At 39.7% G+C, this 130,251-nt stretch overlaps 1 protein-coding gene across 1 annotated transcript; it reads left to right on the top strand.

The window, feature by feature from the left end:
* The first annotated feature begins 19,708 nt into the window (after positions 1-19,708).
* Positions 19,709-124,774, top strand: thrb (thyroid hormone receptor beta). Its single transcript, XM_029513727.1, has 10 exons — positions 19,709-20,021; positions 81,938-82,002; positions 102,846-102,907; positions 103,829-103,879; positions 117,076-117,176; positions 117,255-117,402; positions 118,551-118,756; positions 120,268-120,414; positions 120,974-121,232; positions 122,381-124,774. Exons 3-10 carry the CDS (start codon positions 102,862-102,864, stop codon positions 122,620-122,622), a joined length of 1,200 nt encoding a protein of 399 aa, XP_029369587.1. The 5' UTR covers positions 19,709-20,021; positions 81,938-82,002; positions 102,846-102,861; the 3' UTR covers positions 122,623-124,774.
* The last annotated feature ends 5,477 nt before the right edge of the window (positions 124,775-130,251 follow it).

Genomic DNA, 130,251 nt, shown 5'->3' with positions numbered 1-130,251 from the left:
CTTTTCCGTCAGAGTAACAGCCAAGAAAGAAAACTGTACAGTCCTGAAAAAATAAAAAGTTTTTTACTACAAATAAAAGACCAACATTGAGTCAAAATAGACTACCATTTTCCAGACACTGGTCTGTTTTATTTATCAGCGAAGGCCAGCAGGAGCAACAGGGAAGAAGTTGGAATAACTGATCAGGAAATTCACAGACTGAAGAAACAAAGCAAAAAAGAAAGCAAAAAACATATGCTGGACGATGGAAAAGGCAGCTATGTTGGTTTTATTTGATTTAGTTCCTTTTTACAAGAAACTCACAACAATTTTAAAAATGAAGCAGAGTGGCGGAGAGAATGGGGAGGGGAGGTGTTTTTAAGCCACCACCCTTATGTTAGTGGAGGAGTTGGTTTCCTTTTCTCCAAAGCTTTTAAGCCCAACTCCCTAGAGGTCCAACATTTTATTGATGGCAAGTTGCTTTTAACTAGAGCTCAGTTCGACCATTTTAAAGCTGCTTTTATCAATATTTATGCTCCAACCGCCAGTGCAGCGAGGAAGCAGTTTTTATCAAACGTAAATGATGTTTTAAATAGGTGTACTACAGAGGATTTTTTATTTTTGAGTGGGGATTTTATTTGCACAGATGGTGTGACATTAGATTGCAATCATTCAGAGCCTCATCCTCTTGACTCTTCATCTGCTTCCTTTAAGCAACATTATCAGGAAGCATCAATTTCCACTGTTATGCAGACGACACTCACTGCATTTATCAATGAAGCCAAATGAAGTAGATAGTCAGACTGCAGACATGTCTTGAATACATTAAAGTCTGGATGACCCATAATTTTTTACTTGTAAATTCTACTTGTAAAACAAAACTGAATCTATTGTCTTGGCCCAGAGCAACTCAGAGAAATACAATCTAATCATCTAATCAGTCTGGATGGCATTACTTTGGCTTCCAGCTCCACTGTAAGAAACCTTGGAGTAACTTTTGACCAGAACATGTCCTTTGTCCCTCACATAAAACAAGTCAGTAGGACAGCTTTCTTCCACCTGAGAAACATTAGGAAAATCAGAAACATCCTCTCGCATGAGGATGCAGAAAAGCTGGTCCATGCATTCGTAACTTCTAGGCTGGACTACTGTAACTCATTACTATCTGGATGTCCAAACAAATCTCTGAAAGGCCTTCAGTTGATTCCAAATGCTGCTGCACAAATATTAACAGGACAACACATCTCTCCTGTGTTAGCCTCTCTTCATTGCCTGCCAGTAAAATTCAGAATAGAATTTAAAATCCTTCTGTTAACATATAAAGCTCTTAATGGCCAAGCTCCATCATATCTTAGAGAGCTCATAGTGCCTTACTGCCCTAGTGGGCCACTCCGCTCTCTGGATGGAGGTTTACTTGTGGTTCTTAGAGTCTCTAAGAGTAAATCTGGAGGCAGATCTTTCAGTTATCAGGCTCCTCTTCTATGGATCCATCTTCCAGTTTTGGTCTGGGGGGCAGACTCAGCAGCACACTCTTAATGCCATCCGAGACATCACCAGATCTATGAGGGTTCTGGAAACCGACATAATGGAACTTGAGTCCACAGAAAATTGAGGCTGTACTGAAAGCCTCAAAGTAAAAAAAAGAGCTTTCTCTCAACAAGTTATACTCCAGACCTTCAAGGTTTGGTTTTACCTGGTTGTAATGGAAGCATGGTTTTATCACTTATGCTGATGATGCTGATGATCGTTTTTATTGAGAAAGAAGGGAAGTGCAGACCTTTTAGCTGATATTGTGAATGATTTTAACATAACATCAACAGCAAATGTGAACTGGAAAAAAAGTGAAGCCCTTGCTGTTGGTGATTGGTGTGGCAGTCTCCCAGTTTTCTCCCAAGATCTCAAATGGATCAAAGATGGTTTTAAGTTCTTGGAAATATATTAAAGGAAACAAAATGTCGTGGAGAAAAACTGGGAGACCGTGACAGAGAAAATAGAGGCAAAAACGGAAGTGACTGCTCCCTTAGATGTCCATGAGAGGTAGAGTTCTGGTTTTAAATAACTTGGTAGCATCCCACCTGCAGCACAACTGCTAACCTGTGTAAATCTTCCCCCAATTTTATTAGCAGATATACAGAAGAAAAAGGTGGAATTCTTTTGGGATGGTCTACACTGGATGCCACAGGTGGTACTGTTTGTAGCCAGAGAATAGGGGTGACAGGGCCTCATCCACCGGGCTAGCCGGACTGTGACTTTTAGGCTTCAGTTTGTACCAAAATACAGGTCTGGCAGATCTGATGTGGAGGGATGTGGCTAGCTGCATCTTTAGGCGTGCAACTTTGGGGTCCCCAAGTGGGGTTGGATAAAGATCTATATTTTTAACAGACCAAAAGTTTCTAGTGAGTTCCCTCCATTTTATCATAGTATTTTTAAGTCTTGGAATGTTTTTTCTCACAGCACGGCAGCATAGGCGTTAGTGCTGTCGCCCCAGAGTAAAAAGATTGCCGGTTCAGTTCCCGGCCTGGGTCCTTTCTGTGCAGAGTTTGCATGTTCTCCCTGACTCCTTGTATCTGCCACCATGTATGCACATGCATGTTTAGGTTAACTGGTGATTCTAAATTGTTCGTAGGTCTGAATGAGAGTATGAGTGGTTGTTTGTGTCTGTTGGGGACGGCAGCAGCTCAGTGGGTTGGGACCTGAGTTCACATCCCAGCCCAGCCAAAGTGTGGACTGGCACCTCTCGGGCACTGCCAAGGTGCTCTTGAGCAAAGTATCGTTCTCCCCCAAATTGCTCCAAGAGGCACTGTCTGGTGGGGGGCAGCATGTGCATGGTGTGGGGCCCTGTGCCTTTTCTGTACATGTCTATTTCAGAGTGTAAATTGAGAAACATTTTTATTGTGTGTGCAATTGTATGTGTCTGTGATTCTCTCAGAGTGTGTAACAATGACAATAAAATAAATAAAATAAAGGCTTTCTTCTTCTTCTCTTCTGTTTGTCTGTGTGTTGTGATGGACCCTGTGATGGACTGGCGGCCAGTCCAGAGTGCATCCTACCTCTCATCCAGAATGTTGCCTGGGATTGGTTCCAGCAGCCCCGTGACCCAGAAATGGAAACGCGGTAGAAGATGGATGGATGGATTGATGTTTTTTCTCTCTCTGCACTGGCTTCTGAATGAACCTGAACAACAGGACCAGACAGCATCCAAATTGCAGCACATCACCTGGTCTGAAGGGTGTGCTGCTCCAGTCAAAGATCCTGACCCTGGAACAGCTGGTGGATGCAGTGGGGCTGGTGCTGAATGATGCCGAGACCCTGGGCTCTCTGCTGGGATTGAAATCTGCTTTGGTGCCACTGGTGAAGAGAAAAGACTCCTCATGGAGTACATCGGGGGGGCGAGAGCCCATAGCTGCGGATCCCTACCCAGAAATCTTCCTGAGCCCAGGGCTGGGAGACCTGACCAGCCCCCTCCTGATGGTCAACAAACCACAGAAACTGACTCTGCACAAAGAGGACAAAAGAAGGCTATGTACAAACTGTATGAAAAGCATCTACAAGGTCAGACTGTGTGACAGGCCCTCCACAGTGTGGAGATGGAGACTGGGTAAGAAACTGGAAAAAACTTGAAAACTTCACACAGTGCTGCTTCCACAAATGGTTTTATGTCTGGTCCTAATCCAGCTGTTAAGAGTAAATGTCAGATGAGCCTGTTGTCTCATGGAGATCTTCTGAGCTCTAACATTGGTTTTTAATCTTTTTAACGTTTCTGTTGCTGAGAAGGTTTTTATCATGGGAGCTGGTTATAATAAAACACAAAAAGACAAATGGCAGTTCCTTAAATTTGTCTCAGGGAAGCAGAAATGGCTATTTATTTAAGCAGAAGAAGCAGAACTGAGAACAGAGGACAAGACGTGAAAACTATGTGGCAGGCAAAACCCAGATTAGAGTCTAACCTTTATAAACAAGAGGCCTGCACTCTTCCCTTTAGCCAAAGTTTGGCTCTGAATGTGCCTAGTGGAGAGCCCTGCAGACATGTGAGAAATGTGCCTGTTTGGTGGTGGGTGGGGGGATCACAAAGTGTCCGCAAACTGACGTGCACATGGGCTGTCCTCACCCTGCTGACAGCCAATGCGCTGCGACCAGTGAAGAGGCCTGCAGAGAGACAAAGGCTCCTCCATCACTGCTCCCTTGCCCGCAAGGCAGGCAGGGAGGGAGTGTGGTTCCTCCATCACTGCTCCATCCCCAGCTAGCCAGCCAGCGAGCTAAAGTCTCCCCAAAGGGAAGAGCCCATTGACTGTCCTCACACTGCTGACAGCCAATGCGCTGTGCCCAGGGAAGAGGCCTGCAGAGAGAGAAAGGTGCCTCCTCCATCACTGGTCCATCCCCAGCTAGCTAGGCAGGGAGTGACGCAGGGAGTGCAGGAGGCTCGGAGTGTGGCTCCTCCATCACTGCTCCATCCCCAGCCAAAGTCTCCCCAAAGGGAAGTGTGCATTGGCTGTACTCACACTGCTGACACCCAATGCACTGAGGCCTGCAGGGAAGAGGTCTGCAGAGAGAAAAATATGCCTCCTTCATCATTGCTCCATCCCAAGCTATCCAGCAAGCCCTAGCCAGCCAGCCATGCAGGCAGGGAGGGAGGAAGGGAGGGAACAAGGCTGAGAGTTTGACTCCTCCATCAAATCCTCCATCCCCAGTTAGCCAGGCAGCCAGCCAGCCAGCCAGTCGGCCATCCATAGCCAAAGTGCCCCCAAAGGGAGCAGCACATTGGCTGTCCTCACCCTGCTGACAGCGCTGACACTGTGGAGTGGAGAGGCCTGCACTCAGCGCCTCATTGGTGGTGGGAAAGGTGCCTCATTGGTGGCCACTGAAGATGAATGGGATGACATCAACAACAGTCACAAGCTGGATGCCACAGCCAACAACTACATTAGAAAGTGGCTTGGACTGTCGGGATGCCTTTTGGATGCTGTTTTGTTTGGAGAAATTGCAATGCAACTACCCTTAAAGAGCATCTGTCTTGGGTACAAGTTGGAGAAGACCGGGCTGGTGCTTGGACTGAGGCAGTCAAATGATCAGGAATGCTGGGGTCAGGGTTCAGATGGGAAGAGCGTGGAAGGCTGTGTAAACAACGTCATATCCAGGCTGAAGCACCAGGAACTTGTGGAAAGAACCCAGCGGACAGGACATGGGCTTGGCTCAGAAGCTGTGGTCAAAAGCATCTGCTAAGGAGAGAAAGAAGATGGTGGTCACTGACATGATGAAGATGTAGAAGATGACAGGCTCTTGGTCAAGTCAATCATGCAATCACAGCAAGGACAGTGGACGGCATACCCAGAGGAGGCCCACGCAGACACGAGGAGAACATGCAAACCCCGCACAGAAAGGACCCAGGCCGGGAAGCGAACCCGCAACCGTCTTATTGTGGGGCGACAGTGCTAACCACTGCGTCATCGTGCTGCTCTGACTTTATTCCACATATCAGAAATATAACAAAAACAGGATTTTCCCATCTTAAAAGCATAGCCAGAGTCCACCCATTTCTCTTTCTCGCCAAAACGGAGGTGCTGATGCATGCTTTTATTTCTTGTCGTTTGGATTACTGTAATGCTCTGCTCTCTACCAAAAATAGCATTTCAACTACTACAGAATTCAGGTGCATGAGTGCTGACGAGTGCAAGTACACATTACGCCGCCGTGCTGCCTTGTATTCTCAAAATGTATTCTCTAAATCTCTCTAAATGTTTGTGTCCACAACTCACAATTTGTATTAAAACATCACAAAAAATATTTAGTTCACCTGCATCTGCATTTTGTATTTCTGTATGCATTTCTTTCTAGTGTACAGCGGGGCAAAAAAGTATTTAGTCAGCCACTGATTGTGCAAGTTCTCCCACTTGGAAAGATGAGAGGTCTGTAATTTTCATCATAGGTACACCTCAACTATGAGAGACAAAATGAGAAAAAAAAATCCAGGAAATCACATTGTAGGATTTTTAAAAAATGTATTTGTAAATTATGGTGAAAAATAAGTATTTGGTCAATAACAAAAGTAAGTATAACAAAACTCAATACTTTGTAACATACCCTTTGTTGGCAATGACAGAGGTCAAATGTAAGTCTTCACCAGGTTTGCACACACTGTAGCTGGTAATTTCGCCCATTCCTCCATACAGATCTCCTCTAGAGCAGTGATGTTTTGGGGCTGTTGCTGGGCAACACAAACTTTCAACTCCCTCTACAAATTTTCTATGGGGTTGAGGTCTGGAGACTGGCTACGCCACTACAGGACCTTGAAATGCTTTCTACGGAGCCACTCCTTCATTGCCCAAGTGGTGTGTTTGGGATTATTGTCATGCTGGAAGACCCAGCCACGTCCCATCTTCAATGCTCTCCCTGATGGAAGGAGGTTTTAGCTTAAAATCGCACAATACATGGCCCCGTTCATTCTTCCCTTAACATAGATCAGTTGTCCTGTCCTCTTTGCAGAAAAACAGCCCTAAAGCATGATGTTTCCACACCCATACTTCACAGTAGGTATGGTGTTCTTTGGATGCAACTCAGCATTCTTCTTCCTCCAAATACGAGTTGAGTTTTTACCAAAAAGTTCTATTTTGGTTTCATCTGACGCCTCCAGACATTTTTCATGACTAACACTGGGGTTTTCATTTTACACAGGCAGGATGGCCAGTCCTGTGCTTCCCAGGCACCCCCACCTGGAACTTCCACATAACACAGCAAATATCTTCAATAAATCTCACCACTAACATGTGTGTGCCTATTATTTCACTGTGTTTTTTGTATCCATAAATACAACAATCAATTACTCTCTTAAGTCATGGAACCCCTGGTCTCCATTACAATTATGTTGTTACTAGGAACAAGCCAAGTTTTGTCCCCAATTATCTTCAATACGGCTTTGATTTATTGGACTGTTGCTGCATCTTTATATGTACACTAAAATATGTTACATATAATATACCCCGAAATTAAAAACCTAAAAATGCATTACATGTACATTTGTTGATGTTATTGTTATGGCTCACTGGCATACAAACTGAAATACAGTGCTCAAGTACAGAAATACTTGTCAAATCAAATCAAATCAAATCAGATTTATTTGTATAGCGCCAAATCATAACAAAGTTACATCAAGGCACTTTACATATAGAGCAGGTCTAGACCAAACTCTTTATAAATTTATTTAAAGAGACCCAACAGATCCCCCGATGAGCAAGCAATTGGCAACAGTGGCAAGGAAAAACTTCCTTTAAGAGGCAGAAACCTCGAGCAGAACCAGGCTCAGGGGGGGCGGCCATCTGCCTCGACCGGTTGGGTTGAGAGAGAGAGAGAGAGACAGGCAGGCAGGCATTGGAGGGTGGGGGTGTAGGCAGGAACATGTTGTTGCATGAAGTTCATGGAGTTGAGCTGTAATACAGAATTTATGCTATATGGGACCAGCAGGTGTTGCAGGAACATGGGATGGAGATGAGTCACCACCTGCAGGATGAGGACAGGGAGAGAGAGGAGAGGAACTGGGAGAGACAGAGACTTTGGCAGAACATGGTTAGTAAATGCAGTATAAATGCTTAGAACTGGGTGAAACTGTTTTGGTTTTTTTTTGTTGTTTTTTTTTTTAAGAAGGATGGTTTTTATCAGCGCATGCAAGGAGGGAGTTAGAGAGAAAGAGGGAGAGAGGGTGACAGGGAGAGACAGAGAGCGAGAGAGAGAGAGAGAGAGAGAGAGAGAGAGAGAGAGAGAGAGAGAAGCTCAGTCCTTCCCCCAGCAGCCTAGGCCTATAGCAGCATACCTAAAGAGTAGAGGACTTTTTAACTGTACGCTCTGTCATACAGGAAAGTTTTAAGCCTGGTCTTGAAAGTTACTAAAGAGTCCGCCCCCCGGACCGATGCTGGGAGTTGGTTCCATAGAAGAGGAGCCTGATAACTGAACGATCTGCCTCCAGATTTACTCTTGGAGACTCTAGGAACCACAAGTAAACCTCCATCTAGAGAGCGGAGTGGCCTGCTAGGACAGTAAGGAACTATGAGCTCTCTGAGATACGATGGAGCTTGGCCATTAAGAGCTTTATACGTTAAAAGAAGGATTTTGAATTCTACTCTATATTTTACTGGCAGCCAATGAAGAGCAGCTAACACGGGAGATATATGATCTCTTTTCCTAGTTCCTGTTAATATTCGTGCAGCAGCGTTCTGAATTAACTGAAGGCCTTTTAGAGATTTGTTTGGACATCCAGATAGTAATGAGTTACAGTAGTCCAGCCTAGAAGTTACAAATGCATGGACTAGTTTTTCTGCATCATCCTGAGAAAGGATGTTTCTGATTTTCCTAATGTTTCTCAGGTGGAAGAAAGCTGCCCGACTAACTTGTTTTATGTGAGGGACAAAGGACATGTCCTGGTCAAAAATTACTCCAAGGTTTCTTACAGTGGAGCTGGAGGCCAAAGTAATGCCGTCCAAACTGATGAGATGATTATCCCTTGTATCTTGTATCCCTATATCCCTGCTTTATCAGGCGTCACATTTCAATTGTTTCATGTGCCTGTTGCTGCATGTTTTTGGTTATTAGTGTTATAAATAACAAAATAGTTGGCCTAGTTCCATAGTAATTATCAATAACAGATAGAAATCTACAAATTGTTCACAGACAAATTGATCCCCCTTCTGCTAAAAATGTTTGAGGAAGCATATGAGACAGGAATGCTACCCTTATCCGTATGAACTGCGCTAATCACCCTGATCCCAAAGCCAGGCAAACCACCTATAGAAAGGAGATCTCATCATCCTCTATCTCTTACGTGTTGCGACACAAAAATACTCTGTAAAGCCCTAGCAAGGAGGCTAGAAAAGTATGTTTCATCTCTGATCCCTGATGACTGGATTGGATTTGCTCTAGGATGCCAAGCATTTCAGAATATATGCAGAGTATTAAATATATGAAAAGCGTGGGGCTAAAGATACTGCAAAACTGTCGCTGGATGCTGGAAAGGCCTTTGACAGGATTGAATGGAAATACCTGATGGAGATCCTGGCAAGATTTGGACTGGGTGACAGTTATGTTAAATGGTTGAAGCTTCCATATACAAATCCAACAGCTGACATATTGACAAACAATCAGATATCCCAACCATTCAAATTACACAGAGGCACGCAAAAAGGCTTCCCCCATCTCCACTGTTGTTTTTGTTTGCTATTGAGCCATTAGCCCTGGCCATTCGGCAGCATCCAAGAATTCTTGGGTTGGAAATAGGGTTGGGTTGGAAACTGAATTTCACTTTTTGCAAATTATATTATTATTTATTTGTCCAATCTGGCATTATCTATACCAACACCAGCGAATCTAATACAATCGTTTGGGATATTCTCTGGATATAAGGTTAATAACTCTAAATCCACTATTATATTTTTGAGTAAGAATGAGGGACAAAGCCCACAGATTACCACACCTTTCTCAGCTTCTCAAAAGGGTTTTACATACTTGGGGGTCAATATTGTTCCAGAAATTGAAAATATTGCTGCCTCTAACTATGATCCTTTAGTACAGTCTGTTACTGAATCTCTGAACAGATGGATGCCTATGCCCATCTCCATGTTAGGCTGCATTAATATTCTTAAAATATAAATTTTGCCGAAGTTCCTTCATTTATTTCAATCTATCCCTCTCCCACTTTCACAATCCTTTCTTTGTAAACTCAGAAAGCTGTTCTCAAATTTTATATGAAGTAAGAGGTGTCCAAGACTGCAGCTCTCCCTATTGTATCTTCCCTATGATGGCGTTGTACTTCAAGTCCCTAATTTACAATGGTATTACTGGGCACCACAGCTGTGTACATAATGTTTTATTTCTCTGCTTCCATCCTCCAGCATGGCTAATTACTGAATGTACTACAACATCAGTCCTAACTATTCAGTCATATATGTATTCTACTAATGTAAAAAAAAAAACAAAAAACTTAAGAAACAGACAAAAAACCTATTTGTTAAAAATACTTTCTCTGTTTAGCATGAGGCACATGCTTCTCTCCCAGTTCTCCAAAATATGGGGTAACAATAATTTTGTACCAGGTAGAGTGGATGGTGGATTTAAACAATGGGGCAATGGAGGTTTATGTCAAACAAATGACCTGTACATAGACGGGAATCAACTGGTCTGTAAATATGATATACCAATAAATCAGCTTCATAAAAATCACAAACCCTTTCCCTGGATTGACCTTTCATATCAGCTATAGAGAAGTTTACTGCAAGTAATGGGGATGCTCAAGGTTAGCTGTCAGTATTGTATGGTGTTATGATCCAAATCAAAGGACAATTCCCACTGTAGACTCAATGCATGGAGAAATGACTTAGAAATAGACATTACAGAAAATTAATGGGAAATGCTTGCTTAAAGGCACAAACAAGGACTATAAACACAGCACTAAAACTTATACAAGTGGCTATCCAGAACGTTTGCGTTGCGGACTCTAAGGCAGAGACAGAAGGCGGTTGATGGGTATAAGGAGTTTTATTAGGGGGAGTAGTGCGGGCCAGATGAAGGGCAGGTGATGGTTGGGGTAGTGTGGCAGGCAGGCAGGGCCAAACAGGAGTGCAGGAGGCTGGAGGCTGGTTGAAGGTTGCAGGTGGTCCTGGGCAGCGGAGAAAACAGGTTAGAGATGACTGGTAATTTGACAGACTGAACAGATAAACAATACCCATCTTTTCAAGAGCTGGAGACAGGCTAACTGCAGCAGGGTCAACAATCCAGCGTTGACTGACTAGAGCAAGGAGCTTAAGCAGGTTGAGGATGATCATCAATCCGTGACCTGCAACCTGCAGGGAGGAGGAGAAGACTAGGAGGCAGAGGGCATGACAGTTTGTGGCACCAGTAAAACTGCATAGACACAACCCCAACATCCATGACAGCTGAACTAAGTGTAGGAATAATGTCATAAATGACATAATAATGTCATTTTGGAAAGATGTAACCTACACGATTTCACATATGGCTAATATGGTGGTTCCACTTGAGGCAAAAGCTCTGTTTATTAGGTATTTATCCTGAGCACTTTGCACCAGGCTGCAAGATTGCACCCATGATTGATCCAACCTTGCTTAAGGCTCGGAGAGTGATCACATTGAGGTGGAAAAGTATGGACAGCCCTACACCTGAAATGTGGTTACGAGAAATGGCATCATGCTTGACCCTAGAGAAATTAACTTATGTTGCCAAAGGGAAACTAGATAAGTTCACAGAGATATGGGTATATTTTTATACAGTTTCTGGAAGTTAATGAATTAATTTGATTGACAGCACTTGTGGAAGCTGACATGCCTCGTATAACTAAACAGGACCACTATTGATTTTGTAGGTTATTCTCATTTCTACCTTTTTTGTTTTGTCTTGTATGTGTTTGGGTTTTTACTTATTTGTTTATTTACTTATTTATTTGTTTATTTACTTATTTATTTGCTCTATTTTTCTTGTTCTTTCTTTCCTTGAATGTGTACACTGTCGAGGGTGGGTGGAGGAGGGAAGTTCACATTGTTACTTTTCCAGTAACTGCATTTTTTTTTATGTCCAAAACAATAAATATATTGTAAAATTTTTTTTTATCAATAGCAGCTGTAAAAATAGCCTATACACAATTCTATTCAAACTGCCAATACACATATAGAAGAAGTGATTATATCAGGGCTTGTAACTTAATGTAAACACGCTTTAATCATATATTTATCCAAATGATGTTACCAGTGATATTACTGTTTGGCCTGGTGATTAATTTCGTTACAGTCATCACTTCAACTGGTGGTCCAGCAATAGGTCGAACACCTGCTTTGGCTGAGTCCTGCCATGCCTCTGCAACCATAGTTTCCTCCTTTTCCTGGTCTGCTGCTCTCTGATGTTCTTCATCTTCACTGTGCTCTCTTACTGATCCTGTCTGTGCTTGTGTATTCTCATCATGCTCTGCCTCTGCTTGTTCCTCTGCGTCCTCCTCCTGACTAAATTAATTACATTCCTCTTACAAATGAGATTAATTCAGACTTATGCAATTTATATATATTATATATATATATATAAATATTTTACTGTTGTTAACACTTTATCTGCATGGAAGGATTGCGCTAGAAAGTCTGGTATCATGAAATGTATTTCTGTCCACTTGCCTATTCATCAAAGCAGTAGTAGTGGTAATTGACGGGTGGAGACACGAGGATAATTCAACTTAAAGAATGTTTGATATCCCCAGTACTTGAATAAAAGTAGCCTGTTGACATGTTTTTGAATTCTATATTACAACTCCTTCCTTTGGAAAAAATAACACTGGGAAGATACAACCGTAGTCACCTATTTTGTAACGTTTGGAAACCAGTGTACTCAGCTGGAACAATCTGATTTGTGAATTTACTTAATCTGTCACTGCTCGTGTACTAGCACAAACATTTTTGTTTTGTTGTTATTGTTTTTTAATTTTGCTTATTGTGGGATTTATATATTTATTTATTTTCTTTTGTATATGCGGACGGGATGATGGACTGGGGTGGGTGTGGGGTCTGTATGAATGTACTTCTTGAGGGCTGTTGTATATATTTGTGTAATTTAATGACAATAAAAAAGAACTTAAGCATTAAATGGGCCTGGATAATGCTCCCCTCTGCTGCTGCTCTGCACCCACGATGCTGCTCTCTCTCCCGCACTAACTTTCTTCTTAAAATAAGAAGAGATGTCTGTAGACTTTCTCGCCATTGTCTGCAAATTGATATATATAGTGTGAGAGTAAGTGTCAAGCAAGTTAAATATATAACATATATTGCCAGCTAATGATTGCCAAGTAACATAATTTATCATGTTAAAAAGCAAATAGCAGGTGGCACCAGCTAATGTTAGCTAAGTAATTGGATTCATCATGTCAAAGAGCTTGTTACATAGCAAATAGGTCCAGTTAAAGTTTGCACGGTAATTAAATTCGGCACTTAAAAAACACATCACTCCAGCCGCTAAAGTTTACTGAATCTATACACTTTCAATTCATTTAGACGTTTAGAAGAAGACTTACACACTCACGATTGATGATTGATGACATTAGCGTTACTGTACTGTTCTGTAAGCCTATCACCTTGCTGACTTCTTTTTTAGAAACGCATAAATACGCGACCAACGAAAGAGGATGGACGTTGGTCTCATTCCAAATGTCTTTGTCAGATAGTCTGCGTCCCTGGTGAGTAGCTTTCCTGTGTTTTTCCTCGTGCTTGTTTTCCCAGTGCTCCGAGCAGTTTTGCTTCTCTTGGGTCCTCTTAAGCCTTGCGTCTGAGCTGACTGCCTACCTGTGTACCGAACCTGGACATTTTATTAAAGCAATTCTCTAATGTCCTCTCTAAAGCTGTTTGCCTCTGGTCTGACAATTAAGGCATCAGGTTCAATGGTTTGTTACATAATGCACCAAATTATTATGTTCTCTTAAAAAAAGTGATTCCAAAATGCATTCAAGATTTTTATTACAAAATATAGCAGATTACAAAATTCGGTGAACATTTATTACAATGTTACGCAATGCACCATTACTACATAATGTGGTGCTACACAACAGTTTTACATCTCCTATCTTGGATCTCTACTGATAACAGGTTGGTAAGCCAATCAGAGAACTGGCACTGAGCCTTTTCTTTGGTAGTTGTGCAGTGTTTGCAAGACACTTGCTTGGTTACAAAAAAGGAACAGATGTCTCACAATTCTAAAATATGGGAATTGGAACAATGATCACTGCAACGTTCTTGTACTCCACAGGTCTGTTTGTTGAGACCAAACATGATGAGGGATCTTTGGTTTTCCTGCCAAGGTCTCTGTACTAATTTCCCTGTGGATGGTTACTCTTACAAACTATATTTAAAAGGCCCACAAAGGAAACAGACATTCAGACAACCAGTATCTTTGCATCAAGGGACAACTGACAAAACCTGCAATCAAGGTTTTCTGGGGGACTTCTCTATATTGATGCACTAAACTAGCATTGAATTATTTGATTAATAATTTCACCTTTGATACTTTTTGATTGTTTAGGGCTTTTGAGTCATGAACAAGACAAAACACAGAAAGGAATTTATATGTAGCTCACTGACCCTCCATGATGAGAGATATTTGTTTAACTAACTATAATTGATTCATAAATTGCCGGTGTCCTCAACCTGAAATGCTCCTAAGCCTGTCCATGGGAACTAGTGATGGATTTATTCACATGAATCAACTAAATGGTTTTTACCGCACTTCAAGAACTGTCTACTGAGAATGCAATATTGTAAGTGTAGTATACAAGTGTTAGAGTGGATGTAAACATATAGTCCTTCAATGTTGTTCCACAAAACTGCCCCTAAAAGAACTGATACATGTAGTATCAGTCAGTGAAACTCTTTGACCATGACCAATAGGTGAAATCAAAGCAAGGCTTTTTGGAAAATCTGTAGGAAGGAGTAAGGTGTGTCCACAGTACTGGAGAGACCATATGATGTGTTTGCATTGTTCTTGTGAGAAACATGTAATGAATTTTGGAGGCGTAACACAATGAAGCACTATTCATCATTCATCATCAATCTCCTGACGATTGGAGTTTATGTTAATTACTTGTGAGAGCATGGCCTTGAAAGTGACATCACATCAGGCACCAGGTCAGAGTCAGAGGAGTGCCGTCCTGGAAAATAGGGCAGCGACTTATCGGAGAAAAGGTAGACTTATTAGCTTAAGATAACTCATCATAGATTTTCCAAGTTAAATAGACATTCACAAAGTATTGATGGCCAGCTAACGTTACATAACGTACCGGTAGCTTAAGTTAATTGGGCCCAGTGCCAACTCAGTACTGCTAAAATGGGTCAACTAATTGATACCATTAAACCAATATCTACACACCATGATGTATTAACTGCTGACTGTATTTTCAGATGAATTGGGGATCACCTTCCAACATGCATGCTGCTAAGCATCAACGGGCCACCTCTGGGAGAATTTCCCTATAGCAGACCCTCAGAAGTCTTTTAGAAAAAGCCAGGAAAAATTCAGTGTTCTGAGCCTGGATGCAAACTTTGCCACTGATTCTACAGCTAGCTGTTAAAACAATAATTTTAACAATGAATTTAATTTTATTGTTTTATTATTTTACACTCAGCCTTTATCTGACATTGTATATGGCTGAGATGTATAGATTGTAAGGGAAAAAGCCATTTTCACCTGGCCAGCCAATAAATAGTTTGCAAAAGTTAAAACTGCAGTCAAGTGTAATTTGTTTACTCCACTACAGCCCCCCGGAGAGGCTGCCCACGCTGCTGGGAAAAAAAAAAAATCCTAGAGGAAACACTGGACATTATAGGGTTGCTAAATTGAAGCAGGAACAATTAGAAGTAACATGTAATTTATTCCATAAAATGTCTCTTCAGCAACCACACATCTTCAAAACATTCAAAGGGAACAAGAGATGGTCTCTTGCCAGGTCTGTAGATGAAAAGATAGAATGACAGCACCAAACTGGATGGTAATGCATCCAATATTTTGATTCTGATATTTACCTTTATCTCTGGGGACAGTGGATATCTATACAAAATACATGCAAGACTACCTTTAGAGTTATTCCAGCTGATAAATTTTAATGCAACCTGGTCAAACTAAATCCAATGGATATCGGCTACAAATTCATGACAGATTTAGAGGTTAGAGAGATTTCACATAAATCCAAGGACTAACCTCCTGCTTGGACCAAAGCAAAGGATAGGGGACACAGTGCTGTCAAAAAGTATTTGCCCCCTTACCGATTTCTTGATTTTTTTTCCCTACCTTTGTCACTCCTAGCCATTTCAGATCAAACAAACTTAAAGACTAGTTTATAATATAACTCACAAGTAAACACAAAAATGCAGAGCCATGTGAACCTACATGGCTCACGTGAAAAAGTCATTGCCCCCTAAACTGGTTGAACCACCCTCAGCAGCAACAACTGCATTCAAGCGTTTGCAATAACTGGCAATTAGTCTTTCACATGGCTGTGGAGGAATTTTTACCCACTCTTCTTTGCATAATTGTTTTAAATCAGCCACATTGGAGGGTTTCCAAGCATGAACCGCCTTTTAAAGGTCATGCCACAGAATCTCAATTGGGTTCAGGTCTGGACTTTGATTAACACTCTCCACAACCCTAAATTTATTTTTTAAGCCATTCAGAAGTGGACTTGCTGGTGTGCTTTGGACCATTGTCCTGCTACAGAACCCAAGTGCACTTCAGCTTGAGGTCACAAACTGATAGCTGGACATGCTCCTTCAGGATTTGTTGGGAGAGAGCAGAGTTCATGGTTTCTTCAATCACAGCAAGTCATCCAGCCCCTGAATCAGCAAAGCAGCCCCAAACCATGACACCACCACCATGTTTCACTGTTGGCATGATGTTCTTTTTAAATTGAATGCTGTGTTAATTTTACACCAGATGTAACGGGATGCACCCTTTCCAAAAAGTTCAACTTTTTCAACTTTCATCAGTCTGCAGAATATTTTCCCAAAAGCTTTGGGGATCATCAAGATGTTTTTTGGCAAAAGTGAGGACAAGCCTTTATGTCAGCAGTGATTTTCACCTTGGAACATGCATGCCATTTTTGCCTAATCTCTTTCTTATGGTTGAGTCATAAACACTGAGCCTTACTGAGGCAAGTAAGGTCTGAAGTTGTTTAGATGTTGTTCTGGGTTCCTTTAGGACCTCTTGGCTCAGTTGTCGCTGGGCTCTAGGGGTAATTTTTGTAGGCCAGCCACTCCTGGGAAGGTTCACCACCATACCATGCTTTCTTTATTTGTGGATAATGGCTCTCACCGTGGTTCGCTGGAGTCCCAAAGATTTAGAAATGGCTTTGTAACCTTTTCCAGACTGAGACATGTCAATTACTTTTCTTATCTGCTCCTAAATTTCTTTGGATCACGGCATGCTCTCTTCAGTTCAATATGGCCTATTCACCTTGTCAGACAGGCTCTTTTTAAGTGATCTCTTGATTTGAAAGGTCTGGCAGCAATCAGGCCTTGGTGTGGCTATGAAATTGAACTCAGCTTTTCACAATAATATGATTAATCACAGTTACCTTATCATTTAACAAGGGGGCAATTACTTTTTCAATTTTTTTTAATTAGGATTCAACAAACGTAAGACGTCATGACAATGACTACACATTTCCAATGTAAATGCCACATCACTCATGTGGCTGAAATAATCTGAACAGAATTAGAAAGTGTGTGAAATGATAATATAACACAACTATTTCATGTATCCAGCAATTACAAGGGGAAATTAGCTTTTTGGCTAAATCTGAAACACTGATATCTTATTACGTCCACTACTGTAAATCTGTAAATCAGCAAATAAAAAGAAGGGGAAAAAACTTATTGCACTTATTGCATCATCAATCTCCTGAGAATTGCATGCACAGATATATTTATCTTTATTCAGCTCAGCACATACTCGACAGTGAAGTTATTAGAACATTTTGGATTGTTGCAACTAGAAGCGGTGCTTTTGACAGCAGTGAGACTAAGTAAAAGACTAAATGTGTTGTCTAACCAAAAAAAGCTGAGAGAGCCTACAAACCTCCTTGGAGTTAGAGTTTTTTAGTGGTTCTTTGTGATTTCATCAAGCCTTTCAAATATCACATTCACTAATAAGGTTCTCAGATTTTACACAAACACAGTTCTTGTATATTTCAAGTTTTGATATTTAATAACAAAATATATTTGGGATTGTAAGAACCAGAAACCATCTCATTGTAGTTTTACAGCTCCTTTTCAGGAGATTCAGCAGATTTTAGTTAAATGCTTGGCGAAACCAAATCCTGCACAGATGGTGTGTCTCCTTGGGCTGGACTTGGAGGTTTGCAGAGGGCGGTGACTGCTTTGTTTTGACATCACAAAGAGACCGTTTCACAGAATTAATTAAGAACCCGACCAGACGTGATTTATACACAAAGTAGACACATTATGGAGCATGAGACTGTTCGTATGAAAACATATATTAGTTTAACTTAAGTAAAGGATGGAAAGTTGCTAAAGTGGAAGTTAACTCATAATTTACTGCCCTGCAGAAAAATCTGAAACTACAACATGAACAATATGCAAATAATTCAAGATGAACTTGACCCTGATCCTGCTATAAGACCTTAGTGTATTTTCTATAATCACTACATCAGCAACACAATGTACTTTTCAAAGGCAAGCACACTTTATGCAAACAGGTTCTGCATTTTTTCCTGCATACAATATGTCACAGGGTTCACACATACAGTTCTGGATTGGCATGCCTCAGTGACATGCTTCTGTCATGCTTGTGTTCTTCTTGTTCTTCAAAAAAATCCAGTTTAATATATATATATATATAATTTCTACATGCCATTTATCTGAAAACAGCTGTTGTTACCATATTATTGTGAGCTATGAATTAGATATTGGGTTTAGATATTTTGCTGGTTAGCTGTGATGCAATTTGACAGCAGAAAACATGTCCGCTACTAAAAAACATCCACTGAATGCACAAGCTTTGGTGTTAGTCCCTGAGAATCAAAGAACAGGGGCTTCTTCTGAGCATCGATTTTACATTGACAGGGAGGAACTAGGAGGGAAAGCAAGCTAACAGTAACATCATGTTTAAATTTTAAACATGGCACACCATCGTGTTCTGCACTGCATTCTATATTCTAAACTCAGCATTTTTCTCTTACGAATGAAGTGCTCTTGCACACCATCAAAATAGTCAAGGAGAAACAGGGACAGAGCAGGTTTTATTATGAACTCACGCTAAGAGTGCTGTGGATATAATGTAAACAGAAGGATATTGCGAAATTGCAATGGCCTTAGCTATATTAAACCAAACAACAGTTTTTATTTAAAATAATTTGTCTATTGGAACTAAAAGTTCTTATTATGGAAGAAAATCTACAATAGGTGTCTGTAATATTTGCACTTATAGCTCAAACATCCGCTTCTGCAGTGGAAAAAGGAGCAGCTAAACTACACCCTTTTACACACTTGGAAAACGTCCAAGCCAACAGAAGAAAGCAAAGGTGATATAATATAAGTGAACAGGCCCACACCAAGGGATCAGTGCTAGCCAGTGTACTGTATGTGTTATAAGGACATGCAAATATCACTGCTGCAAGACTTTGAAACCGTACACTAATAATTTACTTGCAAGATTTTGCCGGAGTAGACACATGGGACAAACCAATACTCCTCAAGGAGATCAATGAGCGATATTTATAATGATGCAAAGTTCATGAAATATGTTGCAGTACTAAAAGCCAAGCACAAAGACATATTGCACAATATCTGTTTACAAATGCTGACCAAAGGTGGTTGAAAGGACCAAGGACAAACACGCACAGTTGAATGATGTGAATATGACTAAGGGCAGACAGACAGATAGATACTTTCTACTTAAAGGGGAATCAGATATATACTATGGCAATCAGATAGATAAATAAATAATAACAACAACAACAACAATAATAATAATAATAATAATAATAATAATTCTGGAGCAATGTGTTTCCTGCCTTGTCGGCATGCACCAGGCCTACTGTAAAAACAACCAACCGCCATCAGAAAAGAAAGGGGGAAAAAAAAAAAACAAAACCAAAAACTTGGTAGTTAGTAATTAGGGCGAGGCTTATTTCTCTAGGTTCCTGCCCCACAGCTCGGCTCTGGATTCCCAGGAGCGATCAGTCTGCTGCGGTGCAACTTGGTGATCCGCCTTTAAACGCTTAGTTCTCGGCTGCATGTTGAAGTTTTTTTTTTTTTTGCGTCCAGAGTCTCGTAGCCGCACGCAGCGTTAGCATAAACACACACACACACACATCCAGGCATACCCATGAGCGCAGCCCTCGCCTGATTCGCACCAACGCGGGTCATTTCAGGTTAAACCCTGGCGCTGTGTGTCGGTCGGTTTATCCCACGGAGACGAACGGCGCTTCCAGCGGAGGGAGGAATGCACAGACGCCGGGACTCCCGTTGATTTTTGGTGGATCCGAGTATCTTCTTGCATATGCGGTATGTTTTCATGTTGTGGTTATTTGTGTCAGTGGTCTGAGCCAATGACAAGCTCTCCACAAACTGTGTGTTTGACGGTATAACCGCTCGGTGGGCGTACGTTCTGCTCCCCGAGCTAACCTTCACATTCAACCTGACGCTTCTTATCTCGGCCGCCGTTGTGTGTTTTTTTTTTTTTTTTTTTTTTTTTTTTTGGCGTCCGGTTGGACCGGACGGCGCTTTGGCTTAACTACATGCAGCATTTGTGCAATTTTTAACTGCGGCTCGCTAATCGTCAGACTGCTCGCACACGCGGCTGGACGTGACTTTAGGGCTTTCCAGAAGGAGCGAGTATTTGTTTGTTTGTTTCTTTTTTTTCTCGTTTGAATTTTGGCAGTGGTGTTTATCCGCCGGAAACACACTCGATCTGCGGAGTAATTCAACTTCAGAAGCGCTGAACTCCGCTCCCCTTTCCGCCAGACGCGATGTGGTGTGTCGGAACGAAATAGCAGGAAAACGGGAGAATCGAATCAAAACGCTGAAATTTCAATTGTTCATTAAGGCCGAATTGTACGCCGGGTTGTGGTAATGTTAAAAGTTATTTGTAAGGTGTTGTCGAGGGCTGTGAAACATTTTTATAAAGCGAGAGAAAGTAAAAAGTGTAGATTATTCTCTGGAGATTCGGCTGGTACTGGAGCCAAGCAGTGTATCCTGGGTACAGCCCTTCCGAAGACTTGGGGGAGTTTAGTGGGCCGCGGTAAAGGTTTCCCTCCTCGCCAGGATCTGAGGGGCAGACATCCAGCTCAGGAGAAGAAGACCATTTAGCCCTTTCAGCCTTTAAAATAGATCATTTCCACCGCTTTCTCTCGGGGGGAGGTTCAAGCTGTATCGGCTTATTGACAAATATTTACAAATTGGTCCTGTAGCTTTGCAGGCATCTGCACGAGCAGGACACATAATATGATGTGTCCTGCAAAGACTGTCAGAAAAAAAGCATCCACAGACACCTTTCCAGATGTCTGTGGATGCTTTAAAAAAAATTAAACAAATTAGTCCAAGCGCTGAGATCTGAGGTATACAGTACATAGATTTATAAAATTCACACTGGTCATAATCACTTTGCGCTCTAATTGGGAATAAAAACCTTTAAATCCAGTAGCAAGTATCATTTAAAAAAAAAAAAATACTAGCAATAACATCAGTATGAATACCTCTGCATGGTGTTGTAACATGTCTTCTGTACATGCATTGTTAATTTGTCTGTTGATTCGAAGAACTAATGCACATATGAATTAACAAAGTGCTGTTGGCACATCATAGATTATGGTATTTTTATATGACAGTCACAAGCAAGAGTCTACATGGCATGCCATGTATATATATTAATGCAAACTGGGAGTTTCCAGGGAACAACTGAAGCCAGTATTAGTTTTCAGCTGAGGGTATTTAAGGACATTCTATCTGCCCTCCACTGCCAGCATGAGCTGGCAGACCAGTCTTGTGTTTGCAACAGGGCAGCCTGCAGCCTTTATTCTACTGCTGTTGCACACTTGCAGGTTTGTGGAGACAGTGGAAGAGCCTATAAAATCACTAATACTGAATGTTTAGTTCAATTGCCTCTCTGATGTGTTTCTTCAAACTTGTTACAAGATAACTTGCAGATGAATCAATATTGATAATGATGATTTAGTGGCAGCCCTAGGAAACAGTTCCAAGGAAGGAATAAAAAATCTAAATGAGCACTGAGTGGCTAGTTGCAAGTACCTAATGTAAAAGGACTTAGTGTGGGATGGTCTGGTATCAATTCAGCTGGTTTCTTATGTTTGTTTTTCCAGTAAATTCAACTGTAATCCTAGCATGATGTGTTCAGTGTCAGAGCTATGTCAAATACCTTTTTCATAATTTTGACATTTCACAATATGACCATAAAAGTGCTGATAAACAATTCAATGTGTATTACTAAGATCACCTCTTGACTCATCGATGTGACAGGGGATCATTGTTTGTTTCTTAAATTTTTTAAGGCTTTCAACTTTCCTGTCCTGAGGCTACAATAAGCATTTATTGAGCATTCTTTTTGACTCTGAGCTTGATTTTATTCCATCCATCCATCCATCCATCTTCTACCGCTTTTCCGTTTCTGGGTCGTGGGGGTGCTGGAGCCAATCCCAGCCAGACCTAGACAGGTCACCACATCACAGATGAACAACCTCTCGCGCTCGTATTCACACCTACGGACAATTTAGAGTCACGAGTTAACCTAGACATGCATGTCTTTGGACGGTGGGAAGAAACCGGAGTACCTGGAGGAAACCCATGCAGACACGAGGAGAACATGCAAACTCCGCACAGAAAGGACCCAGGCTGGGAACCGAACATGCGACCTTGTTATTATGGGGCGACAGTGCTAACCACTGCGTCATCATGCTGCTCTGATTTTATTCCACATATCAGAAATATACCAAAAACAGGATTTTCCCATCTTAAAAGCATAGCCAGAGTCCACCCATTTCTCTTTCTCGCTAAAACGGAGGTGCTGATGCATGCTTTTATTTCTTGTCGTTTGGATTACTGTAATGCCCTGCTTTCTACCAAAAATAGCATTTTAAACCTTCAACTACTCCAGAATTCAGGTGCATGAGTGCTGACGAGTGCAAGTACACATTACTCCTGTTGTAGATCACTTAATTGGTTACCCATGAGTTTCAGGATTGGTTTTTAAAGTTGTCTTATTTGTCTACAAGTGACTTAACAGTCTTAGCCCTTCTTATTTATTTGAACTACTTCTACAATATGAGCCCTTGCAGACCCAAAGGTCATCTGACACTGGACTTTTAGTTGTTCCAAAGGTAACAACAAAAACCTGTGGTGGAGTGTAATTTCAATTCTATGGACCCTATCTCTGGAACAACCTGCCAGAGGCCCGTCCGGGTCGCAGAGACAGTCTTCTATTCTATTCTATTATTATTATTTTCATTTTTAGTTCCTTTCAACTTCATGGTTTTCCTCATGGGAGCAGGGGTGTCGTCCTTGGGGCTGTTCTGGCCTACTCGGTGGGGGGCCCTGTGCCTGGCTTCATTGCCATGCCGTGGGTGGAAGCGTCTGTAGTTGTGGGCTGTGACGCCTCTTTGTGGGGATGGCTCCCTAAGATCGTGTTTCATCATCTGGTTCCTCAATGCCATGTCACTTTTACTAGTGTGTAACTGCATATGTTATATGCTTTTTACTTTTTTGTGGTTCCCTGTTTTTTCTCTCTCTGTGTTATTTCTGTTTTTCTTTTTTTAACCTGTGTGTTGCTGATCTGAATGAAAAGTGTTATTATAAATAAATTTTGATTTGATTTATCCACTAAAACACATCAAATTCAGAAGAGGTTCCCCTGAGTTATGTGTTAGGTATAGTATGCTTCTCTATGAAGAGAGCAACTTAGAAACAAGTGTTAGGAATGAGCATTTCAAGGAAAAACACTGTTCAATTACTGCCGGGAACTATTTGAGACAGCATTGAGTATGTAATGATGGGCAACTGTTACATAAGGTTCAGTTGTAAATCCTGTCCATGAATCTGTGGTCAGAGATGGTTTGTCAATGCTGGTTGAACAGTGTAGCTCATCTGTGTTAGTATCATATAGTTTCTCCATTCTTGTGATTCTTCATTCTTATAAAATGTCTTTCTCCTGTTTCTTCTGTTTGCGTAGTAGCAGCTAGTCCATGTCACAGCACTGTAGCAAACACTATACTGTCCCAGTGCTGAAGGCGCCACCACTGTGGTTTAAAAAAAAAAAAAAAAAAAAAAAAAAAAAAAAACCCTCCCCAAAAAACAATATACTGTCAGTGGTTAAGACCATAAGTGTACCCTCCAAGTGTATCCGGTCAATTTCGTTTTAAGTGATTGTCTGGGACGCTTTGAATGTGTGTTAATTTTTCCATAGTGTACCTGAACCTGCCAGGCTACAATACAGTGCCTCAGGAAAATGCATATTTCTGAGTGTTTGCTGAGTTACGTATGTTCGACCAGAAATAAACTGTGACAACTCCAACCCCCACCCCCACTACCTCTTCCCTCCTCCCCTTTCCAATGACTACACGGTGCAAAGCTGAAGAAGTTATCACGCTATCACTCTGTTATGACACAAGCACAGCCAAAGCCAGAGCTCCAGCTGCTGCCACGGCTCATGAAGCCGTTGGCTGTGTAAGTTGGCAAGTATGCGTTTGTTTGCAAGTACAGGCTTATTCTGAAGGCAATGATGTCTGATATCTCATCCTGCAAAAATAGAATCCAGTTGTGTGGCAGCTTCACTGTTCAGATCAGCTTGGTTCAATATGATCTATGTTGTGCAACGACTTAATAGGTTGAATGTGACTGTCGGCTTGATGTATTAAGGTGGACTGAAGTGCCAGTGGCATGACTTCATCATAATAGAGCTACAGGTATTGGTTATTTAAATTTATTTTACCAAATAACGTGCTTTTCTAAATTGACATCTGTATGAGAAGCAGCGAGGACAGTATGGTGGCCCTGAGGGCTCAATTCTAGGCAAGAAAAAGTCTTACAAAAAACACAAGCAAATGCAAAAGTGAGCTGCAAGTAGTACAAGCTGTTGTTGTCTTTGTTTCTGTTTCTGCATATTTGCAGCATGTTTCTGTATTTGCCCATGTTGTTTGTATGTACAGTGCATGTGTTGTCATATTGATTAATTGATTTCTGGATGATCCTGTGTTTTGACTATTTGGGTGTTTCCTGAATTGTGAAGTGATTTGAGGTCTCTCTGTAGAGTGCCATTTCAGATGTTTCCAAATATTGAAGTTCAAAGACCCAAGTCATGAATCCAGTTTTTATAGGAAAGCCCATAGAATGATGTGGACCATCAAAACTAACTTGGCAGGAAAAAGTTATCAGATAAGTCAGAACTGAAGTTATACAGCTATAATAAATCCAAAAGTAATAGCTATCCATGGGAAGACTGTTTCTGTGGACCTCTAATTAGTGGGCCTACCAGCTAAGGAAGTTTTTACACAGTGATGTTAAAGTAGTTCCCCATTTACACACGTCTTTGCCCTGAGCATTAACTTTCAAAATGCCATTAATCATGAAAAAGAACCAGAGAGACAGGACAAAAACAGACAAAGCTGAGAACATTTTCTCCTCAATAATGAGAGAGCATTTTAAAGAGCCACCATTGAGATGTTGGAGAAAGCCCAGAGACAGGAAACACAAAATAAAATAAACAGAGGGACATTTTGTTCATCAGCCGTTGTCTTGGAAAAACAACCTCCCACTCACAGTTTGAGACTGTGAGTGAGAGGTGTGAAGGTCAAAAAGTCAGTGTCTCTGAGGGGCTTAGACATTTCTACTTAGCAGCATAGCATAGCATCCTTGTAAAATCAAGCAAAGTGAATAACTTTTATATGCTTAACTGATAGGCATCTTCTGGTTTTGTGCAGTGTAGAGACTCTGAGGCCAACAGTGCAGGAGCTAAATGGGCCCAGATGTCATACAAACTGCTGTAGGCTTCTGTCATCTTAGCTGAGCTGTCCACAACATTAGCCTGCTAAAGAGATGTCATCAATCACTACAGCAGCAGGACAAGTTCCTGTAAAGCGAGTTTGATATCTGAACTAGATATGATGCACGTGTCCACACTGCCCTGAGCCCTCTAGCGACCTTGGCCGCCTAGGTAAATTTACCAGTTATCCTAATGGTTAATATTTATATATGAGATGAATTGCCTCGATCTTGCCAATTCTTTTTCAAGCTCTGTAAACATTTTCCTGAGTGAGAGTGTATGTTGCTGCCTCCGGTCTCACTCTGTAGATCCAGACACTCTCAGTCTCAGCAGCGTCATCCCAAACAAGAGCCACAATCTAGACGGCTAGAATAACGACAACTCCTGGTAGTCTGACAGAACGGTTAAAAAGCAACAGCTATCGTTCAGTTGTGTAATGCAACCTAGTCCTTTTTTATGGAGTACCATAACAAATTGTCAAATGGTGCAGTGTTTGTTATTAAAATACAGACATGCAAGACATATCTGATAAAAGATGAGAAGAGCACAGACCTCCAGTCAGCTGTGAAAGGAGTACTATCTGTTAGAACAATACGGACAATAGCATAGCCTGATGTTTTTCTGTGCTGGATCGTTTGGTTCTAGGGAGACTTTTATTTTTTATTTTTTATTTTTTATTTTTGAGAATTCTAAAGTCACTATATAATATTTCCCAACATTCCCATGGTACCTTGGGGCACCGTTAAGAACTTGTTCAGTTTATACAGTTGTTGTTCTTGCTCAAATTAAATCCATTTCTCCAACTGTATTTCATCAGCGCACCATACCTCATCAGTGAACCATATAATCACCTCATGTTTCCACATGAGGAATTTACTTGTAACATGGACTATTACAGTAAAATTAAGCCCTAATTGCAATTATACATAATTCACCCTAAAAACTAAATGCTAACAACAGCAATTACATTAATTTATGTTGCACTTATCAAAATTAAGTAATGGTAAAAGTTAAAGTGGTTAGTTCGGAAACCTCCAGCAGTGGAGGAAACAAGTGAAGGAAAGAGATAATGGCTAGGAAATTCAGTTCTGTTCAGATTGAAATGTGGAAGGGTAGCAATCATTTTCTCATGCATTTTGCAGACAAAGATTGAACTATTGTTAGTAACATCGCTTTGAGCTCACACGAAGACATAGAAGGTTGAGTTTAAAGGCAGGATTACAGTTGTAAACTGATGTTCAGTCTCACTGACAAAACAGCAGGTGAACAGTTGACCATTCAAAGGCAACAATGCTCTACGCATGATTTTACTAGCTGTAAGGACTAAAATTGGGGATTTTAAAACAGCTCTGTAGTGTCTTCTGTGACTCTGGAGAAGCTTCAAAAAAATCCTGGGAATATCAGTTTGGATTTAGAAGGTACATATTTTTAGAGAGTCTGGATTACAAAAACGTGTTTGAAACACCTAGATAAATATCATGAAAGGAGGCCCCAATGAAAGACATTATCTAGGTGCATTGTGGTTGTCCAGTATTTTTGAAGGCTGACTCTCATATGAGAGGTTATTTGGAACACTAGGGACTGATAATGAAGATGTTTTTGCCTTAGCTGCATCAATTATGACTCTTTAATTTTGGATTTTTGGTGTGACTCATCTAACACTGCATTTTTTGGGACAATGGCAATACTGGCAAATGTGAGATTTAATCAGATACTAGATATTTTTTTGAGTACTAGTTCAATATAACTATAGAGCGCAATAGAACTATATGTGTGCTTTTACATTTATACATGTTTTATTTAAAGATTGAAAGCAGAGGAAATAAGCTTCCTTCAGTCTGTACAAAGATTAAAAAAAAAACAAAACCTCATTATGACGTTGCAACAGCAAAACATTTGGAAAGTGATGCATTTTGAAAAATAATGAATTATGCAGGTGGCATAGTGTTCATAACAAGAATGTTTTAGTTTCATGGGCAGGGACACCATTGCACTGATAAAACTTTCTAATTCTCCAAAAATTTTAATCAACCAGACTGTAAAAATGACCTCATCATCTCTTACACTCATTCCAATAAAATATGTTTATTAATAATGAGGCATAGCCTATTGAACTGTAGTTCATTTTCAAAAACAATTTTGATTCAGCATTGATGACGTATTGCAAAGAAAGTCTTTTATTTGGCTCAGTTCCCGACATGGGACCTTTTGGTATGGAGTTTACATGTTCTCCTCGTGCCTGTGTGGGTTTCCTCCCACTGTCCAAGACATCATGTTTGGGTTAACTGGTGACTTTAAATTGTCCATAGGTCTGAGTGTGAGTCGCCAGACCATCACAGGGCCAACATGAGACAGACAGAGACAAACAACCACTCACACTCTAAGACCTACAGACAGTTTAGAGTCACCAGTTAACCCAAACATGATGACTTTGGAGGGTGGGACGAAATGAGGAGAACATGCAAACTCCACACAGTAAGGCCCCAGGCCAGGAATGGAACCCGTGACCTTCTTATTGTGGGGCAACAGTGCTAACCCCTATGCTGCCGTGCTGCCCCATATTAAAATTATTATTACATTTTAATAGTGCCCATAATTTGTTACATTAAATGACTGAAATTCACTTACGAGCTAATCCCTCCAGTGCTTGGGTTTGTCTTGTTTGTGTTAGTCAAAACATGCCAGAGGACATTGATAGCTCTCCAGTGTAGGCTTTTCAGTCCACTTACATATTTGTACATCAAATTTAGCATGTTCCAAGATTTTTGGAGGCTGATTGACAAAAAAGCTGATCAAATCCTTTTACACTGTTTGGAAAACAAAAATGTTCTGTTTAGAATAATGCCATCAGTTAAACGTACTGTCTGTGCTCCGATGGACATCACAGCACGAAAATGACAGTAATACGACATACTTTTTTGCTCCTCCCTTTAGAGTGGGCATGCAACAGGTAACCTCAGTAGTGTTCCAGGACATTGCCCTTAGCTTAGCTGTGACACCGATGTGTTATTATTTTATGTTTTAGTGTGGCTAATTTACTTATTGAACATTTTCTGCGCTCTAGGAAAACTGATAATTACGATCTACTATTGATCATCTTATACTGTTTAATCTCTACACCCTATATGACTGAATCATGTATGGTTTTAAGAGGGTGTGAATCGTTAAAGAAGTCATATCCAGTCTCAAGTCCTGGGCAGACTTTTCTGAGCTCGACCATGTCCCCTTTCATATTCCTGTTGTCCAGCTTGACTCATGGAGGATGTGATGAAGAACAAAATAAACGATTACATGTAAATTTAACAAGCCCAAATTATAGTTACCTTTCAGTACCACGGAGAGCGTCTCTCGACCAACATTGACTCGATGCAATCGCACAATGTGGTCTTTACTTAAACATAATATATTCACACAGTAAATTTATGATTTCAATATTTTTGGGATCAGTTCTGAACCAGGAAAGATGCCTCTCCATCTGTCTATCTATAACTCACTGACAGATCTCAGAAAGCACCATTAAAGTCCATACTGATAGTGAAAAAAAGCTGACCCTATAATGTCTGCTTTGTCAAAATTGATACCTTGTTTCAAGTCCCTTATATTCTTTGTTTATAAAGTCCCATCACCACTTATCTGAATGCCTTGATAACAGTTGTTTCTGACAGCTGCAGAGTACAGTATGTTCAGCCAGCCAAACATCACATCACCCGCCACAGTTTGTCAAGAGTTGTGCCTTGTTGTCACTGATGCAGTTTTAAAACAGTAGTTGTAAGGTATGCCAGTGAAAATCTTTTTGTTGATATATACAGGAAGTACGTGAAAATTCTACACAAAGTATCTCATACAATAATATAGTTATGGCAAATGCAAAAGCATGCATGCTTTTCAGTGTTGTACTGTGTATTGCAGTTTGTACTGTAGTCATGAGGGTCAAGAGTTCTAAGGTTCCCGATGTCTTTCTGAAGGCAAAGGTCAACTCACACTAGACAACACAGCATTGACACCAATTAATATTAAAATGGATGATAAACTAAATAGCTTCTGACTATATGTCATTCCTCCTTTTTATTTTTCTCTCTCACAAGTGAAAACTCACTGAAAAGTATTCTTCTATCTTTTCTGCCCACATTTGCTGAGGAATAACAATCTTTGGCTCACTGAGGTCACTAAGCAAAGACAACAAAACATATGCTTTATGATCCTGTGTGTACTTGTGGGTTCGTGGTTGGAAAAAGGCAAACACCTTGACATTGCATGAGTTTAGCTGGGAAAACCACTCTTGCCCTTGAAAAACTCCATTCTTATGGCTTGTTTAAAAACAGCCATCTCGTGGTTGATTTTGGATTATCAATTTTAAATATCGAAACATTTAAGGTTTTATCTCTCCAGGAAATTGATGCCCAATGAAGATGCCTCCTGTGTCTCTGAGTGCTAATGAGTGATCATCTCTGTGCTTCCTCTAGGATTTTTTTTTTTTCAGCAGAGGGGCAGTAGGGATGCAACAGTACAGTTTTCCCACAGTTCGGTATGCATCACGGTTTTTGGGCCACAGTAATGGTATGGTTTCGATATCTTAATATGAAATTACTTACTAGGAAAGGCAATATGTTGCATGTAAAAATCATTAAAAGCAAGCACAGATATAGTTAAAACACTTTTATTGTAAAATTGTAACACACTTCCAAAACAAACAAAGCAGTATCCAATAAAAAATAAACTGCAAACATTATTGTAGCCACCATAATTACAAACTATCTACCTGTTACAAATAGAATATCAGAGAATAGGACAGATTTAGTCTAACCACAAAATGTATCATTAAAAAGGGTACATTTATCTTACTTGCTCTTTATCAAAAATAGGCAATATCAAATTAAAAGTGTAGTATCTAATAAACAGAATTTTAACCCACTCATAGAAACTACTTGAACATGACAACGTTCAGCATCAATTTAAAATAGTTAAAACAACTGCAAAGCAATGCTTGCACACCGTGCTTTGTTTATTTTCCTTTGTCATTTTAGTCGATGCTAAATCCAAACCCGCGGACTTGAAAGAGGACGGCACCTCTTCAAATTTTCTTTCTTCTGAGTCCCATTCACTCGCCATCTTTGCTCAAGGTTTACTCTCCACTCTCTTTTCCAGCATTTGCATGCTGAGTGCTGATTGGCTCCTGGGAAATTCAGGGACTTCTGATTGGCTCTGAAGAGAGCATGAACAGAGCAATGCTGCTCTTTCTACTGTGTCTGCTCCAAGAGTATCTAATCGCTATAACGTTTTGTGAGATTGTTTGCCTTCGGTTATTGAACCGAACAGGACGTATTTAACAGTTCAACAAAATATTGAATTTTGTTGCATCCATAGGGGGCAGGCTATCTGGGGGGCTGTGGCAGCATAAACAGAAATATTGACATGCGTATGATGCACAAAAAAAAAAAGAAAAGAAAGTAAAAATGAGTTGAACTGGCTATTTTTTTTTCAACCCATTTAGGGTCCCTGCCTGATAGACTTTGCTTCCCTTTAAGCTTTTCTCCTCTACTTTCATCTCTCTCTCCTACACCATCACTTTGCTCTCCTGCTCCTTCACTCAGCTCTCCCCGTGCTGTGCTCTGCTCTCCTTCACTTTGTTCCTCTACTCCTCCCTGTCTAATGTTAATTGTCTAATACAATTGCATAAAACATTTGAGTGCCATCAGATAATTTACACTCACATCACATCTGATAAGTGTGAACATTACATTTTTTTTTTTGACCTAACCATCTACCTAAGCATCAACCATTTATGGTTGATGCTTATCAGCTACTGATAACTTGTGTCATCTTCAACAGTTGGCTTTCTCTTCTTCATCTGAAAATACAATCAGCAGTTAGTCCATCATGGCGTGTAGATATTAACTTAATGCCCACATTAGCATCACTGAGTTGGCACCTGGCCAAATTAAATTAAGCTACCGATACATTACGTAATGTTAGCTGGCCATCAATAGTTTGTGAATGCCTACTTAACTTGTAAAAAGTTATCTTAAGCTAATAAGTCTATCTTTTCTCTGGTAAGTCGCTGCCCTATTTTCCAGGATGGCACTCCTCTGACTCTCTGACCTGGTTCCTGAGTGCCTGACCTGACGTCACTCACAACCCTACACAACCCTAACCCTCTCAAGGCCGTGCTCTTGTGAGTAATTAACGCTCATCACCAGGCTGTGCTGTGAAGGTGGAGAAATGCGACGGTGGTATAGAGGAAACACTGTCTTTAAAACAGTGAAATTTTGTAGTGAAATAATCCAACATGGAAACTCTGCACAGAAACGCCCCAGGCCAGGGAACCAAACCCATGACCTTTTTGTTGTGAGGCAACAGCGCTAACCACAATGCTGCTTTGTTTCCCCCTTCATTTTATTTAAATGTGATTGTCAGGCCCTGTCAGCCCTGTTTTATGGTCAAGTTTCAAGTCTTATGCATGAAGGACCAGTGACTCCAACCATAAGGGAGGAGTTCATAAGATAGAATGCAGATTTAAGGCTCTTTAACATTGACTTTACTTTTCTTTTTTTTATACAGCCCAAGTTTAGACTCAGACCCAGACCAGGACTCTGTTAAGATTAGATTCAAAGAACAGCAGCTGCATCAGAACAGTTGGTATACTAAACATGTTGCGTTTGTGTGTTATTTGATAGATTGCAGCTGTCAGTGGCTGAGACAGTGTTGTGCTAATGCTAACTCACTCCTCCTTGTATTGACTGTTTTGGGTTTATGTTTTACCCCCTCCCTGTCCCCTCGAGTTGATAAGATTGGTTCATAAATAACAAAGCCTACACTGTTGAAATCTGTTAAGCTGGCGTAACGGTCATTTAATGTTCTGGCTCATTATTGGACAGAATATAGCACCAAACCTTTCTGGTATTTTAAGCCTCAATTAAATAAGAAATATGATTCACAGATCCTCGAGCATGATGTAAATTTGACTTGCACAGACCTGGATGCCAAGACTGATGCATACAGTCAAAAGCTCAGGCTTTCTTTGACATTATGTGCACAAGTGTTTTGTTTTTTTTGCTGCTACTGTGAGCTAAAGTCTGTCTGTTCTTCAATATAAACTTACTGTGTGTTTGGGTTTGTGTACTTCTGCCCTGCACCAACACCAAGTGATATCTTCATGTGTACAAAATTTGTTATTTTGCCCTGTCCGTTCTTCGACTTTAGCTATCCCTGCTCTCAGACAGCAGTAGGTGTATGAGCCTTTCATCCTTACAGTCAGGGTCATTGCAATTGTTAAATTAAATCAATGAATGCTGAAGCTGCATTACTGTATATCCATTTCATAAATATTCAAATTCCAATTTAAATTATACTCTGCAGGAGAACTGAAGAGAAAGTAAGGTACCTGATGATGATGATGATGATGATGATAAAAATTGTCTGATCATAGCCAACAGTTGGACCTGGATGGTGATGGTATTTGTAAAAGGTTTCAACTGTGAGGAAAAGATAGAGAATGAAGAATGTGAGTTTGAATTCAAATCAATTTAAGTTAAATAAGTAAATACATACAGAGAAAAAACAATGAATATGGTCTAATCAAGAAAATGTTCACCCTCTGCAATGTTTTTTTAATTATGCAGCTCAGTTCGTGACCTGTGGTTACGTTTTGTAGTGATGCTTGCTGCATATCCCTCTCCAAATAGAATCTGTTGCTTTTCACCGTCCTAGTTCGGTGAAATTTGTTTTTGTGAAGTTCAAGTTCAAACTTTGGTTGGGTCATTTCAGGACACTCAAATTTGAAGCTACTCCAGCTTTTCCTTGGCTCTTTGCCTCTACCACTCATTCCATTCTTGTCTGACGCTGTGTGTTCTCTGCAGTCGGCTTCCTCTACAGTCTCTCTGCATTAAGCTGTATGCAGTGGCTTACACCCTGACTTCCTCTCCCCTTGTAAAATGGCATTGCCAGCACTGTGCTCCAGGAGAGGAGTTGTCCGTCAACTGGCTCACAAGTGTAAGTCTCTCTGGAGCTCTAGGAACAACATCAGCCAATCAGAAAAGAGGTCTCTCTTCTGATTGACTGACTGTTAGGGATCAAATAAATATTTTAGGCTAAAATTTGGAGAAAACAAATCATCTAAAGTTGGATTATGGGTCTTGGTAAGCTGGGCTTTGGTCAGGGCGGCACTGCTGTGCTGTGACATCGTAAAGTTGCAGAAGTCCTGACAGCTGGTTTTAAGGTTCAGTTTCTGAATACAGTATTTATCTCTGGATCGGGATCTTTGGTAGTTTCACTGTATTAAATATAAAACCTAAACCAGGTATTTAATGCAAATTGGGCATTTAAAGAACAGATGTACTTACTTGAGATGGGCAGGGACACCATTCCCCTGATAATACTTTCTAATTATCCCAAATTTTAATTGACCAGACTGTAAAAATGACTCTATCATCTCTTACAGTCATTCTAATACAATGTTTATTACTAATGAATCATATTCTTTTTAAGTGCAGTGCATTTTCAAAAACAACTTGGGTTCTGGGCCTGGGGCCTTTTGGTAGGTCTGCGTGGGTTTCCTCACACCATCCAAAGACATCATGTTGGGTTAATTGGTGACTCTAAATTGTCCATAGGTCTGAGTGTGAGTGTTAGTGGTTGTTAGTCTCTGTGTATCTCTGTGTGTTGGCCCTGAAATTAGACAATAACATTTATGAACAAACCAAAACCAAGATGTGTCTCTGTGGGGTGCAAAATGCTGATCCATTGAGCACGAACGAATCAAGGCAGATTTGCTGCACAGTTGTTGCTCTCAAGGTGATAAAAAGCCAGAGATCGGATGCTGGACCAAAGACTAATGGGGGGGAGGGGGCTTCTCCTGTTGAAAATAATCTCTGCATCACATAACAGTTGGCACTTGAAAAGAGCCAAGATACTGACAGCATCCCCTTAGACAATAAAAATCAAGATGCTACTTTTGGCAAAAATCACTATTTGAGGCATTCAGCTGTTTGTGTGGCATGGCAGGAGCACATGCAAAAAGTCCTGGCTGAAGTACAAGAGAAAACAGAGTCATTGCTTTCTTCTGTACAACAGAGGGTGTCCACAGGTGGTGCAGTCGTGCCTGAGCAGCAACGGTCTTCTGACCCATTTCTGTGACAGTTTCATCCACCCTTCACTCTGACTTTCTCATCAACAGTGACAAGTGACTGATTTTTTTTTTTTTTTTTTGGTGGTTCTAATAAGCTTTGTTGGGGACCAATGTGTTTTTTAGATTTTATTTTACTTAACAAATAACAAGGAAAATATTTATTTTTTATATAGATTTTTTTTTTAATTAACATATTTACAAGGTTCAATAATGGATGCCCTAAATGAAGTTTGGACCATGTTGTCTGATCAAAGGAATTTCTGTCGCACAAGCTCATGGTTGGTTCTGAATTGTCAGAACAGACACACCATCACAGTTTGTTGTTGTTGTCGTTGTGTATGTGTCCATGCTGACCCTTGTCCACCACCAAAGATCCTACAATGGACACATGAGCATTAGACCATGACGGCACAATGGAAGAGGGTGGTTTGGTCTGGCGGTTCTGGTTTTCTTTTACATCATGTGGATGGCCCAGTGTGCGTGTTTCTTTCCTTGGAAAGTAATGGCACCAGGATGCATTATGGGAAAAAGCTGGTGGAAATGCTGTGAACAGTATTCTGCTGGGAAACCTTTGATCCTTCATTCATGTGGAATTCGCTTTGACATGTTACATTAACTTAAACCTGGTTCAGACGAAGTCCAGGTCTTCATGGAAACAGTATTCTCTATTTTCAGTGGACTCTCAGCAGGATAAAACTCTGTCAGTCACTGCGACGTTACTTCAAGAATGGCTTGAGGAACAAAAACCAGCATTAGGTGACTTGGATTTAACGCCATTCGCTGACCTGCTTTTGTAAATAGATTCAACTTTGCTGTGTCACAAAGGTGTTTTGTGAATGTCAGCCGCAAGTTCAGCCATTAGTTCCGTCCGACTTCATCTTAAATGCTACATGTGCGCTGAAACATGTGTCACTGTTTGTAGTTCTGTATGTAGACAAAGTTCCTGTGCAAAGCAAACAGGAATTTATCTGATTAATAGATTAAGTTCTGATTCACTTTGCAGTACCGAACCCTGCTAATATCCCCATCTGGCTCTGATTTCTGGACTTTAACCCTATCAATGATGATCGTTCACTTTGCTTTGAAAACTACAGCGCCATGCCAAACAGATAAACATGACATCAAACATTTGTCAAGTCATGTCAGAAGGCACTTTGGATGTTCCAGAGGGAAACGCTATGAATAAAATGAGGCAGCTGACACAATAACAATGAACAGAAGGTAATTTCTAGCATAACTGGTGTTCTGCTGAGCGGTGATTGAGTTTTGCAGGATTTTAACATATTGCTGATGCATAAACAAAATTGAAGGAATCTGAATACTTTTCAAATGGACTCCAGATTTAACATTTCTGCAGAAATTGTTTTCCTGTCTCATTAGGGGACAGTGTGAGAAACATAAAAGCAGATTAAAGGCGCAATACATCAATGTGATGTCTCTTTGTGTAGTCATGCTGTTTTCACTCTCATCTCGTCTTCGCTCAGCATAACTCAGAGAGACTTGGACAGAGGGAAGTCAAAGTGATAGCTAAGCAGAAAGGAACCTGTCAGACTGCTTTGGATGCCACATACACTAACTTTGTCTCTGGGTTCTTTTTTTTGTTTAGCATTATGTGGCTTCTGAATGAGTTATGCCAGTACAGAGGAGCATAGGTTAGCCAATTGTTTTTATTTGATTTATTTACCATGATAGGCAACACAGCAGCATAGTGGTTAGCGTTGGTGCCCCACAATAAGAAGGTCACGGGTTCTTTCTGTGTGGAGTTTGCATGTTCTCCCGTGCCTGCATGGGTTGTGCTGAAACTGTGGTTTCCTCCCACCATCCAAAGGCATCATGTTTGGGTTAATGGTGATACTAAATTGTCTGTAGGTCTGAGTGTAAGAGTGAATGGTTGTTCGTCTCTGTCTCTGTGTGTTGGCCCTGTAATGGACTAGTGACCCGGGTGTATCCCGCCCTCGCCCAGTGTGAGCTGGGATTGGCTCCAGCACCCCCGCAACCTGGAAATGGATAAATGGTTGAAGATGAATATTTGCCATGATGTTCACTGACTGTTGGTCACTGCTTTCTCTTCCTGTGTCACTTCTTTTTTTCTTTTTTATTTGAAAAGCAAAGAAAGAAAATACTATAAAATTGCTTCATTCCGATGAATAACTCAGCATTTACTTGTCAGATGGATGCTATAGAATAATGTAGAAATGGTCTTAATGGGGAAACAAACTACAACAGGTAATTTATTTCACTTTGGCTGCAGAGGAAGTATGCATTTTAAATTGTTCTAATTCCCTCACGCCTTGAAAGCTGATAAGTTTTGTTTTTTTTTTTTTTTTTTTACAAAAACAGCATGTTTATTGAAAAGGCAGCAGCATAGCAACACAAACAGTGGGCAGATCTTAAGAGAAAAAAAAATCTGCATTTATATCTTCACAGGAGGAATTTCAGAGAAGACATGCCAGACTAATTAGGTCCAAGGATATGTAAGTAATGAGGTGATTTTGTCTGATTTGGAGGAAATGGCAGAGAAGTAAGCAAAGCCATGGAGGCTTTTGACACAGCTCCTCAAACTGTGCTAGTATTGCATTGAGTCTTAACCCTAAATATAGTGCAGATTTGTATCATGTCTGTTTTTGATTTGAATGAGAAACATTTGGAACAAAGATTTATTGGTTTTCTGGGAATGTGTTAGAATGACTTGAGGTTTTGAACCAGGGTTTGTTTGCATGTGGTGTGATTGGCTCTATGCTCAGACTGAAGCAATTTTAGAATGGCCATGATGAAGCATAATAGAGCATGTACTGGATGTATTAAAGCCTATTAATGCATTTGTGTTTGTGCTGTTAATGTGAGAGTAAATGGGTCAGATTTTGTATCCGGCTGTGACTTTGATACAGATTAAATAGCATAAAATAACATGCATCCAGTATGATTCCATTAATGAAAAAAACATTATTATAACAGGGAGCTTTCACCACACTACCAAACTGCCATATGTACAATGTTTATTGCAGCATTTATAGCTCATATTTTTGTACTTTGTACTAACCTTTTTATATTATTATTCTTGTTAGTATGATTTAGAGAAACCTGGAACAAGATTAGTAGTGTTCATCTCTTAATAAATAAATACATTTTTCATGGAAATTTATTCATGATGAAATCAATAAGGGCAGCATAAGGGCATGATGGTTAACACTGTTGCCCCATAAAAGGAGGTTGCGAGTTCGGTTCCCGGCCTGGGGCCTTTCTGTGTTGAGTTTGCATGTTGTCCCAGTGCCTGGGTGGGTTTCGTCTGGGTACTCTGGTTTCTTCCTACTGTCCAAAGACATGCACAATAGGTTAATTGGTGACTCTAAATTGTCCATAGGTCAGGAGTGTGTGTGTGAGTGGTTCAATAGTTTCCTTCACAATTATCTATATAGGAGGTTGAAGGTTGGTTTCATGAGAATGACGGAACATTGTTTATGTTCGCCCAGCCTAGTGATCTTCCTAAACGGGCTCAGCTGCTGACAGTAAGGCTGAAAAAACACAAAACAAAAAAGACAAAAAACTTCCAACGGACTTTAGGGCAGCTTCACACCGAGTGAATCCGATATGCCCATGTGTAAAATATTCATCGAGACAGTCTGGGCAACTGTCGACACTCTTCCATTTCAGTGTGCAGTTTTGATTCACAGGCAGAAAAACTTGACAGAAATTAATGATGAAACGTCTGTGTTAGCTTCGTTAGCTAGCTAGCTTAAAACACCACATGAAATTTATATATGGCGTTTCCATATCAAGATAAAAGCGGTGTGAATAATTTAAAGACTCCAGTTGCCTGTCTACTTTTTCTTCCCACTTGTTACTTCGTTAGTTTACCCCCCAACAACAGCTTCCTCAAATTCTAACTAATTCAGCCAAATTAAGCACCTGAGTGGTTGTTTTTCTGTGTGTCCGTCTCTGTGTGTGGGTCCTGTGATGGACTGGTGACCTGTCCAGGGTGTACCTCACCCTCGCCCAGTGTGAGCTGGAATTGGGTCCAGCAGCCCCACAACCTGGAAATGGATAATCAGTAAAAAATGAATTAATTAAATTAATAGGCACAATAATCTGAAAAGTTTTTTAATCAGCCAATAAATGGAAAAACTATTTACAAAAGGGTTATTATTAATGACTTGTTTTTTCATAGTTTTAAGAACTTATTCTCATGAAATTCTTACCTTATTTTTATTACAATTTTATTTGGATGTTTGCTTGATTTCACAATTGTATTTCTCCCGTCACAACTTTATTTGATGTAATACTTTCATTATTGCTTTTCATAATGCCTCATGATAGTTGGCACCAATTGAAGCATGCCCTCTCGATTCTGTTTTCTAAATCAACCACACAGAAGGGATCTTTTTTGGAACTTAAATTGACTGGTAAATTGAAGGCTTTGTCTTACAATTCTGCTCTCTATTTGGTCCGGTACAATACCAGCATTGTTGCCGATGCTGCACCAAAAAGCCAGTCTCACGCTCCTTTTTTACCCTCATTCACTCAGGACCAGTACATCAAGATACTTTTGCTCCTTCACTCAAGGCAACAACATAAAACACTGTTAGCAATGCACAATTTTCTGACCAGAAGACCTTGGCCTCAGACCTCAAGGTGGTGACTCTCATCCCTGCCAGATGCAAACCTTCCCATTGCATTACTCCCACTTGGAGGACAGGGCTTGAATCCAAATGAATCACATCATCGAAAAAATTGAGGGGCTTAAGCTTCCCAACTGGGCTTACTGGTTTCACTCTATAACCCTCCAGTAGACTTCTACTGTTCCACACCCAAGTGTAATTTTCCCGCGGTCAACTCTCTTTTCAGCAGTCTCGTAAGCTTTCCAGAAGAGACAGAACAGCAGGAAACTTCAACAAACTCTTCAACCATTGCTCTAGGAAACATTTCCCCATTTTGGAAGTCCATAGGCACTGTCTTGGAGGTCTGTGTTGCATCTCAGCCCTCCGCATTTTAAGGTGAATCAAAACTCTTCCACACCTGGTCCCCTCCTGGACCTCAGCTACCTCTGCTGCTCACTTTCAGAGGATATTCCTCAACTAAAAGAGTTCTTTCCACTGCCCAACAGTATCCCCAACACTGGAGGTTCATGGACCACATGGACATGGCAGACTCAGGTTCCATGTCCCTCCCCTGGGAAAGCATTAGGTTGTATTGCATTGGGTTTATCAAGTCTGTCCAGCAGCCTCCTATGCCTTCTGCTCACCATCAATTGGTAATAAGTTGGAGTTGTGATAACGCAACCCTCAGTGTCTGGACTGATTGGGCTTTAATGTGGGAGACTACAGCTTTTTCCCTTTTTTAGTTAGTGTTGTTTCCTTTAGACATAATTGTTAAGTAATTAAATAACGCTGAGTACAATTTTCAATTTTCAGTTTTTGAGTTGTCCATTCATCTATCATGTTCTTGTGAATACTGATTTTTGGCACAAAAAGCCATTTGGACACAGGGATGAACTGATTAGAATTCATTCATTTTCAACCGCTTATCCGTTTCAGAGTCATGGGGGTTGTTGGAGCCAATCCCAGCTCCTCCCCAGGGGTACACCCTGGACAGGTCACCAGCCCATTTCAGGGCCGACACACAGAGACCAACAAACATTTGCACTCAGACCTACGGACAATTTTGAGTCACCAATTAACCCAAACATGATGTCTTTGGATGGTGGGAGGAAACCCACACAGGCACGGGGGTCGAATGTTAGATATCAAGGCCATCGTAAAAGCATCTTTTTGACAGTAATTCAATAATTAATATGATAATTATTGGAAAATTTAACGCATATAATTGGAGAAAACTGTGATTATGACATTTCATATAAGAAATGGTCAAATGTCAACTTCCTTCCTTCCTGAAAATTTACTGCTTGCAAGACAGAACTTTATTTTATTTTATTTTATATTGAGTAGAGCCTTACTTGAAAGTTCAACATTGTGCTCTTAACACTCTGAGGTTTATGCTTTTTAATTGGCATTTCTGTAAAAACAACCTGGAACTAATGACTGTTGTATTTTGGTTGAATGGAAAAATTTCTTTGACATTTCTCGAAGAGGAACACCTGCAGATTGCAAAACACTGTTGCTGATCACACAGTAACAGTGCCGCATACAAAGTTCAGTGAGGAGAGCAAACTGTGCAGCCATTCCCAGGAAAGCATATCCACACACATAAAGGCTATGGGCCAGTAAGAACATTATGCCAAATTTGAATGACAGGCAAGGTATAGGTGCACAAATGTTCAAGTTAAAACCTTTATCTTAAAGTTCTTAAAGTAACACCATTTCAACCAGTAGCCATAACCCATCTAACTAAGCCAGAATTTGTGAAGCCAACCCTTTTAAAAGGTCTATCAGCAAATATTCATCTGTAGTAGATTCATTCAGTCTCTGTAACTGCAGCCTTGGAAAACATAATGTCAACCAAATGAGCAGAATAGCTTTGAGGCAGGCTGAGGCAACAGTGCGAAAACAATAATATTCTGTCAGTGTTAAATATGTCCAGTATGGCCTCACTATTGGGTAGCGATAAGCTTATATGTTTATGCACAAGACACATACACCTCTAATCATCCCTAATCCTCATTTAGTAGCCTAATTCTTTCCTTACCGCAGTAGCTGGAACACCTTTTTACTTTTAAAAAATGCTCATTACAGTAGTCTGGTCTCAATGAAAGAATACATGTGAGTAAATTATTTATTTTCAGTCAATGATCCACTGTATTTCAAAAGCAAATATTGTAGTTTTGACTTCACAAAATTTCTATGAAGTACTCATTACATATAAACTTAATGCGCATCTCTTGTGTTTGACTGGTTTTGCCATAGCTGTCCATTGCGCATGCGCCTCTTAGTTCGGGCACTGAGTTTACAGGTAACATTCTAGCGGGAGAGGAAAGGTGATCCACTCCAGCTGTGAACAGCAAGTCATGGCTTCAGCAGGCAATGAAAACGAAGCTGCTCCCTGATCATTTGTGGGCATACCTGAACTCTGTGTTTCAACTCGCTGAGCTAAAGAATGATTGTTATCATTCAAAAAAATTGTATTGGTGAATTTTGGATTTGGTGTCTTGGCTTTCTGCCTAGCTGTGCTCAACCTGTCTCTCAAGATAAATACAGCCCTGCCTGCCTCTGCTGTCTGTGAAAGGCTTTTTGGTGCAGCTGGGCTAATCTTCATTCCAAGGTGGTGAAGAATTACTTCACATAATTTTGAAAAGCAACTTGTGCTGAAACTGGACAAGAACGTCTTCCAGTTTGAGCAGTAAACTATAAGGAGGAGAGGAGATAGGAGTGGAGTGGATTAGAGGAGAGAGAGAGAGAGGGAAAGGAATGGAGACGAGGGGGAGAGGACAGAGTGGAGCAGAAGAAAGGGGAGATCAAGAAGAGAAATCCTGAAGAAAAATTTCCTTTTTGAGCAAGACAAAATTAAACTTTGTGTCTTTGGCTTTAAGTTGAGTTTACAGAAGTTTTGTCACTGAGCCAAGAGGTTTATTAAAACTTATTTTAGCATTTTCATTTTTGAACAGGGGTGATTTTCTTTTAGCAAAAAGAACAAAACTATTACAGTGTTGGTCTTTTTGTCACTTTAAGTTTGTCTATAGCATTTGCTTCTTATTCAGTAATTTTCAGTTCAAATCAGTTCATTAACTGCTCTATTTTGGAGTCAGATTCTTTGAATGTACTGTTTCAGGACACATTGCATTGCGATGAAAAGTGCTTTGATTACTTCATTTTTAAAAGTAAGTGCTCCTGTACTTGTACTCAAGTAATAGTTTAACTAGCTTTAATTTGACCAGAAGGATCTGTTCTTTGACTTAAGTATTGGAGCTGAGAAAGTCTGAGTCCATTCAAGATGGAACTCTTCTGTCTATTAGGAACAGTGACTTATTACTGACTAGGCCTCTGTTAAAGTTCAGCTACATCTCATCTCTGTGTGCTGTGCATAACTTTATATTTCGTGTTTTACGTTAATGAACTAGACTGAAAAGCATATTTCAATTTGTTCATAAGTTAACCCAGAATGCATGTCATACCAACAGGTGCTAAACTAACTGATTTAACTTTTTGTCCTGAAGTTGAGCATTCGTTCCAATGTGTGGACAGGAAGTGAACATTCAAACTGTAATGACCTGCTCAAATTCAATATTCACTGTCCACAAGTGGAAGAGACCATTTCAAACTGTTTACCTTTTAAGCAAGCAACGGACTAAAACGCCACCATCCTATGTCCTAATTGTGAACTGTGGCTTCTTTCCACTCATTTGCAGTCCAATTTCACATTGATTTTAATCTTCTTTTTAATTGTTTTTAAAGCTCTAAATGGACTAGCAGCCTCTATATCTGGGCTTATCCATCACCACATCCCAACCAGAGCCTCAAGGTGGTCTGACCAACTGCTGTTGGTGGTGCCAAAAACAAGGGTTAAGTCTAGAGGTGACAGGGCCTTTACATTGGCTGCCCCTAATTCTTCCCTGAAAACTCACTTTTTCGCCCCGGTATGTAATGTTGTTGGCTAAAAAATGGAGGACCTTCGTGATTAGAGGTGTCCTCAATTGTCTAAACCAAATGCACTCGCCATCAATGTGAGAAGTACCAAACCAAGGCAAACAACATTATTTGATTCCCCAGTATTTGGTTCTCTCAGGAGCAACCAGCCTCTTGCCTTTGAGACTTCTAAAGATGTTTTCAGCATTAAGACAGTCACATTTGAATTATGTGCCATTCAAACTTGGCAATACCAAGTGACAGTTGTAATACAATGTGGGCCTTGCTCAAGGGCCCACAGTGGTGGTGATGAGGGTGGGGGGAAGCGGTGGCTTCCACTTTATCCACCCTAGGTTAGTTGTAGGTTGGCGGAATTTTCAACATTCCAGAAGAAAGTAGTGGTTTCCCCCCTCATCATCATGAGCTTTAGCTACCTGAGCAAATTAGAGTTAATTACTCAAACGACCCTGTCTAACGATGGTAAAGACAAGCCATGCTGAGGCATCTGGCAAGTCCTTTTAGCACCTAGCATTAGCACATAGAGCATGAAAGTCGAAAATGCTTAGAGTAGTTTCTACATGCTGCACTTTAAATGATATTTATTTTATTACTTATTTTTATTTTCCTACGTAGACCCAGGTAAGCTTTTATTTCAAAAGAACCACCCTTTGTGGGTAGGAATTGTTATATTTAATGTTGTCATTGTTTTATGTTTTAAATTTGATAATAAATGAGGACGGCAGCGTTGTTGCCCCACAATAACAAGGTCGCGAGTTTGGTTCCTGGCTTGGGTCCTTTCTGTGCGGAGTTTGCATGTTCTCCCCGTGTCTTCGTGGGTTTCCTGTGGGTACTCCGGTTTCCTTCCACTGTCCAAAGAAATGCATGTATAGGTTAACTGGAGACTCTAAATTGACCGTAGGTGTGAATGCAAGTGAGAGTGGTTTTTTGTCTCTGTTTGTCCTTGTGTGTTGGCCCTGCGATGGACCTGTCTACACTGCAGGGAGCTGGGATTGGCCCCAGAAGTCCTGTGACCCGGAAACGGATAAAGCAGTTGAAGATGAATGAATTAACGAATAAATGAAAAACAATTCTTTTTTTCTTTCTTTCGTTTTCTGAATTTTCTGTACCGAAAATGTTATATACTGAACTGTCACCTCAGTGTACTGTTACACCCCTATAATGCAGTACGGCCCATTTTCTATTTTAATGGTCTCCAGGCTGAGCCTTAATGAATTTCCCAAGTTTGTACTTTAAGTGCTATTCCTGACACGCTCGGCAAGATATTGAAGATAAATCTGGAGAAGAGACAAGCCCACAGGTTGCCTATCAGCAGGGTATTATGACCTCATAGATAAATTTTGTTGCTAGTCAACATTAAGCGGTCATGATAATGATGACAGGAGCTAAAGGAAAAGTGCAGCAAAGTAGTTTATAAAGCAAGAAAGTACACGTAAGGAGGAGGTTGAGGTGGATGGATAGGCCAACACAATCCAACACAACACATGACTATGACACAGGAGAGTGGTGTTTGATTCCCATGTGAAAATAACAGTTTATGTTGTCTATTGCCAATGATTGTTCCAAGTTACCCATGTTATTTTTGTAACCATGACAAAAGTGATTATCTCATGTTGAGGAAGAACAAATCTTAATTTTTAAAGTTATTCATCTCTGCAGTTAATCACTGGACATCAAGACTAATAGTTGAGAACAGGTGACTCGTCCAACACTGCTCTTGGATGCTCGTGTCAAGTACTGTACTAAGCAAATGTGACTGAAGAAAAGAAATAATTTGCAGTTGCTCTTACATACCACTGTCACCTCACATGTAGCAAATATGAAAAGGCTCAACATCCTTCCTTCAGCAGGCCATAGCCAACAAAACATATTTTAACAAATTTTCCAGCAGACGCACAAAGAGGGCAAAGAAAGGGCACCTTACATTACAACCTGATGCAATTTACTTTAATATTGAGGCTGTGTGAATTGGATCAGACTCTGCATCTTGGCGTCATTTACCACCCCAGAAATAAAAGCTGGAGTCTCCTAAGTCTTCATGGAAAAGGTTACTAAATCTGACTGATAGTTAATGGCTAAATCAACAGTGCAATAAACTAATGTGGCCGTTTTCTTCTTTTTCTTCTATGTGTCTCTTTCCTGATAACCAATGACTGATACCAATACAGGTAAGTTTTCCCCTTTTTTTTTCTCTATTAAATAAGAACTGCGTAATGTGGGAAACCCCTCAACTTGGATGAAAGTTACTGAATTCTTTATATATATATGTATATATATATGTATATATGTATATATATATATGTGTATATGTATATATATATACATATATATATATATATATATATATATATATGTATGTATATATATATGTATATGTATATGTATATATATATATATATGTATATGTGTGTGTGTGTGTGTGTGTGTGTGTGTATGTATATTTAAGAAATGCTGCACACAGTTCTGTTTTCTTTCAATATGTGCATTTTCCTTTATGAATATTTGACCTTGACATATTGACATGTTCTTATTTTTCTTCTTCTTGGACTTTTGCCTGCTCTATCTTAAGGTGATATTACCTGTCAATAGATGATTGAAGCTTCACTCATCAATGAGGTTACTTGTGAGAGAAGAACACAGAAATGGTTTTACCATCCAGAAATATACTGTCTTGGCTCAGCCATCAGCTATTTACACTGTAGGGACCAAAACAGAGTTAAAAGGACAGTGGATATTAAATTCAGATTGATCAAGGGCAAAAATATTACTCTGAATATTGTGGAGTTTTTCAATATAGAAGCAATATCAAACTTTAAAGCAACAATACAAATGTTGTGGCCAAAACACAATGAATTAATGTTTTCATCCATGTCTTGGTTGCCTACATGTTAAGAATAAGTGTTAATAATATAGACGTTTCATTCAGGAGGCTACATCAGTAACATTTATCTAATTATTAATGTACACTACTCCATTACTGATCTTTGGTTGTAACAACCTTTTCATTGCCAAGACTTGAAACTTTAAATTAGCATTGATATCAAATATCAATTAAAATGATCCCCAGAGCTGATATTAAATGTGTGAATATTAGTGTTTTGTATAGTTTTTTCGGATCCGGAATAAAAATGATGCAAGAGAGAGATTAATAATGCCAAATATATGTAGAAAATCTGTAGGTCTCAGCAGTGATTGCAAGTGGTTACAGATGACCTGTCTGTTACAGTTCTTTCAGATCCTTGTGAAACGTGGTGACCATTGCGAGATTTGACATTATTAGCCTCATCTTCTGTCCACAAACCAGCTAGCTCTACTTTATTTAACAATTGTTGCATTTGAGGAAAGTCGTGCTAGCTTTGTGTTAAATGGGAAAATTTGCTGAAACCTCATTTGACCTCTGGTCTTCATTTATTTCAGATTGTGTTACTAAATCCAGATTCTTTGATGCAGTGCATGATTTACACAAAATGGATCACGCAGGACCCTGTGTAGGTTAACACACTACCTGTGTCTGTGCCTTCAGCTAAACCTCTAGTTGTGTGGCTTAATGTGATCGCATTATAATCGGGGAGTGGATTTATGTTAGGTATGAGGAGCTTATGAACCTCCTGGAAGTCAGTGTGGAGCTGCTCTGTGTTTTCATGCTTCAGGGAGAGTTGAAAAATACTCTCAGGCTTGGATGGGGTTGAATTATTCATGGCGATGGAAGCAGAGAAACTGTAAAAGCCTTCATTTTCACTTTTTTGCCCCTGGCTGTGCTGCTCAGTGGAATGATGAGGTGAGTCAGGGTAGGAAAGGCACGTGATATTCTCAGTATCAATACCACATTGAATAGTTGGAGAAGAGTTGATAGATGTGATTTACTAATGGATAGACCAATTGCCTTTCCCTAGAAGATTCCCATTCACACCACTGATTTTGGGATCCATATCAAAACATGCATTTGTATTTTTGTTCAGCTCTAATGCTGGTAGTCATGTTGACATTTTCATACAGTATAGGCTGTAGCTGTCATGAGTATCAGTGGGTTGTGAAATTTTGAAAAGTTATGACTCTCTAAAGCTAGCAGGAAAACTGAGGCAACCAATATTGGATGGAAGTTTAAGCACCACTGGGATTAATCACCTGTTAATTTAAATTTGACAAATCCCATGCATAGACAAAAGCAGACATTGAACTGATCTCACTAACAAATATGTATATGTCCTGCCACAAACACTCACTTCCACTGCATTTGTGTATTACTTCACTAAATTAGTCCCAAAAAATGCAGTCATCTCCAACCTTTGAGCAACATCTGCCCAAAGTTGCAATGTCCAGCTGTTAAGAAATGAATTAATCTTTCTCAAAAGATCACTCTATATATTTGTGACCCAAATTTGAAATACTAACACATTCAGTGTGAACAAATGGGCTCAAGTGAACAGGAAAATACAGAGAAAGTATCTAATGCAATTTTTGTTCTTTTCATGGGGTTTGTTAACAAGAAGAAGACTGAACTTTTCCTTAATCTTCAACAAGGATCATCTGAACACACATTGCATCATGCAGGATGGAAAGAGAGTCTGTTTGTGGATTCAGTAGATCAAAGTGCTGACACTAAAACCTTAGCACACATCTTGGCTTTTGTTGACTTAGTTTGGTTGTTGAGTTGGAAAGCAGCATTTTGACACAAACTTTGTCAACAAACTGGTATAAATAACAGGGAGTGGGGATCAGAGGTTCATATCAGCCCAATGTTTTCTGTCTTTAACTGAATTGTGATGGAAGATTCTGTTCAGCTGTGGTTCACTTTGGCAGATTGGAGCAGAGTTAGACACCAGATTCTGTTCAAGTGTTAACCCTCCGGTTCTTCACCCAGTGGTTTGTGAGATGCCATAATGAAACCTTGAGTTTTCAGTTTGGCCCTCACTATCTTGGTGAGGTATTTGAGGCCAGAAGGCATGAATATTTCTGAGAATATTATCATACACATCAGTTTTGAGTTTTTTGTTTGTTTTTTTTTTTACTCAGAATGGAGCCAAAATAAAAAAACTTAAGCTCAGCAAGAGTTCTGCAGACAGAAATGACTTGTTAATGAGAGATGTCACGCAGATGTGCACATGATATCTGACGTGCACAATCTCAGAAAGTACGCATTGAACCCATGTGCCAGCCTACTCCAATTGGTTTGTGACTCTTTTTTGTATGATTTTCTAAATTGTCTATCAGCCTTATGACTCTTAAATAAGATTGAAATATTTGATTATTTTTCACAAGTTTCAACTGACCATAAGAAAGTCTGGCACACAGCCTCTGCTTTGTTTACCATTTATTTAATGCATTCTTATAAATGAGTAAAGCTGCCTTTCAAGTAATCTGTGTATCATGCAAGGATGCTGTGCATGAATGCTTGGTGGAATTTAAGGTTTCTCTGTTCAGAGTGCAGATGGGATACATTTATGTTAAGTGTTGTTACTTTCTTGAGTTTTTTTAAGAGAAAGGTCAGGGAAGTGTTTTAGTGAATAATATCTTTTTGCAATAAGAGAGACCATTAATAGGTAGAAAACTCTGTGTTGAGAAGTACAAAATGTTGGGGATAAACAGGTCAAACATACCAAGTTGGTAATGAGTGAATTCTTAATACTGAAACTTTATTTAGGCAGTTCCATTCAGGACAAGTCAAAAAGTGCTTCACATGAGGCAAATATGAGACATTAAAATGAAATGAAAAAGACATCACAAAAAAGAAGTAACAAGAGAAATGGATTCTTTAAGTCTGCAGAACACATAAATTCCCTATAAACAGTTTAGAGGCTAATGTCTTTATTAAAGTTTTCAAAAACCAACAGATTCAGGATCAAATGTTTACAAGTGTGGTTATTAACTGGACATGTCAGCACATCAATAACTAACTGCAATCATTTAAAAGTAAGGGTTCCACACTTTTGGAATTGCGTCCTTTGGTTTTCTGCTTTGAATTCTCAGTATGTCTAATAAAGGACCACAGAGGATATCAGACTGCTACTACCTCACAAAAGCTCAGAACTATATGCGGACGCCAGCTCCAACCTTACTTCAAAAGTATTTGAAGAGCTTTAAAAATAATGCTGTGATAAACAGGCAGTCAGAGTAGACAGTCCTGGACTGAAGTGATGTGAAAACATTTTTGAGACTGAATCGGGAGCTGAGCTTCAGCATCTGAACTAAGTGGAGATGATGGGCCGATTTGAACTGAGACAGATATGTCATGCAGTTTAGGAGTCAAAGCAAGAGCAAGTTGAAGGCTGCATAAACCTCTGCAGATGAGTGGTTAAGATAAAAGGCTTCACCCTCTGGACACAAGTCTTGATCAACAATTTAAAGATTTTTTGCTCGGGATTCCAGAGCATGCATAGGGGTGTCTAGATTATCTTTCTTTATTAATGCGTGCATGATCACAAATCATGTTTTCGCCTTGCAGCATCCTCACTCTGGCAGATTACAAGCATCAGTAGCACATCTTTTCAAAAAATGTAAGGCTCTTGGTAAGCAACACTTGAGTGCCGATCACAAGACAAAAATGTACACTTCTAAATCCATAATGTACATAGCTTTTTTTCCATTTCATGGATAATTTCTATTAATATCCATAGGCCTTTTGCAGATATCTTCTGTTGATACTGTGGCAAGTGCAGTAAAAAAGGGAGTTAATGTTGTTAGTGATGAGTCTTCAGAAGTCCACATAACCACTGAATTAAATCCTGCTCATTTAATTTTCTATGGGTTCTTGGAAATGTATTAAGGAGTGATCTATATCAAGGACACTCAATGTGCTACAGCATGCTCCATGTGGGATGTGGCAAATTGCTACATTGTGAGCATCAAGTCCAAATTGACATGTGGTCATCTTAAGTCACGGTCATGATATTGAGTCTGTTTCCTGTTTGTGCTCTGAATTTATGCACAAAAGCAGGACCTGAAGTGACTTCATTCTTTGCCCCATGTTGCTGTCCTCTGTTGGCAGGTTGTTACTGTGACAAAAAAGCTGTTGGTTAACTGTTTAACAAAAAATTTAAACAGGATCAATATCATCAACAACAACAAAAAAAGATACATATCCAAAGAGCCTTACAGCTCCTCCTTGAGGGCATTGTTGGCAAGTCTTCAAACACTTAAGCCCCTCCTTATAGATCCAACAAACACCTTCTCTGTCAATTATCTTTCCACCAAGAAGGCAACCTCACTCCCAGTTCTCATATAAAAATACAACTTGTTTAAGAACATACAATTTCCAAACCAAGTCCTAAATTCTCACCACAGTTTAACAGATTTGCCAACATTACCCATGACCTAGTTAAACGCAGTCGTCATAATCTGTGCAGGTAACTGCTGCTGCTGTAGAAGACATCTCTCCAGCTCTGTAAAGGTTGTGTGCTGTGCATATTTGTGCAGCGGATTTTTGTAAGTTGCGACTCTGTATGTAATGTCATCAACTGCATGAACTTAGATGGATAAAACTCATAGATCTCAGCTAAATATGCTCCTATTATAATTTCCAGAGAAATGGAAGAGGAAAAAACCAAATAAAATATGGCTGCAATGATGAGAAAATTGCTTTGGGGTTGCTTTCTTTCGACTTTTAAACATCATTTAACAGCCTCAGAAACCTTCAGGCTCTACATTTCCATGCTGTTAATTCAAATATTGGGCAATAATAATGCTTTACCTTCAGTAGGCAGCTGGTAAAACTTTAAGCATTTTGTCTGCAGTCTTCTTTCAGTCCTCCTGCCTTGTGGCTCATGCGCCTTCACCTTTAAGGGCCATGCTGGAATGAGCATTCAGCTCTGTGGCCTGTTAGGTAAGACTTTGGCTGCGGTGCTCAGAGCTGCGTGGCTCTGTGCTGTCTCCCTGCCAACAAAGCACAGGAGCTTTCATCAACCCAATGTTTCAAAGGGCCCTCTGGACTCTGGATATTGTTAACTGCTTCTCTGTAGTTTGCCTAATTCATTCTCTCCTCTCTCTCTCCTTCACACCAGCCATTGTCATCCTCTCTCACTCTCTCTCTTTTAAATCCTCTGTCATTTTCCTCATTCGCTCCCTCCTCTCTCTCTCCTTTTGCTGACTCACTCTGCTCTCTGAAATTATAATGCAATGAAATAGCTGACTCGCTTTCACATGCTCTTATTGCACCATTTTGTTTTTATATCACACTCTCGTCTTGTACTCTGTGATTCCCACTCCTTTCAGACTGTGCCTAACAAGAGGCTTTGGATAAAGTTGCGACAAGAATGACCTTCTCTAAGAGTTGTGCATTGTTTTTTTGTTTTTTGTTTTTTGTTTTTTTTTTTCTGTTTGTGTGTCTCCTCACTGAACTATTTTATTAGAGAAATAGGCCTGAGAGTGAAGGTGCAAAACTACACTCAGATTGTGTAAGATATGGTACCTTTAAAAAGTTAGAGAGCCATCATACATCCTACAAAGAAGGCAGAGAGGATACGGTTTATCAATCGGATCCTTTGAGTCATCATTCAGGCAAATCTGTCCTCACACACTGACACGCCAATTCAAATGTAAACTATGCATTATTGAAGAAATCATGAGATAAAGGTGTGGCTCAAGAACAGAAATGGCTAATAACTGATTCAGATAGCTTTTAATGGTGCCAGTTTCTTAAAATGTAAACAAGAACAGACACTGTTTCATAACATCTAAACTGCTACACGTAAATAACTTTTACACGAAAAATAACACTTGACTGCATTAGTCTCAGATATGTTGCATTTTTTGATAGAGTGAAGAACTGTACACAGCAGATCTACCAGTGGGTGGTTTGGGGGAATTTGCAGGTGTACGAAGTACAAGATAAGCGAACCAGACCACAATATTTCCCTAGTTTTAATCAAAATATTTAGAATCTCAGCTCAAGCATGAAAAGGTGAAAACCCATATTCTTTGTGAATAACAATTAATAATTAACAATAAATAACAACAATAATAATAATAATAATAAAAATTATAAAACAACTTCCAGTTACATTTTCTCATAAAATTTACTAGCTGTACTAGCTGTACTAGTTGAGACGGCTGAAAATATGTTGTAGCCCACAATGTAACTTACTTGGGAGCATTAAAGGTCCTATATACCGCCGAAACTGCCAGGAGGAGTACTGCCTGAAATCTACTATATATATTTTATATATATTTTAGTGGACCACTTAAAAAACAGTGAGCTGACCTGTTGCTGCTAGTTCACACAAGAGAAACCTGAGAGAGGAAATATAAAACTACAAGGAGATGGTTTTTGGTTCTTAAAACCGCTTATATGTTGTGTGGAAACCAGCATTTCTGATAAAACAGAAGAGAGTCAAGTATGAGACCTTGATATAAATAAAATTGTAGTAAAGAAATTGCTTCTTTAAGCCATATCAGTTTCCTGTTTTGATTCAAATAAAAAGCCTAACATCAGGTGATAATATTTGTAATAATTTCAAGATGGCAGTAAAATGCAAATGAGCATTTGCTGATTGATGCAAAAGATCAGTCACAGTTACGTTCTGCACCAACACACCTGCCATAACATCTACAGATTGGTTGGCTTCTTTGCCTTCTCTTGAAAATGAACAGACTCTAATTCTTGGGTCAGATATATGTATATATGTATTTAAACAAATGCATTTATTACTCCTCCTTGCTTAGTTACAGATGTGCGATTTTATGTATCCCAACACAAAGGCCTCTTCTGGACTCACAGCTGTGAAAGTGGCTTCAGCTGGACTCACTGCCCTAGTTTAGCTGCATTTTGGCACACACCCAGACACACACACACACACGCACAGGATGTTCTGTAATTGTGAGGACACTTATTGACGTAATGATTTCCTTGTCCCCTCCCATAAATTTAACAAACATAACTAAATGCAGAGCTGTAATCATACCCATTCATCATCAGACAGAAAAGCAACATAGAAGACAACACAGTATGTGGCATTAGAATGCCCAGTGTCCAAACTAACCAGATGAAAGAGACACTAGTCTGTCTTGTTTGTTGCACATTGTTCTTTGTTGTGATGTGGCTCAGATTCCCTAAACTGAGTGCTGTGGCTAAAAGTAGCTCTTTGTAAAACAAGGCTGCTCAGTTAAACTATGTGTGGTTTTGTCAGCACTCAAAGATTTTCAGCATTAGTTAAGTCTTGCCTAAGTGATTGCACTGGGTTCAGCAATCTGCAGCCACTTCTAAGAGATGTGGGTAGGGGAGAAAGTTAAGCTTGGCTTAAAGTATAATATCACTTTTGTTTGGCTGGTCCAAACTTGTTCCAAAGCCTCAAGGAAATTCATGCAAACCCTCTGTCAGGAGCTTTGAGAATATTCTTAGAAGGCCACTAATGGTGTTGGTGAAAGCGTTTCCACTCCTCTCGATTTCAGCATAATTCCATTATCATGAGCATGTGGTTAGATAAAGTACAAGAGCAAACCCCGATAACCTACAATATTTTTGTGCACAAGAAGTTTGGGATGGGGCATTGATCAGACAATGTGAAGTGGGCGCTTAACCTTTGATGGTCTGACCTCAATCTAAAGGTTGGAACAAAATCGACACTGAGGCCTGACCCAAGTTCACTGCAGCCCGATGCCCCAACGAAAGCTGCACCTTAAGATTTATGGCCAATGGCATGCTACCAATGCTGTTTTGTTTATGCAGAAAAACAAGCTGGATGGTCGCAGACATTTTCTGTAAGTTTCCAAAACTGTGATCCCACAGCTGCACATCACAATTGACCAGAATGTTGGTGGGTTTTGAACTTCCTTTTTTTCCTACCTTTTCAATTACTTCATTTGCCATTTTATGTGTATAAAAAAGTTAAATACAATGACTGTGTCTGAGGAAAGATTGTCCCAGATGTGCTCCAACCTTTTTTCCATTTTTTTCATCCTGCCCTCTTCCTAATTGTAGGCCTTTTTCCCTACTTTTGAGTATTTGAACACAAAAGTGTTTAGAGCTATTCTGAACACCAGACATATTCAGCCAACATGTTGCACAAACTAGTTTGTTTTGAGTTAAACCACAGCTGCAGAGTTGGGGTGGTTTGCAATCCCATTATACAGGCCATGTTATTTTATATTCGGTCTCTACTATTTAGCTTTTTAAAAGGACTTTTCATGAGCTTAATCATAGTTGCTATGCACATTAAAGGAAGAGTTCAGGAAAAATGTTGGTGTGGAATCAAAGGATTGAGCAAATCAGCCAGTATTTGTTAGTTGTATCCTGGGTTTATGGGGGTAGAACTGGTTATTGCAAGTATAAAGCCAGCAATCTGATGCTTTCCTGGTGGCCCCTTTACTGCTCAGCTGGATCCCAAGGCTCATCTTGCTCCAGCCTTACCCTTTTTTGGAACTATTTCTGTGCCATATTTAGTTATCACCAGAGTTCAGCTCTATTCTCCTGGCAAAGCTCAGCCTTGCAACAACAGCCTGCAAATTTCACTTCTCTTGCGGTCTGGACAGTCTTACTTGGTATTTTGCTCTGAGTTGATTTGTATTAACATTAATTCACGTAAAAAAAATGACCTATCAGGAAACTGGTTGAGCTCTGGACCTTTTGAAGAGTAGTTACAGTATGAGATAAAATTCACACTGCCACACTGCCTTGTTACTGTCCATTGAATAAACCTGTCTGAGTTTGCTGATTGGGCTGGCCTTTTCTCTGAGCAGTTCCACATTCATATGATCCTGCAATATTAAGGCCTCACCATACTGAACATAGTCTTTCCTGACTGATCAGTTAATATTCTCAGGGCAGAGCTGAACTTCTGGCAGAGTGGTTTTGTTTTTTTTGTTTTTTTTTCTTCTTGGTTTGACACATAGCTAATATTGCTAATGACATTAAAATGTTGTTAACCTACTGAAGAAAAAGCTCTTCATTAAAACCTTATGCTGTGTTTTGAAAACATATGATAGTGAAGAGGATGTGCAAGAAGATCTAATATAATCTTTTCCACAGATTTCCTTGTTTTCAAAAGAGCTAATAAAAGTCAGGCTTTGTGTTTCATTTGACTAGAAAATGAGAGGAAAGACTGTCATGGTTCACAGCATTCTTGTGCTTTGAGTCGAATGCTATTCAGTTGTGGGCACATCGAGTGCTGCTTGCATAACACTTGGTCCACAGCATAGAGAAAAGGCTGCATGATCAATGCACAAAGCCATTTCGCCATTACAAAATTGTGGACTGCAGCATGTGTTCCTATTTTGCTTTGACTGTGATTGGCACCAGTTGAGTTACAGTTGGATTTGCAAGCCGGCATTGTGTGTTATTGTATTAATTGGCCCATGCAAACTACCCAAGTGTCAGTATCAGAGATAAATGGTAATGTTTCTAGTAACACAGTAATGTTCAGTATCCAGATTGTGAATGAAAGTCATGTAACCACATGTAGCCTGAGCTTATTTCTTTGCCACGTATCTATGGCATAATGGGCTGCGTGGTGACATAGTGGTTAGTGCTTTTGCCTCACAAGAAGAAGGTTTGATTCCTGGGCTTGGGGCCTTTCTGTGTGGAGTTTGCATGTTCTCCCCATGCCTGCGTGGGTTTCCTTGGGGTACTCTGGTTTCCGTCCAAAGACATCATGTTTGGGTTAATTGGTGACTCTAAATTGTCCAGAGGTGTGAGTGTGAGTGGTTGTTTGTCTGTGTCTGTTGGTCCTGTGATGGTGAAAAAAAGTGAAAAAAGTGCAAGAGTCCCCTCTCACTTCCCTCAGTCTGTCTGCTGATGTCAAGGCTGTCACAAAAGCAAAAGGGAGGCGCCTCCCAAAATATACGGCCAGATTCCTATAAAGCCAAAAAAAATAAATAAAAAAAAATGGAAATATGGAAAATGAGATACAGAGATTAAGGGAAAGAAAGAAGCAAGGGAAGAATAAAGCAGAAAGACAGATTCTGAAACTATTTTCCAAATGCTGGGATCCCAGAGTCTGGAGCGTGGTAAATGAACCACGTGTTCTTTTGGCCTTTCAGACGAGCAGGAAAGTATTTGTTGTCATTCCTTCTAAATGAAACTATGGGTAAAGAAGAAGAGGACGCTTTCTAATAACATGTTGGAGTACACTTATTTTAACATTATCCTTTTCCTATTTTGGTTTCAAGGATTTAATTTTGGCTCCAGTGTGTTCTGGCTTCACCCTTACTTTCTGTCTTTAGCTAGAGAACCAGCACTGGATCAAGTATACAAGTATATGACTATGGGATGCAGACAGTGAACAGCCAGTGAATAAGGCACCCATGCATAACCATTATTATTATTATTATTATTATTATTATTATTATTATTATTATTATTATTATTACTGAACATCAATCAGCTATGTTTGTGACAGTAAAAGTTTTATATTGCTTTTTTATCAGGGTCCTGGAATTTCCCAGGAATTTTCTTTTGTGGCAATTAGTTGTTATTCAGCACTTATTACTAGACAACTTCTGCCAACTTTATTTTAGATGCCTTTATTGTCATTGTGTTCCAGACAAAATGAAATTGCGAGTGCTCAACACGGCAGATATAAATTGCAGTTCATGATCTCCTGTACTGTTATAATAATCTTTTGTAGGGCCTTCCTGTCTGGCACATACCAACCTGAATACCACACAGTTAGAGTGTCTTCAACAACAGAGTGGTAAAAAGCCAGTATTAGCTTCATATCAAGGTTCCTTCTGAGGATAAGTAGGAAGTGAACGCGTTGAAATGTCTACTGACAACAAGTCTCAGATCAGAAGCACATATGTGAGAGGAGATACCCAGTTGGTGTAGTTTCCTGACGAGGCTGTCTGACTGTATTAAAGGCAGAAGTGAAATTGATAAACAGCTTCCTGACATTTGTCCCCCTGTGCTCCAGATGCTGTAGAGCTGTGTGGACAGCAGTTTTGATAGCGTCCTCTGTAAACTTATTTTTCAATTAAGCAAACTGGGGGGGTTGAGGTTCGGAGGGAGGCTGGCTCTGATATGCCTGAGTACCTGTTTCTCCAGGCATTTGGAGGAAATCGGGGTGATGGCGACAGGTCTGTAACCTCCAATGTTATTCACAGCATGAAGGGACACTGGAATGTACAAGGGACAGATTAACAGTCTTTGTCATGGAACCATAAGTTCATAATTACAGGCCTTAGGCACCTTCCGGCCCAGCAGCCTTCTTGGTTAACGGCTCCAAACAGCTGTCTCACCTCATATTCCTCATACAGATAGTACCTGGGCGCCTGTATCGGGAATGACTGTGGAAGTTGATGAGGGTTTTGCCTCGACCTGGGTCAAGAAGCAGTTTAGCTCATCCGCCAGGGAAGCTGTGCTGTTGGTGGTGCTACCTTTTTACAGTATTTTGTGATTTCTTGTAATCCCTGCCATACCTGCTTTGTATTATTGCTGAAGTGCTCCTTGATTTTCCTTGTGTGTGTCTGTTTGGCCTCCTTGATGTCACATCTCAGGTCGGTGTGATATTCTGTCTTGTTTTGTTTGCCTCCCTTTTTATTTCATACACTTGGTTCTGCAGTGTACTGTCAGTTCCTTCCTGTTGTTTTCCAGCCAGTTTTCTTACCCACCTGTGTCTTGTTTATTGTTTAGCCTTGCCCTATTTATACCCTATGTCTGTGGGAACTGCGATTTTTCACTATGTTTTTCCAACTCGTTTTAACTGTGTGTCATTCGTTCATTCTTTCTCTTAATACTTGACTCATTGTGTATTTTATGAGTGTGTTTTTCCAAAACCTGGTTGCTCTTGGTGTACTATCAACTTCCAACAGTACAATCGACCTGACAGGCTCAGATACAGCCGTGATTTTCTTATCCACTGCAACAATTCAGTGGCAGTGATTTCACTTGATGGCATTCTGCCAGAGGTCCAGAGGAACAGGGTTGGTTTTCTCCATTCAGATCGGCTGACATAAGTAGCAGCAAGGCAAACAACGCTCCACACACCCAGAGGTCATCAGCAGCAGATAGGGATACGAACGAGGAAGTGAGGCGTGTGTCAGTGGCTACGGAGACTAGGACTTACAACTTCCCTCAATTATCCTCAGCAACACACAGTCTTTGAGAAATAAAGTGGACAAGCTTCAAGAAAATGCGAATCATAGTATATTGGAGTATAGGAATCCCTGTGTGATTGCTTTAACCGAGACCTGGTTTAAGGATTATGACCCAAATCAGGATTTGGACATTGACAGCTTTGATCAGCCGTATAGGTTTGATCATGACGCACAGATCACTGGCATCTCGCTGGTGCAAGACTGTCTATGTAAGAGAATCTATATGCAGTCCTCACATTGAACTCACCATTCACTTACTACGCCCATTAAAGAGCTAGCATGGCAGAAGCAGCATCCTCCACTGCTAAACTTGTGCACCAATCACAAGTAATTGCCCTGATGCCCCACATCTCATTCTCTGTTATTTTAACACTTACTTGTAGTCAGCATCTTGGTCATTTGTGCTGGTATGTAAAATGCCCAACGCGACATGGTATTTGTTTGTGCTATGGCACTGTAAAGGGGGCTTATAAACCCCTTCCACTGGCTTTACTTCGCTCTTCTGACCACAAATGTGTCCTGCTTGCTCCAGCTTACTAGCTGGTCCTCAAGAAGGGGACATCTGAGCGCAAAAGCGTGAACTGAATGGTTGTTTGCATGATACAAACTGGGATGTTTTGAAAGACTCTTGCTCCAATTGAGATGAACAGACCTACACTGTGGTAAACTACATTACCTTCCCTGAAGAGATGATTATCCCAAAACAATTCCACTGTATCTGAATAATAAGCATTGGGGCAGTAAATCCCCCAGGATTATAGTTTACTATCAGGGAGATATTATTCAACAAAAACAAGCCCCAAAAAAGGACAAGACACAGGATGAATTTAGGATGGGTAATTGTTGCTCTGCTTGGAGAGGAATTAAGTCTGTGATGGAAATTCAGGACAAATCTGCAGAAGAACTAAAGTGTGTTTTATTTAAGATTTGACTCAATCCAATTCACCTACCAACCCAGGAAAGGGCAGGGGATGCTGTGGCAACACTGTTGGATTTTGTTGTCAGGCACCTGGAGGGCAGGAAAACACATGCATGACTATGTTTTGCTGATTTTTAATCGCCCTTCAACTGCATGCAGCCTCATGTCCATGCTAACAGGCTTTCAAAAATCCCCAGTGTTGATTTTGGAATCATATGCTGATTAGTTGATTTTCTGACGACTAGGCCGCAGAGAAGTCGTGTTAACGAAACCCTGTCTGAGGCCTGTTGTGTTCAACAGGCTCACCTCAGGGGTGCCTTGTCACCATTGCTTTACACTAATGACTGTAAGAGCATGTTTGAGTCAAGGTTTATTATAAAATTAGCTGATGACTCTTGATTGTCAGCCTCCTGCAGGGCCATGAGGTGGGCCATGGACCAGTCCTTGACTATTTTGTTAGATGGTGTGATGACTCTTACCCACAATTTAATGTGTCAAAAACAAAAGATATGATCTTTGATTTCGGTAAGAAACAACCTGCCACAACCACAACCTTTGTCAAAGGTACAGCTGTGGACATAGTCAGCCGTTACAGGTATTTAGGCTCCATCCTGGACAATAAAGTTGGTCTTTTGAGACCAACTCAGATGCCATCTGTAGAAAGGCAAATCAGAGTTTGTTTTATCTGATGAACTGAGGTGTTTTAATGTGACAAAAAGCTTCTCAAAATGTTTTATTCATCTTTGACTGAGTCTATTTTAACTTTTGCTATGATTTGCTGGTTAGGGAACCTCAGCATTTCAAATAAGAATAAGCCTTGGAATGTGGACAAACTCTGCCAAAAAACAATTAGCACTAGCCTCAACGACCACGACAATGTTCACCAAGCTAAAGCCCCTCAGGCTATGGGCCATTCTGGCGAATCCTCTCCATCCTCTTCATACAGAGTTTGAGCTTCTCCCATCTAAGAGAAGGTGTACTTTTCCCTGTAACGCCAAATCAAATACATACTTAAAATCCTTTGTTCCATCTGCCATTGGAGTTTTTAATAAGCTGTAGGCAAGCCTGTTGGGAAAGATGCAGTTTATTTGTATTATTTGTATCTGTTGTACCTGCTATGTAAGATTTTACTGTCTGAATTTCTGATGCAAACCAAATTGCCCTTCAGGGAAATTAAATGTTTTCAAATCAAGTCAAATCAAATTGTCACGTGTCAAGTGTGTTTATGTTTTCCAGCCTTTGTTACTCAGTGTTTGCTTCCTCTATTTTTGGCTGTTTGGATTTTTGGACTTTGGCGTTTGTGGATTTCCCCCCGAATGGACCTTGTTGTCTTCACTGACTTCTTGTGTAAGACCTCCTATTTGTCAAATAATGAGTTCTCCTGCTCTTTTTGGTGTCCCAAGTGTCCTGCATCTGAGTCCCAGATTTATACAGAACTTTACAATCTGGCCATGACAGCAGAGGGAGGCACTTTTTAGCTTGGTTTTCTGTACCTAAGGGGAGAAGCCTCATGATAACGAGCAGCAGCTGTCTTCGCAGGTGGTGTTCTTGGGTGGTGTGCAGTAGTTACAAGTCAGACAGGATGCTTTTCAATCTTACATGATGAATCAATTTCATGATCCTTCCACCCAGATGCAGCCAATGCTCACTATCCTGAAATCTTCAGTGTCTGACCCATCTGCCCAGCTCAGGGATGTTCAACCTTCTTTTCACTCTGAGCCCCGTCTCCCTAGTATTCAAAAGGATGATGGCGATCCCTTTACCTGCCGCTCTTCCCTGTCACTGTGCTCTTTACCTTTTGACCTGCAGTCTCTCTCTTAAACCACTGAGAGCTCCTGTGCGGAATTCATGATAGCTCACCTCACAGGAAGAGCTCGAGAATGAGCTATGGCTGCATTGTGTAAACAATATTTCCAATGCAGCTCAGCTAAGACATTTGTCGAGGCCCTTTGCAAAGTTTTTGATCACCACACCCCAGGGAGAGAGGCAGCTTGGGGGCTGTTGTGTCTGCAACAGCGGCGCAGTCAAGTGGCTGATCATGCTATCTGCTTCCGCACCCTGGCAGCAGAGAGCAAGTGGGGTGAGCACTCATTGTCTGGCACCTATCTCTTCAGTTTATTTGAAGATATTAAGGATCTCCTGGCTCCACTTGACCCCCCACCCCAACTTCTCTGGTTGCACTCACCATAAAGATTGACAATTGAGTTCAAGAGAGGAAGATAGAAGAAGCTCGAGCAGTCAGGAAGCCACCAGCCCACTGGGAGCAGCCGTCTTCATCATTTTGTCATTCATCCTGTGTTGTGTCTGCCTCCCCAGCATTTCTCCCAATAACTCATCCTGATCTGACTCATCCTCAGATTTTCCTGACCTCTTTGGAGTTCCTCCAGTTTACATGGATTTAAAATACGTTTTCAATAAATCCCAGGCCACCTACACATCCCCTCATTAGGCCTATGAATGTGCCATCAACCTTCTCCCCAGGGGCTTCTCTGCCTAAAGGCTGCCTCCACTCCCTGTCTGCCCCAGAAATGGGACAAAAAGGACAAGTTTCCAGCTTCTCCTCTGGTTTCCCTCCCCAGTCCAATGGCCACACAGAAGGCTACAGACAGGAATTGGGAAACTCAACTCAGGAAACGGGACTCTAATGTATGGTTTCTCAACACCCTTCCCTTTGGAGCAAGAATCTCTTTTGGAGAGAGAGTGTTCACAGTTCTCTCTGTCTCAGCCACAGGATTCCCTTCAGTTCCACTGTGTCCACGGATACCAGCCACTACTGTTTCCAGAGCAAAAGGAGGACATTGTGGGACCATCTGCTCAGGCCTTGCTGCCAACCCACATAGAGAAGAGCCTGTGGCATCCAGATTTGTTGGCCCATTCCCCATCTCCATGATGGTCAAATCTGTGGCTGTCCATCCGAAACTCCCTATGACTATGAAAGTCCATCTCACCCTCCACGTTTCCAAGATCAAGCCTCTCAGTACCAGCCTTCTTCTGTAATAGTCCATCTAGTTTCTTGCTTTCATCTCTTTCACTTCCTATTTTGTAGTCATGGTTCTCCAGTATACTGAGAGCTGTTTCCTGAATTTTTCCTACTAGTTTTCTTATTCGTCTGTGCCTTGTTTATTATTTAGCCTTGCCCTGATTATACCCTCTGTCTTCACCCATCCTTTGCCAGATTGTCATTGTCACTGTAGTGTGTTCATGCAGTGCAGCTTTTATTACTCAGTTTTTGATTCTTTAGATTTTTGGACTTTGGCTTTTGTGGATTTCCCCTGAATGGACCTTGCTGCCTTCAATGACTGTTTCCTTGTGTAAGACCTCATATTTGTCCAATAAAGAGTTCTCCTGCACTTTTTGGTGTCCCAAGTTTCCTTCTGCATCTGAGTCCATACAGAAGTTTACAGTCCGCTCTCACTCTGCTGCATAGGTCCCTTCCCCTCAACTTGAAGACCCTTTGGAGGGCTTGAAGGAGGCTGCACACTTCTTTTGTCATCCGAAGCTTCTGACCTGGAAAATCCACAGTGTGGATCCACAGTTATCCACCCAGCGATGTACATTTCCAAGTCCGGTTGTTCAAATATGTCCCAGGCGGTCCATGAGAAACAGTCTTGTAGTTGAGGGAGAGCTCCCTGTGGGCATGTTTTAACAGAGTTTGTCGAGGGACTTGTGTTCTTCCTAAAGGAAAAGTAAACTGGGACAAGAAGTAACAAAATGTGGTCCAATTGGCCAAAATGGAGAAGGGACAGTTTAATGTTTGTATATACACGGTCCACAGTGTTCTTTCTTCTGGTGGGACATTTCAAGTACTGTGTAAATTTGGGAAGTGCAGGCACTGTGAGCACCATTTATGCATGCAAAGTCCTCCCCTTCTCTTCTTGCTGAAGTCACTGTTGAGGTCCTGCTCATATAGCCTGTGGATAACTAGCTGCATGCTGGTTATCAGAGCTTCCATGGTGTAGCTAGGTCTGGGATATAAGATGCACAACACTGTTGTGTATCAATTTGGTTTTGCAGCAATGAGAAGCTCAATTTCATTCACTTTTCATTCACTTTGTGTATGAAGGACCTGCCGTTTCAAGCGGTGGCTTGAGTAGATGTCTCCTCAGTCTGGCTAGCAAGCCTGACCGCCAGTCCCGCTCTTGCTTCCTGTCCCTCTTCCATCTATGCCACTTGGTTGACCTGTTAACAATCAATGGAGCCCCGGCTAGTTGTGCAATGTTTGCAGGGATGTTGTAACCCTGGTGAAAGTCCTTGGTAAGAGCCTCACCACACTGTAATCTGACGTTAATTAGTTCTTGGTGGCTTTATATATGTTTTGCCTCATAAAACCCAGTCACACTCAACACAGTCCACACTAAAATCCAACCAATCGCACACCAAACTGGGGAGCCAGAAGCTGCAGCACTCATGCGTGCTGCATTTATTCCCTCATGGCTATAATTTTATTTTATTTTATTTTATTTTTTTTAATTCCAATGTAGAAATCATAATGATTAATCACACTGTCAATCACAGCTCTGCCACCTAATCCATCTCCTGCTTTATGATCTGCTTTCCTCTAAATGGGACCATCATTTAAAAAAATAAACATCGTGTTGTTGTATTGAAACTAAAGACAGAGACCATAAACTCATTAGGAAAATGTTTACTTATCTAATAATGGACAAAAAGTGCACTTTCTAGCACCTGTGTGAAAACATTATCCATGTTAGTCAATCGTCAAGCTACTGTTCCATTGTTGTCTATTTTTGCAGTGAGGAAACCCTGATGCTGCTCTAACTAGATTATGGCCTTCTATTCACCTCCGCTCGAATCAGCTTGTCATTGCATGCAGGATGTATGGTGCACATTTCCCTGCCAATACGGCATGTTTGTCTTTCTATCTCCAAGCAAAATACTGGAGATAAAATCAATTAGTTGTTTTTCATTCAGATCACTGATTGTCATCTCATATCATGTCATCTGTTATTTTTTTTTTCTTTTTGGCCCTTGTGGATGATGGCAAAAGGCTTTTAGGTGGGAAGAATGAAAGGTTGGTAGCACTAACGGAAATAGGATCGAGCGTGTGTCCTGGTCTATTTCTGTGCTTTGCCTGAGGTCAAATGCTCAGGAGTTAAACAGATTTTGTTACCAGATGTGCATCAAGCTGTGACCTCATCTTAGTGTTTCACCTTTCTTATTTAGTTGCTTGCACATGTGAGAACACACACTAACAAAAACATTTGTTGTTAGGAGTGGAGTTGTGTACAGCTCATTAAATACCACTGCTGTGTTCCTTACGTGTTTCCACAGTCATGCAGCAATGGTGCCAAATCATTGTGTGGCTTCTTTGCTTACATTTAACCGGTTGATGAAGTCACTGGGCAGACTGATGAACATCGTTTGTTGAGCACGTTAATGTATTTGAGTAACACGTGACTTTTTCTTAATCCTTGTCCCATAGTTAATGCTGAAGCTCTTTTTAAATCCTTGAATTTCCCCCGGTGATAAATAAAGTATTTCTAAATTTGATCTCCATTTTCCCCCAAAATAAGCTGATATAACCACTGTACCACTGCCAGTTGACACAGTGGAGAGTGACACACTTCCATCAGTGATTGTTTCTTCTTAAAACCTTCTAATTATCATCACATCATCAATCTCTGCAGAGGTCTGATACTCATTTGAATCAGATGTGTTGGAGCAGGGCAGTAGTCCTTCAGGACCAGAGCTGAGGCCTCCTGCTTTAGAGTATGTTTCCATGTAATCACTGAGTTCCTCTGTGGTCTGAATATATACACAACCTTCTAAAACTTATATTTCATTATAATTTAAACTACAGCAACACAAAGCATTTTATTGGGAACATGATTGCTAACTGTAATTTTTTATTAACCCCTCTTAAGCCCACTGAGGCATACACCAGCTCTTTCTATTCATTCATTCATCTTCTACCACTTATCTGTTTCCGGGTTGTGGGGGCTGCTGGAGCCAATCCCAGCTCACTCTGGGCAACAGTGGGGTATACTCTGGACAGGTCACCAGTCCATCGCAGGGCCAACAGACTCACACAGCACTCACATTCAGACCTACAGGCAATTTAAAGTCACTGATTACTAACCCTAACACTATACCGCCGTGCTGCCCACCAACCCTTTCTAACAAGGCGCAAACTGTGAACAAAACGAGAATCATTCAGTCTGATTTTGACTGGAGCACTACTGCTTTACTTCTAGGTGTTTACTGATTGATTATCATCCTCCATCTTTGATTGAGCACTCCTAATAGCTCTAGTGGGTAATGTAACAGCTAATAAGAGTATAATTTTTCTGAAGTTGCTCTGACTTTATTTTTGTGGGGAGCTTTCTGTTTTCAACTTTTCTTTGGTTTGTTATAGTTTACAGTGTTTCCCTTTAACTGGCATAACTGTTCGTAACTGCAGTAGAATTTTTTAATTCAAAATTTTTCCTATTTGTTTCAATGAAACGGGGTAATAGAGAGTCCCAACCGGCTGTATTAATCTCAAAACATGCCTGGATTGCATAGTTGTCTGAGTGGTGTAGAAGAAACGTTTGGCTGCTTGTGTTTGAAAACTCATTCTGTTTCAATTGAGTCCAAAGCTCATTATCATAGCTAAGTTTTGGAATGATGATTGAATGGAGCTATGCTTGTTGTGCAGTGCTGGACAGTAGTGAATGAAAGCTGAGCAAAGTTCACTGAATATATATTTAACTCCATCAGGTGTCTTTGCTTCAGTCACCAAGACATAACTTTCCAAGTAAGGACTGATACGGTGACAAGTAGAACAAAAAACATCTGGATGTTAAATAAGGCCCAGTTGAGAAAGAAACTTTAATGACATCTCTCAAAATGTGCTGAAGACAACATTCTCATGTTCTGGTTCAAACCTCTGTCATCTAATCTGAAAATGGCACCAAAGTTTTCTTGTAGTAGTGATACCTGGAAATTTGGCTAAACACAATCCCATTAGCTGTATTTTAGTAAGCCACCCATCACTCAGAGTTAATGGCACTTTAACTTTAGGAGCTTGGGTCTTCCACTATTTTTGCACTTTATAAATGCGAACCTGACCTCATTTTAGACTTTTAGCTTTGAATGTGATTTTCTAATTATTTATTGTATAGCCTTCATCATGTCACTCTTTACACAGTTCACACCACTTTCAATTAGATGAGGTGAAACCACCTTCATTGGGCTCCCTGAAGTCCAGCTCCAGCTGGTCCTTAATCAAGGCCTGTATAAAATTATGAATAAGGGCTGATATTGAACTGTGGTCCATGTAACGCTGGGCTGATGGAATGTGGAGCCAAAATGAAGAAAACACCAGCTTTATACTGACTGTGTTTTGATTTTGAAACTGTGGTCTTCATTTCTCTTTACAATGATAATATAGTACTCACTAATGTTGAGAATAACATGGCTACATTTAATTATATAGAGCCCTTTATTTGGCAGTAAAGGTAAACTCCCAAACAATTGCAGAAACTTGGTTATATACTGTAGTGAAATACTGTAGCTGGCAAGCTAAATATAAAACACAACCAAGTCTATAAAAGGCTAACTAATTAGGTAGCCATAGTTGTCACCAAGCTGGCCAACAGTCAGTTCAGTAAGAAAATCACAACAGACAAAAAAAACAAACTACATTTTATTCAGAAGACATGTTTGAAATCTTGAGTCGAATCTCTGTCGAATCTGTAAACTGTTGCTCTGTTGGAAAGAGGCTGTTTATTCTGGGGCCAAAGTGGATGATGCAAAATTTTGCCTGTCTTATCTGCAATTGGGTGGCAATGAAGATTGCAAAGTCAACCAATGCTGAATTTGACTCTAAGCATTTTGTTTCTGCTTGTAGCACAAATTCAACATTAAAAAGTGGGATTGGAACTGAAAAACTGCATATGAAATATTGGTAATTAGCCCTCATTGCAGAACTGTGCATACTTCAGATTGAAGTTGAGTTGAATGTTGAATGAGCAAAGCAAGGTATTCATTCATTCATCTTCTACCGCTTATCCGTTTCCGGGTTGTTGGGGTTGCTGGGGCCAATTCCAGCTCACACTGGGAGAGGGCGGGGTACGCCCTGGACAGGTCGCCAGTCCTTCACAGGGCCAACATACAGAGACAGAAATTAAAATGAAATAAAATTATATGCATGAACTTATATAAGTTTCGAAAAGTACAGTGCAAATTTCAGAAAATAAATGTTTTTTTAACCTGGATTTAAACTTATCGATTTAACATCCACTGGCAGTTCATTTATATTCTCTGAACATATCAAAGAAGTATTCTGGTACCAAACCATTTTGTGATTTGTAAACTAGTAGGAGTGTTTTAAAATTCATTCTGTGACTGAATGGGAGCCAGTGTAAAGATTTTAAAAATTGGTGTATGCTGCTCCGATCTCTGTCCTGTTTAAAACTTTAACAGCAGCATTCTGGATGAGCTGCAGCTGAACACATACCATGTACACGTCATAATATTGCACAGATTACCATCATGTGTCAGGAAATAGCAAAATTATTAATGGTTATCTATTACGAGTGTCATCATCATCATCATCCGCTCATTTCCTACCCGGAGTACGCATGCCAGCGGTTTCCTGCTAAGAACCATGTCCTCAGATTTAGAGGTGCTGATCATCATCGCAGCTGCTTCACACTCAGCTGCAAACTTGTCCAGTGAGCACTGGAGGTCACAAACTGATGGTGCCTGATTATTGCACAGCTCTCGCTTTGGGAATACAAAGATTGGATGACCCTCTGCAGAGAGCCCCTCACCCCATACTCCCGCAGCACCTCCCACAACTTATCCCAGGGAACCTGGTCATAAGCCTTCTCCAAGTCCACAAAACATATGTAGACTGGGTAGGCGTACTCCCAGGCCCCCTCCAGGATACAAGCAATAGTAAAGATCTGGTCCGTTGTTCCACGACCAGGACGGAATCCGCATTGCTCCTCTTCAATCTGAAGTTCGACACTTGGCTGGACCCTCCTTTCCAGCACCTGGGAAACTTTCCCAGGGAGGCTGAGGAGTGTGATGCCCCGATGATTGGCACACATCCTCTGGTGTCCCTTTTTAAACAAGGGAACCACCACCCCAGTCTGCGACTCCAGACTTCCATGCAGTATTGAAAAGGCGTGTCAACCACGACAGCCCCTCAACACCCAGAGCGTTCAACATTTCCAGACTGATCTCATCATTCCTCAGGGCTTTGCCACAGTGGAGTTGTTCAACTACCTCAGTAACCTCCTCCTGGGAGATTGACACTGATCCCTTATCCTCCAACTCTGCCTCCACCCCAGAGGACGTGCAAGTTGGATTCAGGAGTTCCTCAAAATGCTCTTTCCACGTTCCGACTACCTCCTCAGTCGAGGTCAACAGTGAACCATCCTTGCCATAGATTGCTTGGATGTTTGCCCGCTTTCCCCTCCTCTGATGCTGAACAGTTTTTCAGAAACACCTTGGTGCCTCCCGAAAGTCCTTCTCCATGCGTTCTCCTAACTCCCACACTGCTTTGCCTCCCTCACCGCTGAGACTGCAACCCTTCGGGCCGGTCGGTACCTTGCAACCGCCTCAGGAGTCCCCTGGCTAACATATCCCGGAAGGCCTCCTTCTTCAGTTGGATAGCTTCCCTGACCACCAGTGTCCAACATGGTGTCTGAGGGTTACCGCCCCTTGAGGCATCTAAAACCTTGAGGCCACAGCTCCCCGCAGCAGCTTCGGCAATAGAAGCTTTGAACATCAACCACTCAGATTCAATGTCCCCAACTTCCACAGGGATTCTAGAAAAGCTCTGCCGGAGGTGGGAGTTGATTGTCTGTTGGACAGAGGCCTCCTCGAGATGTTCCCAGTTCACCCGCACCACAGGCTTGCCAGGTCTGTGCTGAGTCTTCCCCTGCCACCTAACCTAACTCACCACCAGGTGGTGATCAGTTGACAGCTCTGCCCCTCTCTTCACCCTAGTGTCCAACACATGCGCCCTCAGATCAGATGACAAAATCGCTAAATCGATCATTGACCTTTGGCCTAGGGTGCTCTGGTACCAAGTACATGATCATCCTTATGCTCGAACATGAACATGGTGAAGTCCAAAAACCAACCGCCGCTCAGGTTCAGATCAGCCCCAGATCAGAACTTTTCAAATAATATTTTTTAGACAAAATTATATACAATTTTGGAAAAAATTTAACCTGCTAATATTTTTGAGTTGGTAAAAAGCTGTCTTGATGAAAGCTTTCGTGATTTAGCTCAGTGGTAGAGCATATGCTTTGCATGCAGCGACCCTGGGTTCAAACCCCAACCATAAGTCAAACCAATGGTAGACTTGTGCCAGTCCCAAGCCCAGATAAATGGGGAGGGTTTAAGCAGGAAGGGCATCTAGTGTAAAAACTATACCCAAATCAATCATACAAGTCATGGAGGTGACTTATTGTGGCAATACCAAATATGGAAAACAATAAAAGAATAATAATAATTGCAACCATTTGGAATTACCCTTTAACACCTTGTTACGCTACATGATAGGAAAAGGGTTTTATCTGTTGTTGAATAGCTTTATCTATCTAGAGCCGTCTAGAGCTATCTAGTGTCTGTTCCATGTCCAGCTGTAGGCAAAAGCTGTCATTCAGGGTCAGAGAAATCATTCTCTCATGGCCTTGTGACCCCAGCTATTGGGTGAAGCTGACACCAGGTTGTGTAGAAAAAACTGACCTCCCACCGAATTTTTATGGAGCCAAAGAATTCTGCCTCTGGTGTAGCTCAGTGGCATGTTGCCATGTTTACAGGCTTGTATATGGGCAGAGAATGCTCGGATGCTGTGGTCTGAAAGTCAGTCTGGCCGGCCATACAGTTTGATCAGCATTTTTGGCCTTCCATTGAGATTCTCATGCATAAGATATTTGTTCTTTAGTGACTCTGTGGGTGTGTGTGCAGCCTGGCAGGGGTTCTAACTAGTTAGGGATTGGCCAGTTTGAGATCCAGGTTTCTTCCCCAGAGATGCAGAAACCGACCAATCATAAGAGTAGTTTTGGAGACAATCCAAGGATGCCCATTACTGGCCCATTTGCAGAAAGGCAGGGTTTATTAGTCTTTGCAAAATAAACCAGGCAGTCTTATTAGGAAGACACATGGATTAGAATCAAGATAGAACAATACATTACACAGAATATGCTCCACATGAATATCTCATTTTAATTTGTTAATTATTCCCCCCCCCCTTTTTTTCTTTGTTTTCATGTGTCATTCTTTTGCTTTCTGGAAATACTGACGAAAACAGGTCTTTGCACATCTCCCAAAAAAGCATATTGTTCATCCAATACCTCGCCATGGAATGCACCACCTGGCACTCATCTCACTACCATCCTCCTCTTCCCAGCCCTGCCTGCCTGTCTAGGAAAAACCTAGTATTTACTGTAGTGTTTACTTACAGCAGGGCCAGGTTGCAAAACCAGTGAGAGGGAAAGTCACCCGGACCGAGCCTTCACTGGTTTATAGCTGTCTGAATTTAGATTGTAAGTGTAAAGCTCACTTCTAGTGGCTAATACTATCTTTGTGGTGGTCTTTGGAATACTGCTGGAAAACTTAAATGACTAAGACTAAAGAGCAAAACATCTGCTCTAAAACTATACGGAAAACCTTCTCCCAAAGGCCAGTGTTTACAGTGTGGTTTGCTCTTTGGAAAAGCTCTGCATTGAGGTCCATGGTGAGATAATCACCGCAGCCTTAATGTGTCTATGAGCATTTTTAATTGCATGCCTTAATGGCTGGTATAAGAACATTTAAAGTTGAGATGAATCGATCAAATTGGTATTTACAGCTGAAGGTAGGAAATTACACTCCCTGAAATGTAAATGCTCCACACGTTATTTTGTGAAAACTGCATTATTTTTTATTTATTCATTTAATAGGGACAACACAATATAACATGCTTCAGGTATGAAACAAATAAGTTGCAATTGTGATGGTTTTTGTCCCTGCTTGGGATTTTACACTGTAATTAAGATTTTTATTGCCATAAAAATAAAACGCACAACAAACGTAATAATGTAAAACATTATAGAATCATTGTGATTGTTAAGTCTCATCTAGGGGTGCCTGAGACCTAACATGAAGGAGCCCCATCTTCCCCAAGATCCAAAAAGCTACCAGGATATAATGATAACAATATGACGATATTTATCGCGAAATAACTTTAGTTTATTATATAATCATTTTATTTATTTGAAATACAGTTCTACAAGGTCTGTAGTACATTTCATATGTTTAACTTCTTACAGAAAATAAATAATATTTCAACCAGTATTAATGTGGTATTTTCACATCTCACATAGGAGTAAAAAGGAACCTTTACACTTGACTTGATATATTGACTATCAATTTGGACTGATATGAAATATTGTGATAGGATTCTGTTCCATATCGCCCAGCCCTACCAGGATACAAAGTTAAGGAAAACATTTTTTATTTGTACAATGCAAAACTGGTATTGTACTAAGGTAGGCTTCAGGGTGGACCCAGGCCAAATGAACAAACAAAAAGAAATCTACCTGAGGGGGAGGAAACTGACTTATAAGGAGCACAAATGAACCAAACAACAGAGGCTAACCTCCCTAACTACCTAACACAGGAGAAAAGACACGAACAAAGCGAATGACAGCCCACCTTAACACAAACTCCAGCTTTACTACTGAAGTGGTCGGTTGGATGCAGAGGAGGGAGAGGAATGACCACTGACATTAGCCTCTCTGCCCTGCATTGATGCCATCTTGGACATTACACTCTGGGGCCTCCGTTTCCACAGCCAAGCTAGCTTGAAAAGTGTGGGACTAATCAGCATCGACCATGCGGGTTGCATTCAAGAGGTGCGCACTACAACAAGCCATCACAAAAGACACACACAAACAGAACATTTTGACACAGTCGTAGCATGATGTATGGACTGATAACATTGTTATGTCCAACCTGTAAATCACTGCTGATGCAAAAGTGCCATCAGGCAGATACAGAATGCACTGTGTTATTGCTCAGATAGCGTATAGAGCACATTGTGTGTATGAGAATCACGTATGTATTAGCTTCTGAATAACAGCTAATTCCTTGCTTAAGGTGTTGTCATGGGTTGGTGAAAAGTGTCTTCATATGCAATTCAGCCACACAGTTATCTGTATGCAAGCACTCCAGGTGGTCACAATATCTTCTGCAATGTTGTTATAATCACTTGAATTGCAATGCCACAGTTACATTAAGTCGCAGCTGAATTAGGTGTTGCATAAATCCATTGGTGTGTTGGTGTGTTGTTGCAGGTTTAGGCCTTTGGCCATCAAGTGAGCCCAGTCCTAACGCACTTTGCAGAGCCATGTGTCAAAGATGTTCAAGAGACTCCCAGGATGCAGGGAAACATAATTCAACACATAATAGGTCATAAAGAAGGTGCATGTGCTTAGGGCTGTCTGCATAGAGATTGCAATGTGCCAACATTGCAACTAACCATATCCGATTTTAACACCAATAGGTGCAGTCTGTTTGCCCTTCAAAAAACTTCAGGACAATGTGGTCACAACTGTGTCCATCTGAAACCAGTGGAGTGTAACATAGGGCCCTAAGTATCACACTGCGTCAAACAAAGCATGCAGTATAAGATTGTCCTCCCAGACTTTTCCTACATCAGAGTTAAGGGGGCTGGACTCAACGGAAACCTCCAAACCAACAATCACGCACACTGCAGTGATTTGTCAGTTGTGTGGCGTTGCAGAGGGTGTGAAAGCAGGCGGGAGTTGTGCTTCTCTTTAGCTCCTTTCATTCCTCACACAGCTACTTGTCATTTGTCATATCAACAACTCAGTGCAGCAGCATGAATGCCTCTGTTCTGTGTATTGCGTGTATTGTTATGCTCATTTCTATAATCTATTCCATTTCAGCCCTCTCTATGGGCACAGGCTTTGTGCTCCATGAGAACTGGGATCAGGTATTAACACTTTGACTTTAGAAGTGTTTCTCATGTCAAAAAGAAGCAGGCATATGAAAACAGAAATTTGTTGCAATTGAAATCACCATTAGTGTGTCACTTAAATGCTAAGCATGTCAAACATTTTGTAACTTACATCACACATTAACAATATCTAGGTCTATGCCAATATTGGCATGGTTTTATCAGCCTAGTAAAAGTGAACTCAGGAAGTGAACTGCTTTCTGAGAGAGCATTACCTCATATTCACACAACCACAAAAGTCACACCAGTTTGGAGTCTAACGTTAGGGATTGATTGAGGAGCACAAATATTTGTTTTATATTATTTATACTAAATAATTTATAATATGACAATGACCTTCACCAGGATTATCCGTTATTATCCATAATCAAAACCTTAATCACTGTAATATACTGTTATCTGTATTGAAAAGTGTTTTTTTTTTTTTTTTTTAGGACTTCATTTACAGTATAGTCACCGTCCTAAATTCCCCACAGAGACCAAACTTTAAGGAAATTTATGGTTTCACAATTAACTTAAATGCATTAGTGCACATCATAGCAGTTGGTAGTTTGTCATGTGTGTCCTCAGGTTAACACCCAGTTGTCTTATTGTTTTTTGTTTTTTTTTTCTGTAATGTACTTCTCTTAGTAGGTGTCTTTACTGAAAAACTCTGATTTGCAGAGTATCTTGCAGGTGTGGAAAATGGTGGTGTCTGTGTTTAATTTGTCCAGGCTTTTATTTGTCTTGCTATTCGTAGTATTAGTGAGACAACAAAAAACAATTGTCAGTACCAAAAAAAAAAACAAAACTGAATTTCCTGCTACCCGATTTTAAATATCTGGTAAGATTTTAGTTGTGTCCAAGCAGCTAAAGCAAGGGAGGCATCTAGGTTTTTGAACATTGCAACAATTTTGTACTCAGACAGACTTTTAAAATCTAGACTTCTCAGTAACAACTATGAATCGGTAGTAAAAACTTGTTTTGCTTCTGAATAAATGAATCATGGTGAATACATGTGATACATACTGGTGAATACATCATGTGAGAAAAAGTGTTTTTACTAAGGAAATTCTGTCACTTGATGTTTTCAACTGAAATTATGAAAAAGGTTTGAAAAGTCACCAGCTTAGTTTTCATTCAAATTATGTGCATATTTTGAACAATCTTCCAGGACATCTTCAATGAATAGGATAAAATGTTAACCAAGAAACATGTGGTGAAGCTTAATCTTGATTGAGAAAAGAGCAGATGTTTATAAATGAGGAGTAATATTGAGTGTCTGATTACTTTGACTATTATAGCGATTGGACTTACTGACACCAAAGTACTGAAACTTGTGTGAATTTCATGGATTTTTGACTGTTCCCCAGTGGCCCATACTACAACTGACGGACTGAGTGATGAGATTTACCCTTTGATCAGCTGAGTGCCACATAACTGAGTTGCAGTCTCTGGCATGAAAAATTCTACTCGGGTGTTTTCACTGTCAGTGACTGTCTTCCCTGCTGTCTGAAAACTGCAGGGAAGAAGACGAACACTTCTATTATATTGCAAATTCACTTCGTCACAGCACATATGTCTACCTATATAACAAGTATCCTAAGAGAGCCAATGCTAACTGCTATGCTAAAGAAGATGGCTGGTAGGAATGACTTGTAAACAACAGAAACAGCAGTAAAAACACAACAAAAATTAAGCTCCTTACGTTGTATTAATTACCACTCTGGCCATAGTCAGACATAAAGACCTGCCTCTCTCAGGTCTGTCTAAATAAAGGCTAAATCAATGTGGATTCCAGAAAGTGGCTGTTGACTGCGAAAGAGGAAAAAGTTATCCTGATGTTTGACTCAGTCATCATTTCATTTCAGTAAATACAGTTGCAATCCTTTAGTTTTCATGGCTTTGTATAATTTTTTTATGTCTTTGGTGATTCTGCCCAGGGACATCATTGTTATCATATGTGCATCTGCCAAAAAGCTTTGCAGTCTCAGTATGATAGTGACATTGATAAGAGTCTGATGGGGGTTCGGGCAGGTATGGGACATGGTGTTGGCTGGCTGGGGGGGTCTCCCTCCCGCCTGACCTCACTCTCTGGCAGCTTCATAGTCACATTCGGCACGTGGCGGCAGCAGCTGCAGCACTGACACAGTGTATGTGAACACATATTCCTGGTAGCTCTGCCTGACTGTCTGCTTCAGGAGCACGTTCTTAACACCACTGGTGAAGATCACACAGTAATGCACATTTCAAATATGGCCTATACAATCAGGTAATGCAGGAGGGAGGGCTTCATATAGTTCCATGCAATGGATCTCTCTGTTTGTGTGTTGGTTACAGTGGAACAGTACAGCCAAATGGCAGCAGGGAAGGAGGGGGGAGAGTTGAAAACATGTAAGGTCATGTTAATGACACTGGCAGAAAAAGATGTGAGATTTAAAATAGAAAGAGCAACAAGATGAGCTGAAGCCACATCTTTTTTTTTTTTTGGTTAATCTCATCTTTTAATAGTCTGCATCTTATGAGCTGTTGGCTACCACTATTTATAATTTTCAAGCTACATCCAACAGCTTAACCCTCCTGTTATACATTCTACTGCCGCACATTCTCACCGTCTGTACCAAAGTAAATTCCAACAGCTCAAGAGCAGATTGAGCTCAACACTCTTTACACTCTTTATATTGTGTTTGAAAAAGTCTCATGGTTTTCCCAAATATGTTTTTGAGAAAACATAACTGTAGACTTTACCTAAGATGAACCAAGGGTGGCATGTGGCGTTTAGGTTTGTAGTGGAGATTCTGGCAAATCTGATGAAACACATTGTTCAACATTTTACATCTGATACACATAGCTGCAGCTTTCTCTGCTCCATGTTGCACCCTCCCTCTTCCTCTTAAACACACAGACACACAAACATTGTCAACATTGTGTATAACTGTCTATGTGCATATAAGGGGGAGGTGCGACCAAAGTGCGTAGTGGGCACGCAGCAAAGCAGTGTAGAATATGTGGCCATCAATTGATGTTTTTGTTTAATGATTAAAAATTATTTGAAGTTGATTACAACTGTGAACTGTGAGAAAGTCATTATTCTAATATAATCTTTGGGAGACAGGTTTAGTGGACAATAACAAAGAAAATGCAAGACTATATATATGATATAGAATATTTAAAATATAAATGCACACCAAATCTTTGGTGGATTTTGATTCACAATGTAAAATTGTGCATCAGTATTAACAACAGAACTAAAAATTAAAGTCATTTATTGTTCAATATTTTCAAATGTGAGGATTCACTGTTTTTCTCTACCATGTACCATCAGCATTCAATCAATTTGCTAATACATTAAATCCTCCAGACTCTGTCATGCACTGATGCATGTCTTATGACAGGAGGCGTTAAAACAGAGAAGAGCTGCATCCAACATCTTGAATGAAATTCCTCCATCCTTCACTGATCTTGCTTGTATTTCTGTCTCCTTTCCCTCCCCTCACTGCACCTCCCATCCTCTCTACCCTCTGCATCTTTTCCCTTTTTTTTTTTTCATTGTGAACAGCTTACTGCAGTATCCTTAAAGTCCCCGCATGTGTCCTGAGTTGTTCTCTCCTACCCAGCATGCACTGCAGCAATCTGTAGCTTTGACGGCTCAGGATGGGCACATGCTTTGATGTAGGGAAAGGCGGGGGGGGGGTAGACATTATGATGCTGCTTTATATATTTTCAGTGGTTTGCCTCGGCACTCACTGCTGTCATCAATTTGAAAATCAATTTTGGACACACTCACACTCCCTCTTTTTTGTTTTGTTATTCTCTTTCATTTGGGCCCTGAAACATTACCCATGAGGCTGGAATACAGGGGGAGAAACAAAAACGTATTACTGCAAACTGTCTGCAAGCTAGTGCATTATCCTGATGTGACCCCACACTCACTCAAAGAGGGGAAAGTATCTTCTGTCAGCCTGAGAGGGAGGTGTGTTTGTGATGTAAGACATTTTGTTTCTATTCCTCATCTACAATATCCCAATGATGCTTTATTTTGCACGCTCAATAACAATCACAGTCATATGTGCTATGCAATGATTGATTTTCTTTTCTGATAAAAATAAGATTCTAGCTTTTTAGAATATAGAAGAGAATAGAAATATACCTTTAACCTTTAATATACCTAGCTACCGTTGTTTTTAATGATTCCAGATGTACTGTGTAATACCGTGAATCAATCTGAAAGCCTTTTAATTACTGCCATTAATTATGTATTATTATTATGTATTTGAGTATGTTTTTGTATTTTGTACTGAATATGAGCTAAAGCTCACCACTGACTCTTACGATTGATAACATTTTATGGCAATTTTTAGACAAACTTTTGTCACACATATAGCATTGAATATTTATTTTTTGCTATCAAAGTCATTTAAACTCAGCGCAGCAAAGCAAATTCAAACAGCTGTTGATGGCTTATAGTCCTCTTTCTTTTTCTCTCTTCAGTGCATCATCTGAGAAACTGAATTAAGTGATGTGTTAGAAACATTGGTTATAGGAGAAACTATTGTAGGGTACATTAATTATAATCAGTTATTCCTATGGATAATGAAAGTTAATTTAATAACGGGTAAACCGCAGAGAACTTTTGTGCTCAAAGATTAAAGACAAAAGTCGTCGGCAATCACAAATGATCATCAGCCACCGTTCACCATTATCATTCATCAGCACAATGCTGATAGCCAGTGATGGCCCGCAATAACAATTTCAGCAATAGAGGTTGTCATGGAAACTAAATGCTTGCTGACTTAGTTCATATCTGCCCAGGACGCAATAGTTGGAGGCACATTGGGCAGCTTTTTGCCCAATGGCACAGGCAGCTGGAGACAGCAGGTTTCAATGAGGCACTTTCCTAACATTTTAACAATATAATTTAATGGAAATATTCTGCAAAAACATGTCCATGCTGGGCTCACCCAGATTATTCTGAGGGACTGGCACTGGCACATATATATCAGTCACATTTGCCCAGAAGCAGACTGAAGTCAGGTTTTTTTCCCATGTTTGTACTCTGATATTCTTTTTACAGCGATTGCTCTCTTGACTAATTAAAGAGCTGAACTCAACCTTGGGAAAAATATCAATTTTTGAATACTGTGCTATTCTACACCAACACCATGTTTATTCCATCGATGACTTTTTCCCATTTTATGGTTTCCCCACAAGTTAATATCAACTGTCATGTTGATGGAGAAATCAATATGTGAAAAACAAAAAAAGACCAGCATGTTGTGAGAGATTCAGATTGCAATTGTGGTTGCAGTGGTGAGTTGGACTTGGTTTTAGAGTGAGGCACCAAGAGGAGTTTTATGTTTTTCTTATTGATTAATGGTGAGCACTGTTACCGCAAAGTCCGCTCCTCCTAATCACTGAGCCAATTTACTAATCAATCCCATTTACTTGTTTACAAGGCCTATTCTGTCTGTACGACTTTTGATGATTGGACCAAACACCAGTGACCTGGAACATTTGAGCATGTAAAAAGTGCCATTTAAGCTGTTTCTCGTAAAAATGCACACATTAAGTCACAACAGGCATCTGCAACACAACTACCAATGGTTTGCACACTTGTAGACAAGTGATAGAGGCAGAGGATATGATGGGCGGTTTTTTAGGGCAAGGTTCATCATGGAAGCTAAATTCTTGGGGTTAATAGTGAAGTAATTAAAGGCTACACAGTACAAATCACCCAGAGGCACAAGAAACCTGTGCAGACCACTTGACACCCCCCTGGAGGAAAATATAAAGGAGGAGCAGTAGCTCCGCCCTACCAAGCCTTCACACAATCATTACAACAATAACAGTCCAGCCTGTCAACGCTCATCCCAGCATCTTTTTTAGACTGCCCCCAGGCTCAGACACAGGCTCCAGCACATCTCACTTTTCTTAAGTAGAAACCATTCAGACTTGAAGCTCAATTCACTGGAAAAGATGTTGATGACTAACAGCAAAAGTGGATGCTAAAAATGTGCGTCATGCTTTCAAATATAACTCAAATCACCATGGAAACTGGGTAACAGAGAATGTATTAGTGGTTTGGGTAGTTTTTTTTTTTTTTTTTTTTTTTTCACTGTCCCTTTTCTCTATTTCTGTCAGAGAAAAAATTCCTTTCTTTTTCTACAATACTTCTCTTGTCTTTGTCCACAAAAAACATACACATTTTTGGCCTGATAGGAGATTTGCAAGCCAGAAAATGTTTTCAAAATGGCCATTTTTCACAGGTTAAAATTAAAATCATGCATTATCATTGTCTCGGACTGTCTGAGCTCAGCAAATGTATTTATTTAACAGGATGTAGCTAGTTACATTGCAGTGTGTGGATTTCTCACTGAGTGGCATTGGTAAGTGATAACAATCCAACTTTTGATTCTTTCAACTCAAGTGTTGATATCCATAAGAAATGTATTTGTTGTTTTACAGAGCAAAAACCATCTCAGTGTAGTATTACAACTCCTCTCTAACAGGCTTCTCTCCAGAGCTCTGGAAGCAACAGGTCAAGTGAGGTGAGCTGTAAAGGCAGCTAGTCAAAAGTGTTATATTACAGATTTCAGCCAAGACAGTCAGAGACTTCCTGAAAGTTTGGATGGTGAGTCCAGTTGGGCTCCAATCTGGGGCTTGGCTGAAAGACCAACTTTGTGCCAGAAATCCTGACAGCTTGTTTTAAGGCTCAGTTTCTGAAAACAGACTGAATATTTCTTCTCTGACTAATACCTTTGATACTTTCACTACACTAATTTAGAACCTAGACCAGATTTATAGTTAGGGAAGACTAGGACAGCTACCGTTATACCGCTGTGGACCTTAATTATTTTCATATGGTATTAAATTTGGTTTGTGTGATAAGGATGCAGTGGAGTAAACATCAGTTTATGGACACACTGGTCCTGGGCAATGACATAAACAAATCATTGTACTCATCTTTTTGGGTAACAGCAAAACTCAAAGGTCCCATATTTTTCTCCTTTCTGTTTTGTTTCAAGTGTTGATAGCCAAAAGAAGATGATGAAGAAGATAATGAAGAAGATTTAAAGAACTAAAAATTACATCCATGTAGTTTCACATCTTCTCTCCTGGGATTCTCTCTGGAGTCTAATAACAACAGGCCATTCAGCCAATCAGAGGAGAGTATCTGTGCCTCTTACTTTATCGTCCTGGATGTTGGTTTGTGAATATGGACGCTGAGGGTTTCTCTGTGGACTGAGACTTTTGATACTGTTGTATTTATATAACAACTGTATTATATAACCTAGACCTGATTTAGAACACATGGGTCTACCTTTAGACTGTTACCTATAACAGTCTGTGACCTCTATTGTCTTATTATTATTGAGAACTAGCTTAGTTTATGATTTAAATAATAATATAATGATTATAATAATAATAGACATGGACCATAAGTTCATGTAGATATAAAGATGAAAGTATGAAGATGCTGATGTACAGTTTTGCCTTTGAAGTGCAAAAAAAGAAACCACTGGCAAAACAGGACCAGACATGGCTTCTATTATCTTTCAAACAATCTTGGCTTGTTTACAAGTCTATAAAATTTCCCCATTGCACTCAATGTGTTGAGCATAGGGCTATCATAACCAGAGGGAAGTAATGGTCAGAGCTAAAACAATAAGGCCCACGTTGTGACAAACCTGAATTGTCTTTGAGATTGAGAACTACAAAGTGTATATTTATAGCTGCACTGCACCGAACATTTAGCCAGTTTCTTCTTCCAATGAATGACTGCATGAAAATGAAACCTGAAGAGAATATGAACCAGGAAAATGTGATCATGACCATCACACACAAATAGGGCCTTATTATGTTGTTTTGTTGTGGATAGTGCAGCATTACATTCCCCAGATGAGATACGAATACGTACGTACACATGCACGTGCAAACTCGTTTTGTGTGTTACAGGCAGAGCATGGAGGGAGGAAAAGCATTCCCTTTAGAGAGACCATTAAGTCTTATTGCAAGTGATTACCATCTGTCAGAGGGAGATGACCAGTTCTGTTCTGTTCCACTGAATTAATGACAAACAAATGCGTTCGTTTCTCTTTGTCACCATAATCCAAAAACCTCCCGTTTTTTTCTCTCTTTGTCCCTGGAGATCTCCCCTTCAATGGACATGACTTCCTATGAGTCCTGTGATCTTGGCAAAACAAAGTCAGCTAGTTATGGATATTTTTTTTTGTCATGTCCTTTTTGTCAGTTTCCTCTGACAACTTTATTGTTTTCCTCACAGGCTGACACACATACACCAAAGATCTACTGATTCATTTCTGGTCTGCAGTGTGAAGTGTTTAAAGAGAATTTTACACTAGGATTTTACCCGCTGCTGCTAGCTGCAGCAGCAGGGAAGTATTTATGGAGTATTTATGGTTGTAGCCACATGTGGAAACCGCCAGAAGTTGAGTGCATTTGAAAGAGAGGGAGGTTCTTCGGTGAGGATGATGTCGGATCTAGGTCATACTTGCAGTGCTCTTGTGACTTCCTGCCACACAGACTCAGCTTAAAAGGTGTTAATGTATGTAACATGCTTATATCCTTTTCATTCCTTCCTATGGAATATAATTTCAAAGAGGTGGTGAAATAATGGACATAAACCTGTATTGGAGGTTGTTTTTTAACTCTTTGCCCTCACCAGTGTGAAGCTTTTTAAACTTTAAAACCTGTATGGTTCTTTGTGTAAATTTTTAATGTGATGGCAGGATGTTTGAGATTATCCTGAGGACAGACTGTTTTTTGTAGCACGACTGTGATTTTCATCTTTGTATGCTTTTTAGTCCAACTAGTGTTCATGGATGTCTTTGTGTGTGTTTTTGTAGGTGTTTCTCTCAGGGAGCTCAGCAGCTCCTCAGCGCTGCCTGGAGTCAGTTCATCACTTCCTCTGGTAAGACCTTCATGTTGATCATTTCCGCACAGTCAGACCTCTGCAGCCTGCAGAATGCCAATACACAGCACCTCTTCACACTAGTCCTCCCTGCTGTGACCAAGATGTCCAACCACTACACACACACACACACTGCATTCAACAGCTGAAGGTTGTGATATAAATGTAATGATTTCCAGACTGTTACCTGTCTTCATTCTGCTATTTGTCTTATTTAGGCTACATCAGACACTGAGGCTTTATTGTTGTAGCAAAATTTGGAACATAATAAAGAATAAAATATAAAATAATAAAGAGGAAGTATCTATATTGTAATTAATTCGTAAATATTTTGTGGTTTAAAAGTCAGCATTAAAAATAGCAAAAGTGTAAACCCTTCATTAAATCATTCATTAGTTTGTGAACTGCTGCAGCCTCCGGACAGCTGGATATGACCTGCTTTGTCCTCTATCCTGATTGGGTGGTACAGTCTGCCAGTTGCTAACCAACCATGCCCTGATTCATTCCCTGTTTTATGGTCTGGTTTCCTCTGAATTGGACTATCGTTTAAAAAAAAAATAAATCAATATCATGTTGTATTGATGACTGAAACTCATTAGAAAACATTTACTGAGCTAATAAATCAAGGGAGCGGTAGGGACATTTTCCCATAGACTTCAATATAATCTGACCTCAGATTGTGGATTCACCCCCTGAACGAGGATGAAAAGATTTTAAATGATTTAAAATCTATTTTAAAAATAAGACAGTGGTTATTACAGGGTAATAGAAGCCAAAAAGAAGAAAGGAAGTTGATTTAACCTCCCCATTTGGCCATTGGTTTGAGGGTGATAGCCAGACAACAGGCTCACCATTGATCCACACAGTTCGCAGAATATTTTCCAAAAGCAAGCCAGAAACTGAGGCCCCTAGTCAGACAACACTTTCCGAGGAAAACCGCATACTCGAAACACGTGACTGAGCAGTACCGCGGCCGTCTCCTTGGTGGAGGGTAATTTCAGTAGAGTAATGAATTCAGCCATGTTGGAAAATCAGTCAGCAACACTCCATACAGTGGTGTTACCATCAAAGTGGTAAGTCTGGTGACAAAGTCAAAATCCGACTAGGCGCACTGTGGCACAGGGAGTGGTTGGAGGAGGCCGGCCGGGGGCATGTTGCCCAACTTGTTTTGGGAGCGAATGGAGCATGCTGCCACATATTGCTCCACATCTTTCTGAAGAGTTGGCCACCAAAATCTCTCCTGGACCAGTAATGGTCTTGGGGGGCATGGAGACGCAACAGAATGTCAGGTTTCACATTTTTAGCTCTTAAACGATAAGACAAGGGAAAATTACATTTTGAGAAAAATAATGCCCAACATGCCTGACAAGGGTTCAGAGGTGTCGCATTCTTTAGACACTCAAGATTTTTGTGATCTGTCCAGACAAGAAAGAATAGAGCCAATGCCTCTATTCTGCCAAAGCAGTCTTAACTGCCAGCAGTTCCTGATCCCGCACCGCATAGTCCCTTTCTGCAGGAGACAGTTTCATAGGCAAAAAGACACAGGGATGAATCTTATTATCTTTGCCAGAATGCTGATCCCTGTGTCTGAAGCATCGACTTCTACCACAAACTGTCAGGAGTGGTCTGGCAGGTTGAAAACCAGGGCTGAGGTGAAGCTCTGTTTGAGGCATTGGAATGCTCTTAATGCGGAGGATGTCTGCAGAAATGAGGTCCAAGGTAAGAGCATGGAGAGGGGCAGCAACAACCCTGAAAGGGTCCTGCTTGTTAGTTGGAGGCAAACAATGGCCCTCACAGCCAATCTCAGCACCTTACCTGTGGACCAGTCAATGTGGGGGTTATGAAGTGAAGCCAAGGCAACCAGGACATCCAACTCTGTGGGGAGGTGGAACGGCGTGAAATGATCTTTCATTTTGTCAGATAGCCCATTGAAGAAGGCATCCACTAAAGCCAGCTGGTTCCATCCACTGTCAGAGGCTAGTGTACGGAACTCTATGGCGTAATCTAATACAGACCCTCTGCCTCGCTTCAAAGCGACTCATGCTTTAGCAGCTTCACTACCTGCTCTAGCTGAAACACTGTTTTGGATATCTCTGTGAAAAGAGGCAGGGAATTACAGATGGCGGACTTGCAACTCCACTCGGCGATCACCCAAGCCTTTGTTCTGCCTCATATGTAGGAAATGATATAGGCTACTTTTGCTCTGTCAGATGGGAAAGAGGGGGCATGGAATTCAAACTGAAGTTCATATTGGGACAAAAAGGGGTGACAGTCTCACTCACCAGAGAATCGGTCTGGACTGGATACACAAACACTGGGACCCTGGCGATCATGATGATGCTGCTGGAGTTACTGCTGCAGCCACTATCTCATATTCAGAATCAGCCACTGCCTGCTGTAGCCCTTGGAGCCAGCTGATGACGTTGTCAACTGGGCTGAAAGAGTGGCACAGGCGGCCTCCTTCTGCCTGGCTGCTTTCACCACCTTCTGGCCTATATCCGCCAGTTGTTCTTCCTGGTAGCGAAGCTTCTGTGCCTGAGCTTTCAGTGCAGCGCGTACTGGATCTAGCTCTGCTAAGTCCATGAGCCCCATATGTCCTAAGGGTCCCACAAGGTCTAAATGTCATGAGCATTTCAGATATATGGATAACATATCTGCCCCCTTTAAACACACACACACACACACACACTCTCACCCCTGCCCCCTCGCCAGAGACATGGACATGTGCAATACTCACTCACCCCACCCCCTCACCACGAACATGTGCCATACACACACACCCCTCCTCCCCACCATGGGCATGTGCAATATTGGCTAAATTAGACAACCGGACGATCAATTTTTCTACTTTTTTTACTACATTTAATGTAAATACACTGTTTATGTAAACACAATACTTTTTATTATCAAAGCATGCGGCATATATTTAGATTTATGTTGAATCTTTTTTTTTTTTTTTTTTTCTTAGTTGTTCTTGGCTTGACTGGCCACAGTTCTTAATTTCATACCCCCCACGTGCATGCGTATGTTGTGGGTATAACAATAAAGCTTCCTTGAATCCTTGAACAAGCATATTGCTGCTACAGAAAAAAAAATCTGTAGCAAGTCATTACATGTGTCAATATATTCGTCACACAGTAACCACTGGGACTGTATCATACTCTAATGTGTTTAAAATATGAATTTATTATTAATATTATTAAACTATTGTAATTATTGTCAGCTATGCTAAATATAAAGATGATACAATACAATACAATACAATACAATTTGGAAAATATGATTTGTTGGCCAGACGGTCACTGTAGAACCACAACAAGAATGCTTTTGACAATGCACAAAAATGGTGTGATGCATTTTACCTATGCATTATCAGAAAAATTTGCTCCAGCAAACTGGATCTTGTAATATACCCTGTTGCGATTTTGATTACACAATTGCGCAGCTCCAATAATGATATTTTTTTCAAGGCCAAATAAGTCATCTGAACAGTTGCCTATTGGCCTAAGACCCCAAGAAGCCTCAGTGCCCTCGTGGCCTCAGGGCAGCAACGGCACAAGCAGCATATGTGCCTCAGATCTCAATCAAGCTGAAAGGATGAATGGGGTCAGAAACTCTGGTGTGCAATTGTTGCAATGTTCGGTATGACTTTCCCTTTTCCTCATCTTCTCACTCAGTTTTCAAGCTTGTCTGTCTCAAAATGTGAGAGTGACAGGTTGTTTTTGCTTTTTATAACAAAGGCCTGATAACCAACATGTCACTTTATTTAGTCTTTTTTGTTTCTGGTCTCTAGACTTCCATAGTGGGAGCTCTATGAAACTATATAATTATTTAGGAGAAAAAGTTTGCAAACATTTCTGTTTTTGTCTTGTTTCTCGGTCTCCTGGTTTGGCTCTCAAATTATTGATTATTGATTGTTTGTGTCCATGGGCACAGGGACATATTAATGTGGCGCTCTATATTTTCATGCTATGACTATTTGCAAGCTTGCCAATGAAGCAAGCAAAGCAAGCCACTGAATAACAGTATAAATACTCTATTCTTATAATGTGAAACATTCAAATTGTTTGAATGTTTCAATTAGGTAAGGTGATGCAGTGAATGAATTGAGGATTATGGCTATTTTACAGGATTTCGTTAAAATCCTCATGTTTGGGTTGGGCCATAGGAAGATTCTGTTGTTAGAACATAAACAACATCTGACCCCTACTGCAGTAAGTTAGACTCGTCATGGTCATCAATGTAGCTTTTATTCTATAGTTGGATTGTATGTGCATCCAGCTGTGAACAGAGTGTGCAGGTGTCATGATTTTGCCCATCTGGTGATTGTAAATCCAACACTCTCTTTGAGCTATATTTGGTCTCTACCAGCTCCTGAGGGAAATATCTGTGGCGAGCCCAAACGAGCCCACAGGTTGTCTGTCAGTTTATTATGACTGCACAGTTAGGTTTTGTTACTAAGTGACACCTAATTCGTGGTTAGGCTTTGTTGCTAGGCAACATCTCTCAGTCACAGTAATGATAACCGGAGCAAAGAGAAAGGTGCAGTGATTTACTTTGTAAAGCGACAAAGCCCACATCAGGAGGAAGTTGATGTGGATGGATGGGTCAACACAACACAGGAATGTCACAGGTGAAAAATGTGAATGTTTCTTTCATCCACAAAGTTGTAACCATGGCAAAAGACATCACTGAACTTTGAGGAAGTGCTTATTTTAACTCAAATCACTGTTACTAAACCTAAACAAGCTGTTAGTATTATTCTGATAACCTTGGTAATAGAGGTAGATACACCACTGCCTATTTATTAATGTAACCATGGAAACCAAGGTCAACTATATGGGCACTATTTCATTAGACACTACTATGGCTGTGAGCTGTGAGTATTCAAGTTGGAGATTGGTTGGTTTTCAGAGCAGCTGAAACTGATCTTGCTTGAGTTGGCGAGTGAACCAAAGCCTTAAATTTGAAGCTGCACAAAATCATTGAGTTGCCTGTAAAGATTTGTAATGCTGATAATTCTCTGTAGGTCCATTTGATAAATTGTTGTCATAAAAATATCCATCATAGTCTCATTCATTTTTAATTTATTGTATCAGAGCATCAATGATGAATTATTTAGTTTATGTCCTCAGTCTCAGCAATAATCAATTGCAGGATTTTGGCCTGATGCTAATAATAATGAATGAAGCTTTGTATTACAGGCATTTCTCTAATAAATAACAAATATGTACAACACAAATCGAACACATGTACACAAACAAGCTTGTATGATTTAGCTATCTTCATCTAAAAGGTGTCAGTTTAGCTGTTTCCTATGTACAGGGTTTTCTCTGTTCCTACTCTTGTCAGGAAGTTGCACAACAGGATACTATATTTCAGCTATGAGGCAGGTTTTCCTGTGAGTGTTCGAGGCTTCTCACTGGATTTTAATATCAAACATTGTGTCCTATTTTATGCCAGCACTGCTGTAGGCAATACTTTCATATTTTCTGAAATACTTGACATCCATACATGTAATTAGAAAAATAAAAAGAAGAGCTGGACATGCGGTTTCTGTAATCAAATCCCCTACCCCCATGAAGACGGAAGAAACAGAACAAAACAGCTGTAACTTCCTCTTGCGAAAAGTGAAAAAACAGCTTGTAATGCCATGTGATGCTATCCCATTGCATAAGTGAGGATAGTGACACTTTTAATAGTACATTTTAATGTTGAAGGACTCGGTCATAATACCCAGAAAAGTCACAAAATATTATTGGACTTTGAGAATAGTGGATGTTTTGTTCTCCCAACATCTAACTCCAACTTAAGGGGCAGTTTGACTGTCACATGGATATATCAGACCCAAATAGCCATAAAAAGATTTCAAAAATCTTTGGTCCTCATTCAACACAGTAAACTCAGCACCCACTGTCACCAGCTCAACATCATCAGCATCTAAACCTTGATTTTAATTTTAGCTTTTAGGAGCCATATATGTGCTTTGAAATAGCAGCTACAAAAAGGGCATAATCACTACACAGCCAATTAAAACCAGACAATGGTTTGTCAGTTTACCACTATATTTCCCAGACTGTTACAGTAGAACCCTTTATAATTCAACATCTTATCAACATCTTATCAAAAAAAGAACACACAGATGCCTGAATGAAAACAAACACTTCCATCTGCCAACATAAAATGTCAAAATGTATTGGAGCTAAAATGTAATGATGATCACTTTGACGCCAAAACTTCATTCATGAGGTCTGTGGGCAACTTCTGGTGCCACCTGTCAGCCATTTGTCATGCACAATGCCTGTTTTCTCAGTGCTGGTTGTTGCAGCAGTGCATAGATTATTGATCATAATACCCCCCAATGTATTATTTGCTCAGCTCCAAGTCTCCAGTGACAGATCATGGATGGCCATGAACAGCATAGCAGGAATTCTGTAGCATTTCTAAAACACACTGCGTATCGGCTGTGTATCAGCTATAGCCTGGCCAGCCAGAGATATGAGTGTAACATGATAAGTGCATTGGAGACTATCAAACAGACATTTGCTTTATTCTTCTATCAGCTTGAATTCTTTAATGAAAACACCATCTGCTGTCCTTTTTGTGATACCAGTTGCCATGATGATCAGCCTGTATCACATTGCATAGTGTAATGCAGCTTCATACATTAAGTATTAGAGAGCTCCAGGCATAATGGTCGCCACATCAAGATTGACTCTTATCTGAATACCACCCCAAATAAGATGAATATTGGGTCATGGTTATTGTTTAGTGCTGCTTCCCAGAGTTGATTCATGATGCAAGGCAGATGTTGTGGACAGTGAGATTACCGCCAAAGACTGCTAGGATTGCTGACATTTAAACGTAGGAAAGTTCCCGGTTCCCTTTGCAGAATTTTTAAAGCCATAATTGTTTTAACAAGCACAACATTTGCGTAATGTTCCACTGTTTACTCTAGCGGACTTTGTGTTGGGTCTGTTTGGATCAAGAGTATCAGAGTGGCAAGAAAATGTCAGTGAGCTGCTTGGAGTGGCTCAGTTTTCTTCATGAACTGGTAATAAAATGCGATCTGTTCTTCATCTAAATCCAGAGTGTTGACAGACGAGCCTCCATGTTTTTATTAATCACTGGCATGGTCTGCAGGATTAAATAAGTGAATAAATGGCCTCGAAGCACCTTTGGCAGTGATAACCTGAACTAAGCACTGCTAATATGGTTGACCTCCACAATGTTCAGAGGGCTGTTCTTTCCAGAGCTCAAACACTTTCAGACAGCCAGTGAGCACAGTTCTCTGCAGGTCTCTCCTCGGGGTTAAGGTCCAGGTTCTAGCTAGCTGACATGCTAGGCAACTCTTACTGAGCTGGAGGGCAGACACCCATTATACTGGAGGAAACTTTGACTTGGGAATTATTTAGTAAAAGCATCATCAAAGTGTTAATGCTTCCAAATATTGCGTAGTTCCTCCTTACAGTGTTGTGGGTTTTGCTATAGCTTCTACAACATGGTGGAAACCCTCCTCTGAGACTCTCCTCCATGACTCCTTCACATAATTTCTGCCGATGAGTCTGTTGCACATTAACTGCAGATTTCTTTTTGTTTCGTTTTGTTTTACCACATTCCAAACATTGGTGGACTTTTACTTTGTGACATTGTGTTTGGTAACAACCACATGATGGCAAACATGGCTGAAAACATGCAAAGGCATACTCGTGGTCATCAGCAATCCTCAGATGTGGCATTCAAACCACAATTGGCTGCACTTATCTTTGATGTCTGGTGCCAAACCTTCCAAAAGCAATTATATGTTCAATTCATTGCAAAGGCATCAGTGGCAATGAAAAATTACCAAGTCCAAGGAGATACTGAGATAAGTCTATCTTTGCATCAACAGAACTAGTCATTGAATCTAAAGAAGGTATGTCTCTTAGCTCTTAGTTCCACTCTTCTGTTATGCCCTCATCTTTGGCCTTTGTTTCGCTTTTCACCTTGCCACCCGTTGTAGCCCCAGACAATGCTATTCTCGGAACAATAAGAAGGTCAACTGCTCTTTCTCTTTGTAATCCTTAAATTTCTGTTACCCGGTCTTTTCTCCTGCTCCCCTTCCTTTTCTTCTTTAGCTGAGTTTGGTGCATGTTGTTTATCTCTCATTTACTAGGTAGAGCTGTAATTACCAGAATCACTCATTCACCATTAATCAGGTTATAACATTCTCAAATTCAGAGATGCCCCACCCTCCCTGCTGAGCTGGTGCGTGTTTGGAAACTCCGTGTGTGCATTGAATTATTTTGTTTTCCCACTTTAACTAAACTTACAAGAAGTGTGTTCACTGGTAAACTGATTGCAGATGTGGGAGCTTGAACATGGTGAGAGTGAAACCCTGGACTCTGCCATTCACATGGCTTCTTTCTCTGTTTGACACTACAGGATGCTGTCTGCTGATAGTGCAACAATAGATCAGTCTGAAAAATGCTTAAACTGTTTGATGATGGAGGATGTTGATTCAAAGCATGTGTTTTGGGGTTTGTTTTTTCATTTTATTAACGTTAAGTCAGACTCAAAGAATTTTGATGCTCCTTCTCCAGTTTGATGACTATGCTTTCACAGACCAGTTATCCTTTACCATGCTTTTATAAAGCATTTTGCTGGTGTAGCTTCTTCAAATTCTCTGTCCCATGCTACCTTGGTTTTGTCCCATGTATGAGGACAGCTATTCACAATTAGTGCATATGTTTTCGTTTTTTTTTTTGTTTTTTTTTTTTTCGTTTATTAAAGGAGCAATATCAAAAACGTATTGATGCCAATGTTTTTGATATGGAAAAATTATAGATGAAATTGGTGTTTGTTTTTTTTTTTGTTTGTTTGTTTGTTTTGTTTTTAAAGGTTTTGCACGTTAGCATACTAAACTAAATGATAAGAGGAATTAATCATTAAAAATGCTCACCTAAGCACTGTGCCAGTTAAATGCCAGTAAAATTCTTGGACCTTTTTGGGCAAGGCTAATCTAATTATTTTATTGGAATCGTGAAATGAGTTGAAAGTGTGTGCCAAATTAGAGGCCTATATCCTGTTTCCTGCCTTACCTCAGGTCTGTGAGAATACAGTTCCGCATTAATTATTGAGTTTGTGGGTTTGTCACACAAAATCTCAAACCAACATGCAATGCTTCAGACATCCTTCTGTGCAGTGCAGTATTAAGTCAAATGAACCTAAACCTAAAGATGTGTAGTAACAGTCTTGTGGCTGTGTGTGACATCTCAGCACCCACGCATGTGCTGGCCAAACTGAGGGTCAATCGTGGAAATCCAGTCATTTAAAAGTGTGCATTTCCCATCAAAAGGTCCACTCATTACTATAAACAAACAGCATCATTCTCACTTTCAGTGTTTCATGTTGTCTAGTTCAAAACCACACTTCCTGTGATTCAGTCAACCATTTTTTCTTGTTAGCCCCTCCCTAACTGATGAACAATTCAATACACCTCTGCCCAGTTTATGAGAAAAGTTTTGATTGAAGTGATATTATTTATTTTTTGGGGGGGTGTGGGAGTTAGGACATTTTTATGTAATAACATATCATTGAAACTTTAGAGCTGTCATTTATAACATTTGCTTTATATATCCCAAAAACACAACACAGACCACCTATAAATTTCATTTGTGCTTGAAAACCAAGTTAGACATAAAACCAAAACACCAGCAGAAATATTTTACGTGACTTCGACAATAATCATCAATATTATTAAAATCATAATATGTCAAAGTAAAATATCAAAAAAAAAAAAAAAAAAATCAGGAGCTGCAAATTTTGGATTAAGGTACAACAAGCCAAAAGAGACCAGAAACTGTTAGGGTATAGTCTACAAGCTACAAACTGTGCCCCAGTTCACAAATTTATTCCAGCGAGTGAATCCTCTTTGGCTCAGGCAATCTCAACATTCAAAACTATTGAAAACAAAATGCAGCAAAACATACCAACAGAAATAACAGAAGTTTTAGGTTTCAGCTAATGGTATGGCTACTAATGGGCTGAAACCTTTTTTTTTTATGGAAAAAGGGGACTGTCAATGTTACTAGGCAGCAGGAAGTGGGCCTTGTAATTCATTAGTAAGGGCAGGAACAGATGATGGTAGAAAGCAAAAATTCTTTGTCGACCAAACCGCTTCATTTCGGCTCAGGGCACGTCTTCCAGAGGACAGCCTCTCTGAAATGGGGCACAGCTAAGTTCTTTAGGTGTAAAAGATGAGATCCTGCTTGTTTGGTACAAACCTCAACAAAAATCACATTATTATCATTTACAACAGAAAGTAAGATATCTGAGATATTTCCCAAAATAGTTGCAGATAATGGTAATAATCACTGATGTCGTGCCATGGACTACTTTTCCTGACTGCAGCTGTCACAGCTTTACAGATTTAATGCACAAAATGTTATAGTAATACTGTGTTTGTCAAATAGTGGGGCGCACTGACAATAGACTTAAGCCCAGGGAACAGGCTTTAGCTAATGTCTCATCTTTTTCATTGCCGCACCAAAACAAAGCGTATCAGCACACCAATTACAGTAGATGGAAGTGGCACTTTCGTGTGGCGTGCTATTAAACGGTGGGAGATGAGGAAACACCAGTGTGTGTGTGTGGGTGTTGTGTTTAAAAACTCCGTCAGTGTACAGCATGAAGCGAAATAAATTAATACGGCACTTACAGAAATTACACCCCAATCACGCTGAAAAGCCACTTGAGTTTTGCCATTAATTTTATGAAAGACTTCATCATTTTGATTAAAAAATCTGGACCATTTCTTTTATTAATTTTCTTTTAGTAGGTTAAAGTGTTTTATTTGTTATTCTGAGATAATGGTACTGATAAGTTGCATTTATTATTTATTTTACTTTGCACTAACACATGGTTCAAGCTGTTGTGGTTGTAAGTTGGTCATGTAACGTATTGCCTTGTTGCTTTAGAGGTGTTTAAGGTTTACCAGGATTTAACTTTGTTGACGTTAATGCAAGTTGTTGCACTTTTAATCTTTTCTGAAAATGCACTGAAAAGTTAATCTTTGTATATGTTTTTTTTTGTTGTTGTTGTTGTTTATTTGTTTGTTTGTTTGATTTGAATAAGCATGCAATGTTATGCAGAAGTGTACCTGTAACAACTTTATAGATGAACACAAAATTGTAGTATTAGTAATATAGTAATACTATACTACAATACTAATAGTAGTGGGGAGGGGATTTTTACTGCTTTTTAGGCGGGACATAACAGAAAACAATTGAGAACTACTACTAGTAATAGATGAGGATTGTGGCCTGAGCCACAGAAATGTGTGTTCCATTTTACACACTAGGAAGCAATCCCATAGTTTAACAAGTGTATCAGCAGTTTCTTATTTTTATTTACACATAGCCAGATCATCAAGTTTGACTGTACTCTTCAGTAACTTTCAGCTGTGAGCAGGTACTAGGAGACAATTTGAAGGAAAATAGAAAACATGAATCTTCTTATTCTTATTTCCAAGACTGTTTGTACATGGTTCATACTACATTACTATGTATTTATACACATTAATCCAAAATGCATTTTGTTTATTGAGTATCAACAGTATGTGAGGAATGTTTGTTTGGTGATGCCATAGTAATGTAGAGTAGAGGACACATTGGTCCTATACCTCTTGTCACACAGGATGTGGTAACTGCTGTAGTGTAGAAATTATGCTTCCTACTGTAGGAGAGGAAGTGCCTACCCACAGCCATCCGTGTACTGCCATCTGCAACCAGGTGCAAAAAACACACAAGACAGTTCAAGCCCATGAATAAAATTGATCATGAAGCACATTGTCTGGAGTTAAATGAGCTGTCAAAGAAATAAGGAGACTGATGATACTTGGCGTAGATGACATCATGATGTGAATGTGAACTCCACACACAACAACTTTGATAACTTCTGGAGTCTCCTATGTAATGTTGTCTAGGACAGTTCATGCTAAACTGAGTCACCAATGTCTTCAGACAGTTCCACTGGAATTACTCATTTTCACTTTTTTGCCTTTGCTTTTGCCATTTTCTGGCATTACTGGCAAGGACACATTAAGTCTGGCCCGTCAGTGTCTGCTTTTGAATTAACTGTAAAAAAGAAAAAAAGGCTCAAGACGCTGATAGACATGGTTAGACAAGCAGGTAAATCTACCTGTGAATTAGTCACTGACTCACCTTCTACCGCTTATCTGTTTCCATATGTTGAACGTATGTATGTAGAAACAAGTAGAAAAAAACCCCAAACTGTAAAACATTCATTCTTCATCTTCTACCTATTATCCGTTTCAGCATCACCGGGGGTGCTGGAACCAATCCCAGCCAAAGCTACGGATGAGGGAGGGGTACACCCTGGACAGGTTATCAGTCCATCACAGGGCCAACGCAGAGAAACACAGAGACAAACAGACATAAACAACCACTCACACTCATAGTCACTCATACAGGCAATTTAGAGTCACCAACCAACCTAGACATTCATGTCTTTGGACTGTGGGAGGAAACCAAAGCAAACTGAGTAAACATACGCGAGCATGAGAGAACATGCAAACTACACACAGAAAGGCCCCAGGGCCGGTAACCAAAACCACAGCACTAACTGCCACCTGCAAATTATTCTATATTATTTGTGTAATGCAGAAAATGTATTTTGACTGTAGTATAGTGCTGGTTCTCCTGATATAAATGGAGGAATCTGCCTTGTTTTCAGATGCAATTTACCACCACAGAAAGATTGTGTTGGAAATGAGACAAAACAAGCTCATTTTCAATAGTATCAAAGGTCTCAGTCCACAAAGAAATGCTCACAGTCTGTATTCAGAAACTGGGCTGTTTAGACTTGTGGGGCTTTGTGACACCACAACAAAGCAGATGCTGAAAAATCACCAACAAAGTAGGATATTAAGGATATGAACTTCAAAATAATTCAATTGAAAATTGTAAATTAATTTCTTCAGACTGTCATTTCATTCTTTAATTAATTAGTCACTTCTTCAATTTTTTTTTAAAGCACAAAAACCCACAATAGCCATCCACTTTCAGTTAGCATGCACTGGCATCCCGTTAACGTTGCCCATTTTCTCAATGACCATTTGTGGTACTTAACTGTGTAACTGTGTCCTAGTCCACATTTTTGAGCCAGATTAGAACTGTTGGAGGCGGATGTGGCTCAATCAGCTAGAGAGGTTACATTTTCTGTTGGATTGGGTGTTTCAGTTATATAATGGATTTACAGTGCAGAGCTCCTTCCCTCTGTGGAGAGCACAAAACGTGACACCAGGCAAGTTTCATTTTGCTCTGTCATCAAGTTACTCATTGAATTAACACACTTCAGCGACAGCAGATACGACCAGCTGTTTTGAATGTTTGTCCTTCTGACTGGTTAAAGCAGCGGTCAGCACTGGCTAAAAATACATTCGTATACACATTTTGATTAGGTATATTTTAGCCGACACCATCCCTTTAACCCTTTCATGTGTCCTGATAAGCACTGATACTGATACTTAGATTGACTCAGGACATTTTTCCTCATCATCATGTGCCATAATTTGCTGTACCACAAGGAGCAAATGGCAGTGTTTGGGCAGGGCTGCACAAAAACCTTTTTGGATAATGCATTTGGTGAGGAATTTCTATCAGTGCAATGGGTACTATTATGGAATCTGGTATCCATGCAACTATGGTTTTTCAAAACAGAAAGAGACATCTTGGATCTGTTCCATTCAATAAATCCTCCAACCTAGGCAGCAAAATATGATTTTATGACTGTCTTGTAGCATAACACATAGTGGTACCGACAGCTTTTTGTTAGTCAATCATTATCTACAGTCTCAAGATAGCACTGTGCCAACTATGTGCCTGAACACACCTCATCTTAAGACAAGCATGCTCATGGGCACAAGTGCGTTTGTTGTCTAAGTAGCGTGGGCATGAAAAAAGACAACTGTGACACCGTAAAATAACACTGAAAGTCTTACATTGATAACAAATTGGTAAGTCTTTAATTTTATATTTCAGACAAAGACCAAAATGTGTTTTTTTGTGTTTTTTTAGCCTGTACTGTGGAGTGTGATGTAACTCACACTGCTGATAATAACTACAAAAGCTGGGCCCACATAAAGAAAGGCAACAGTGTCAGGTTGTGGTTATGAAAGCAGTCCAATGTGAATGCTACAGCATGTTTGCTCATGCACACACAGAACCCTGCCATCAGACATCATAACACACAGTTTTCACAGTCATAGGATAAACACCAGGCTGTCGAGCACCTAGCACTGTCATAAGATAAAACTGTGGCTCTTTCTCAGGACAATTAAGGGTGGAAATCAATACATACACATTAAGTAGAAGCAGGAGACGCACCTTAACACTATGCCTGCAATCTCAAATGGAGAGAAGTATGGGGGTGGTATGAATATAAATTTGGGAGAGTCTGGAAGGGCTCAGATAATGGAAGGGTGCGTTATCGGCTTAAATGTGATCTCAACAATTCTCAAGGTTAAAATGAACCCACATGAGGTCCAATATCTGCAAGTCCCTACGAGTCAGTTGAAGTCGAAAGGCCTTTTGGATGACAAGACAAGCATTTTCAAGCATAAATCCTAATCCATCAGCAGTGGAAAAGTTGGCACCAGGCTCTATGTTGGACCAGAAGAGGAAGTCCTTGCAAAGATAGCAGAGTCAGCACTCGATCCTCGAAGCAGCCAAAACCCACTGAGAGTTCAGTCAATTTTTCTGTTTCCAAATTATGGAAGTATCTGAGCGAGCAAGGAGAAAAGCCCAAAGCTTAATGAAAAAGCGGAACTGTATCAACCCTGATCCCTGCCACTGCTGCTAATTTATGCCTGCGGAAGAAGTCCAGTACTGTCATTTTTGTTTATTTGGGACACTAATAAGAAGAAAACCCAATTAGAGAGCCATGATAGCGTTCAGCCATATGATTTCTTTGTCTTTTCAAAATAAATTGGGCATTTTTGACCCTAGTGTTTAATGAAATTAAATTTCCAAGTTTCCTCTGGGCACTACGGTTTCATCCCACCGTCCAAAGACATCATGTTTGGGTTAATTGGTGACTCTAAATTGTCTGTAGGTCTGAGTGTGAGTTGTTGTTTGTCTCTGTCTGTCTCTGTGTGTTGGCCCTGTAATGGACTGTTGACTTGTCCAGGCCATACCTCTCCTTCACCCAGTGTGAGCTGGAATTGGCTCCAGCACCGTCTGTGACCCGAAAACAGACAAGCAGTAGAAGATGAATGAAGGAAAACTTGTCCTTATTCAATCATATTTTAATCCAGTTAATATAATTCGCTAAAGACCAAACATCATCTCAAAATGAAATTCAGAAAAATTAAAAAATTAAATAAAGTCTGTGTCAGACATTGTGCCAGGTCACCAGGGTTTAGAAAGTAAAAGTTCATTCTAATGTGAAATAAACTGAAGAACTGAAGAAGGTTTTCGTAAATCTCCCTTGGTTGGAGACTTAGATAAAAATCTGATTCTAAGAACAACGAAGAACACGAGCACTTGTTAAAAAATAAATAAATAAATTATTCGGAGAGACATTGCCAAGCTTAAATATAAATTGTGTATGCCATTAACATCAAGTGCAAGCTAAAATAGTTTCCTGAATCTTTCAATATATATTTCTGAAGTCTTTACTTAGATATAGTAGGGCAAACCGTATTGCCATATTGTTATATTAACGATGTATTATATCATTGTTCCTGAGAGCAAAAGGTGACCAAATTTCTCAAATGAAAACCAGGAACATTTTCAGTTCATCAATATATGAACGGTCATTCATTCATCTTCCTCTGCTTATGCGTTTCTGGGTCGCCTGGCAACAAACATTCACACTCACACTCAGCCCTACAGGTAATTTAGAGTCACCAATGCAAGCAAACATGCAAAAAAACATTTTATCTATTTTATCTTGGGTATGTTTGTTGTTGTTAGTTTAGTGCGTAGTGCCGACCAGAAAGGATGTAGAAATGAAATGATAGTGTTGGTTTGTGTTAAAATGCCATTTTAAAGACTAGCAGAGCAGATGTAGACCAAAGATGTGATTTTTATGTGAGGTAAACATGATCATATCCTTTCATATCTTGCTATCAAAACGAAATATATTTCATTTTGTTAGCAAGTTTGCAACGAGTTGTGTTCAACCAACAGCAATGTACATTTTTTTCCTCAAAGTTGTAATTATGGTTGAAACATTTCTCTGTCTGAAAGCTGTGACATTTGCTTCTTCATTCTCATAAAAACCATGTACATTATTTGCATGTGTCTGAACTGCACAGAGCAGAAAATAATTCTCACCGTCTCTATAACAACACTTTCTTAAAACGTATTATTCAACAGCCCTGCAGTGAATCCTGTTTCATTAAGGTTATAATGTTTGCTTTTTGTCAAACTGTGCTGGGGAAGTGTTGATTAATGTGTGTGTCAGATGTAGTCTGTGGTGCTGTTGAACTGCACAGCACTGTATTGATGTGTTTCTCTTATTTTTCCACCAAATTCAAATCAATGGGTTTGGACTGAACAACTGATACCTCTCTGTAAAGCATTACAGTTCATGTGAGACTGACTTTTCATCCTCTTGCATGCCTGCAATTCATGTTTGCTTAATAAAAAGTTCGAGTTTTCATTAACATGAATTGCTTTAGTACTCCAAGTTACATACTCTGAGCAGAGTGTTGAAATCGAGAAATAAAATACAAAACAAAATTGTTGGCGTTTGAATATGTTTTTTACAGAATCAAATGTTTATTCTGTTGCCTCTCAGTAGGATTGCACCATACCAAATTAAAAATCACAATCGCTTACAAATATCTTTGAAAAATTTTTAATTAGTGGCATCAGCGCAATCTTAACAGCCCCATATTTTACGAAATGAGATCCTTTTTGTTCTTTGAATGTAAAGTAGGTCCAGGTTTAGTCCAAAGAGAATGCTTGCAGACTTTTTTCAGAAACTGGATTTACAAACAGTCATCAGGACTCCTGGAACTTTGTGAAGTCACAATACTAAAATCAGTTACTTTCCTCAGTCACACTGCAAGCCTCACTTGGTACAGAAATCCAGTAGGTTATTTTAGAAGATGTTCAACTGGGTTATTAACATTTCAACAGGAAATGTTAATAGCCAATACATTGTATGTTTTCAGGTTGTTCCCTTCCTCTCCTTGTATTTGCTCTAGTCATATAACTAATTTGCTTGCATTTCACTGTGTCCTCATTAGAATCTCAGAAACCTGTTGTCTGGATGAACAGGCTTTCACCAGCTGTTGTCTAGATTCTAAATGCTCTCTAGAGTAACATGCAGTAAACTGAAGCACAGTTTCCCATAATATTTTTCAAGCCAGCTGTTGTTCTACTGCAGAGGAATTTAAATACTTTTTGTATTTTCTTTTGCCTTTCTTCTGTTCTTTCTGACAGTTTGTTTTATTATTGTTTTATTAATGACATTATGTTGTTCAAAGTTTGGTTCACCTGAGAAGGACTCTGCAGGGCAAATGCAGGCAAATGTCTTCCAAGTTGTTTGCTTTGTGAAAAATGGAGCATGAATTGATGTACAGAGTGTATGTAATTCTATTTATTCTTCTCTCCAACCACAATATGTATTTCTTGTTTCAAAAGATATCCTTGAAAGAACATTTCACAAAGGTCTAAATGAAAACTCTCAGAATCTCAGTCCCGGAAAAAAAAAAAAAAAAAATGATGTCTTCAATGTTTTTACAGGGTATAGCGCTGTTGCCTCATAACAAGAAAGTTGTGAGTTTGTATGTTCTCCCCGTGCCTGTGTGGGTTTCCTTCGGGTACTCTGGTTTCCACCCACCGTCCAAAGACATCATGTTTGGGTTAAGTGGGGACTCTAAATTGTCTGTAGGTCTGAGTGTGAGTGTGAGTGGTTATTTATGGGCTGGTCCCCTGTCCAGGGTGTACTCTGCCCTCGCCCAGTGTGAGCTGGGATTGACGGAAATGTGATAAGCGGCAGAAGATGAATGAAAGAATGTTTTACTGTTTATTTTTGGGGGAGGGTTATACTTGTGTAATGTTTCTTGTTAACATTGTAACATACAATGTGTCCCATTACAACTTACAAGTTTGAGTTTGAGATCACAATCATTACAAAAAAACAATGAACAATATTTGGAGGAGAAGGTGAAGTTGGAAGATGGAGTGCTTAGAGGGTAGTGTCATCTTAGTAGGGCCATTTTCACATAGACTCGAATACAATCGGACTTCCTTTAACAGTCAGCAGAGTATCTCCCTGATGGCCATAGGAAGCATTGCCACCACTGTACAGTCTTTGTTCACTTTTATAGACAGTCTGTCTATAAAAGTTTATAGACAGTCTGTCACAAGAGGATGCGCATGTTCTGCCCAACTGGTGAGGAGACTATGACAACTATGCTGTTTCAAATAAAATCCAAAATCCAGTTCTATCCTGACTCTATATCAGAAATAGTCCTGACTAACACACATTAACGTGCACATGTACTTGATTATTCACGTGCACTGTACACCACTGGTAATTCTCTTGTCTTGACTGGGACTTATCAGTGCTGATAAAACCGAGTCAGTGAGCAGTTTTTGGGGTCTATGTCTTTGTCTCGCAATGTCTAAGCTTTTGCCAGTCCACAATTCAGTAGGTTCAGTGGTGTTTTGTAAAGGCTCCGTTTTTCAAAAAACTCTACTCAGAACCTCAGGAGCAGCGTGGACCCCAACTGTAAACTTAGAAAGACGTGTCAGAGGGCTTGTTTGTGCTCTTTGCTTGTGTAGCAGCAGTTGAGACTGACAGTCGCCCAGGTCACATGAGGCCAAATGTGAACAGTTTTCATGAAACACATCATTGTAAGCAGAGGATAAGCAATGCTGAAGATTTTCTCCTCTGCATTGGGATTCTTTCAGTTTTTTAACATTGATTGCCCCTTTTGCTGTGTGTTCAAGCCGTCTGCCCTCCCTGTTTATGTTATGTACGTATTTATCCTTGAAGGAGTCTCCTTAATGTTTCAGTTGATGGTAAATGATTGAGTCTGGAAGTAAGGATGTTACAGACCCGCTAAAGGACTCAAGTGCAGACAGGAAACAGTAAAAGGATTTTATTTTCTGAAGCAGAGCAAGGCAAGGAGGAATGGCTGGGGAAAACACAGGGACTGTGGGTAAGGCTGGTGGTGAGATTCAAAACAAATTTGAGCGCTGGTATTAATACTATTTTTACGCATTCAGTCAAGAGATGAGTGTGGGACAGCAGGACCCAATACCTTACTCTTTACATAACTTTGAAAAATACTTCCACAAATGACTCTGGGACATACCTGAACATGTACCTCTGTCAGTGAGGGTAAAATGTACCACACTAAACTATCAAGTCCTGGAACCATGTCTGTCCTAGACGGACAGAGACATCCCTATCTGACACTGGGTTTAACTAAGAGACACGATGTACCTTTAAGTTCAGATTTAAAGTTGTCAGTAGCTGACAATTCAAAAAGGTAATGCAACGCATTTCCTTTCTACAACCTAGGACACTAATGATCCTGATGGAACTCTGTCTCTTTAGTTTTGTAAATCCTGAAAAATTTTCTGTACCGATGCCTGCAGTACAAACTGTTCAAGTGCTGCAGGTGGATTTAAAGAAGCATCAGCACTGATAAGAAAGTCATTTGAACCTTGATTAGCATACAACCAGAGGATGCATGCCTCAGCAAAGTGATGCCCAGCCTCCACTTCCTCCAGCTTATCTTCACAATCAGGAGCCTTCATGTGGTTACTTAAGCTACAGTAGATGAAAGTAGATGAGTGCATTTGGAGGCAGACTAATGGGGCCAGCCAGAAAGGATGTTTGGTTTCCTGGTTGTTCAGCTGTGACCAGTTAAAGGACAGATTGATGCACCGTGTGACTTTGGGGATGAAGGCTGCTGCTGCCGAGACACACATGGTAACAGTTGTGCTGACAGTTTTGTTGTGACATCACAAACAGTCTTAACAGTTGGTTTTAAGTTGGTTCAATTTATGAATACAGACTGTGACCATTTCTCTGTGGGCTGAGACCTTCAATACTTTGATTTAATTAATACAGAATCTTGATCTGATTTATAATCAAAGAAGACATGGAATCTTTAGACTAAACTTTAGACTATATGGGTATACTATGTTAAAGAATAGTTTCTCAATTAATCAAATGTTAAATAAATAGATGCTCACGTGGGTTTTGCCCTCTGTACTAATGTGTGCTGTTGCTTACTGGGCATTGAAAGATGAGCATGTTTCCAATGATGGATGGAATTATGAACCTAAATTGAAACTGAAAACACGTGAGATATTCTCTTGTCAGCCATGAAGAGAAGGAACAATCACAAAGTAAAATACTGGCCTGTATTATGCTGGTACTGTTTTCATCTTGTGTGTGTGTGTGTCTGCATGCGGTCTTGGACACACCTTCTTTAAAACAAACTAGAATAAACTTATGTGACTTTTGGCTAATTTTTTTTTTTTTTTAAGTTTGTTTTTTGCAGCTCTAATGCCTAACAACCACTAGATGTCACCCAACTATGGAAGAGCTTTGACACCTGAACAGCTTGTGTGCAAGAGTCCTCTTTTGTTGGCTGACAATCCAGTATTCCTAAATGAGATGTGGAGACAGTTTTTCAAATGGCTTCATACTACAGTCAATTAGTGGCACATTTCCTCTTAACACACTGTTTTAGCACAGCAGGTATAACCAAGCTGCTTGTGGAGAGAAATGCACTACTGTGAGCTGTTTGAGATTTAGAATCAGAACAGATCACATAACTGATTATTTCTTTGATCTATTTTCAGGTAGGTATATACCCAGATGTCTGAGGATGACATCTTGGCCCTAAACCCCACCAGTATGTCAGGTAAGCTCAATGTACAGTCTTATACCACTAAGCCTGATTCCAAAAAAGATTAATTTATTACAAATAATACTCAAATTTGAGGCTAATAACAGTGGTAGGGGGTGTGGATTCAAATCTCACTTCTGACAAATGTGCTTTTAAAAAAAAAAAAATATTCAGCTGCAAGGCGCCAACAAACCAGTAGTAATCTTGTGCCAGTCCCAAGCCCGGATAAATCAGAGGATTGTGTCACTTAGTGGCCAAATCAAATCATGCAAGTCACAAAGCTGAGTCGCTGTGGCAACCCAAAAAAGATCTGCCAGAATGCCATTGGTGTTCACCACCAGATGGCCCCATTTCATGTAAGAGTATTGGCCTCTTGATGCCAAAGAAAATAGAATGTGGGGTAAAATAGTTTAAACCAGCCTTCAATTATAGTTTAAGGGTTAGGTTTATATAAGTTACATATATTGAAACTGGAGTAGTTGTGATGATCTGATGGTTTTTACCACATTACCTTCACTTTTTGAGGGACATCATCATTTGTGAGACATAGAATATACAGTAGACTGCTGACAGGTTCAGCCATACTTCCAGACACTCAGTACCTCCACAGAGATACTGTACACAGTGAACTGACAAATGTCGCATGTAGATCTCGTTGATGGCCTCACTGACCCTACACACGTATTGTCAAGTTTTCAAAAAGAAATGAATGTGATCCTCTGACTCGCTGTAACCCCATTAGACCAACTATAGCATACTGCCATAAAAAGAAGTGTTGTTTGTGATGCTGTTGCTGCAGGGTTCACTTTGATCTGCTGATTTCTTGAATGCTTTTAATTAGATGTGAGCACAGAGGGGCATCAGTCTTCCTCTGCCCCCTGTTTCACTGGTCAAGTAGCTTGCTTTTCTTACAAGTGCCTTTCCCATCTATTTTAGAGCCAGCAGAAAAGTGCTCCCCCGGCTGGAAACATGAGGCCATTCAAAATGGTAATAATTATCCTCCCTCTCAGCACTGCTTTTCCTCCTCTCTGTCAGCTTTGGAGCGCTCATGAAAAATTAAGTTTTTCAGTGAAACCTGAGAAGTCTCAAAGATATTATCTCTTTCAGCTTCTTTCACCCTCTTGAATGTTTTTTTAAGACTTCTGAGAGCATTATCTTACCAACAAAAAAAATCTGAATCATAATGCATTATATGCAGACATATAATGTCTATAAATTTTCATTATATTAATCTACCTAATATTATCTGTGATAATAAAGACAAAAATATTAACTTAGATTAAATATATTTAATGCAATACTTTTTAGTTATGTCAAATTTTGTTTACCCAGGCCAGAAGACTTCCTGTTCTTCCTGTTCTACCTTCTTCCTGTTTTCTGTAGGTTTTGTTCAAAATGTAGTCCAAACAGGTGGTAAACCGGTGTTTTGATGATCATTTTTAAAAATCCACTGCTTACACAGAGGAAGAGCTTGTAGTATTTGTCCTCTGTACAGTCTTTCAGTGTGCCTCACAACAGCTTTGTGTTTTGCTACCCAGCACACAAATATCCAGTTGAAAATTGAAACAGCATTCATCAAATACTGGAGTACTGTATACAGTGAGCAAGTGAATATTGCAAGGGTACAAGAGTTTAGTCCCCAAAGAAACATTAAGCACACAATGTTCCACTAATTGGCAGCAAGGCGGCATAGTGGTTAGCACTGTGGCCCCACAACATGAATGTTGTGGATTCAGTTCCTGGGCCTGAGGAATTTGTATGTTCTCTCCGTGCGGGTTTCCTACCACAGTCCAAAGACATTATGTTTGTGTTGACTGGTGACTCTAAATTGTCCGTAGGTGTGAGGTGTGTGTGAGTGGTTGTTGGTCTCTGTCTGTCTCTGTGTGTTGGTCTTGTGATGGACTGGTGACCTGTCCAGGAGGGAGTGTACACCACCCTCACCCAGTGTCACCTGGGATTGGCTTCAGCACCCCCTGAGACCTGGAAACACATAAGAGGTAGCAGATGAATAAATGTTCCACTAGTAAAGTAATTAAGACTCCTGATTTCATTTGGGTTGAATTGATCCAAAATCAAGATATAATTTATTAATTTTCTGAACTAAACTTCAAAAATAGCTTGTTCTAGTCCTTTCTTCTTTTGGGTTCTTACCAAGAAACCCTTTTCATAACATTCAGACATAAAAGGCCCACAGATAAAGTATTAGAAATTTTCGGGATTTCAAAGTTTAAATCAAGCAATTACAGGCTGAAGTGCAAATGACAACATAATGTTTTGGTATTCAGAAAAATAAAATTAGCTGTTCTCTTCTGTCATGTGTGCGCTGGAGCTGATAAGCTGATAGATCAGTTAGTCATGACAAAGAACATCAGGGGGCATCAGCTGCTGCTTGTTTTTTAACAGCAGATTTATTTTGGGGGTCTGGACCATGTGCAGAAGCAAAGGTTCCATATAATTATGAAGAAAACATAGATGTTAATTTAGAATAAAAAACATCTTAAAATACAACCACAGCCCTGCATCGTAGTCTTGAGCTAAATGATTGGAGCTTCTCTGTGAGACAAAGCTAGTAAAAAACAATATTTCAGAATATCCTGAAGTCACTTTCCCTCACTTGAGGACTGCAAACTCACAAATTTTTACTTGTTTGGCTTTTCAAGTGATTGGCTAACCAGTAATTAATCACAGGTCGGTAAGCATACAGTGGATACTCCTTTTCCTTCTGTCTTTGTATTGTCACCTCACTCCCACCAATCACTAAACATTCCCACAGAGTTTTTTATATGACTGTTGGAGACTGAGGCTGTTCTCAAAAGCTATTGCTAATAGACACATTTGGAATGAAAGGAGCACACAGAGTTGTTCAGAGAGCTTTCAGTTCAGCTGGGTGATCTTTAGTACTTTGTACACTAATCACTGGTGCATTCAAGGACACTTCAGTTAGTGTTACAGTTTCAAATGACCTTTTCATAGAGTCCTGGGCTGCTGTGAATGGAATGGGCTAATTTGTTGTCCCCTCTAATGACTGTCAACATAAAAGAATGACTTTAAAAACTGTCTTTAGAGGGGAGTTGTTTACTTTGAAACACTGCAAAATAATATTATTTCTGTTTTCTTTATAGCATATTTCACATTGTTTTGCTTCCACATTGATTTCAATTTGTAAACCAAACACACTGACTTAAAGGTCCCATCTAAAGGTAGACAGGTAGACATCCATGTAATTAGCTTGTATTAAGAAACTGAGCTATAGATCCAGCGTCCTGGACTTCTAGGACTCAGTGATTTCACATAAAAGCAGTGATCTCTCTCTCAGCCACGCCCAAACTCCTATCCAAATCATTTACTGATGAATGAGTCCATTGCTCTGTTATGTCATGCATGTGTGAAGGCCCCACAACACAAATACATTAGTGTTTTGTTTGTTTTTTTAAGTTAATGGATCAAGAAGGTTCTGAGTGAGAACCTGCCAGCTGACAGAAGCCTCTTTCTTTGTGGAGTTCCTCTGTGAGTGTCCTGTCCTCTGGGTCCCTCCCACAGTCCAAAGACATACAGGTTAGGCTAATTGTATCTACATGCCAGTCCTGTTGTCAACCTTTCCCTCTCGCCCAATTTCAGCGGGGATTGGCTGCAGCCCTTCTACGACCCTCAGCAGATAAAGCATGTACCTAATCGATCATCATAAATGATAGACAATCCATGGATAATATGTCGGTGTGGATTTCTGTGGGCTCTGGCTATTTAACTGATGATGTCAGCTTATGTTTAGGTTTAATTGAGTTCTCCCTCTGTAACTTTTGGTCTCAGGAGATCACTACAGGATGATTCACTCCATCCATCACTATCTCTGCAGTAGCTCATCCTCAGACTGCTTAATGGGGTCACTGAAGGCAACAACAGCTTTTGATTAATTGTACATGGCAGTGACAAAGGCCAGAGCAACTGTTTTTTCATGCATGAGCTACACACTTGTCTGCACGAGAATTATGGCACATATTTTCACTCAAATTAAATGACTCAAAACTCCATGACGTATTATTGATATTTTTCGAGATTACAGTAGAAAAATTATGTTCTAGTTTATTAAATGATAAATATCAGAAGTAGTTGATGACAAAACCACCCAATTTTACCTTTGGTGATAGTGACTCAACAATCTATTAAATAAACATGTGTTTGTTTCAAGTATGGTTCCTCTGCCTCAGACTGCTGCATAGCTAATATATAGCCTGCATGTTAGAATATCTCCATAAAACTGAGTGATGTCCCTATGAGGCCCATTTTTAAGAAATCCTGATAAATTTTTTATGTAATCACATAATCTCGGTGACAAAAAGGTTTTAATGTGCAACCTGCATCACCTGACCTTGACCAGATCATTTGCCCACTGAGAACTCTCCAGAGTACCAGAGTAGTGAATTAAATTCAAATTTACAGTGAGTTTTTAACTTGGAACTCCTTTTAAAGTCCATAAAGAATGTGCAGCCATTCATAATTAACTGTATTGTGGAAGTTCTGACTATACAATGAATGATTTAATAATGACCAGATTCTAAAATAGATTCCTGCGCTTCATTCTAAAGTGCAGGATAATCCTCTCAAACTTGAACCTTTATCATGATAGCCGTCTGTTTGTCCCCGCAGCTTACCCTCAATTGTAAGGGGAAAGGTTCACCAACTAATGTGCCGTCCTCAGGTAATGCAGAGTAGCCGGGGACATTTGGCTCAGGGCATCATGTCAATTGAGGGCCCAGGGTGAGAGAGATTTCTCACATCCAAAAATTGTTCATGACCGGCTTTGAACCCCCAAGATCTAAAGTAATCGAGCAGGGAGGGAATCAATCTATGTAAAAGCCTGCTGCAGGGCCACTGTGGTGAGGTGCCATCGACAGAGTAACTCCGTTCCTGTTTAGATCATGTTGGAAGAACCACGACAGAAGGAAGCAATTGTTATATAAAATACAGAAGCCCAGTTGTTTATAGTAACTCAGCCATATGTCTGGAGGTAGCTGGTGGAGAATATTTACATGGATGTATTCTGCTGGTCTTACTGTGCTAATATGTTTTTATTAGAACAAGGTTAAGAGAAAAGATACAACTCATAAAAAGACGCTTTTGGGGTAAGTAGGAAAATATTCAGTTGTCCAGAACAAATTTATTTTTTGCTCATGTGCTTATTATTATGTACATGGAATAATATAGTGCTTCTGAAAATATGAAATGTGATAAATAGATAGGTAGCGTGTGTTTTGTAGTTTCTTTTATTTATGTGAAAAGAAATACGACTACAACTAGCAGCTTTTGTGTTGCGGTTATATATATTAAGTTGTCAATTCAATTAACAAGTTGTTCATGTTTGTGGTGTACATCTCAAAAATACTAGATTTTTTGTATTTGTAAATATAGTAGTTTTTTTTTTAATTATGCATTGATTACAAACATGTAATGACAAGCGCACATATATACTATATATGATAGACAATTGAAAGCATGAGAACACACTGGTTGTCCAGCATAGCTTTTTTTCAATTTTATATACTTAAATGTAATATGATTAACAATGATAAATATCTATTGTTGAATTTTTGTACTGCACACACTCCTTTACAAAAGCGTTTATTTTTAAATGTAAAAAAGTCTCAGATAAAAGTTCTACATTGCTATTGATTCAAAATAGTTTCCGAAATCTAATAATTAGTGATGATAAAACGCAGAAACCCTCACAAGGAAAAAGGATAGGCATTAACTCGGCCCACAGACAACAGATTGCGTTGGTGTTAGCTTGTGTCTGATGAATGCTTAACAGTTTGTTCACTGTTGTTCAAGAAACGCCAAACAAGATTAGTCCATGGTGAGGACATCACCTCATCTAAAAGTTAAACTGGTATCAGGCCTTCTTTCCAAGCAGATTTGCCTGGTAGTGCCTGCCTGTTACCAGCTGTTGCATGTTGATCACATCACTCAGTCACACACTCACACTCAGCGATGGAGTCAGTAATCCCACTGTGAGCATTTCATCTGTTCATCCAGACAGATTATAATAAGAAAACACTGATCAGATAAATTGGTGCAATTCTCTTAACAAATTTCTATTACTCTATTCCTGCTTATGCGCTTGTCTTGTTTTTTTTTTTTTTAACACTGCTCACCTGCGTTACTTAGCACATCATTTTAAATATATTAGAAATAAATTTTATTTGTGACAACACTCAAAATATTTCTACTTTTGAAACTATTATGAAGCAAATATTTTGCCCCCACATCTAATGACATCAGTGTCTGTTTGTCTTGAACATTTTCAGCCGTAGCTGCCCTGTCCGTTGGGCCAGTTTAGTTTGAGACCTCACCAAAAAATAGGCCTAAATAAACAGAAAGATGAGTCAGAAAGTTATGTTCACAGAGCAACCTCTATGTTGAACTGAAAGTGGGGAACCTGGAGGAACCACTGTATTGGTTATTGCCGGTTACATGGAATCACTGTGAGTAGTGTATTTTTTTTTTTTTAATTATTATTGTTTTTTTTAAGAAAATTAAAAGCTACACATTTTCCCAAGTAATCTCTTCCTGCTGTCTTCACCTTCTGACCTTTCATTTCCTTTTTCTCAGTATAAAACAAATTTTAATTCTTATTGGTGAAAATTAGGGCTATTTTTGTAAATGTTTATTTCGTTTCAATAATCCATTTACAGCCTACAATATCATGTAATAATTCAAATTTTAAGTTTACAGGTTTACATGTTTACAATGTAGTAGTACTAATGTTAAGTATAATAAGTAAATTTTTGCATTGAAATGTATATCAATAAAGTGTAATACAATAAGATACAATAAAACCGACAATAAAGTAGGTAAAGTCAAAATTGAATCCCTTTTTCGGGGACTCACTGCAATACTATGAAATTCAAAGTTTTAATCCCAGTCCATTATTGCAGGATTGTCTACCTTTGTGATTTCTTCAAAAGGTTTCAAAATTAAGGTCAGGGAATTTACAGAATAGGGTTACTTACCAATTCTAAATTTATACAGAATTCTATTCTGTGTATGGCGGCATAGTTGCTAGAGCTGCTGCCCCACAACAAGAAGCCCTCACCCAGTGTGAGCTGAGATTGGCTCCAGCGTGTTTCCTGTTATTGTGGTAAAGTGTGTACAAAGTGTACAAAATGCAAATTACTTATTACGTAAAAACTTGAAGAAAACAATCCAGTTGAGTTATAATACAGATACAGACAATTGAAAGAAAAATACTGACTCTGCAAAGTGCGCAGAACTTATTTCATAGAAAGATTTAAATAAAAAAAAACTTGTTGAAGTAGAATACAGATGTTGGCACTTGTAACAACATAACACAATCATATCCAATATCTATATCCATATCTCTTTTTATGTGTTTGAATAATAAGGCTGTAAATCGCCTTCAGACTGTGCCCCTCGCCTTTGGAATGCATTCCCACTGACCTTACACAGCAAAGAGTCCACTGACGGTTTTAAGAGAGAACTTCAAACTGATCTCTTTAGACAGGCTTTTCCCTGATGTTGATGTTTTTGGGCATCTGTGAAATTAATTGTTGTTGTGCCATTGTTGTGTTTTTTGTTATCTTTGTATTTTACTGCATTTTATCATTGCTGTAAAGCGCTTTGTGATTTTATCAATGAAAAGTGCTCCATAAATAAATAAATTTTACTACTTACTTACTTAAGCCAACTGCTTCATCAAAGTAATCGGGTGTTTCATTTGGTCACCCGTTAACCAGTTAAACCTGATTTCTGTGAAGGCATCAGTATTTGGAATCAGTCAAAATTGGATTTTTATCCAGTATTGATCTCTTTATGTGTATTTTGCATCATCTGACATTGGGATGTTGAGTTATCACAAAAACATGTAGTTTAATGGCCTGATCCTTTTGTATGCAGGTGGAAAATTTTACTGTCATGGTGTTTCAATGAATTAATTCAAGAATTGAACAATTCAAAGATGCAACAATTCCCAAAATGGATGTGGTATACTTGTATGTGCACTCTCTTTTCAAGTTCTTTAGCAGATTTATGACTTAAAAGATATCCTTATAGGTAAAACATCAAAGTTCAAATTTCCCACCTTGACTCCACCACGATGTTCAAAGCATCAGTAGCCCTTCATTTAACAGAACTAACAATCCCAGCTCAGCCTGTCTTTCCAATATAAATGATTCACTCAGTCATCTTCGACCACTTTTCTGTTCCTTGGTCGCAGGATGCTGCTCACATTGGGTGAGGGCGGGGTACACCCTGGAAAGGTGACCATCACAGAGCCAAACCAGAGAGACAGACAGTCAAACAACCACTCAAACGTAGACCTACAGACAACTTAGAGTCACCAGTTACATGATGCGTTTGGACAGTGGGAGGAAACTGGAGAATTGACGCCACAACCTTCTTTGTGTGGGACAACAGCACTAACCACTATGCCGCCATGCTGCCCTCTCCAATATGAATATAAATATAAATGCATTGCTGACATGCAGGCCATTTTACTCTCTACAGCTAATGAGATTAAGAAGCCAAAGCTCCACTGTCACAATTGTCACTTAAACACAAGTCGGATAACATTTTAAGTCGCTTTAACTGTCATATTATATCTTGACATCTAATCCTTGTCCTTGTGCTTTTTGTCTGAGGGTTCCACCTGTATTGTGTACTTATCAGCAACCCATTGTAAGTCCTTGTAAAGGCTGTCTCGGATTAAGGAAATTTTGATACTGTATGTGCTGTGATTCTCAGATGTCAGCCTTATTATTAGGGCTAAGCAGAATACAGTATTGTCAGATGAAGGTGGCCCAAATGTATGATGTACACATAGTCACACTTTATGTAAACGCAGTGGGATTAAACAAAATAAGGTATTGCATTTTATCACTGTTACTGACATGAGCTTTTAGCTGAAAAAGACTAGCTCCCCTAACGCTGATTTGCCAGTCTAGTGGACATATTCAAATAAACCACAGTAAAAGATGTGATTTTTACCAAGACTCTATAATGAGTACAAGAATACAACATGTAGCACAATGTAGATCAAATTATTGGTTTACATTTTATTTGAGTAATTTGCCTATAAGAGGGTGTTTCATCGATCTTCGTAGATCATCTTATTAATGTTCAATAATGCATTTTAAATATTCAAAGAAATATTAGCAAACAAAAGCAGCTGTCGCTCAGTCAGAGCAAGTCATCCATCAACTGGCTTGTGGTTTGAGCCTAGTTCCTCCAGTCCATGTGTTCACCCTAACTCGTGTATGAAGTGTGGGTATGTATGGTGAAGATCTGTATGAATACAAACACAAGATGTTGTCTGTCTCAGTGCATCGGGCTTCCATTGTAAAGCACTTGAGTGGTCAATGAGTAATCAAAATTTATTTGAAATAATAACAGTAACAGAACACAACATCATATATACAAAGTCAGAATGTCACAAATATACTGATCAAAATTATATAGAAAAAAATGTGTAATCAACACTACAACAGATCTTTACAGGCCATTTTTATTGAATGCTGGATGTGGGTTTGCAGCAGCTGAATGGGTGAATTCCAACTAAAAACTTGTTGAAATTCTTCACAATTCTCTGTAGGTGGACAATCCAAATAAATTTAACACAATAAAAATTCACTAAAAAGTGATCTTGCTGCCAGATTGTAAATGACTTGTTGTTGGAGATGAAGATTAAAAATAAAATAAATTTTTAAGTCAAACAACTCAGAACTTCCTTAAATCACAATGAAACTGTCACATTTGAATTGTGGAATACTGGTTAAAACATAACAAAAGTAGTTGTACTCAGCAAGGGAAGTAGCATCAGATTTTAAGGAAGGGAGGTCAACATCCCCAGATTTCAAACTGCATAGAGTGATATAGGGAGTAACAGTCTGGTAACGCCACAGCAATTGTGAAAAACTACCAAAAAAAAATTTTAAATGTGAAATGCACAAAAATAATGCGTGAGAACTGTTCAAAACTGCAACCCTAATGATCCGTATTTCCTTATAATCCTACACTGCAGGAGTATTGATCGTGTGCAGCGAGGAAGCGTGCAGACTGGCTATGTATACACAGAGTTCACCTAAGTCCAAGTAGCAGGGATTTTAAAGTCAAAACTGCACGCATCTTTACTCAGACTTCACCATGTGTTCATGGAATCACATGTCTCCGTTCTTCCAGACCATCTCCAAGATCCGCAAACCAAGAATGTGTTATTTGCTCAAATGTTAGTCTGGATATTTGACAAGAAAACAAGAGGTGTCTGCAAATAAACTGTCCCCTAACGAGCACAAGACAAGACAAACAGGAAAAGTTTAGGCTCAAAGAGATGCTGCTGAAGTAGTAGTCAGAAGTAGTTTTAGTGAACTGGCAGAATTAATTATGTTTTAAATATATTCATCAGTTTCAATTTTCCTCAAAATTTAAAAGTGAATCATGCCATACTCGACCCGGAAAAAGATGAGTGGTAGAAGATTAAAGACTAAATGAATAGCAATATCAAGTTTCCACATAAATTTTTATCTCCTTTGTATTGCTAGTGGATTTGGCTCTAAATTCTTTAATAAATGTGTTTATTATTTTTGCTACATAGAATACATTCATGCATGCTTATCTGTTTCGGCGTCACAGGGGATGCTGGAGCCAATCCCAGTACACACTGGGTGAGGGCGGGGTACACCGGGCCAGCACACAGAGACAGACAGAGACCAACAACCACTCACACTCACACACAAACTTTTGACAATTTAGAGTCACCAGTTAACCTAAATATGATGTCTTTGGATGGTTGGAGGAAACCAGAGTACCTGGAGGAAACCCATGCAGGCACAGGGAGAACATGCAAACTCTGCACAAAAAGGCCCCAGACTGGGACCCACAGCGCTAACAGGCAGCCATATACAATAGAAAAATCAAAAATGCAAGCAGAAACAGAGCATCATACATGCAACAGTGGTCACAATCACATTTAAGTGAAGCAATAAAAGGAAGGAACAACATTATATTTATGTACAGTACAGGCCAAAAGTTTGCACACACTTTCCTATTCATTTGAATGAGAAGGTGTGTCCAAACTTTTGGCCTGTACTGTATTACCGTAGAGGGAGAAAGAGTAAACAGAACACACAATTTGGTGCTTTAAATAAATGAATTAACATTGCTCTCGAGTACTTACATCATAGGCAGAAGAAAAATCAAGTTAAAAAGTAGTGGCCAAGAAATACACAACAAAAAAGTCACAAGACAACAGACAGATAAAGCAAAATAGCTAGTTTCTTTTGGCAGATTCAGTTCCCAAAGCAAACAAAACACTGGAGAAAAATAAAAAATTTACATTTTTCCAATAGGTGTTAAGTTTACTCCATGACAAGAAAGAGTGAAATTACCAACAGTGAACTACACTTGTTGCAAAAAGGTGAAACAGGATGAAAAAAGTGTACATTTACTTTGTAGTCTTAGATTCTAAGTTTGTGGTTGTGTCTAACATAACTCACTCACTTAATACGCCCATGCTTATCTAAATATTGTTCAACTTTAAGTATTCTAAATGTCTAATCTGATCAACCTGAAAAAGGTAACACCAATTTGGCTCTAAATTTAACATAATATATATGTAATATATTCTAAATGTTAGAGAAAGTAATTGCATTAGTGAAAAGTGAAAATGACTACATTTCACAATTCTATCACATTCAACCTATTGGAGAATAAAATTCTGCAGATAGTTCAATACTAATTGGTTTTATCCATAACCTAAAATAAAGGGCCATATCATCATGTATTTCCTTTCTTCTTCTTTAAGGTTTAAGCTTTATATCTATTTGGGTCTATTGGCGTAACTAAAAACTACATTATAGAGCAGCCTGAGAAATTATTGAAGAAACATTGCATTACTGAAGAAAGCATTATGAATCCCAACTGATAGATGTCCTCACCATAAGGCTTATCCCATCTTTATAGAGCAGGAGGCCTAATCAATAAGGCTGGGTATAGCCAGAGTCCAGGATAATAGGTGTATTATCTGAAACACAATGTGTCGCTCAATTTGTTGTATCGCGTGTCTTATTTTTTGGGGCAACAAATATTGATTTTTCAAATAACGACCATTTGTGACTTAGGCTGAAAAGTGTCATTAAGAAACAATTTATTTTGAAAGACTTTAGTATCAATGATGAGGAATGAATCTAGTTAATTGGAAAAGTGTGTTTTAACTGTAAAAATATTACAAGGTTTCTCATAGAATATAAGCCTTATAATCAAATCAAATTTTTAAAGATACATTATAGGTAACATGTCAACAATACAGATAAAGATATAGTTTATTTTGTTCATTTGAATAAGCCAGTGAAAAACAGCTTTCATTAGTATTATTATTATTATTGTTGTCATTTAGTTATCTTTGTTGATGTTAAAATCTTCTTAGTGGCGTAACATTCACTTATTGGTTGGCAGGAATAATTATAGGACACGGATTTTACTGTGCTTGTTTGCAGATTTTGTTTAAAATACCCTAACCCTAACCCAGGATAAGCAAGAGGGTTAATACACAAAGGTTAAAGGTTAATGGTTAAGAGAGGCATTAGGGTTAAGAGAAATACTGATTCGTAGTTGAAATGATAGGCCTCATTAAATAGATATTCCTCCTCTTCACCCAAGGCTGTTTAAATCTTTTCTTTGTTTTTGTTTTTGTTTTTTTTATTATTATTATTCATATTTTTCAGGATTGTTTTTCCACTGAGTGGATTGTTGCTAATTACTGGAGGTGCAACACGCAAGGTCTTAATCTGTGACATCACCACTGTCTGTGGCGCATCAAGGATTTGTAGAGTATAAGATTAGAGTCCTGCGTCGTCATAAATCTCTGCTTCTCATTTCTGTTGGGTGGCGGCGGGTGGGATAGTTGTTACATTTAGTGTGGGGTCTGTGGCTTTGGTGGGTAATATTATTCCGTCCACTCCAGAGGTCGACCTTTCTGAAGTGGGTATTACCAGACCCGGGAGCTTCTGTCACTTTCTCGTGTCTTGATGTTTGCTCTCAGGACAGGTATATTTTTTAGGACCTGTCAATATTTTTGTTTTTTGAGAGCAGACTTTACCTAGGACCTTTTAGGGTGCTTCTCTTTGGCCCTCCATGATGAACTACTTCCTACCAGAAATGTATGAGATGCCTCATGTCGGAGTTGGAGGCTACTCGGTGCAGGGCGGAGGGGAACCCTGCATGTACCCAGGAGAGGGGCCTGGGTATGGCCACTGTGAGCCCCTGCCCCTGCATCATCCACCCTGCATGGAGCAGGCTTGGCTGCCCAATCAGCACTACTCTTGCTCATACACCGGTGGCCCTCCTGTCTTTAAGAGTGAGTTTTGCAGCATGGAAATCCCTCTTACTCACTGCCACCATCAGCCTGAGTATTTTCCTGAGACCAAAACTGACTTCTCAAACCTGCAGTGGATGCAGGGGGCGCATAAGAAAGGTATAACATCTGGATTGAGATTGGTGTAAGGAAGATTTCTGAATTAGAAATGGCTACATGAGTGTTTTGAAGTTTTGAGACGTGAACTGAGTTTCTGTCGATAATGGTGGGTGTATGGTCTCGCTGGATTGTGCCCCATATTTCTTTGGTGGTTTTTTAAATAGTTTTGATAATTAGTGACCACTCTGCCGTAATCAATCAATCAATTACTTGGGTTTTTTAAATTAAGTCCAATAAGCGTAAATCTAAGCCTTAAGGCATCATGTGGTGGTAAGTCTGTTGGTCGTACTTGGCGTAACTGATGGTCAGAGTTTCTGTGGCGTGATGGGGGGGTTCCTTATTGATTGATGCTGAGGCAACAGAAGGCCAATGCAAGATGAATTATCTATTTCCTCACAATCCCTCTTCCCAAAAAAAGTATTGATCAGTGTTGAACCTCTGGTCTCTGCAGTAATACTGCTGATCTCATTAGGTTGATTCTCAGAAATGTGGATGTTAACCCAATGTGTTCACCAATGCCATTGGACATAAAACAGCCACACCAACTTTTGTCCACAAATGTATGAACTAAAATGTTAAATTAAAAATGTATTTGCCAAATAACAATGATAATAATCAGTGATCAAAAAACGGCTTGGAGACTTGAATGATTTTTAGCATTTTTCAATAACATCTAATGCTAACTTTTTGTTCTTCTCTCCAGGGTACATACCAAGTTACCTGGACAAGGATGAGCTATGTGTAGTGTGTGGGGACAAAGCCACAGGCTATCACTATCGCTGCATTACCTGTGAGGGTTGCAAGGTAATGCAAGCGAATGTCTGGATAAATCATTGTCATCATTTGATAATAGTTTTGAGCTCTTGACCTCCTGCTCTTTAGGGTTTCTTCAGGCGGACAATACAGAAGAATCTTCATCCGACATACGCCTGCAAATATGAGGGGAAATGTGTCATCGACAAAGTGACCAGGAACCAATGCCAGGAATGTCGGTTCAAGAAGTGCATTGCAGTGGGAATGGCAACCGACTGTGAGTTATGGAGGCCAGGAGCACCTCAGTGAAGTGATGCTTGAGGATGATGAATTTGTAATGGCAAAGAGATATAAAACAATACAACAACTATTATCATAGCTAATTTGAGATCATTTTGATACATGTAATTTGTAATGAATTGGAACTGAAGACAGCCACTCTGTGGAAGAGTACCAACTTAAAACAGCCACTTTTCTTTATAGTTTAGCAGACCATCTTACATTACAGTCTTTTGATACAGTAAAACAGCCTGTGTTACCTGTTTAGCAGGGGATGGAGCAGCACTTGGAAGTGTGCAACAACAGTGACAAATGCCTTTAAAGGTCCCATTGAGTAAAAAAAGCGTATGACCATGTCTTCTTTGAATATGAGTAATTTCAATGTTCTATATTAATATAAAGTGAAAGTATCTAAGGTCTCAGATCACAGAGAAAGGCTCACAGCCTGTATTCACACACTGAGCTATCACGACTTCTGGCCAGTCCACATCATACAAACTCTGTACGCTGTGTACATGAAGTATTGCTATGATTTTTATCATTAACTTTGAGAACAGTGTGCACCCTCAGGGCGTCTGTAACTTTGTGATGGCATGACAATGCATGCAATTATAAAAGCGCAAGATTTGGTTTGCCTGTGTTTACTGCAGATTTACTGCATTTTTACTAGATCACTAAGAAACTCGCATAACCCTGCTGAGATGGTTTAACCATAAATATATCTTCTTATGAATATCAACACTTCAGTTCAACAGCCAATATGGCTAATATATGTTAAATTTAACTTGGATCTCAAGTCTCTTCAAATGACAATATGGTTGTTGAGTTTGTGTTAGACTCTTGAAATGACTGAGAAAACAGCAAAAACAATGACAACACAGCCATTTAGATCTGAGGAGTAACATACTGTGAACACGTCTTAATTGTTTTGTTCCTTTATTATAATGTCCATGTACTCACCAAGTGTCACCCAAAAACAATGTGATTTCTTCTGTTTGAACTATTTTCTGCCTTTTCTTAGGAAAGTTCAACAGAAATGCCCTGTATTTTCAAGTTCATCATGTCATGCATTTACCTCCTCCTCCTTTTCATTCTTGTCCACCCTCCCTTTTTCCACTTCTGCTACTTCCCCTCTTTCCACCCCAGTGGTGTTGGATGACAGCAAGAGGCTGGCCAAGCGGAAACTAATTGAGGAGAACCGGGAGCGCCGTCGGAGGGAGGAGCTGCAAAGGACGGTGTGGGACCGACTGGAGCCCACCCAGGAGGAGTGGGACCTCATCCGTATGGTGACTGAGGCCCATATGGCCACGAATGCCCAGGGCAACCACTGGAAGCAGAAGCGGAAGTTCCTGGTGAGACATCCTCCTCCTCCCTCCCTCTTGACCACAGCCTTCACTGTATTGATTACCCTGCCTCATCCATTCAGTCCCCCACCCCTCCCCGACCCCCTTCCAAGTCATACCCCTGTCTGCTCCATCTCCACCACAGCCACTCTGCCACTGTTCCCTGTGTTAATATGTCCATGTGTTTTTGTATCTCCTTGTAGAGTGGAAAGAATTAGCTGGACAATGGAGAAAACTGTGCTCCTCAACGCAGCAGCACTAATTTATGATGGAACATCTTATTCTTGTCTTTTTTTTATGTCTTGCCATGCAACGATCCTAAATCGCTAACACTAAAGCCTGGCTTTCTTTCATGCTCTGTCATTTTCCTTTCTTTCTGATTTCACAACTCTGCCTTTTTGACTAATTTTGTTTCTTTTCTATCAAGTATAATTGCTCTGTCCAGATTGAAAGTCTGTCAGCTGTTGATTTAATTTGGGTTTCTATGGTATAATGAAAGGAAACACTCACTGGTTTTCACATCAGGCGCATGTTGATGAGGTTATGTCTGCGACATAGTTTTATTCCATCCTCCATACTGCTTCACATCACACTAAGACTCTGCTGTGTTTGGCTGACTGACAAATTTGGCTGATTTGTCCATGGTCAAAAACTTCTAACAGTGTATATAGAGTCTGCACAGGGTGTTTTATTTTGAAAACTGGCTAGATGCTTTCCTTAACAATCCTCAAGAAAATTTGTTTGTGTGTCTCACTTCCTAGTTTGTGCAGCTTCTATCAAAGATGGATCAGGAAAATTTTTTTAAGCCACAGAGACATTTTTGTGTCCACTTCCACAATCCACTTGTTTCCACATTTCCTGACCCATACATCAATCCAGTTATGTATCATAACATAGTTTGCCAACCACTTGACTGGACATGTCACACAGATCAAAGCAGACATTTATGGACACACCTCTCAAATGTACAGTGACATTCTGTTAGTCAAGGAGCATCAAGAAATGCTACGTGTTATATCTCAACCCCAAGTCCAAATAATAATAATAATAATGTCAAATAATGAATTTTGTTATCATCTTCAGTCATTGAAGTGATTCTGAGAAGCAGTTTGACTGTGTGCTCCTCAGAGTCCCACCATAGAAACCCAACTTGGATTTCTGCCTTCACCTGTTCTCTTTCTGCACTTTCATCTGTCCTCAGTTTTAACTTGTTTTCTTTTTAGTTGGCTTGACACGGGTTCTTCATTGAAACTTCACGATTCCTGTTGATTATCCAACAGGTCGAGGAAGCTATGCTTCTTAATGAAATAACATGTAATTTATTCTATACTTCCGACCAGAGTGCAGCGGGGGTGAAGGAAACTAAGGTAAGATTAGAATAGAAATTACAGACTGAAATTTTTTCGGCTCCATAAATATGAAACCAATAAGTTGCAGTAATATACTACAGGATGATTGAATGATTGATATTCAAACTTGGAGACAGTTGAGACACAGATCTCCCCTCCTTGTCCTTTCAGCCTGAGGATATTGGTCAAGCGTCCATGGCCAGTGCCCCTGAGGGAAGCAAAGTGGATATAGAAGCCTTCAGTCAGTTTACAAAAATTATCACCCCTGCCATAACCCGAGTGGTGGACTTTGCCAAAAAACTGCCTATGTTTTGTGAGGTAAGTGCAGCTGCTTATTTAACACGATAGATATATAGGGTATTTTTCAAAGAATTACAGAAAATGAGTATAACCCGAAGAATCCAGTACAAGTCTAACTGTAGGAAAAATACAGATGAGCGTGTGGAGTTCTTGAGACCTTTCAAGTATTTAAACCCAAACAAACCATGTATTATTTAACAATATGTTCTTCATATACATTGAATTATGTGCTTATATCACATAGAAAATATAGGAAGTTTAGCATTTGAACACACTAACTTTCAGAAATAGGATTTATTTATTTTTATTTTTATTTTTTTTTATCACAAGCACATGAGTTTTTCCCATTTGTAGGAATGTTATTGCTTCTATCTCAGTCTTGGATGAAATTACTAGAAATTGTGTTCATTTCTTTACAATCTTGTTCACTTATTACTAGTGAACAGGGTAGTGAGCTATTAGTGCTGAAAGAGTTACGCATTTTTACCAGAACAAATGTATTGTTCCCTCCAATGATATTGTGCTATTTATTTATGTTGATCTTCTAATAGTGATGTCCATGTCTCCTTCCAATCAGTTGCCTTGTGAAGACCAGATCATTCTGTTGAAAGGCTGTTGCATGGAGATCATGTCACTGCGAGCTGCCGTTCGCTACGATCCAGAGAGTGAGACTCTCACGCTGAATGGCGAGATGGCGGTCACACGGGGTCAGCTTAAAAACGGAGGCCTGGGTGTGGTATCAGATGCCATCTTTGACCTTGGCGTTTCACTGTCCTCCTTTAACTTGGATGACTCTGAGGTAGCTCTCCTGCAGGCCGTCATCCTGCTGTCATCTGGTAAGCACCTGCTTCCAGCCTCTCATTACGCATTCATACAAGAGCTAAGTGGCAATTATTTGTCTTACTTTAGTCCATAATGCAATTTCTTTTTACTGAAGCTAATTTGGTACAATTTTACATGTTTTGTTAAAAAAAATCATGAACAAAAGAATCCCGAGCCCTAACCCAGTCTTGTGGCACTTTGTGTCTTCAGTGATTCTTTTTTGTCTCCTGCACAGATTGTGAGAATACATGACATGAAATCCATAAAAGAACTACAGTTTAATCAATTAATCACCATAATCATTCTGAGCAGCTCATTCTAGCAAGTGTGGATTTAACTCCACCTCAGTTTCTATGTGACACTCTGCATGTCATTGAAGATCAATAATGTTCTGCTGTGTGTTGTCTATGTAGACATGACATGGGCTTACCCTGCCCATCTGTTTGCTCTTCTGACACACTTACAATAGCAACTAAGGTTTATTCAATACTACAGTCCAATAAGTCTTAAACTAGTATCTTTGAATTCAAAGTTGGTGTAATCATTGTAACAGTGATTATAGTTTTGCAAAAGTAAAAAAACCAGAGGGTTAGGGTTAGGGTTAGAGTTAGGGTTTTCTAACCCAGAAAAGTTTTGGAAAAAGATTCCAATAAATGGGAGCATAAATGCAAATGTAGAATAACAAAACACACAGAAATACAGTAAATAAAACTGGCTATAACCCCATCTAATTATTAAGATAACTATGTAGCACAGGTACTTGATCCCGTTTCACCTCTTAATGCAAACCATGCCATGAATAATTGGGAGCCGCAGCTTCATTGCTTCATCAAGAAAAAGACAGAAGATGTGAAATTGCTCTGCTGTTCTAGTAGAGTATTCCTTCCTTAAAATGTGGAATATTCTCATTTGGGCTGAAAAATGCATAAAAATCACAGTGAGTTTAAAAATGAAATACTGAGCTGACAACTAAACAAACTAAACGTATGACATTCTATGGCAGGTACTTTCCTCACAGTCAGCGTAGTACAGGGTGCAGGACCATGTGGTCAGTGGTGCACTAGCACCACTTCTGAGGTCTTCCAGAGGTTGATGGGGTGAAAAAACGTTGGGCCCACTGCTTCTGTCTTGACTGGTTTTTGTTTGTTTTTTTCACCCTCAGATCGACCAGGCCTGAGCAGTGTGGACCGAATTGAACGCTGCCAAGAGGAGTTCCTGCTGGCCTTTGAACATTACATCAACCACCGCAAACATAAAGTGGCACATTTCTGGCCCAAGCTGCTAATGAAGGTGACGGACTTGCGGATGATCGGCGCCTGCCACGCCAGCCGATTCCTTCACATGAAAGTGGAGTGTCCCACTGAGTTATTCCCTCCCCTCTTCCTGGAGGTCTTCGAGGACTGACCAATTGATTTTTAGTGTGTGTGTGTGTGTGTGTGCGTGTGTGAGTGAGTGTGTGTGTGTGTGTGTGTGTTCATCCGTCAGCACCTGGACACCCTGGTGGTCTCACGGGTGGAACTAGCAGAAGGCCCGTCACAACAGACTTTCTATTAGCACTACTGAGTGTCACTTCATTCCATAAGTTAGTTTGGAGTAGCTCTCTGGTCTAGTTTTGGATGGAACCATTCCTTACAGCGCGGGTACTTTTTTTGTGTTATGTTGTGGATATAACCTATCACCTCGAATATGTGTTAATGATTGTACATTTGGCTTAATGGTGATTTTTATCAGCACTCGTTTATTCGTTAGAATCCATTCACCATTTTCTTCATTTCTGTTAAATATTTCAAAATGGCTGCTCACCTGACATACAAAACAATACATTTGCAATTTGTTAGCCTTCGACCCAACCTGCTTGACTGTATTGGGCCTATTTGTGGATTAAGTCTCATCCATCTGGTGAGTGTCTGAACTGCTCAGTGCCTCACCTTCGTGAAACTGTGACCTGACCCATTACTATCAGCACTTTAATGTAGAACAGCTCGCAGGCCTCCGTATTGCCACTATTAAACAATGTTAATGTTGTCGCGCTGCATTCCAGAGATGTCGGAAAAATCAAAATTTTGCAACCGAATAGCGTCAAATAACAGATGTGGTCATACAAGAAAGGGGAGATGTTTTGAAAAGCACAAGTCAGCTTTTAGAGGTTTTTTTTTTTTGAGAAGTAGGAAGGCTTCTGCCAAATGAATGTAAATAATGTTTATGACACAGAGGTCAGAAATATGCAAGAAAAGCTTCCTGAGGTAAGCCACATGGCTTTGTCTTTATCATGGTGTACGTTCCCGTGTAGAAAATGTCAAAACAGAATTACGTTTTTTTTGTCACAATCTTTTTCCATAATAATGAGCAGCCAAACTAGTTTTCAATGTCAAAAGTGCTACTTAAGGTGTATTAATTATGCTAAATGGATGGCACAAATAAATTCTTTTAGAGAAGGCATTCATGTTCTTATACAAATTCTTACCCAAACACTCTTTAGAGAATTTAATCAATTAGTCAGTCAACAAAAAATGATCCTAACCCTAACCCTAACCCTAACCCATATTCAGTTTTTCTTGGTCTTTTGTGATAAATCATATCACTTATCTATAGCTTGTTGTAAGCAAAGCTGGAAACTGTGTTGAGAATTTTTCTTAATATTTCTTTTAAACCAAGTAACTGTTCAAGCGAACAGGCAGTACATAAGTTGATGATAAACAAAATAGAGATAACTGCATCATATATGAACCAGCACTGGGAATTGTGGGAGTTGTGCATGGATGATAGTTGCTTTTATTTTGGTGGATGGTGGAAACACAACAAGGTTCCAATAATTCCAGCCTCCGACATCGAAAGGAATGCAGTGTTCGCATTTTTAAGACAAGCCTGTCCATCCTTGCCAGAAACTGTTCAGGACTAACTAAAGCACACAATGACACTGATGTCAGGAAAAGACAATCAAACATGACTAATTTTAGTTTTTTTGAATAACAATGCCACATGCTGTGCCAAAACCAAGTGAATGATGCCCTCCTTACTTAGTGATACCAACACTTGATTGATCATGCCAGTGGTAGCGTAAGCCTCTTTCTGACTCCTATTCAGCCCAAATTAGTAGCTCTGACCATAGAACCAGTATGACCTTTAAGTGTTTCATCATGGCCATGTTGCCTCACTAGTTACACATACAATGAATTAAACCATTTTGTTTTTTGCGGTGTTCTTTTTTTTTTCTTTTGACATTGTGTTAAAGTAGTGACGTCATGGTGCTATAGTGGGTTGGGGAAATGGCTGATTTGAACTATCTTACCTACATGCAGAAATGAACATTGTCTGTTTGTAAAACAGCCAACCACCCCTTTATGATGGCATGCATATACACTAACACATAAACATGCACATATACAGTATATACACATAACGTACACATGCACATATATGCATGTGCCTAGGCTAATATATAGGTCAGACCCCACAACTGTGACCAGTTTTGGAGGCCAAGTGAACGTTGGCTGGCCCAAAAAAAAAAAAAAAAAAACAAAACCGTATGATTCATCATCAGCAAGGTACACTGAGAGAGCTGTTGAGATTGTGAAAAAGTAGCACTCTGTCCTTTATTTTAGCTGATATGTTAATTTTTGTTGTTGTTCAAAAAAAAATCTCTATGGTATTGTTGTTTGCAATGTGACAAACATTTGCTTTGTATATCTCGCTTCAAGCTTCACACTACTCCTCAAAGCCGTTTGTGTTTTTTTTTCTCTCTCTCTCTCGCTCTGTTTTCTGTGAAGTGATGCCTTTTTATCAAAGCAATAGACTTGCTGCAGTGTTTGAATGAATCCGGACCTCACACACACACACACCTCGCAAACTGTATAGACTCAATGTAAATGCACAGACAATCAAGGGAGAGAGATGAAATGGGGAGGTGGGGACAGGCACCTGGGCTCTGGCAGTCCAGTCAGCATGTGTGGCTGAGCCGCACTAAGACAAAGCCATTTGGAAAGGTAGTATTGGCTACGTTTCCATGCACCCCAGATGTCCACAGTCCTGTTGAATTCATTATTCTGCTGTGTGCAGGAGCAGTTGAAATCCTGACACTGAATATGCCCTGTGACCTGAAATGATGAGTCTGTCTGACACCACAGATAGCGACAAGGTTACAACATTGAATAAAAAGCTAAAATGGAGCTCATTGGACATAAATTACAGATGTTAAACTGATCCAGAACTGATCCATAACATTAGAGTATGTCTTAATTTTTTTCTTAGACTAGATTAACTGCCTTCCTCCACCACATAGTCTGAGAAACTAAAAAAGGACCTTTGGTGTACAATATGTGTATGGCACCTGAAGACCTATCAAGATTAGTCGAGGTAATAATGTTAGCAAATTAGACCTGAAAAGGGATTAGTAGTGACAACTTTGTTCGAGACTTGATTTGTTTTGGATTTTTTTTAATGCAATGTGATGACAAAACTCATCTGGTTGTCCTCTTTGACTTTTACGTAGCTGTTTAATGTTTTCCTTTAGCATGCAACAACATACAATCAGGAGCCCACCACTATCCTGTTCTCTCTTACTCCGTTTTGTATTTTTTAGACTGGACTCAGGAATTCGGCTGTATAATTTTCTTATAGCATAGTTAGTGCATATAACACCTGCGCCCCAGTATGCTAATAACAGCTCTAGCTTGCTTGCTTTGCAGTCTGATGAAAGTCATATAAGTGCTGTAGCAGTTTGTATGCTTGTGTTTGACCAGTCACTGACATACAGTACTGTTAACACCACACACTACCTCAGGAGAAGGAACTTTTATTGAGGGCAAAAACTTTGGGCCTGGGAAAGAAAACTGGAGCCAAGTTCCTGCAGTCAAAATGCAAGTTCTGTAGATGTTTTTGGATTGTCGCACAAGTAAAAGGCCACAATGAGTGCCAAAAATGTAAAAGTGTTATTTTAAAGTTGCATTAGTTCGATTTTTTTTTTCCCCACTAGTGAGAATTTGGGTCTTGACAGTTCACTTGACACTTCAAATGTGTCAGAAAATAGTTCATATGTGCACAGCTCAAATGAGTAGCATTTGAACATTAATGAGTTGCATTAATTTGAAGATTTGTTTGTTTAATGTGGTATGAATGATGATGTGATTGACACAGTGAGTCACTAACTTGACAGATGGCACAGAAAATAGCGTTGAATCAGGGCTGATGACACATTTTAGTCAAACTGATGCATAGAAGTAAACTGAGAGACTGAAATTTTAGGTATGCTGCAGAGTTGAGTAATAGTTCTTTATGGACCCCTTTTTACAATGAAAATGAGTTGCTAGTTAAGAATTTTAAATTTGCCAAGCTTAACAGTCACAGTGATGTGGCGACTAAAACCCATTCACTAAGCATCAACCTTTCAACAATAAACCCCCAACCCACCATCAGATATAATTAGCATATTTAGTTTACGCCAGTCCTCCAGCTTTTGTTCAACTTTTCCTGAATCAAGGTATGAGGAATACTTTTTAGCCATTCTTTTCAGCGCCACTCCCTCACTTGAGCAACAAACACTGCAGGGCCAGTATGGACAAGAAGATTACTGTAACCAAGTACGCTCCCTTACTGCTCACCATGACCTCACAATTAAGAGACTGCAACAAAATCTGAGCACTTAATAGTGTGAGTTTTGTTTCTGGTGACCTGGTGAATGTAAGTCTAACCTAGACTCTCTTTCAGTCTCTGACTTTTGACCCAAGAGAAATTCAGTACCTGACCCTTTAACTGCTATTGTGAGTCCGCTGTTATCTTTGTCGCTGATTTTGTCTGCTGCGCACTATTGGAAAGGTAGTGTCGAATTTTAAAGTTGATGAAGCAACCAAGACTGGCGCAAAACACTACAGATGTGGGCCATGGAAGTGAAACAGTGAGCTAAACGATGCTAAAATACTCCATAAAGTTAATGGGAGGTGAAGCAGAGGAAAATTATCCATGGGTTCATCTCTAAAAGAGACCATCACATGTAGTCTCAGTGATCATATGAAAAATAATTAGAGCAGCTTTAACACAAATCAAATTAGAAATTTGACTAAGCATCAGGAACCTTAAAATCCATTTTCTGGTGTTTTATTCAAAGCGTTTATATCCAGCAGGGCTTTAAAACAGAAATTATCTGTCAATCACCCAATTAGAAGAGAGAATCTGAGCCTCTCTGTTTTCTAGGCAATCTAATAGAAATAGCTGATTTCTGGTAAACATTCAAACCAAACTTTGTGAGGGTGTATGGTAGGTCCTGGTGGGCGTGGCTGAGGGCGGTGAGTGCTTTGTTGTGACATCAGAAAGTTCCAGAAGTCTTTACAGCTGGTTATAAGGCTCAGTTTCTGACTACGGTCCTTGAGGATTTCTCAGAGGACTAAGACTTTTGAGACTTCCATACATCAATATAGAACGTAGGCCATATTTCTAATCAAAGACCACCTGGACGTCTTACTATGGACTGTATGGGACCTTTATGTTTCTATTGTCTACGAATTTGATCGTCATGTGTGCTTTCGTACAAGATGTAAAAACTAGAGTCAAGTGCCCCAGGCAAATGTTTGAAATTCTGCATCATTATTCAACACAATTAGCTGAAGTGTCATATTTACAGAACTGTTGGTGCATGCAAACATAGTCAATGCTCACTGCAGGTGCAGAAAATGATTACTGTTTCTGAAGAGGTGCCACTACGCTGTTATCTCTCCCACGAATTGTTTTAATAGTTTTACTCAGTTAAAAACCAATAACAAAAGTTGCACCATAGAAAAGCTATTTTACAGTACAAAGGAAAAGGATGTATATTTTCAGACTGCAGATTTTTTTTTTTAACAGATGTTAGCATAATACAAACATACAGTTTTGCATACTGTTAAAAAATGTATCTTGCTCTGAAATCTCTACAAAAAAGGAACAAAAAAAATTATGAGCAAGATGTCATGAATAATATAAAATGTGCAGCATTCTACAATAAAAAAAAACAATTATTGCTATAGCTGGACTTCACTGTCAGTGCAAATCAGCACAGCTACACACAGACACAGTTAAGGACAACTTCTTGGCCAAAGTATAAACAGTATCAGAAAAAAAGTCATCCACTGTCAACACAGATTTCTCTCCTTGTCTGTTTTGAGTGTCTTCTTGTTCAACTCATCTGTTTAACACAACTGGAAAACCATAACTGAAAGAAAGGGAATGAGATCAAGCTTATGTTGGTGTAAGAGTGAATCTGTGGCAGCAGAACCATATGATGCAGAGATTTCTATTCAAAATGTGCTCTGTTGGACACTGTATTTTACTGTAAACATATTGTCCAGTGATCCAGTGTCCAGCTGTGGACAGTGCTTTGACATGAGCACGGAGGACTTGAGGAAAAACATTTAGCTCATAATTAACAATGATTGCAGCTAATGTGAATTGGCACTTGAAAATAAAGATGGTTTTGAGAGAATTTGGGTATTGTGTTTATTTTATTACTTTGATCGAGTGCCATTAAGTGTTTGTCTGTCCATTATCCGCATCAGAGGCTCATGGAGTTTCTTGAGCAAATCCCAGCTGGAAGACAGTTCACCAGTGTTTCGCAGAACTGACATACACACTCCAACACTTAAGGGCAATATCACAATCACCAATTATTTGATGAACATGTAAGCTGTGGGAGGAAACAGGAAAACCTGAAAGGAACCCATACAGGAAAAGACAGAACATGCAAAAGAACCCAGGACCTTCTTGCTGTGTATTGTGTATTTACATGAGTAAGTAAGCACACTTGGGTATAGTACTGAAGTGTTTTTCTCGGGAATCTGTATTTCACTTGAGTATATTCTTTTTGGAAACTAAAGACTTTCACACCATTACACTTACAAGACGAGACTAAAAGCAACTTCTGTATTTCCTTTTTTCAAAGTACTGGATTAGTTTTCTCTGCTTTTGAAATGTGATAAACTATACATAAGATTTGTCATTGAAAAAGAAAGCACAGTCAACTCCTGCTCCATCAGTCAAGTTGTGCTGTCACATTTATACAGCTCAGTTTAAACATTTCAGTGTCTAAATGAAAAAGTACCAGAGACCTTATCTCAGGTCCATGTTTACTATGGCTTCCCTTTCTCTTAAAAAAAGCTGAAAATGTCTCCTTTCATTCATTCAACTATCTTTTACATCCATGTCTACAGTTTTTGTATCATATCCTACCTACACTCTACAGCTTATACATTCATTCAGTGAATAGTTTTTGAGTCAGTAGATTTTATATTGAACAATACAAAAACATGTTGATGTAAAAAAAGGTACATCTGAGAACATAAGTTTTGTGAAAGAAGTTCTCCAGGTTCTTCAATTCAAGTAAAATTGGTCTTAACAACTTTGACTTGTATTGGAGAAAGTTTGGACCAGGAGGATCTGGATCTGGAGAGAAATATTTACATAATACACAGAAATACACATAATAGCATTTAGAATCAGAACATAATCAAGAAAGAAAGCATAAAGCACATTCAGAAAAGTTTTTTAAATTTATTATATAGGAATTATAACCATAGACCCACCCTGAACTGAAGAAAATCTCTCCCACAAACTGCAGCCAAATCAAGTGGACTTGACACTGAACAGGGAACAGTGCTGTCCAGCACTGCAGTGGTTGTGTGGTTTGACCTACTCCACTTCCATGCCCCTGTCTACACCACCCTTCAGATCTGCAAATACTGCAACAAGGAGGGGCATTTAATGAGGTCAAATGTGGTCTGCAGTGCCTGTAAAGTCCCCCTATGATTCAGCAATGAGCCTAAATGCTTTGTTGAATTCCATGAAGGCAACTGATTCGATGTATGTTTCTTGATGTTGATGTTGGAGTGTGGGAATTGGCACATTAAGAATGTTTCGTATAGTATTGCATATTTTTACATCTTTGTTGTATCAGCATTACACTGTTGCAAAGTTTATGTGTGTTTTTTACTGATAGAGAATATATATTTTCATATGTACACTTTTTGGATGTTTTCTCTCTCTATTTTCTTGTATGCCCTAGAAGGGCAA

The sequence above is a fragment of the Echeneis naucrates genome, chromosome 11, assembly GCF_900963305.1.
Source record: "Echeneis naucrates chromosome 11, fEcheNa1.1, whole genome shotgun sequence".
In the NCBI taxonomy this organism is placed as follows: domain Eukaryota; kingdom Metazoa; phylum Chordata; class Actinopteri; order Carangiformes; family Echeneidae; genus Echeneis; species Echeneis naucrates.
The sequence above is the reverse complement of the archived record's forward strand: the minus strand, read 5'-3'. Positions and strand labels throughout refer to the sequence as shown.

Bases quoted from the DNA above. Each gene is read 5' to 3' on its own strand.
- thrb (XM_029513727.1), top strand. From the start codon at position 102,862: ATGTCTGAGGATGACATCTTGGCCCTAAACCCCACCAGTATGTCAG. The intron at 103,880-117,075 runs GTAATAATTATC...TCTTCTCTCCAG, and splicing joins ACATGAGGCCATTCAAAATG to GGTACATACCAAGTTACCTG. The intron at 120,415-120,973 runs GTAAGTGCAGCT...CCTTCCAATCAG, and splicing joins AACTGCCTATGTTTTGTGAG to TTGCCTTGTGAAGACCAGAT.